General features: G+C 39.8%; 2 protein-coding genes across 2 annotated transcripts; both read right to left on the reverse strand.

Annotated features, from left to right (window-relative positions):
- Window positions 1-13,996: 13,996 nt before the first annotated feature.
- LOC118455546 (uncharacterized) lies at window positions 13,997-50,351 on the reverse strand. The gene is made up of 28 exons (XM_087835405.1): window positions 50,250-50,351; window positions 49,986-50,153; window positions 49,168-49,197; window positions 42,157-42,312; window positions 41,890-42,057; window positions 41,567-41,596; window positions 41,145-41,183; window positions 33,656-33,811; window positions 33,392-33,559; window positions 31,006-31,035; window positions 28,287-28,442; window positions 28,023-28,190; window positions 26,958-26,987; window positions 26,610-26,627; window positions 24,462-24,500; window positions 23,294-23,619; window positions 23,138-23,190; window positions 21,486-21,607; window positions 21,177-21,389; window positions 19,408-19,611; window positions 19,123-19,251; window positions 18,811-19,004; window positions 16,882-17,058; window positions 15,430-16,797; window positions 15,293-15,334; window positions 14,761-14,811; window positions 14,575-14,641; window positions 13,997-14,259 (listed from the first exon to the last, which is right to left on the reverse strand). The coding sequence occupies exons 1-28, from the start codon at window positions 50,317-50,319 to the stop codon at window positions 14,201-14,203; spliced, it is 4,431 nt and encodes a 1,476-aa protein (XP_087691531.1). The 5' UTR covers window positions 50,320-50,351; the 3' UTR covers window positions 13,997-14,200.
- Window positions 50,352-56,403: 6,052 nt separating this feature from the next.
- On the reverse strand, window positions 56,404-74,597 carry LOC148104088 (scavenger receptor cysteine-rich domain-containing protein DMBT1-like). The gene is given in 28 exon segments (XM_087838251.1): window positions 56,404-56,732; window positions 56,853-57,176; window positions 57,270-57,584; window positions 58,336-58,647; window positions 58,772-59,512; window positions 59,632-59,955; window positions 60,056-60,370; window positions 62,824-63,135; window positions 63,260-63,592; window positions 63,686-63,997; window positions 64,118-64,441; window positions 64,527-64,856; window positions 65,907-66,218; window positions 66,343-66,678; window positions 66,772-67,083; window positions 67,204-67,527; window positions 67,628-67,942; window positions 68,994-69,305; window positions 69,430-69,765; window positions 69,859-70,170; window positions 70,291-70,614; window positions 70,715-71,029; window positions 72,081-72,392; window positions 72,517-72,852; window positions 72,946-73,257; window positions 73,378-73,701; window positions 73,802-74,116; window positions 74,552-74,597. Coding segments are annotated over 28 exon segments (9,114 nt in total).
- Between the last annotated feature and the right edge of the window lie 37,298 nt (window positions 74,598-111,895).

Genomic DNA, 111,895 nt, shown 5'->3' on the forward strand with positions numbered 1-111,895 from the left:
TCTCTGTCATATGGGCCTGCATGATTTCTGAATCCTTTATCATCTGCAACTGAAAATAGTGGATGATTACTATACCTTTCTAATGTGACGTTGTTGTCCCTCGCTCTCTTTCTCTCTGGCTCTGTTCCTGTGCTACTGCGAGTGTAACTAACGCTCCTCCCCCCTCTGCCCAGCGCAAAGTACAGGCCGCATGCGGAGTTTAGCGGAAAAAAGGGCGAGAGAGAGGGTGAGAGAAAGGATAAAAAAAACCCCTCACGGCTCCCAATAAAGAGCCGGCTCGCGTCGTTCACTTCAAAGACCCGGCTCTAAGAGCCATTTCGTTCGCGAACAACCCATCACTATTGTATTATGAGTATAAGTCTGTGTTAAGTTCCTGCTGTGCACTGAGCTCCTGACTATGATCTGGAAGAGAGTCCTGTAACTCTTTGTCTGCAAAATATGGTATATATTGGTCAATGCTATACAAGTTATTTTGTAAAAGTAATCTATACTGTGAAAACTAACCTGAAGCTAGAAAGCCTGAGACATAGAGGGAATGACACCCCGGAGAGACGCCAAAGTAATGCAGACGACCCGACAAGGAATAAAGGGAACCACACACTATATATACCCACATGACGAAATGGCAGACAGGCAGGGAACACAGCTGACACTAATCAGACGAGACTGGGAGGAAGCAAAACAGAAAACATGAACATAGAACCAAAAACACTAGACACAACACAAGGAACACAAGGCAGGCACATAGAGCACTAAAACACTGGATATTAATAAACACAAAACATGGCCAGAGACTCCAGACCATGGCAGATAGAGGAGACACAGAAAGGAGGTCCAGCATTTACGTTACTGACTGTTTTAAACTGACAGCACGAGGAGTTCTTCATTAAAATGGACTACCAATTTAATGAAGAACCAGACCAGAAGGACCCAAGGTCCTGCCGCAATTTTTGCTGTAAGTTAAATGTGCTTGTAAGCTAATCTGTAACTAACATCCTTAGCTAGCTATCTAAGATTAGGACTCAGCTGTGGGGAAACTTGTTTTGTGAAGTTCGTTTAGCTAATCTGTGGAGGTGAATCAATTTATCCAGACTAAAGAAATCAGGAGAAATGCACCGGGTTGCTCAGTCACTAACTAACTACAGTTACCGTACTTTTATTACGAGTATTATGCTGTAAGAGCAACAGGCTAGACACCCCTTCAGCTCTCAATTTAATGAAGAACCAGACCAGAAGGACCCAAGGTCCTGCCGCAATTTTTGCTGTAAGTTAAATGTGCTTGTAAGCTAATCTGTAACTAACATCCTTAGCTAGCTATCTAAGATTAGGACTCAGCTGTGGGGAAACTTGTTTTGTGAAGTTCGTTTAGCTAATCTGTGGAGGTGAATCAATTTATCCAGACTAAAGAAATCAGGAGAAATGCACCGGGTTGCTCAGTCACTAACTAACTACAGTTACCGTACTTTTATTACGAGTATTATGCTGTAAGAGCAACAGGCTAGACACCCCTTCAGCTCTCAATTTAATGAAGAACCAGACCAGAAGGACCCAAGGTCCTGCCGCAATTTTTGCTGTAAGTTAAATGTGCTTGTAAGCTAATCTGTAACTAACATCCTTAGCTAGCTATCTAAGATTAGGACTCAGCTGTGGGGAAACTTGTTTTGTGAAGTTCGTTTAGCTAATCTGTGGAGGTGAATCAATTTATCCAGACTAAAGAAATCAGGAGAAATGCACCGGGTTGCTCAGTCACTAACTAACTACAGTTACCGTACTTTTATTACGAGTATTATGCTGTAAGAGCAACAGGCTAGACACCCCTTCAGCTCTCAATTTAATGAAGAACCAGACCAGAAGGACCCAAGGTCCTGCCGCAATTTTTGCTGTAAGTTAAATGTGCTTGTAAGCTAATCTGTAACTAACATCCTTAGCTAGCTATCTAAGATTAGGACTCAGCTGTGGGGAAACTTGTTTTGTGAAGTTCGTTTAGCTAATCTGTGGAGGTGAATCAATTTATCCAGACTAAAGAAATCAGGAGAAATGCACCGGGTTGCTCAGTCACTAACTAACTACAGTTACCGTACTTTTATTACGAGTATTATGCTGTAAGAGCAACAGGCTAGACACCCCTTCAGCTCTTGCGCATAAGTAATTATTAAATATGTGCAAACAGCAGCATCTGTAACGACAGTAACACCAACTTAAAGAAAAGTTTGCAATTTAGTAACCCCTTATTAATCATTATTAAAATAACAAAGCCCAATATTTATTCACTGAAACCAACTAGTGAAAGTGCTTGTTCTACATCTAGCCAAGGTTCATCTAAGAGGGTTTTAGCCATCCTGAGATAAACTGAAGCCTGTTGGCTAAGAAGTAGTGCTGAAAGTTAGGTAGTTCTAATCCTCCTTTATCCTTGGTCTTTTGTAGTGTTTTTAAGCTTATACGTGGGGGTTTATTTTTCCAAAGGAATTTGGACATACATGAATCTAGACATCTGAACCAATCTTGTGGCGGTTTAGTTGGGATCATTGAGAATAAATAATTTATTTTTGGTAAAACCATCATTTTTATAGCGGCAACCCTCCCATAAGTGATGTGGGTAGACATTTCCACCTAGCCAGATCACCTTCTACTTTCTTTAAAAGTGGGATATGGTTTAATTTAGTTAGATCTGCAAGCTTGGGAGAAACATTAATACCTAAATATTTTATATTTCCTGATTGCAGTGGTGTAGAAGAGGAATTATGGAAGGAGCAATTAATTGGAAGGACTGTAGATTTTGACCAGTTAATTGAGTAATCTGATATTCTTGCAAAAGAGTTTATCAATGCAATCACCCCAGAGATATTGGTTTGTGAATTTTGGAGAAAGAGTAACACATCATCCGCATAAAGGCTGATTTTATGTTCCACGTTCTTGCATTTTATGCCCTTAATTACTGAATTCTGTCTAATTGCTGCTGCTAGTGGTTCGATAAAAATAGCAAACAGTGAAGGGGAGGGTGGGCATCCCTGCCTGGTGCCCCTCAGGAGACAGAAGCTGGAGGATGTTTGGTCATTTGTTTTGACACAAGCTGTTGGGGAATTCTATAATATTTTTAACCAGTTAATGAAAGAGGATCCAAAACCAAATCTGTGTAAAGTTGCAAATAGAAATTTCCAGTTAATTCTGTCAAACGCCTTTTCTGCATCTAAAGAAAATATTGTAGTTTCAAGGTTTTTACTGTATGAGTAGTATATCAAATTAAGTAATCTACGTGTATTTGTTGATGAGTGCCTACCTTTTATGAAACCAGTTTGGTCAGGATGAATTAAGAGGGGGGTTATTTTCTCTAATCTCTTTGAGAGAGCTTTGCAGATTATTTTAAGGTCTACATTTATAAGGGATATTGGACGATAGCTTGAGGGATATACAGGGTCTTTGCCTGGTTTTAGCAGGAGATTAATGTTTGCAGAATTCATATTTGATGGAAGTCTGCCCTTTTCTTTGATTTCCAACAACGTTCTGTAGAAAACTGGTGCTAGAATCGTCCAGAATTCTTTGTAGAATTCTGCAGGAAAGCCGTCTGGACTTGGAGCCTTATTATTGGGCATACTTATCAGGGCTTCCTGGAGTTCACCTGATGTCAGTGGCGAATCCAGTGCCATTGCTTGAGTGTCTAATAATTTTGGAAGAGTTATGTTCTCTAAAAACTGATCAATTTCCTTTTTAGATGGGTTTATTTGTGGTGAATGCAATCTTTTATAGAAATCCCTGAAAATGTTGTTTATTTGTTTCGGGTCATATACTGTGTTCCCAGATGAATCTTGAACAGCACATATAGTTGTTTTTTATTTATTTATTTTTAGCTGGTTTGCTAGAAATTGACCGGATTTATTACCATGTTCATAATTTTGTAAGCGTAGTCTTTTGTTGTTGTTTTTTTTATCAATTATCTCATTTAATTCTAGGGTTTTTTTGCATATTTTGTTCAATGTTTCCTGATCTTGGTGGGACGCGTAGGCTTCTTCTAGTGATTTAATGTTTTTTTCTAATTCCTGAATATTTTTGTTTTCTTCTTTCTTTTTATGTGATAAGAAAGAAATTATTTTACCTCTCATCACAGCTTTCCCTGCTTCCCATAGAACAGAAGCTGATGTTCCGGGAGTGTCATTATAGTCTAAATATGAAGTCCACTCTTTTTTAAAATATTTAATAAAGTCTTCATCTTTAAGTAGTGATGTATTAAATCTCCAGTTTTTACTTGGCGTAGTATTATTCTTGTGTATTAGTGTTTATAGCTGACAGCTATAGGGTGATTCTCAGTGTCTGAAATTTCACTCAGCAGTGAGCTGCTGACCAAAAAATAATCCAGACGAGAGAAGGAGTGATGGACATGTGAGAAAAAGGTATATTCCTTACTGGTGGGGTGAAGGGAACGCCATGCATCGCAAAGACCAAAGTCGCTCATATACTGTTTGATTATATTTGTGGATTGCCAATTACGCTGAGTTCCTGCTGTATTGAGCCTATCCATTTCTTCATTTAGTCCAAGGTTGAGGTCGCCTCCAAGAACAAATGTGCCATCTAAGTGTTCAGAAAGTGCACTGAAAAAACCGTGAAAGAATGAGGGATCATCAACATTTGGACCATATACACTTACAGTGGGGCAAAAAAGTATTTAGTCAGCCACCGATTGTGCAAGTTCCCCCACTTAAAATGATGACAGAGGTCAGTAATTTGCACCAGAGGTACACTTCAACTGTGAGAGACAGAATGTGAAAAAAAAATCCATGAATTCACGTGGTAGGATTTGTAAAGAATTTATTCGTAAATCAGGGTGGAAAATAAGTATTTGGTCAATAACAAAAATACAACTCAGTACTTTGTAACATAACCTTTGTTGGCAATAACAGAGGTCAAACGTTTACTATAGGTCTTTACCAGGTTTGCACACACAGTAGCTGGTATTTTGGCCCATTCCTCCATGCAGATCTTCTCAAGAGCAGTGATGTTTTGGGGCTGTCGCCGAGCAACACAGACTTTCAACTCCCGCCACAGATTTTCTATGGGGTTGAGGTCTGGAGACTGGCTAGGCCACTCCAGGACTTTCAGGACTTTCCTTTGTTGCCCGGGCGGTGTGTTTTGGATCATTGTCATGTTGGAAGACCCAGCCTCGTTTCATCTTCAAAGTTCTCACTGATGGAAGGAGGTTTTGGCTCAAAATCTCACGATACTTGGCCCCATTCATTCTGTCCTTAACACGGATCAGTCGTCCTGTCCCCTTGGCAGAAAAACAGCCCCATAGCATGATGTTTCCACCCCCATGCTTCACAGTAGGTATGGTGTTCTTGGGATGCAACTCAGTATTCTTCTTCCTCCAAACACGACGAGTTGAGTTTATACCAAAAAGTTCTACTTTGGTTTCATCTGACCACATGACATTCTCCCAATCCTCTGCTGTATCATCCATGTGCTCTCTGGCAAACTTCAGACGGGCCTGGACATGCACTGGCTTCAGCAGCGGAACACGTCTGGCACTGCGGGATTTGATTCCCTGCCATTGTAGTGTGTTACTGATGGTGACCTTTGTTACTTTGGTCCCAGCTCTCTGCAGGTCATTCACCAGGTCCCCCCGTGTGGTTCTGGGATCTTTGCTCACCGTTCTCATGATCATTTTGACCCCACGGGATGAGATCTTGCGTGGAGCCCCAGATCGAGGGAGATTATCAGTGGTCTTGTATGTCTTCCATTTTCTGATGATTGCTCCCACAGTTGATTTTTTTCACACCAAGCTGCTTGCCTATTGTAGATTCACTCTTCCCAGTCTGGTGCAGGTCTACAATTCTTTTCCTGGTGTCCTTCGAAAGCTCTTTGGTCTTGGCCATGGCGGAGTTTGGAGTCTGACTGGTTGAGGCTGTGGACAGGTGTCTTTTATACAGATGATGAGGTCAAACAGGTGCCATTCATACAGGTAACGAGTGGGGGACAGAAAAGCTTCTTACAGAAGACGTTACAGGTCTGTGAGAGCCAGGGATTTTCCTTGTTTGAGGTGACCAAATACTTATTTTCCACCCTGATTTGCGAATAAATTCTTTACAAATCCTACCATGTGAATTCATGGATTTTTTTTTCACATTCTGTCTCTCACAGTTGAAGTGTACCTCTGGTGCAAATTACTCAATTCAATTCAATTCAATTCAATTTTATTTATATAGCGCCAAATCACAACAATGTCGCCTCAAGGCGCTTCATAGATACAGAGAAAAGCCCAACAATCATATGACCCCCTATGAGCAAGCACTTTGGCGACAGTGGGAAGGAAAAACTCCCTTTTAACAGGAAGAAACCTCCGGCAGAACCAGGCTCAGGGAGGGGCGGCCATCTGCTGCGACCGGTTGGGGTGAGAGAAGGAAGACAGGATAAAGACATGCTGTGGAAGAGAGACAGAGATTAATAACAGATACGATTCAATACAGAGAGGTCTGTTAATACATAGTGAGTGAGAAAGGTGACTGGAAAGGAAAAACTCAATGCATCATGGGAATCCCCCGGCAGCCTACATCTATTGCAGCATAACTAAGGGAGGATTCAGGGTCACCTGGTCCAGCCCTAACTATATGCTTTAGCAAAAAGGAAAGTTTTAAGCCTAATCTTAAAAGTAGAGATAGTGTCTGTCTCCCGAATCCAAACTGGAAGCTGGTTCCACAGAAGAGGGGCCTGAAAACTGAAGGCTCTCCCTCCCATTCTACTTTTAAATACTCTAAGAACAACAAGTAGGCCTGCAGAGCGAGAGCGAAGTGCTCTAATAGGGTGATATGGTACTACAAGGTCATTAAGATAAGATGGGGCCTGATTATTTAAGACCTTGTATGTGAGGAGCAGGATTTTGAATTCAATTCTGGATTTAACAGGAAGCCAATGAAGGGAAAATAAAACAGGAGAAATATGCTCTCTCTTTCTAGTCCCTGTCAGTACTCTTGCTGCAGCATTTTGGATTAACTGAAGGCTTTTCAGTGAGTTTTTTGGACATCCTGATAATAATGAATTGCAGTAGTCCAGCCTGGAAGTAATAAATGCATGAACTAGTTTTTCAGCGTCACTCTGAGACAGGATATTTCTAATTTTAGAGATGTTGCGCAAATGGAAGAACGCAGTCTTACATATTTGTTTAATATGTGCGTTGAAGGACATATCCTGGTCAAAAATGACTCCAAGGTTCCTCACAGTGTTACTGGAGGCCAAGGTAATGTCATCCAGAGTAAGAATCTGGTTAGATACCAAATTTCTAAGCTTTTCAGCGCCGAGTACAATGACCTCAGTTTTATCTGAGTTGAGAAGCAGAAAGTTAGTGGCCATCCAAGTCTTTATGTCTTTAAGACATTCCTGCAGTTTAACTAATTGGTGTGTGTTATCTGGCTTCATGGACAGATAGAGCTGGGTGTCATCTGCATAGCAGTGAAAATGTATGCTATGTCTTCTAATGATGCTGCCTAGGGGAAGCATGTATAATGTAAACAGAATTGGTCCTAGCACTGAACCCTGTGGAACTCCATAATTAACCTCAGTGTGTGAAGAGGACTCTCCATTTACATGCACAAATTGGAGTCTATTAGATAGATATGATACAAACCACTGCAGTGCAATACCTGTAATACCTACAGCATGTTCTAATCGCTCTAATAGAATATTATGGTCAACAGTATCGAATGCTGCACTAAGGTCAAGAAGGACAAGCACAGAGATGAGTCCACTGTCAGAGGCCATAAGAAGATCATTTGTAACCTTCACTAAAGCTGTTTCTGTGCTGTGATGAGCTCTGAAACCTGACTGAAACTCTTCAAATAAACCATTCCTCTGCAGATGATCTGTTAGCTGTTTGACAACTACTCTTTCAAGGATTTTTGATATGAAAGGAAGGTTGGAGATTGGCCTATAATTAGCTAAGACTGCTGGGTCTAGAGATGGCTTTTTGAGTAAAGGTTTAACTGCAGCCACCTTGAAGGCCTGTGGTACATAGCCGATTATTAGAGATAGGTTGATCATATATAAGATCGAAGAATTAATCAATGGCAGAACTTCTTTGAGCAGTTTTGTAGGAATGGGGTCTAAAAGACACGTTGATGGTTTGGAGGAAGTAATTATTGACGTTAACTCAGAAAGATCGATTGGAAAAAAAGAGTCTAACTTAACATCAATGGAACTACAAGTAGCTGTAGATAATATTACATCTGTGGGATGATTATTGGTAATTTTTTCTCTAATGATAAAAATTTTATTTGTGAAGAAGTTCATGAAGTCATCACTAGTTAACGTTAAAGGGATGGTTGGCTCAAAAGAGCTCTGGCTTTTTGTCAGCCTGGCTACAGTGCTGAAGAGAAACCTGGGGTTGTTCTTATTTTCTTCAATCAGTGACGAATAGTAAGCTGTTCTGGCTTTGCGGAGGGCTTTCTTATAAAGCAACAAACTATTTCTCCAGGCTAAATGATGATCCTCTAAATTTGTGACACGCCATTTCCTCTCCAGATTACGAGTCGTCTGCTTGAGGGTACGTGTTTGAGAATTATACCACGGGGTCATGTACTTCTGATTAGAGACCTTAGTTTTCACTGGAGCTACAGTATCCAGAGTCGTACGTAGTGAGGAGGTGAAATTATTAACAAGATAATCGACCTCTGTTGGGGTAGCGTTCAGATAGCTGCTCTGCTCTGTGTTGGTACAGGGCATTGACGATGATAACAGTGGCTGGATTATATTCTTAAACTTAGTTACAGCGCTTTCAGAAAGACATCTACTTTGATAAAGTCCACTCTCCACTGCTGCGTAATCAATTATTGTAAATGTAAATTTTATCAAGAAATGATCAGACAGGAGAGGGTTTTCAGGAAACACTGTTAAATGTTCAGTTTCTATGCCATATGTTAAAACCAGATCTAGAGTGTGATTAAAGTGGTGGGTGGGTTCTTTTACATTTTGAGAGAAACCAATTGAGTCTAACAACAGATTAAATGCCATGTTGAGGCTGTCATTTTTAGCATCTACATGGATGTTAAAATCACCCACAATAATTATTTTATCTGAGCTCAGAACTAAATCAGATATAAAGTCTGAGAAATCAGACAGAAACTCTGTGTAAGGCCCAGGTGGACGATAGATGATAACAAGTAAGACTGGTTTCTGAGTTTCACAGCTGGGGTGGATAATGTTAAGCATCAGGCTTTCAAATGAATTAAAAGTCTGTCTTGGTCTTTCATTAATTAATAGACTGGTGTGAAAAATTGCTGCCACACCGCCCCCTCGACCTGTGCTTCGAGATTTCTGGTAGTTAGAATGACTCGGGGGTGTTGATTCATTTAAGCTAACATAATCATCCTGCTGCAACCAGGTTTCTGTAAGGCAGAGTAAATCAATTTGTTGATCATTTATTAAGTCATGTACTAACAGAGACTTGGAAGAGAGAGACCTAATATTTAATAATCCACATTTCACTGTTTTACTCTTTGGTTCAGATGTGGATACTGTATTGTTCTTTCTTTGTAAATGTTTAAGTTGTTTGTTGCTGGTTTTTAGTTTGTTTTTTGTCTTTTTGGAAGCAGACACAGTCTCTATGGAGATGGGTTTTTGGGGGGGTAGCAGGAGGAGAGAAGCTGCAGAGAGGCGTGTAAGACTGCAACTCTGCTTCCTGGTCCCAACTCTGGATAGTCATGTTTTGAGGGGTTTAATAAATTTGTCCATATTTCTAGAAATGAGAGCTGCTCCATCCAAAGTGGGATGGATGCCATCTCTCCTAACAAGACCAGGTTTCCTCCAGAAGGTTTGCCAATTATCTATGAAGCCCACATCGTTTCTGGGACACCACTCAGACAGCCAGCAATTTAAGGAGAACATGCGGCTAAACATGTCACTCCTGGTCTGATTGGGGAGGGGACCAGAGAAAACTACAGAGTCCAACATTGTTTTGGCAAAGTTGCACACCGATTCAATATTGATTTTAGTGACCTCCGATTGGCGTAACCGGGTGTCATTACTGCCGACGTGAATTATGATTTTATTGAATTTACGTTTACCCTTAGCCAGCAGTTTTAAATTTCCTTCAATGTCGCCTGCTCTGGCCCCTGGAAGACAATTGACTATGGTTGCCGGTGTCTCTAGCTTCACATGTCTGAGAACACAATCACCAATTACCAGAGTTTGACCCCCAGCGGGTGTGTCACCGAGTGGGGAAAAACGGTTAGACACATGAACGGGTTGGTGGTGTACCTGGGGCTTCTGTTTAGGACTACGCTTCCTCCTCACCGTTACCCAGCCTTTCCCCAGCTGCTTGGGGTCTGCCGGGGAACAGCTAGCGGGGCCTACGCTATCTTCGGCTGCACCAGCTACAGGGGCCTGGCTAGCTAAGGGTGAGTGCAAGGTGCGAAGCCGAGTCTCCAGATCAGTAATCCTGGCCTCCAGAGCTGCAAATATGCTACATTTGTTACAGATATCATTACCGCTAAAGGAGGCCGAGGAGTAACTAAACATCTGACACAATGAGCAAGAAAGTGCAGAAGGGACAGGTGAAGTAGCCATGGTGCTAACGGGTCGGCTACGAGCTAAGCTAGCGAAACAGTACAGAGACAGTGAGTGACAGTGAGTGAATACTTTGGCTATAAATTAGGTAGTGAGTACACAGAAAGTGTGCTTCAGATGAAGCACGTGAAGATTATACTGTGAAAAAAAGAATGTATTTAGAAGTTGTTAATTAAACTGCTAAGCAAATAAGCTACTCAGAAACACCACTGTGTTTGAGCAGGAACAGGAAGTGATACTATACCACAGAGCGAGCAAACACCAAGTGACAGCGCCACCGCTAACATTACTGACCTCTGTCATCATTTTAAGTGGGGGAAGTTGCACAATCGGTGGCTGACTAAATACTTTTTTGCCCCACTGTACAATACATAGCTTTTTATCACGTATAGATCGTTTAATGATTAAGAATCTGCCCTCTGGATCTATAACTGTATCGAGTACTGTGAAATTAATATTTTTATGTATTAAAATTGCTACTCTCCTTTGTCTAGAATTATAACAAGCTGAGAACACATTAGGAAACTCGGGTGTTTTAAGTTCATTCAAACCTCTAAGAGGTCTGGGTCTCTTGTAAAAGGACAACATCTGCCTGTAGTTTTTTGAGTTGGTTAAATATTTTTAACCTCTTTTCTCTGGAGCCAGCTCCATTTACATTCCTTGTAACAAACCTTAGTGCACCCATAGATGTCTGTGCATAACTAGGGGTGTATGCTGTGTGTGTCGCTTAGACAGGTGGAGAGAATACATCAATTGTTCATAAATAAACAGAAGGAGAGAGAGAAAAAATGTGTGGCGAGATGCTCCCTGAATCTGACTATGTGTGTGCATATTTAGTAATATGACTAGGTTTGGCTTAAGTGTGTGTATCCTATACGACTGTGTGCGCTGTCTGACTGATGTAAATGTGCTGCCGTTGAGCACATAACTGTGCATGATCGTGCAGTGCATATGTGTCGAAATAAGGGATGTTGTTTGTGGATGAGTGTGGAAGCAGGTGATCGAAGCAGTGAAAGAAATAAAGAAAGAAACCAAGGACAAGGGTGAGCAGCATAAAAACAGGGGGGGGGAGAGGAAAAAACGAGAAGGAAAAAAACAAACAAAAAAAAACACCGGAAACATTCCAATCAAACCATTGACAGAGAGTGACTGTGTTAATTCTGCTATCATATCACACTTAAGATGCGATTTGATACCGGTAAGTTAAACAGATGTTAATGCAAGTTAGTGTGAGTGGATAGGGAAAGGGTGTAGCGGATTCTTATCTGGTGTGAAGTTAATACAGCCACGGAGTGATGTTGGGGTCGCGGTGGAGCTGTCCGTCCACGTACAGCCGGTCCAAAGCGATGACAGCGCGGGAGCCTTTCTGGATGAAGCCGCATCGGATTGGGAAGAGGACCCTGCGTCGTTCCAGGATCTCTTTGGGGAACTGGTCATTCACGCTAAAGTCCGTTCCTTTTAATTCCCTGCCGCGGCTTTTCACATGTTCCTTTTGTTTGAAGTGGCCGAATTTGGCCACAATAGGACGTGGTCTTCCGGTCGCAGCCCGCATGGGGCCGAGGCGATGTACCCTATCAAAGACGATCTTCACCGTGTCCTCTGGCAGCTTCAGGTGGGTTTTGATGAAGCTTTTTACTGTAGTCTCCACGTCCTCTCCAGCGGCTTCTGGAATACCAGAAAATACCAGATTATCAGGCATGCTACGAGCTTGTAGATCAATAACTGTTTCTTTCTTTTCTTTTTTTTCACTATTTAGCTGAGTAACATTGTCTGTGAGACATTTCACCGACTCCCTTAGCGTGGCATTTTCAACAGCAAGCGTTGCCACCTGCTGCTGGCTGAACTCCAGGGATTCTCGCAAGGATTTAAATTCCCGGTGAAGAATCTCCACCAAGAACAGCCTTGCATCAAAACTGGACAATCGTTGGTCGATTGACTCCAGTATGTCGACAATATCTTTGCCGGCTGGCGATGTTGTGCTGGGGGAATCTGCCGGGCGAAGTCTTTTCGACGATGGCGTCTCAGATTTGGCCGGGGAAGCTGCACTCTGGGCCTTCTTCATCACGAGATCCTGGAAGCACTGATCAATGTAATCTTGGAGAGCCTCTAAACTCTCCCCGTTGTTCTCCAGGGTGTTGGAGATGATTTATACAAATGTTGTTAGTTATAAGACAATTGATAAATATATTTGGTAATACTTACAACATGAGTCGCTTACCTTGTCCGTCACTTCCGTCACTTACCTCCTCCCCGTGCCACCTAGTGACAGCACGCAGAACCCACTATGCCTATGTCATAACTAGGTCATAACTTCTTACCTGAAGTTCAGTTCACCTGACACTCGGACCGGCAGCCGCCTCAGGTCTCTCCTCCTCCCCTTTCCCTCATCCACCTGCTGGCCTCCACCACTTGCTAATGTTACTGAAACTGTGGAAGCTCCGCGATAGCCACCACATGAAGTAACGAATAACAACCCCATCTAAATATCAGTAACGAATAACGCGTTCCTGACTTTGGCATAATAACTAGTTACCGTGCTCGTTACCACAATAATAACATAGTTACTGTAACGCGTTAGTCCCAACACTGGACACAAGGTTAGGTTTTTAAAATATTTTAATCATAATTCTGAATGTTACAAATTCAGGACATAATTAGTTATAGAAAGCAAATTGTAGTTGTATGCATTATTAAACAGGATCAAAATTAAGGCATGGCAAAATTATGCAAGAATTTACGACAATAAGTGCACAAAAAAAGCATATTTCGTTTATTTTGAGTAGCCAGAAGAGAGTGACTATAACATGAAAGTGCTAGTTAGTATAACTATTTTGTGGTCAGGAAAGAAAAAAGTATGGGTAAAAGTAAGATGTATGAGAAATTATTAAGAAATTATTATTATACAGCATAAAATATACAGAATAAAAAAAATACCAGCGATTGGTAAGAATTAATGATATTATTAAAGCTAAATTAATTATTTTCATGAGATTAATTTTGCGATCATGCACTATAATACATTCAGATGGAATTAAAACCGCAAGATTTAGAGACAGATTTCCTTCTACAACTAAGTGGTAGCCAAGCTTATAAAGTGATTAACACCAAAACTTTCTTTAACAAAGGTTGTTTGGTATTTAAAATTAGTTTATAATGAATACATGTAGAAAATGTTAAATATTTTTTTAGCAATCAAGATTCGCTGATGCACTGATGTTGCAAGTGCAATGTTTAACTCATGTTTGCATCAGAAATCAAATCTGCTCACTCTTTAGAATAAGTAAACTTAACACTTTTCTTCTAAAACAGTTTAAACATACATTCATAATGTATTAGTAACTACAAATATGTACTCTTTGACATGTGATAATCATACATTCAAATCAAAATCAAAGATGAATAAAAAATTTAAAACGTTATAATTATGATTCCAACATTTATCACACCATTCAAAAAATAGTGTAGCATTCACATATGTTTTTCTTTATTTGTTTGTTTGTTTGTTTTTTAAATCAAGCCAGATTCTTCTAGGATTCAATATTATGTAAGATATAAATAAAACCATCACAGCTTAATTTATTGCAAATAGGGGAAAAGGTGAGAGGGGGGCTGACTTCTTGTTGGTTATCTGAATAACCACAGATTTCTGCATAGATTAGGTGTTGCTAGCTGAATGCACATCACTGGATGCACTGGAGGTCATGTTGTAGCCATCTAAAAAAAACCAAACATACAAAAAAAAAGCAGAACAATAATAGAACAGTTATTCTGTGTTGTGTGAATTAAAAAAATACAACAGTAGGAACAGTACTACACCAGGAAGCTGTAGTTTCGGTGGCAGTTAAAATAATTGTATGAATAAAAGTGTTTAAAAAATGACATTATGTATGTGTTGATGCGCCACCCATCTAATTATTATTTTCCCAGTTGGACTGCCTGATCAAAGTACAAGCATACCTAAAAACACACAGCTTTCACTTAATTTTTATATGGAACCTTAATTGATTAATTTCCTTGATGGTTCTTTACCTCTTCCACGTCTCCAGTTCCTTAGAAATCGAAGTCCACTTGATGTTGAGTTTCCAGCACTTGTGCTCTAAAAAAACAAAATAAAAATAAACCATACAATATTAACAAGAAGCAAATTAGCTGTGATTCATAAGAAAGGAAAAAAACAAGGAACATGAAGCCCATGCCTAGGAAACCTGTTCTTACCCCTGTCCTACTTCTGGAGGGTTGTGACCATGATGCTACTGCTGACCGCACCTGATAAATGAAATGTCAAATGTTAGATTACTAAAATGGAAGTCACATAAATTTGTTGTTAAAATTTAATTTATTCATGTGGCCAAGCCAAACACTACAAGCAGACCATCTTGTATTTTTGCACTTCTGTGAAGATGTTCATTGTGCTGTTTTGTGTGCTTGTGTGGAATGCGACCACATACACATAACTGTTAGTTATTGAAGTGTGGGCCTGTCTCCTGTGTGCTACTTTCATCCTCAAGTCTGAGTAGTCATTTGAATGGACTTACAGAGAAACCAAGAAATCTCAAGAAATGTAAAGGCGGAAGTTTGACTTGACAAAGGACGATTTTAGTGTAATATTATTACAATTTATAGTCTTTTGTCAGTTAAGATCAGGAGACAATTCAGGAATAATCATATATTCATTCGTAAACATCATTCATATATAAATTATTATTTTTCCTTGAAATGACCTGCACTAAAATTGAGCTGTACGTACCTTACCGTCCAGCAGTGTTCCAAATACCAAAATAAAGAAACCCTTTTTAAAAACAGAGTAACATGAGTTATCAAGGATTCAGTGATTAAAGATGCTACTATCATGGTATACAGATAGAGAAAAAAATGAATTTGTACCTGTAGCGAATTGAAGAATGCAAATGCAATATGGATTCCTTCATTTGTTGGATTAGCCAGAATTCCAGCTCCCAAACCCCAAGTTATGCCAAAAAATGGTGTGAGCACAGCCAAGCTCTTGGCAATAACCACTAAGACGTGCTTTTCCTCTGCTTGTGCAGCAGTTGTTCCAACCCTTCTCCTTATGATTTTGTACAAAACCACAACCAGGATAATGAGGTTTATCACCACTATTAAAAGTGCAGGAATCACAAATGCCAGCAGAGCTTTGGACTTATCCCAGTTGAGCCAGCATATGGTATTTTCTCGAATGTATCCGTTGTCAGGTGCAGTTACAGCTATAGTTACTGTTGCAATGATGAGAGGAGCTCCGTAGCCTAGAAAAAATCCAATGGCCAGCATAGATGCTTTAGACAAACCCCCACCAAAAACATTAGTTGTACGGTAGAGCAGCAGCATAGCTGAGGCCAGCATCCAGAAGAACAGGGCTAGGTAGAAAAAATGGATAAAAAAGGTAGCTGCAGTGCATGCTGGGGGGTTTTTAACTTCTGCATCTGAAATGGCCGCTCCAATTATAAACCAAATGTTTGCAATCAGGAGGGAAACGGCGATGTTAACAATGGCAACATGACGCAAGTAAGAGGTTTCATTCTTTCTTATTTTTCTCCAAATGAGGCCTTCAATGATGAGACATATGACCAAGGATCCCATTGAAATGCCAACTCCAATGTAGGTTATAATGTCCAAATAGAGTTTCTTCGGACTGTTCGGTGACATGAGGATGGAGAATGAGGTCAGGTGGTTGCAGTTGCAGGTGACAGTTTCATTTATGTTTAACACTAACTTGCAGCCCTTGCCGTCCCATCCTCCCAGACCATCAAAGAGGCTGAAGTTCCAGAAGACACATTCAGGGTTTTCCAGTGTATCATTTAAAATATCATATGTGAAAGAGATATTATTGATTTGGCCACTAGACCGAACAAGTACAACCCTGCCGTTTATGGACTTGAGCGATGAATTGGCCTCATCTCTTGCAGGTAGTACATTATCTAACGAGTTAAATACTATCATAGTGATTGTTTTGTTATCTCCTTTAGACTCTGGTATTTGTATTGTCACTGAAGAATTAAATTCAGCATTGAAAGCGTCTGTGAATGTAGTTCTGTTTAACTGAATAAAGCCTGTCATAATGTCAAAAGTTGCATTGACAAGTTGAGATGTTATTATTTCAAGGGAGGCCAAAAATAATGAGCTAACACTTTTAACATCAGTGTTGTTTGAGATGCTTTTGGTGTCATTGTTATTCAGAAAGTTCCATGTTTGCTTTGTTCCATTGATGGTGAGAACCCCTGCTGTTATCAAGACATCCTATAGTAAAGAGAAAAGAATGATATTAGATTAAAAACATTAACTGTTCAGAATGTGAAAACGTCTGCAATTTAATCAACATACCTTCATTGAATCTCTGCTAATTGAGATATCGAGGGATGAAGATTTGTTGGCGACATTGATGAGTATTCTCACAATAGCTTTAATGTTGGGAGGAGATGTAATCACTTCTTCAGTAAAATTGACAGTGACGTTCTTGAGCTGTTCCAAAAATACTGGCAATGTAGTGGCAGTCAAGAACTGTGAGATTTGGACAGAGGAAAGATGGTAAATGGACTGATTCTTATATAGCGCTTTTCTACTCTCCCAGAGTACTCAAAGCGCTCTATACAACATGCCACATTCACCCAGTCACACCCATTCTCACAAGCACTTTCTCTATACTTAGTGCTATCTAACTACATTCACACACATTCATACTCCGATGGATGCATCGGAGAGCAACTTGGGGTTAGTATCTTGCCCAAGGATACTTGACATGCAGACTGGAGGAGCCTGGGATCGAACCTCCAACCTTCCGATCAGTAGGTGACCTGCTCTACCTCCTGAGCTACAGCCACCCTCAAAAGAACAATGTTACATGGTAACTCTGCTTAATAATTTTATGTATTCTACTTATTTTACTTTCTTCTAGTTTTACTGCCGGTTTAAGCACAAGTGATGCACTTGCTTTAAAATCACATATGAGGCTTCTGATGCATTTTTCTCATTCCCTTTTTAAGGAGAACACTGGACCACACACACAGGACCACTGTGCATCAGCAGTACAGATATTCATTCATTACATACAGCCAATATACTGATATATAATTATTATTACACATAATTATTTGCTAGTCTTGGTACCAGGGAATCAGTCTGCCAGGGCCTCTGCTCCCATTTGATGTGCGACACCCATTGCAGCTGACCCCTATGGCACCTCCTACAGGACTGTGGGCCTACAGGAGGATGGGCCCATGTCCCTTTTGCAGGCTGTGTCTAGCCAGGCCCTGTGGACTAAGGCTCAGCCACCAGATATTTGCCCTTGGGCACCCTCCCTAGGCCTGGCTCCGGGGCAGGACCCCAGTAACCCTATCCCGGGCAGGGTGAACTTCTCTGGTTAGGTTGCTGCCCCTGCGATCCGGCCCCATATAAGCGGAAGAAGATGGATGGATGGACATAATTATTTGTTAATAATTATAATAAAAAGCTAAGACAAGACCTAGAGATTGGTGATAGAAGTTATATTTACAGCTTGCTTCCATGAAGCTCCTTATAAACTGTTCTTTAACTAATCTGGAGGCCTTATAAAGTTTGAAGGTAGAGATTTACTCTGCCAAAGATTAATGACCTCTGCACATCCAGTGACCATATGATTTTACTATTTCGTGGCTGAGTTTCTACTGTACTGAGTCTCTTCCACAAAGTGAGAAAGATCAAAGAATTGACTGTGGACTTTAGGAGGACCATGAAACCACCACAACATAAATACCTCAGAGAGAACACTGACAATGAAGTGGAGTGGGTTAAAAACACAACTGCACTTTACAGGAAGGGCCAGAGTTTTCTCTATTTTCTGAGGCAGATGAGGTCTTTTAACATCTGTTGGATAATACTCTATGAATCTGTTGTGGGCAGTGCTTTCCTCTGTGATGTTGCATGCTGTACCCATTTTAGGTGGTGTTGGGGAGTAGGATGTTATCTAAGATAAGTTCAATACAGGACAATACCTCCCACCAACTCCATCACAGTTGCCAAATTAGGGTTTGGCTCAGACCATTACTACATCTGACCTCTGTATATTTTATACACACACACACACACACACACACACACACACACACACACACTTAATGATGTGCATACAAGAATTTCACTCGCATGCGCTGTACCAGTGTACCAATATATTGTGATGTGACAATAAAAGTAATTTGATTTGACTTGCATTGTGTTGCCTTAATTGAATCAATGATTCATTATCTGTTGTTGGAAACAACCAGATTGCTAGGTTACCTGGGACTGGTCAAGCAGCTCCTGAACTGGCAACAGGATGCAGTTGTTTTCAACATCCTCAAATTTCCTATTTTCCTTACACACTGCAGTTATTTTTCCCACTTTATTTGGTCCCACTAATTTTGGATAACAGGGCACCGCAGCTTTGTAACCTAGATCTCCTTGGCCAAATGTGTCATTTATACAGTAAGCACCTATGCAGAGAGAGAACAAATACATCATCAGTTTTAATATGTATTTTTCATTTTGTATGTATGAATGCATGTCCATGATCATACTTGTGAATATCTGAATGTATTAAGTAATACTCACTCTGTGAGGATAACTGTAGTGTTATTGCATTTGTAATTGGTTGGTTTTTTATCTGACAGATGACTGTCTTTTCCCCTTGTTGACAACCTTGAGGTGTAGGATAATTATAGGTAATCGAAGTACCAGTGCCTAAACAACAACAATAAAGGTAAGTTAAAAATATCCTAGAGAGTAGACCAATAGCAAGACCGAAAAGTTACAAAATAATATTAATTGCATTAAACATGCTTTTGTGAAAAATGCTGTGATGATTGATTGATTTTTGTGTTTTTGTGTCAGGCTTACCTGCTATAGGAAAGTCCGGAAACTGAACCTCATACCCACCACTCACACTGCACTCCAGATTCACACTTCCTCCGGAACATTGCACATACTGTCTGATTGGTGAGACTGTGATTGTGGGTTTTGTTTTCAGACTGAATGATGTTGCAGATTTCTGACGAAAAAATGCTTTGTCATTTGTGCGCATCAGCCTACATTCATAAACTCCTGTAATTAAAAGTGAAATTTTCAAATTAAACCAACAAAAGAGGTATAAAATATTTGTAATAACAACAATAACATTTTTGGAATACTCCTGGTTTTCCGCCCTCATACACTGAAACTTTACTTTTTAGCAATCCAAGGCTAAAACAACAATGTCTATAAAATATTAATCCGTTAACTAAAGGATAGTTTGCAAGTTTCCTCTCAAATTGGTTAGTCACCTCCAGTTACAATATTTCTCCATTTCTTTGCCACATTTCTCCAAATATTTTTAAACTTCTTAGCTCTGAACATGCATTTTAAAAATAGCTCATACATTCAGTAAGACACTGGTTAAGCTGCTAATACAATACCTAACATTTTGTTAACTAAGCCGCTAGTTCCTTTGACATTGTGTTAACTGGGGTGGTCAAGTTTTAGATACTAACTGATACTACACTACACTGTTTTAGAATGGCAGCTGACTCTAAAAGTGAGTTCCTTATCTTATCTAACCCTAATTTTTCTGGGAATAACCAACTGCGATTGTGTAAAAATATAGCTTAAATGCTTAAAAGCAGAACATATTTCATTCTGTATTGAAATGAAAGGACTCTTTACAATGTATTGTGAGGAAAAAAAACCTGGACTGCACAGAACTAAAAAGAAGAATATCAGCTCATTAATAATAAAATAGTACAGTAAAAGAACGAATACTCTGTTTGGCCACAAATTGTCATAAACTGCACACCCGTTATAATGTGCTTGCAAACCCAAGAGGGGAAACTGTTTGTCTGCCCCCAACCAATGGCGGTACTCTTTTGCATCACTAAACTATTATTTGAGAAGTGAGCCATAGAAACTGGGAAAAACTGTATATCAGAATATTAGTGTACCTATAAAGGTCACGTCCCTTTGTTTAGATGCTATTGTGGTCCTTAAATCACTGGTTAAAATGCATATACTGCTCACATGAAGTGTAACAGCTCAGCAAAGGAAAACATTTTTTAGCTTTTGTACCATGTTACTTTTGTTTGATCTGTGTTGTGGATTTTTTTGGATGACATGAATACCTATACACTATATATCTATCTGCACTGGACATATATACTGTATACAGAGTCTTCCGGACCAGACATTTTGCTCTCATCAGAGTTTATTGTGGTGGTTCAGTAACATGGCAGAATTCTTCTGCACTGTATTTAAATGGTATATATATATTAGCTTTTCTGTGAGAGACTTAGGCCCAACCATTGGATACCTCTTCAATACATAAAATAATTGTAGTGGTATATTTACTACACTAAGACAGGCTGCACTATAATTATTTTGGGGTGAAACTTTCTCTGCAATTTGTTCTTTTCAAAAGCAGGTCAGACTGATTGATGCACTGACAATGCTTGTGTTGCACTGTAAGATGAATTTTACCCAGCCAATCAGAATTTTGCTGTTGCTCTTGCCTGAGTACTAAGAGAAAACTGTGATGCAGAACTTACATTTTAATTTTATTAAAACTAAAATATTAATATTAAAATTAAACAAATTATATTAAAATGTATTCCTATTAAATGCACCAACCCATTTCTTACCATTGTCAAAGCTAATAAACCTTGACACGGTTAAGGTTCCATCCTTAATTGAAATTCTGTGTTCTTCATCTTCAGATATGAGCACCGTATTACGTCTCCACTCTGCTGCTGAGACATTGCCAAAATTGAGATTCCCTGGTGGAGGGCCACATGTGACAGTCACTGTTTGCTCATAAAATCCATCATTTGGCGAAAATGTCAGGGGACCCGAGGCTTGAAGGACAAAAATGTCGCACAATTATTAAACAACTATCTGGACCAATAGATATTCACAACATTTGAAAGCATAAATGTAAAAGACTACCTTACCCTCAAATATTACAGGATATAATTTTGCCAGGTTGTTAGATATTTTTAAATTTAATGTCTGAAAGTCTGTTGTATTAGAAAGGGGAGCACTGACTTGATATTGGGCAATGGTACTTCCACTCCTGCAACAGAGAACAGAATTCCTTTAAAAATGTAACCACAAAAGTGTTGCCAACTGTTATGTTCTCACATATGATGTATTTTTTCACTCACACAGCCCAAACAAGTCTCATGCCAAATTAAAACAAACATCAAATCCCCTTAGTTATGACAAAAAATAATTAATTTGCAGTAAATTAATCAATTCATTTTTTTCTCTACTGAGTAAAGACTGAATGTCAGACTATTTCCAGATTATATGTTTTTAGAATGAGTAGTAGACACAGTTTTACTGTATATTGAGTTTTCCCTCAGTCACCTTAATTTACAATTTAACAGATGGAAATGTTTACAGTAATGTCTTAATTGTGATGAAAGTAATAAACAGAATCATTGATAAACTGCAGCCTTTGCAAAGTCCAGAACCCACCAGGAATGAATTTGACATTTTGCTGGCAATGCAAACCAACCATTTGTTTGTGTGGCCAGAGGACTGCAGTTAAAGGCCTTCTCTAGGTCCTGAAATGTTGAACATATAACTCGACCTGCGAGCAGTCTTTATCCTTCAAGGTCAGATCCTGGCAGCTTGAGGGTCATGCACAGGATCTTTGCTGTTGCTAGGACTGCGCACTTCTGAATATAGATGTCAGATGTTTTTCCTGGGATCTGCTGGACCCTTTTCCCCAGTTTAGGAATCACTGCCCCGAGTGCTCTGATTACCACTGGGACCCATGTTGCGTTTAGATTCCACAACATTCTTATTTAAAGTAAGGCTCCATTTTAAAATAAAAGAAAATAATAAAATTTGAAAATTTTGTCCTTCAAATTAAGTGGCTAACCTCAGAAAAATTAAATGAATGGGGAAAATTTTTTTAATTTCCCCTTTTGTGTTTCACATCCTGACTAAACAGTCTCAACCAGTTTTGCAGATAATAAATCTCATCCTAAGTCTTAATAACTATAGAGTAGCTGGGGCTCACTTTCTCCCCCTCTTTTAATCAACTTCCCTACTAACTAAGCTCTCGCTTTTGCTGCCAGGATTTTAAACCTGGGCTTGAATGGAGTCGGGCCCATTCTCATTTGCCTATTTCAAGCCTGGACCGATATTTAGTTTTGATTAAGTTCACTGTGCAGAAAACTCACATTTGTGTGTGGAGCCACACATGGTTAAGATGGATAGGGTGACTTTACTCATAATGGAGGAAGTTATCTCAGGGTGCATTTGGAATAAAAATGGCAGTTTCTAAGGCCCCAGGTATGTAAAGCTTGTTCTACTTCTTTACTCTTTTGTGTACTTCTTTCTTCAATTCAATTCAATTCATTCAGTGCCTTCAACACACCAGCTGTTCTTGGAGGTTGGTAACTAATCTCATAGGATGGGGATGATGATATTCCCCCCATAACACTTTTGCATAACGTTTTTGCAAAGTCCGTTTTTGTGAACGGACTTTGCAAAAACAAGTGGAATGTTTCAATAACCATACCATAAAAGGAGTGAAGAAAAAACCTTGTTAGGAATAGTGTAGTTAATAAAGAAAGACATTGTGAGTTACCGGAATTTAATTAATTTTGCTTGTATTCCTTGCTTCAGTCCTTCTTCTCTGATCTGTTTGAGACAGTGGCAAAAAACAAGGAATAAATATTTCATATAGCTAGTAGAATGAGAAAAAGAGAAAACTAAATAACAAAGAAAAAAGGCAAAGACTTACGGTGTTGCTAACAATTTTGTGAAAGTCATTGGTTTGTTGATTGTATTCTTCCTTGAATTCAACATCCATAGTTATTTCAAATGTCTGTGTCATTGGTGTAGTTGTTGTTGATGTTGGTGTTGTCGTCGATGTTGGTGTTGTCGTCGATGTTGGTGTTGTCGTCGATGTTGTGTTTGTTGTTGGTGTTGTTGTTGATGTTGTTGATGTTGGTGTTGTTGTTGATGTTGTTGTGTTTGGCATTGTTGGTGTTGTCTTTGTTATTGGCATTGTTGTAGTTGTCACTGATGGTAATGTAGTTGTATTTGGTGTTATACATGGATTGAAAGCTGTGGAGAATAAATTAAGATCCAAGAAAGATTAACACCAGAGAACTCCAACAGATATAAATGTATTAAAGACATATTTGAATACATCATATTCAGGTCACATAAAAACTTATTTACTAAATTCTTACTTGAGATTGGTTCACAAATTTCTCCACCAGGAGGAAGCCTGTTGATGCACCCACAGGTTTTTGAGGTGACATTACTGCATGCACCATATTTATCACACTTGTCACATGACCAAGCAAACTGGTCCTCACACTGACACTGCACTCCCGTAGAGACTGGAGAGCACCCTTTTCAAGACAGTTAAAAGAATGACAAAACAAAGCTCATTATTCATATAGCACTATATAAAATAGCGCTAAAAAAATCACATAAATAAGATCAAGTCCTTACATGTGGTGAAGTTCAAGTCTTTTACTGTTAAAGACTCAATTTGAGGAGAGATGACATTTTTCATAATGTCTCTGAGTACAACAGTGATATTTGGGGGCACACTGGCTGCTGAGATGTGCAATTCAACTGCTATATAGAAGACCACTGGTGCTGTGAAGGAGAAAATGAGTGAATGCATCACATGAACCTGTCACAATGATGGGACACAATAAAATGTTGACAACAAGCTCCCATTTCAAAAACCCAATTTCCACGTGGTCAAAATCCTGTTGGCAGCAATCTACAACTAAATTTACTCCAGCTCTCAGTTACATGAGTCACTTGGCAAACAGATTCATTTTTAGATAATTTAAATAGCTGTATTGTTACAACAAAAGAGATTCAATTTATTTAGATTTTACAGTGCAAGTGATAATCTGGAGCATTGTACATTTCAAATATCATACCATTTGTTGATGTAGGTGTTGTTGTTGATGGTGTTGTGACTGTAAAAAAAGAGAAAAAAAAGCAGCAGTTCAGGTTTCTAGCATACTTTTAAAAATGTATATTTTTTCTTTTCCCATGCAGCCAGAGAATCTAACGTACATGCTGCAACACTACATATTATATCTTAAACCCAAGTGTTTGCTTTAAGGACATGAAACAGAACACTTAAAATCTTTTCAATCAACATATGAGTAGACATGTTGACACACATGTTTATTGACAGTTGAAGTGATTTGGTCTAATATTAACACTGTGTGAGCTTTGACACAAAAGCACTTTAAATTGATACAGTCCTGATCAAAATTTTAAGACCACTTTAAAAATGGCAAAAAAAAAACCATATTTTGCATGGTTGGGTCTTCACAATGTTCTTTAACGTGCAACAAGAAGAAATGGAAATAAGACAATTCATTTTTTGAGCATGCAATTTATTGAAAACAATGCTTACACTGAAACAGGCTGTTTAACAGCTGATCAAAAGAACAAAAATCAGAGTTCCAAACATGATCTCAGTAATGAGTAGCTCCACTGTTATTGTCAATCACTTCAAAAATTTATTGCAGGATCCTTGATGCAAGCATTTCCAGGAGGTGAGTGGAAACATTTCTCCAAGTGGTGAAGACAGCCGCACAAAGGACATCTACTGTGTGGAATTGTTGTCCATCTTTTAAACTTCCCTTGCCATCCATGCCCAAAGGTTCTCAATTGGATCTAGATCAGGGGATCACGTAGGATGGTCCAGAAAAGACTGATGTTATTCTCCGGAAAGAAGTCCCTTGCCCTTGTGTACTGTAGCGTTGTCCTGTTGAAAATCCCAGTCGTTACCACACAGACGAGGGCCTCAGTCATCAGGGATGCTCTCTGCAACATCTGGACATAGCCAGGGGCTGTTTGACACCCCTGCAACTCCTGAGGCTCCATTGTTCCACTGAAGAAAAAGAGCACCCCAGACTATTATGGTGCCACCACCACTGTGGTGCATAGAAAACATCTGAAGTAGCATCTGCTTGCCAATAAAGTTATAACTATCAGGACCATCAGGGATTTTTTCTCATCAGAGAATAAAATTTTCTTCCACCTTTCAATGTCCAGTGTTTGGTCCTCTCTTGCGAAGTCCAAACAGTGAGTTCTGTGGCGTTCCAGGACACAAGGCCTTTGAAGATGTTTTTTTTATATTTGAAGACCTTCAGTCTCAGATGCCGTCTGATGGTTATGGGTTTGCAGTTGGCACCAGTAACGGCCTTAATTTGGGTTGCGGATCGTCCAGTGTCTTGAGGGACAGCCAATTGGATCCTGTGGCTCACTGCAGGAGAAATTGTTTGTTTCTTCCACTCGACTTTTTTGTTCCATAACCCTCAGAATCATTTAAGAAATTCCAAATGACTGTCCCACCTCAGCAGCGATGGTGCACTGCCAGAGACCCTGCTTATAGTGTTTAGCAACCCGAGCATGTTGAAAAAGGGAAACATTTTTTGCCTTTCCCATCAGAACTTAATGACAGTGTGACTACCTGACAGAAAATGACAGTGAATCCACATTTTTGCAAAGGCATTTTAACGGCAAGAGGTCCTAAACTTTTCTTAAGTTGTAAAACAGCCTGTTTCAGTTTAAGCGTTGTTTTCAATAAATTCATGTTCAAAAAATGTTTTGTGTCACTCCCGTTTCTTCTTGTTGCGTGTTGAAGCTCTACCTGAAATCTTGTTAAGATCCAAACATGCAAAATATGATTTTTTTGAGATTTTTCAAGGGGTCCTAAACTTTTGATTGGGACTGTACATGAATATATAAAAAATTAACAGAGAACTGATTAACAAAATCAAATAAAATGCAAGTGATGATCAGGCGCTCACAAAAACATTTATACTTTACATTTCATACATCATACCATATGTTGTAGTAGGTATTGTTGTTATTGGTGTTGTGACTGTGAAAGCAGTTCAGATTTCAGCATACTTTTCTTATATTTCAAACTTCTCTTTTCTAAATGCAGCCATATAAATAGCTGTGTTGATACAACAAAAGTGTTTCATGTTTTAGATTTTACAGTGCAAGTGATAATCTAGAGCTCACATACATTCATTCTTCACTTTACATTTCAAACGCCATACCATTTGTTGTTGTAGTTTCTGGTGTTGATGGTGTTATGGCCATAAAACAGGAAAAAAGCAGCAGTTTAGATTTCAGCATACTTTTTTGTGTTGTAGATTAATATTTTTAAATGCAGCGAAAGAATCTAATTTAAATTATCCTTGCAATGTACATATTATGTCTGTAATATCAAGTGTTTGCTTTAAGGACAGGAGTGCTGTGCTTACATATCATCACCATATAAGCCTTGGTGAAATTGTTGAAAGACTTTAGGTTAGTAAATACAGTGACTACAAATTTTTTAATGATATTTACTGCAAAACAATACTTTAAAGAAGGAACAAGGAAAGCAAGAATTGTTCACATACCTGGAGTTGTTGTTGGACATGAAGAAATATCTGTGGAGGAAATTCAGGGTTTGAAAATGTTTATTTTCTAGTATATGACAAAAATGATTAACAGCAAAGAAGACAAAAAAAAACACAATCAAGAAAAGAGACAAAAAAAAAAAACAAATACAAGAACACACCGTTATTTTTAACAACAGAAAGTTTACACTGAAGTTTAATAGATGATTCTAAGTAACCGTAGCTATATATTGATGAGCACATCCTGGCCAGATACATTCAATAAGGTCTTTGGTGAAAACACGTTTCTGTAGCAACAGCGAGAAGATTTCAGTGCTTACTTGTGATTGGTTTACAAAACTCTCCATTAGAAGGACGGAAATATCATCGAATTTTATGTGAAGAGTAACATGAAGATGTAATGAAGGGATTTTAGAGTTTAGACCGGGCAGGTAGGGATAGATATAGATAGAATGATGTGGTGTGGCTTGACATTGGAAGATTTTATGTAAACAATATGACTGAATCTGTAGATCAGTATTGGTGTACTGGTATTGTAATTGCAATAAAAAGTCTATCTAGGAAATTGGATGCATTCCACTTTGCAATAAGTGAAATTCACCACGGACCATAATGGACCTTTTGTGCATTTCCACAAAAGGTATTTAAGGTATTTATTTAATCAGCAACACTGCTCTTAAAATCTTAATTCTCATAGAAGCAGTAATAGTTTATTAACAGCAGCTTACTTGCGAATTTTAAGTAAGCTCAACAAATATAAGCAATTACAAATTTTGTCTGTGCAGTTTGGATCATAGGGTATCTTGCTATTGAAAATGTACCGTTTCTCTATTTTCTATGGAGAGTAAACAGGAACCTTAATATGCAATAAACAATATAGAGAAAAACATAAGATAGAGAGGACTGGAGAGAAGAAGTTGAAGCTGAAGTTTTGTTTTTTTGCCATACTGTAAAAAGAGTTTAAAAAACAAACCAGTATAATAATTATTTTTGGTTGGTTTGCAATATTGGGGGTGTCTGTGCTGCAGAGCAAAGAGTTAGAAACTGGCCGTGACAGAGGCTTACTTGCAATTGGTTCACAGAACTCTCCACCAGGAGGAAGCCCTTTGATGCATTCACAGGTGTGGGAGGTGACATTACTGCATGCACCGTATAGGCCACACTTGTCACATGACCAGGCAAACTGGTCCTCACATTGACACTGCAGTCCTCCAGTGGAGTTTGGATAGCACCCTGATAAAGACATTTAAGACAATCACCAAACACAGCTCATAAATCATGCTCCAGAGTATGAACACATTTAAATGTGACTGAGCACAAAATTCTTACATGTGGTGAAGTTCAAGTCTTCTACAATTAAAGACCTAGTGATTGTTTGGGGGAAAGTCACATTTCTCATATAGCCTCTGAATAGATCAATGAAATTTGGGGGCAGACTGGATATTGGGAAGAGCAAGTTCAAGTCTATATTATACTCCACTGGCTCTGTAGAGGAGACAAGAAGAAAATCATCACAAAACTCTTTCACAATTAGGAGAAACAACATTTACATAGATTGTTCATGAACAAACATCCCATTTATCTAACATGTTTGGGGTGGCTGTAGCTCAGGTGGCAGAGCAGGTCAGCCACTAACCAGAAGGTCGGTGGTTCGATCCCAGGCTGCTCCAGTCTGCATGCCAAATATCCTTGGGCAAGATACTAACCCCGCGTTGCTCTCCGATGCATCCATCGGAGTGTGAATGTGTATGAATGGTAGGTTACTTAGCACTTAGGTCAGAAAAAAGTGCTTGTGTGAATGGGTGTGATCTGGTGAATGAATTAGTTGTATAAAGCGCTTTGAGTGCTCAGACAGAGTAGAAAAGCGCTATATAAGAACAAGTCCATTTACCATTTCTATTTCTTTTGAGACGTACATGACCAGAAGAAGTACAGAAGTGAAGGGCCACACTTCTTAAATTTTTAATTCAGATTTTTTTCAGTTCCATTGTGACAGGTGTAAAAAAACAAAACAAAAGAGCACCTAGCTATGCAGTCCACCTTTTTCAAACATTTATGAAAGGATGGATCATTCTAAAGAGCCCACTAACTCAATAACTACTGAGGTCCAAACCTCCTCTGGCATGAGCTTAAAGACATGAGTGTCCTTGGCTGGGCAGCTGCAGCTGCTCCAATCGCACATAAATTAGTTAATTTTAAAAAACAACATTGATTTTGATGCAAATGTTTATTATAATGATGAATAATATTCTAAATGTTATTCAAGAAGAAATGCAATAGTATTTGCATATTGCATTTAAATAGTAGAAGCATTTATATAAATCTTGTTGAAAATGTAAATTATTTAAAAACATTAACTCATCGGTTTCAATTGACCTAGTAAACCTAGTCAGATTACTAAAGAAAGTATAACCCTCATTCACAAAATGGTTTTTCCAAATGCTCATTTTTCAATAACAAGTGGATTGCTTTTGAGTGATGGAAGTTATCATATGCCTGTTTTTGGATTATACATAATTCAGATGTCAAGTGTTCATTTAATGTGAGTGAACCACCTTAAAAATGAGTCAGCCTAAGAACACAAGAAAGAATTATGGCATTGAAGACTGATCAAATAAATGAAATTTAGGATGGTGTATCCACATTGATGACCCACGTCAAGCATACAATGTATAATTAGGAAATGCTGGTTGAAAGAAAAAAAAATTTAAACTATTTTTTAAAATAGTGAGAATGTCAGAGTATTGAATATTAAAAAGTCTTGAAGATATCAAAAAATCTTTTGTAAGAATAAGTACAAAGTGGACAGCTCAGATTTACTTGCTTAATAATAATAATAATAATAATAATAATAATATAGTCTTGCGGCAGTTGATTTAAGAACTTGGTGCAGCAGCTCTACACCAAGTAGAGCTTGGTGAGTAATTTCCAAAATCCTCACTATTTTGCTAAGAGAGAGACTCTACCGACACACTAAAATAATAAGCTTATTTCTGCTAATATCCACAATCTAATTTGTTCAGTCACTACACAGAGTTCATGACAACAACTCATGGTTAAAACCTGGATCGAATGCTTAAAGGAACGAATGCTTTGACCACATCAGGTAGCAATTCCTAAAAAAACGTCAACTCTACAAGAACATCGGAGTTGATCCAGATCCACTTAAAATGATGGGCACAGCTGAAAACAAAAGACAGAGAAGATATGAAGGGGACAGAACACAGAATAGTTTTAGTGTTCGGCCATAGATACTCAGGGATAACAGAATGGTAAACTGAATATGTAATGGCGACAGCCAAAACAGCTTTGAATTTTTTGTTCTATAACCCTCAGGATCATTTAAGAAATTTCAAATGACTGTCTTACTACGGCCCACCTCAGCAGCGATGGTGCGCTGTGAGAGATCCTGCTTATGCAGTTAAACAACCCGACTACATTAAAAAAAGAAACCTTTTTTGTCTTTGGCCATCGGAATTACAGTGTGACTACCTGACAGAAAATGACAATGAATCCAGCAGTAAAACAGCCTGTTTCAGTTTTTTTCAATAAACTGCATGCTCCAAAAATGATTTATCTCATTCCTATAAAGGAGTTTGAGTCTCCGGAGGGAAAATCCTGGGGTTCGAGTCCCCAGGCCTGTGTTTTTGTTTCTGTCCAGCGACCGCGCACTGTTTGTGTCCAGGCTTTATTACAACATTACATATTATGTCTTTAATATCAAGTGTTTGCTTTAAGGACAGGAAGCAGAACACAACAAGTGCTGTGGTTATATAGTATCACTATATAAGCTTCGGTGATAAAAGGTAGTTCTATTTATATTTGACTATATAAATTATTAATAATTAGTGTTAATTAATTTATAATAATTTATAATTATAAGTAATTATTTATAATAAATAATTTGTGTTAATTAATTATTAACACAAATGACATTGTTGAAAGACTTTAGCTTAGTAAATACAGTGACTACAATTTTTTTTAATGATATTTACTGCAAAACAATACTTTAAAGAAGGAACAAGGAAAGCAAGAATTGTTCACATACCAGGAGTTGTTGTTGGACATGGAGAAATGTCTGTGGAGGAAATTCAGGGTTTTAAAATGTTTATTTTCTAGTATATGACAAAAATGATTAACAGCAAAGAAGACTACAAATCAAAAATGAAAAAGAGAGGAAAAAAGGAAAAAAGAACAAGAACACGCCCTTATTTCTAACAACAGAAAGTTTACACTGAAGCCTATGTTTGATAGATGATCCTTGGTAACCATAGCTATATGTTGATGAACACCTGCTGGTCAGATACATTCATTAAGGTCTTTGGTGAAAGCACTTTTCTGTAGCAACAGCGAGAAGATTTCAGTGCTTACTTGTGATTGGTTTACGAAACTCTCCATTAGAAGGACGGAAATATCATCGAATTTTATGTAAAGAATAACATAAAAATGTAATGAAGGGATTTTAGAGTTTAGACTGGGCAGGTAGGGATAGATATAGAAAGAATGATATGGTGTGGCTTGACATTGGATGCTTTTAAGTAAACAATGTGACTGGATGTGTACATCTGTATTGGTGTATTTGTAGGTGGTATTCCTTTGAGACCTACTTTTAGGCCACTAAAACTGACCCAGTTAATTAAACTAATGCACCAATCTCAGGGGGAGCTTCCATTAACAAGTGTGGCTGACAGGACTCAACCTGCAAGGCTACTCGGTTTAAAATGTTTGAATGGGTCATTCTGAAAAGCTCATGAATTCTAGAAAGGGTGGTATTGTGGTCGTAATAAACAAGTCTACTTAAGAAATTGTATCTCTTCTCTATGTTTCATGATATCTGGAAGTGGTAATATCACAAAGTGGATGCATTCAGCTACAAGAAGTTTATTTGTGATCAGGTCACAGAACTCTCCAGTGAGAGAAAGCCCTTTTATGTACTTGCAGGTTTGTGAGAAGACATTACTGCAGAGTGCAGGATTTTTAAAAGGAGAACGGGAGGCAGGACCTTCAGTTTTCAGACTCCTCCTCAGTGGAAGCGTAAAACCAGCTCCCAGTTTGGATTTGGGAGACACTCTCTCTCTAACTTTAAAATATTCCTTTTTGACAGTTAGGAATAGTTGTTTTGAAATGGCCTTAGAATATTTTAAATTGGATGGGAATAATCAGGAACAGTATAAATTAAGTTTGGTTTAGAAGTTTATTAAATTAAATTTGTACGAGATAAATTCATTAAACTGTTAGTTAATTCTTTCTTGTCGCCAGTCAGGAATTGTTTGTGGTGGAAGGTTTGGAGATACAAACCTTAAAAACAAGAAAGTAAAGCCATCCCACAGGCCCGTGTACACCCTCAGAAACAACCCTTTTGTCCATCCCATCATGGCTATGTGGCCATGGTGAAAATTAAGGCGTTTAGCAGTATTGCTGAAGAGAAATGGGAGTCAATGGATGTCACGGTCCCCATGTCTCTCTGGTTGGCTCACGCTGGCTACAGTTTTTGTTGTTGTTGTTCGTTTTTGTTTTTGTTTTCTTTGTCTCTCCTCCTCCTCTCTGCCTGAGTGGAGCTCGTTACGGGCTCTATCTCTTGGCCCACGCACCTGTGTGATTGTCTCCACCTGCTGTTGATCTGGCTGATTTCCCAAACTGCTATTTAAGGCAGTGGCACAGAGCAACTCACCGCTGGAACGTTGAACCTCCTGAGTTCGTGCTCTCGGCATTATCAAAAGAATCCCCTGTGTGTAGTTTGCTGTGGGAGTAACGTTAACTTTTGTGTGTAGATATCCCTCTTCTGGACCAAATCACGGACCTGCCCGGGTGTGGCAGCGTGTGTGGAGTTTTGGAGCGAGTGCGGCTGAAGAGGAGTGCGTGTGTGCGGAGGAGCTGTGGCGGTGACTGTGTGGAAGAGGAAGCGTGTGTGTGGATTCCCCCTCCTCCTCTTCTCTCCCTGGAGCCCTGGACCCCCCTCCCAACTCACTGTACATATATACATAGCACTGAGGTGATCCCTGTTGTAAATAAATCTCCTTTTGTTCTCAAAGAAAGAACTGTCTGCGCGTGAGTCCGTCCATAACGCCATGACAGTGGAGTTATTTTGTTTAGGTGTCATGAAATTTTAAGTAAGCTCAACAAATATAAGCAAACACAAATTTTGTCTGTGGAGTTTGGATCATAGGGTATCTTGCTATTGCAAATGTACCGTTTCTCTATTTTCTATGGAGAGTAAACAGGAACCTTAATATGCAATAAACAATATAGAGAAAAACACAAGATAGAGAGGACTGGAGAGAAGAAGTTGAAGCTGAAGTTTTGTTTTTTTGCCATACTGTAAAAAGAGTTTAAAAAACAAACCAGTATAATAATTATTTTTGGTTGGTTTGCAATATTGGGGGTGTCTGTGCTGCAGAGCAAAGAGTTAGAAACTGGCCGTGACAGAGGCTTACTTGCGATTGGTTCACAGAACTCTCCACCAGGAGGAAGCCCTTTGATGCATTCACAGGTGTGGGAGGTGACATTACTGCATGCACCGTATAGGCCACACTTGTCACATGACCAGGCAAACTGGTCCTCACATTGACACTGCAGTCCTCCAGTGGAGTTTGGATAGCACCCTGATGAAGACATTTAAGACAATCACCAAACACAGCTCATAAATCATGCACCAGAGTATGAACACATTTAAATGTGACTGAGCACAAAATTCTTACATGTGGTGAAGTTCAAGTCTTCTAGTATTAAAGACCCAGTGATTGTTTGGGGAAAGGACACATTTCTCATATAGCCTCTGAATAGATCAATGAAATTTGGGGGCAGACTGGATATTGGGAAGAGCAAGTTCAAGTCTATATTATACTCCACTGGCTCTGTAGAGGAGACAAGAAGAAAATCATCACAAAACTCTTTCACAATTATGAGAAACAACATTTACATAGATTGTTTATGAACAAACATCCCATTTATCTAACATGTTTCAACTTCTTTTGAGACGTACAGGACCAGAAGAAGTACAGAAGTGAAGGGCCACACTTCTTAAATTTTTATCTTAGATTTTTTCAGCTCCATTGTGACAGGTGTAAAAAAGAGCACCTAGCCATGCAGTCCACCTTTTTCCAAACATTTATGAAAGAATGGATCATTCTAAAGAGCTCACTAAGGGTACGTCCACACCAAGGTTATTATCGTTAACGAAAACTAACGAAATAACAAAAACTAGAAGTGAAAAAACATTTTCGTTAACGGAAATAAAAATAAAAACAAAAAAAGGACAACTAATTAAAACTATAATGAGTGTTCACAAAACTAACTAAAATTAACAGAATTTATAGCAAAAATGTGTTTAGTTTTCATTGATGTGTGCGTGTCATACAATAGTCAAGGGTGAAAATGAAGTTTAGTTTCCAGATTTTTTTCTTGCTGTCTCATTATGCCAGCAGGTGGCAAGTACGTTAGTCGAGTCATCTGTGTTGCTGCTCCGTCCTCTCGCAGAATCATGTCAGGAAAAGTCGGAAGAAAGCGCCAGACTCCAATTTGGGATTACTTTGAATATGACTGTGTTTTGGATAAAACAAGTGTCTTGCAGTGGAAAGAGACAAATTATGAGGGACATTTCTAAAGGGAAAGAAATCCCACAAACCTTAAAGTGCACTTGAAAAGCTCACACAAGAAGGCTAACCTAGCTTACCTTGAGAAGGTAAGGGAGCACACTCAACCCTCATCCCCAGAAAACAGAAGCTAACCCCAGGCAAGGTAGTGTGATGCATCCCGAGACAACAGGACGGGGATATCTACATAACTGTGTGAGTCAATTACCTTCAAAAAGTTTATCAATTCACTTGAACCAAAATTACGAACACCCGGTGCTGCGAGAGTTAATAGTCTCATTGGGGCCAAGATATACATTTTATAGTTGGCTGGTATCAATGGTTGTTCATCTGCCTTTATTTATTTATTTATTTATTTAAAGAACCCATAGGTGGGAATGTGAGTTGTCTGTCTCTGCATGTTAGCCCTGCGACAGACAGGCGACCTGTCCAGGGTGCAGTATGGTAGCTGGAATAGCAACATACCCAAGGATGAGCAGAAGAGAATGACTGATATGATGAAACTGGGATTTTGTTACACTTAATTATTGCAAACACAACTAAAACTATAACTGAAACTAATCAAAACTAAACTGAAACTAAGGATTTTCAAAAAATAAAAACTAAACTAAACTAGCAAACAATTGGTAAAAACTAATTAAAACTGATATAAAATTGAAAATCTGAAGTCAAAACTAAATAAAAATAAAAACTAATGAAAATTGCAAAACTATTAAAACCCTGGTCCACACTAGCCCAGACAGATTTAAAAACGGCGTTTTCATCTGAAAATGCTCCCCATCCACACTAGTGTTTTCAGTCGTTTTCACGGAGTTGTGCATCCACATTGAAACGGCCGAAAATGCTTACGTTCCAGTACTGTGCATGCATGAAACGCAAGACGATTCGATCTCCCTCATTTCTGTCTGCTGTTTATTTACTTTCTGGCTCTTTGAAACGTTGCAGCAAAATGTTGAGGAAAAGCACCGAGTTTTTAAAATGGACTAACAATGAGGTGGAGTTGTTGCTGTGAGTAACACAAAAGTACAAAGTTGCAAAAGCAAGTGAGAATTAAAGAATTTGAAGAAAAGCTATCTGAAGCATGTACAAACTCATGTCAATCTTTAATAGGGCTGTCAAAATTGAGAGCAAACAAAACAACAACTGTATAATGCCCTCCAGTATCTTAGTTTAATTGGTCGCTTGACTGCATCACACGACTAAAATGTGTCATCGTTTTCGCTGTCCACACTGCGACGTGAAAGCACCGTTTTCAAATGCATGCGTTTTCGAGAGCGTTTTCAAAACGCTGTTTTCCTTGAGCGAAAACACTGTCTCACTGTGGACGGGAGGCCAAAACAAAGAGAAAACTATGTGTTTTTAACCAAAAACGCATTAGCGTGGATCTAGCCTAACTCAATAACTACAGTGGTCCAAACCTCCTCTGGCATGAGCTTAAAGACATGAGTCTTTACTTAGTTAATTTTGACAACAACATTGACTTTGATGCAAATTTTTATTATTATAATAAAAGCAATTCTCAATGATATTCAAGAAGAAATTTAGTAGTATAAATTTGGATGGTATTTACATACTGCATTTATGTAGTAGAAGCATATAAATCTTGTTGAAATTGGAAATTATTAAAAAACATTTAATCATCGGTTTCAATTGACATAGTAAACCTAGTCAGATTACTAAAGAAAGTATAACCCTTATTAACAAAATGGTTTTTCCAAATGCTCATTTTTCAATAACAAGTGGATTGCTTTTGAGTGATGGAAGTTATCAACTTCCTGTTTTTTGGATTATACATAATTCAGATGTTAATTGTTCATTTAATGTGTGAGTAAACCACCTTGAAAATGCTGGTTGAAAGAAAAAAAAGTTTTACAAAATACAATGAATAAAGTTTCGCAAAAGGCAAGTAAAAACACTAACTTTATAAGAAGTTTTTACATAAGTAAAATGTAATTAAAAGTAAAATTAGCAACTATATTGAAGTTACAGATGAAGTCATATAATAATAAATAACAACAAGAATGTAAAAGAAGCAGTGGGAATTGCTATAATTAATAATATTATTTAGAATAATTGTTACAATTATACATTTAAGTTATTTTTAAAATAGTGATAATGTCAGAATTGAACATATTAAAAATTCTTGAAGATATCAATAAATATTTTGTAAGAATAAGTTGGCTAGTTGGCTAGTACAATTGTTGGCTACTACAATTGTTTCCTCGTGTTTTTCCACTCCCCTTCATTACCCCTAGTGTGTATTTAGTCTGTGTGTTTCTGTTCACTCATGGTCAGGTCATCTGTTATGCTCACCATTGTTGCCATCAGCCCAAATAAAGGCTCATTTTTTGTTGAAAACCATAGTATCACTCTCAGCGTCTGCTTCTTGGTCCTGAACTCTAAAACATTGCCGATGATGATACATTGATGGAGGCAATTCTCTGCAGTAGTCTGGGGCTGTTGTGGATCTCTTCAGCTTCGGAGCTAGGCCAGGCCAAGGAGAAGTTCCAAGCCGAGAGTTGCCCAATCCCTCCGCGATGCCGCAGCAGCGGCAGCCAGTGGTCTCCGCCTGCTGGTCTTGCTACGCTGTCACCCGCAAGTCCATCATTCACGGCTCCCTCGCCATTGCCTGCAGTCCCACAATTCACAGATCCCTTGCCTTCACCTAAAGCCCGGCCCTTCACAGATCCCTCACCGTCGCCTGCAGCCCCACCATTCATGGCTCCCTTGTCATCATCTGCTGCTCCATCATTCGCGGTTCCCATGCCGCCGTCATACCCAGCATGCTTGTGCCTGCCAAGTCACCGGAGGATTCTTGATCATGTTTACACAAGCACCTTCCCTACGTTGCATGTGGTCGGTTTCCATAACTACCTAAGAATGGACATTTGTGCTGCCCATCTCTGTTTTATCGCCGCCGCGGCTTTCTGCATGGTCAGACTGCAGAACTCTGTAGGGACTGTTCCTGATCTCCAATGTTTTGTTTTGTTGGGTTGCCGGTTCGATCCCCAGCTCTGTCTGTCTTGGTTGTTGTGTCCTTGGGCAAGACACTTCATCTTATTATCAATAAGCAAGTATCTTCTATTGATGATGGCCAGAGGGGTCGAAGGGGCCTCGCTTTTGTCAGTCTGCCCCAGGGCAGCTGTGGCTACAACTGTAGTTTGCCTCCACCACTGTGTGAATGTGAGAGTGAATGAATAGTGGAATTGTAAAGCGCTTTAAGGGTCTCGAAAAGCACTATATAAATGCAATCCATTATTATTATTACTACAGACACAATAAAATAAGCCGCTTATTTCTGCGTATATCTACAATCTAATTTGTTCAGTCACAACACCTAGTTCATGATATCAGGTCATGGTTAAAACCTAGATCGAATGCTTAATGGTCTTGTAGAGTTGACGTTTTTCAAGAATTGCTACCTGCTGTGGTCAAAAAGAGCTAATCTTTGAGTTGATCCAGATCCATTTAAAATTAAAGCTGAAAGCAGTGTTAAGAGGGCCCTCGCACCCCAGTGCATCGAGTCATGCCCAACACCTACACCCAGCACGTCTGATATCACATTGATGGAAGTTATGCATAATACCACGAGCTAAATTTCATCTCGTTCAATGATGATTATAGTCGTCCCACTAGGTGGCGCTCTAACCATTACTGACAAATGGCATATCAAAAATTTGCGAGCTTGACTCTTGACTCATGCCTGCCACGTTTAGGAAAGATTGGACATTGTGTTTTTGAGTGATAGCAGATTTCTTCTTTTTGGCAATTTATTGAAACTCCACGTTCCGCCATGACCACCTGGTTTCAGCAAACATAAAAAGCTTTGCAATTTAACGTCACAAAGGTCTTTAGATTCCATGCACCGGAGATCATGTCAATATGATAAAATCCCTAGGAGGAGTTTGTCAAAGTACGAGGCCACTTACATTTTAAAATGGCTGACTTCCTGTTGGATTTGGGATATTGCTCCAAGAGACTTTTTTGTACATTGTGATATCTTACGTAAGCTTACCAAGTTTCAGACTCATAAATGAAACATAGGGCAGGGGCTGGTTGTTTGAAATTTTGTAGGGGTGGCTGTGGAGTAATTTTGCAATATTCCATGAAAACAGTCGCATAACAAGAAAGCCTACCTCACATTGAGGTGTGTGCAAAGTTTGAGCTTTCCAAACCCCTCAAAAGCTACTTCCTGTTTCATAGTGAATCACCTTGCCACATGGTTGCGCCGTTCAATTTAAACTCACAATTTTCATCATGAGGGACTGATGTTTATTCTCACTGCTTTTCAGGTTGATCTGATCAACCTGTCAGGAGAAGTATATCAAAGTGTAAGACATGATATTTCCCTTTCCCACTAGGTGGCACTCGTACTATTCCTGACAATGGGTATATCAATCTGTTCAGGACGGATACGTCATCATGTCTGTAAAGTTTGGTAGTGATTGACTACCAGACTGGATTTCTTTGAGTTATAGCAATTTCGTTCTTCACAGCAAAACATCAATGTTCAACATTCTGCTGGGATCACGCCCTTCTGCGAAAACTCAGTTTGCAATGTATTGCCAAGACCAACACCTTAAAGCTTTCCTGGATAAATCTGAGGCTACATGGGTCACCCACCTCGATACTGTACTCCAAAGAGTAAAACATGACATTTTCTGTTCCCACTAGGTGGCATTGTCACCGTTGTAAAATATATCAGCTGAAATGTGTTCAGGAGCAGAGTCTTGTCATATGTCAGAAGTTTGGTCCAGATCAGAAGATTTATATGGGAAAGAGAGGAAATAACATTCTCATGGCGAATGATCAAAATACGCCGTGGCGCCACGGCCACACCCTAGAGTGAAAACTCAAAAGCTCCGCAATTTAATATGACCCAGGTGTGTAGTTGAGACTGACCTAATATGAAGCTGATCCAATCAAATTCCTATGAGGAGTTTGCAAAAGTACAAGGCCTGGAAATGGCAAAATCAGAGCCAAAATGCCACCTTCAATCCAAAATGGCGGACTTCCTGTTGGGTTTGCGTCAATGGGCCCAGTGACTTTTTTGTTTCTCTCAGCATGATACACGTGTGGGCAAAATTTCATTCATGTAGTTCAAACTGTGTATTCATAGGACTTAATTTAACAACGTATAAGTGACACTCCAGAGCCATTTTGTACGGCCCATGTGTGAAACCATTATAGTACAAAATCTTTCACCAGACCTGACATATGTGCAAAATTTCATGAGTTTTTGAGCATGTTTAGGCCCTCAAAAGTCACTTGTTTTGTCTGAATAACAATAAGAAGAAACGGAGCAGATACAATAGGACCTTCTCAGTGCTCGGGCCCTAATGAAAGAATTGCTAAAAAAGTTTTTTTGGCTTTGCCACCAGAACGTCATGACAGTTTGAATACCTGACAGAAAATGAAAATGAATCTGGCAGTAAAACAGCCTGTTTCAGTTTAAGCCTTGTTTTCAATAAATTGCTGCTCAAAAAATGAAAAACTGAATTTCAGGTTAAAGCTTTCATTTCAACAACCGCCAAACAGCTAAAAGAGCAAATGAGAGCAGATAAACAGATTCCACACAAAGATGTAAACACAAAGCGCGGCCACGTCACATCAGAATCTGTGAGGTGTTGCCTTTCTCACCCGACGGCATACATAGACACTCTGTCGGGGCTAAAAGTCCACATCTCACAGACTCTGATGCTGCACGGTTCGTCACTCTCCAACCAAATTTCACTGAACCAACAGCAAAAGAAGATCAGAACTACGCTTCACATTTGATAAACATTGTCATGAGTTCCCTCTTACTTTTGCTGTTTTGCTTAAACCACGATAAAAAAAAAAGAAAAATCACACTTCCTGCAGAGCTCTCTCTCTCCGTGTACTTCAAGAACAGATTCCCATCTCAAATCTTTCTTCTGCATTGTTCACTTGCTTATTAGGTATCAGTTTACCGTTTGTGTTCAGTGCTGTCAGCTGCTGTTTTGTTGTTGTTGTTGTTTTTTTCAAAAATGGAATCCGACAAGGAAACGTAATTTTTGTTGTTCAATACTGAAAAAATTTAAACTTTTTAAAATTTATGCAGAACTGCAAAACACTTAGCTGTGTATCTAATAAAACCTATGTAACTCTGCTCTGCTTTACTTTAGCAGCATCGGGTAATGTTGGGACACTTACACGTCTGATGAAGTCTCAAAAGTGTCAGTACTGATAAATTATCAAAATTATAAGTATTTCTGACAGAGGCAAAATTTCTCTGATTCAAATCTAATCGAATCAAATCGGGGATCAAATTGAATCAGGACCTTGTGAATCAGAATCGAATAGATTCTACAAATCAGTGACGATACCCGGCCCTAGTCCGCACTGTTCTAATCTGGTACTGTCAAACCTTATTGACTACCACCACTTAAACTGAAAATTTAAATACTCCCAGCTAATTGATTCACATGCAAAACAGATGTCATCCCAGATGATTTAAAGAGCTGTATTGTTGCAACAAAAGTGATTCATTTTTCTTTACATTTTTAAGTGCAAGTCATAATCTGGAGCTCACACAAAGACCTTCATTCTTCACTATACATTACAAACTTCTTACTGTATGTTGGTGTAGGTGATGTTGTTGATGGTGTTGTGGCTATGGAAACAGGAAAAAAAAAACAGCAGTTAGATTATAGCATACTTTTTGATATTTCAAATTAATATTTTCAAATGCAGCCAAAGAGTCTAATGTACATCATCCTTGCAACATTACATATTTTAATATCAAGTGTTTGCTTTAAGGACATGAAGCAGAACACTTAATGTGCCGTGGTTATATATTATCACTGTATAAGCTTTGGTCATAAAAGGAAGTTTAAAATTATATTTGAACATTTATAAATTATTAACACAATTTGAACTGTTGAAAGATTTTTTTAGGTTTGTAAGTACAGTGACTACACATCTTTTTGTAATGACATTTACTGCAGAACAATACTTTAAAGAAGGAACAATGAAGCAAGAAGAATGTTCACATACCAGGAGTTGATGGTGGACATGGAGCAATATCTGTGGAGGACAATTATGGTTTTAAACTGTTCATTTTCTAGTCAATGACAAAAGTGATTAACAGCAAAAAAGAAAACCAAAAACACAAATGACAAAGTGACAAAAAAGGAAACAAGAACACAGCATTGTTTCTAACAACAGAAAGTTTACAGTGAAGCATATGTTTAATACATGATCATAATGACCATAACCATAGCTATATGTTGATGAACACATGCTGGTCAGATACATTTATTAAGGTCTTTGGTGAAAGCACTTTTCTCTAGCAACAGCTAGAAGATTTCAGTGCTTACCTGTGATTGGTTCACAGAACTCTCCAGTAGAAGGAAGTCCTTTTATGCACCCACATGTTTGGGAGATGACATCACCACAGGCACCGTATACTCCACACTTATCACATGACCAAGCAAACTGGTCCTCACACCGGCACTGCAGCCCTCCAGTGGAGTTTGGATAGCACCCTTTTTAAGACAACACATACAGTTCATAAGTCATACAGGATAACATGAACACTATTACATATGACTGAGTACAAAAGTCAATTAAGATCAAGTCCTTACATGTGGTGAAGGTCAGGTTTTTCAGTGTGAAAGACTCAGTGATGGTTTGGGTTAGGGAGACATTTCTCACAATGTGTCTGAGTACATCACTGAAATCTGGGGCCACACTGGATGCTGGGATGTGTAATTCAAGGACTATATCAAAGTCCATTGGTGCTGTGAAGGAAAAAAGGGGGAAATTCATCACATAGACCTGTTACAATGATGGGAGATGTCATTTAATATAAGATATTGTGTTAAGCCGTGTATATGTCAGATTATCAAGGAGTTTAGATTTGTTTTCCAATAATTTACTCCAGTCAGCTCTCCTCATTCGTTACATGAGACAACCTAATATATAAATAAGCAGTGGTGCAACGGATCAAAAATCTCACGGTTCGGATCGGATGAAGGTTTTAAGTCACAGATCGGATCAATTTTCGGATCAGCAAAAAAAGAAAAAAGACAAAAGTTTAACATTTAATTATTGAAGTATTTTTTGCCTGTTAAAACATTCAACTCAAGACTCATTCCACACAATTATATAAAAAAATTATGGTGCAAAATAGGGCAGTACAGTCTTTGTATCTACCACTCAATTCTATTCAATTCCATTTTATTTATAAAGCGCCAAATCACAAAAACAGTCGCCTCAAGGCGCTTTATATTGTAAGGTAGACCCTACAATAGACTAGTGCACTTTAGCATATGCTACTTCCGGTGCGGAAACTCCTGTGGGGAGCTTTGTTTCCGGTGTCCTATTCGCGCCTTGTTTACGGTCCAATACAAGTTAAGCAAATGAATGAATCAAGCAGCGATTTACATTTCTATAGATGTCTTGGGCATTTACCCAATATATCTGTAAATGATGTTCATCGACTTGTCCATATTTTTTTCCCGGCGCCTCAGAGCAAAAGAGAAAAAGGATTCAAATGTTATATTTCTCAGCTGTCCCTCGTTTATCGCGGGTGTTATGTTCTAAAAATAACCAGCGATAGGTGAAATCAAGTAGCCAATTTTATTTTTTGACGGTGCAAAACGTTTCGTGGACATACAGCACTGCACTTCAGAGTCACACTGCTAGCGATCAATGCAGCGATTCTGTACTGTACAGGAGAGACGGCACGGAGGAGATCGTCTGCAGCGATCAGGACGCAGGACACAATGTGACGTAAAAAAATAAGCATGCAAACTTGCACTAAAAAATCTGCGAAACAGCGAGGTGAAAGGTGAACCGCGTTATAGCGAGGGACCACTGTAATTTTGAAGGTAAGTCACAACATACCCTTCGTAAATACTAATGTATAGAAACCCTTACCAGCAATCATTCATTTTTTGTGTGGCTTTTTTTCACGGTTTGTTAACATGCTGTGTAGGTGTGTACTTGACTAGCTGATATCGACATAACGGGGAAACATCTGGTTTGACTATTCTTCACCTGTAGTTTGAATGCTGAACATTTGCCTGTTTAAATCATAAGACCAGTCACTATACAGAGATGTGCTTCTGAATGTGGACGATGTGTCTTCTGCTGCAGTGATGCAGTTCTGCTTGTGTTGAGTGATGTAAACAACTGATCGATCTAAACTCTTTAAACGTCAAAATTGATCATTAGATTTTTTATGACACAACAGTGGTGAGTGTTCCCACCTTCTGCTCTTTTTAACTTAACGCGATCTTTCCGTTTTCGAGTTTTGGACATGATTTTGGAGTATATCTTAGTAGCGACTGACCGCAAAGTAAAGCTATCAGAAATGTACAACCCTACATCCGGTCTCAAACCAGGAATTTAGCATTTTCTCGTGCACAGGGTCTATAATACATACCGCTCATTATATCGCACTTCCGTTGCTCTGGAGGTCTGAACGATCTTGCCACTAAAGTGGACGCGAACGGGATATCATAGCGTGGCTCAAGCACGTTCATCATAGTTTAAACCCCTTGTTTTGCACAATGAAATACGGCCTCCCGTCTGCAGCTAAACACCCCAGTAGCTTTTGTAATAGCTTTAGCCCGGTGGGATTGGGTAGCAAAGGGCTGCTTAAATACCGCAAACTCCTCTGCTCCTCCACTTGGACCGCTAGCGCTGGCCATAATTATCACTTGACAGACTGACCACGCGCACCATACACATACTTTTTTTCTTCTTTTTCGAATCTTCGGATCACGTGCGTGCCGAACCGTGGAGCGGGATCGGTTCCGATTACGGATCAACCGTAATCGGTTGTGTTGTGTGCCCACCTTATTACTAAATTAGGCAGAGCACTCTGAATTGAATCAGGACATAAAGCACGGTCTTTATCTTGCTTTATTGAATACTGTCCATCTAACAACTAGCCACTTAACGGGGCCTCCTTCGGACAACAACATCCGGTTCCAAGGTCATCACATTAAGACATAGCCATATCAATACATGACATCCCCCTTTTCCTTAGATTCAAACTTTAGTCTTAATAACTTTGATGTCTTTTTTTTTTCTCTTCAACATTGAACATTTTTTTCTTGTCTTACTTTCTAACAATTATATTTTCTAACTGTCTCACCACACGTACCCCTTTTTTTTTCTCCAATATATACATGTCGACATACACATATGAACTTGCAACTTGAAACTTGCCCATTTTCAGTTACCTCTTCACCTTAACATATTATAGTTTATTTCACCACAAAATCACGAAACCTCTCAGGTATCTTTTTAGCCCTTTGTGATCTACTTGATCTCGCTGGCCCCTGGGAGCCCTCTTGTGGTGTTGGAGTGAAGGTGTCAGTCTTTGTGGGTGTTTCACCTTCCTCCCTTTCAGGTATTGTGTCGTAGTGTCCTTCTCTAGTCTCATTTGTCTCGCATTTCTTCACATGTGTGGTGTTCCGGTGATAGCGAGCTCCTGTTGGTGATTCAATAATGACTTGGTTTCCAGTTCTGCTTACAACTTTGTGTGGTGTTGCGTTGAATGGTGTTGTAAACTTGTCCACTTTGTCTTGTTGAACCAGCACTGTGTCTCCCGTGTCAACTTTTGAATACTCAGCTCCTTTTCGTTCATCAGCATAAATCTTTGATTTTCCTTTCTGTTCAGCATCTCTGTCACGCACGTCTAACTCTGTTGTTTTTGCCTCACCGATGTTCGGTAACTTTCCTCTCATTTTGCGGTTGAACAGGAGTTCTGCTGGACTTTTGCCCGTGGTTGGATGTTCAATGCTGCGATACACTGTTACATATTTTCTTAGCTCTCGCTTCCAGTCAAGTCCTTCGGCTTGTGCAATCCTGATTCTTTTCATCAATGATGCATTTTGCCGTTCCACTTCTCCATTTGCTTGAGCCCATTTTGGTGTAGTTCTTATATGTTTGATTCCATTAGTTTCACAATATTCTCTGAACAGCTCAGATTTGAACTGTGGGCCGTTATCAGATTTCATGGTAACTGGTAGCCCATGTCTGCTAAATATACAGTCAATAGAGTCAATGACTTTTTCAGCAGTTGTAGATGACATTACATCATACTCATAGTACCGACTGTAGTAATCTATCAGTACAAGTATTGAGTGGTTCGAAGGTAGCGGTCCCAGTAAGTCTACCGCCACATCTCGCCATGGTCCATCCGGTAACAGTGTGTTTCTCAGTGGTTCAGGTGGATCTGGTCTGGCTACTATTTGACATCCGTGACAAGCTTTACAAAACTTTTCTGCAGCTTTGTCCATCCCTGGCCACCAAACTTTTGTTCTGAGATGCTGTTTGGTTCCAACAATTCCTAAATGTCCTTCATGAGCTAGTGAAAGTGCTTGAACTCTGAGGTTTTCTGGCAATACAATTCGAGTTCCCCGCAAAACTATGTAGCCGATGACACACAGTTCATTTGCAATGGAAGCATATGTTTTGCATTTTTCAAAATGTCCATTTTCAATAGCTCTTCGCACTTCTGTTAATTCTGAGTCTGTAGCAGAGGCTTCTTCAACCTCTCTTGTTGTGAGTGCTTTTGGAGTAGCATTAACTGCAACAAATCTCACATATTCTTCAGATTCATGCTTATGTATCTCTTTTGACGTGGTGTCAGACAGCAGTCTTGACAGTGAATCCGCAATGTTTTGTTTTCCCGCAATGTGCACTACTTTAAAATCATATGGTTGTAGTCTGAGAACCCATCTTTCTATGCGTGCACAAGGTTTAGATCTCTGGCTATATATGACCTCTAATGGCTTGTGGTCTGTGATGAGGTCAAACTTCCTGCCATACACATATGGATGTAGTCTCTCACATGCCCATACCAGTGCTAGGGCTTCTCTTTCTGTTTGAGAATATCTTCGCTCACAGTCTGTTAAACTCCGACTAACGTAGCACACTGGTACCTCTTCTCCGTTCTGTATTTGTATTAGCACTGCGCCCAAGCCTACAGGGCTCGCATCTGCTATGACTCTGGTTGGGGCTTCTTTGTCAAAATAGGCTAGGGTACCTGCTCTGGCTAACTCAGCCTTTAGTCTTTCAAATGCTTGCTTTTGTTCTGGCCCGAATGTAAACATAGTTTCTTTTCGAGTTAAACGTCTAAGTGGTTCAGAGAGTGTAGCAAACTGTGGTATGAACCTGCTACTGAAGCCTACCAGTCCCAGAAAGCTTCTCACCTCAGTAGCATTCTTTGGTTCTCGGGCTTCCACCACAGCTCTCACTCTTTCTTCAGTTGGGCCGATGCCTTTCTGTGTCAGCAGTATTCCCATGAACACGAGTCTGTCCATGTTGAACTGACACTTCTCTGAGTTTAGTGTCAGGCCACAGTCAGAGAGTCTCTTCATCACAGCATGCAGGCGCTTATCATGGGTTTCCTGGTCTGGCGCATGTATGATTACATCATCTGAAATGTTCTCAACTCCTTCAATGCCAGCTAGTGCATTGGCAATCTCATGCTGATATTGCTCACTAGCTGATGAGACTCCAAATATTAGCCTTTTGTACCGGTATACTCCGTTGTGCACTGCAAATGTAGTTATCTCTCTTGACTCCGGGGTAAGCTCTAGCTGATGGTATCCCCACTTGAGATCGAGTTTGGTGAAGATTGCAGAGCCGTTTAGTCCTTGCAAGATTTCATCCACAGTGGGTATGGGGTATCTTTCCCTGATTATTGCTTCATTTGCTTTTCTCATGTCTAAGCACATTCTGATATCATTGTCACATTTCTTTGGGAGTACCACTACAGGATTTACCCAAGGTGTAGGTCCTTCTACACGTTCTATAATGTCCATGTCGATTAGTTCATTAATCTTTTTCTCCACTGCATCCCTCAAATGATAAGATATGCGCCTCAGTGGCTGTGCTACTGGTTTCACATTTGGATCAATGTACAGGCTGATCTGTTTGGTGTTTAGCTTTCCTACTCCTTTGAACACTTTTGGATACTTTTCTTTAAGAGTGTGCTTTAAATCTGTGACAGCCGCCACATTTTCACCTATTTTCAACACTCCTAACTTTATGGCAGTCTTTTTCCCCAGGAGTGGTTCACCATTTCCTCTAATCACAATAAATTCAGCCTCTTCAGTCCTGTCACCAATCTTGATTTCGCATCTGAATGCACCTTTAACCGTGAGTGCCTGTGCTGAGGAATATGCATATAAATTCCTCTGCTCTTTGGGTACATATGAGTGACATTTTATCTTTTCAGCTTTTAGCTTTTCCCATATGTTGTCTCCCATCACATTACTTGTAGCTCCAGAGTCAACTAACATTTTCAACTCTATTCCCCCAACAGAAAAGGTAAGTTTCTCAGGTACACTATCATCATTTACAGTAAATGCATAATCATCTTGTTCAACAGCATTCACATTTTGTTTCTTTTGTCTTTTGGTACGACACATTTTTGAAAAGTGGTCCTTACCATTACACTTGTGACATGTTTGTCCTCGTGCTGGGCATTTGGGATCTTTGCCCATGTGGTCAGTATAACCACACCTGTAACATTGTCTGTCTGTTTTATTATCATCTCTCATTTTTCCTTTTGGTCTGTTGTTCTTCTCTTTCTTTGCTGTAAAAATCCGGCTGACCGTGTCCTCTTCTTTCGTTTCCCCGGCGACGCTCATCGCCGCCATCTGCTCCTCCACGCGTTCGCAGTGTGAAGCCACCTCCAACGTGCGAGTTAGGGTTAAGCCTGGACCCTCCTCAAGCAGCTTTCTCCGTACATATTCAGAAGTGCATTTACTCAGGATAGCGTCCCGTATCTGGTTATCATTGTCACCTTGAAAGTCACAGTCTTTTGCAGCTCGCCTTAAACGTGTACAAAATTGTTGCACAGTCTCACCTGGTGTTTGGGACAATTTGTGGAAAGTTTGGCGTGCGTATGCTGCATTCACTTGAGGAACAAAATAAGTGTTGAGTGCAGTCACCGCAGCGGTGTAATCCTTTGCCTCTCCCGTCTGTGGTAGAGTGGAGAAGACGTCCTGCACGTCTTGTCCGGCCAAGTGCAGTAGAAGAGCGCGTCTCCGCTGTCTGATTGCGTCTGTAGCATTATCCGTCAAAATAAGACCTTTCCCATCAGCAAACAACTCGAAGGATGTTAACCACCGCATCCATCTCGGTCCGAGCGTAGCTGGATCAGTGTAGCAGGCGAACGGTTGAATACCCGACTTTTCCATGTTAGCCCACAAGTTTTTCGCTAACACCGTACCGCCGCTGGGTCTACTTTTCACAAAAACAAATCCAGGTCCGTGTCATCCTCGTCGCCATTGTTGTGTGCCCACCTTATTACTAAATTAGGCAGAGCACTCTGAATTGAATCAGGACATAAAGCACGGTCTTTATCTTGCTTTATTGAATACTGTCCATCTAACAACTAGCCACTTAACGGGGCCTCCTTCGGACAACAACATCCGGTTCCAAGGTCATCACATTAAGACATAGCCATATCAATACATGACAGGTTGCACCACTACAAATAATTGATTCATAAACGAACTGTAATGCTTATCTTTCGTAAGTTTTATTACTACATAATTGGTCGAACTTTATCCCTGCAATAAATAAATGAATAAATGCATAAATAACCAAGATGTTTGTCATACCAGGAGTTGTTGTTGGACATGGAGAGATACCTGTGAATGAAGATAAAACATTTAAATATTTCATTTTCTTCTCCCTGTAAAAACGGTAATTTCAGTCATAATCAGCACCAGATTTAAAACATATTAAATATGGACACAAGCATTTTGCCGCACATTATACTCAGTACTGCTCAGAATGCAATCAGTTATGTAAAAAAATAAGTTGGTTTAAGTTAAAAACATTATAAAGAATAACAAAAAATAAACCATGATGATGATTCCAATAACACGCCTTTCACTAAAAGTCTGGCTGGAAACAGCCTTGAAAGATATCATTGTGGGAGAATGGGTGGCAGCTATACACAAGAGCCACTAAAGAATGTCTGGCTTATATAATATATACACAGTTATAAAGAGAAAAATTAAAAGAACGATTTCTGGATTAAAAAGAGATTACGTTAAAATGACTGTTCATGTGAGAATGTACTAAAGATAGAGTATAACCATATGTGACTGAATGTTGACGTGGTGGAATTTGAAGGTGAAGAATAACATAAAAAATGTAATGTAGTGATTTTAGAGTTTAGACTGGGAGGATGGAGATAGATATAGAGAGACGGATAGGGTGTGGCTGGACATTGGATGATTTTATGTAACCAACATGATTGGATGTCTAGATGGGGGGAGACAGAGGAGGAAGGTGAGTAGGCACTTGGCAGAGCATAAAAAACAGAGCACCCAGAGACACTCTTTCGTATTCCCTGCGTCTCCTCTAAGATGAGCAGTTCAGAGGATTGGATTTGAAAATTATTCTATTTCTTCAGCTACAAGCTGCTTACTTGTGATTGGTTCACAGAACTCTCCACCAGGAGGAAGCCCTTTGATGCATTCACAGGTTTGGGAGGTGACATTACTGCATGCACCGTATAGGCCACATTTGTCACATGACCAGGCAAACTGGTCCTCACATTGACACTGCAGTCCTCCAGTGGAGTTTGGATAGCACCCTGATAAAGACATTTAAGAGAATGACCAAACACAGCTCATAAATCATGCACCAGAGTATGAACACATTTAAATGTGATTCAGCACAAAATTCTTACATGTGGTGAAGTTCAAGTCTTCTAGTATTAAAGACTCAGTGATGGTTTGGGGGAAGGACACATTTCTCATATAGCCTCTGAATAGATCAATGAAATTTGGGGGCAGACTGGATCTTGGGAAGAGCAAGGTCAAGTCTATAATAAACTTCACAGGCACTGTAGAGGAGGCAAGGAGAAAATCACAAAACTCTTTCACAATTACGAGAAACAATTTCACATAATTTTTTTATTTTTATATCACATTTATCTAACATGTCTCTACTTCTATTGAGACTTTACATGTTAACGACTATTGAAAAAGCTGTCATGTTACAGTAATCTGTGGTAAATAGACACTCGTGCTTTAACCTCCCAAGACCCGAACTCTTTCGTGGCATGCATTTTTAATTTCTCTTTGCTATTTGGGCTGATTGGGACCTGATGAATTTAAAAACAAAAAACTACGTGATATTTTTTTTAACCTGATTTTTGTTTCTGAGAAAATGAGATCCACATATGAGGACATTCGGTTTAAATTTCGATAGAACAGTGGCAGTATAACGTCCTTGTAAGTGGATATCAGGCCCTTGTAGAGCAAAATTTAGTAATTTGGTCTAGACAACCCAAAATGTGATGTCCACATATGTGTACACCAGGTCCTAGGAGGTTAAATTAAATGTGTTATAACATATGGTGATCACTCTCATACACAACATATTTGTCACTACAGCTATAGAATTTTTGAAACATATTTCATAGCAAACTTCCGTATTAGGCAAAATTTTTTTAAAAAAAATCAAACATATGCACACACTTCTTGTTTTTTCTAAAGTGAATGAAGATTGGTGCCGTACAATTATCCCACCCTGTTAAATTTAAAGTAAAAGCAGTAATTAGAAGAAAATGGATTTTTTTCATACCAGGAGGGTTTGTTGGACTTGGAGAAATACCTGTAAACCAAGATAAAACATTTAATTATTTATTTTTAATACCCAGGAAAACAACACAATAACGGTTTACATACATCATCTTAAGAATTTGCTATTTGGACAGAAGTACAGGCCCATATCTCTTGATTTAAAAAAAAAAAAAAATATATATATATATATATATATATATATATATATATATATATATATATAGCATATAGCATCTATGAAAGAATGGATCTTTCTAAAGAGCTCACTAACTCACTAACTACAGAGGTCCAAACCTTCTCTGGCATGAGCTTAAAGACATGAGTTTCCTTGGCTGGGCAGCTGCAGCTGATCCAATTGAACATAAATAATTTAATTTTGAAAACAACAGTGATTTTGATGCAAATTTTTTATTATAATGATACAAACCATTCCGAACATTATTCCAACAATCAATTTAACAATATAAATTTGGATGCTATTTATATCTTGCATTTAAATAGTAGAAGTATTATTATTATTGTTAAAACTAAAAATTATTTAAAAACATTAACTCATCAGTTTGAAGTGATAGCCATGAGTAAGCCTTTAGTAACAAATAGAAAATGCAGATTTTTTGTTAGGAATTACGAGTCTTTTATAGAACAAAGAAATTGGTGTGATGTTTTATGGTGGTGGTGTACAGAAAGATTTTCAGTGTAAGGAAATGTAGGTCTATCAGTACTGTAGACAATATTTTTGGGAAAATCTACACCGTAATTGTCGGGCTGTAAGCTGCTACTTTTTGCACAAGCTTTGAACCCTGCGGCTTTTAGTCAGGTGCGGCTTTTCTATGGATTGTTATGATTTTTGTGATATCGTAAGACGATTTGTTTTGTTTGTTCCGCTGTTGTACAGCACTACGTTGCCTGGCGGAAGGATCGGGGTTCAAGAGTGGTATGTTGGTCACATGTCCGTCCGCCAGGCAACGTAGTGCCATACGAAGTAGCGTGAAAAACAAACTTCAAAGTAGCGCTACGCGTTCAGCGGGAGGCGTAGATGATGAGCGGCGATAAACTTGCGAAAAGCAAGTTATGCTCAACTCGACCAGTGGATTCTGACAGCGTGGAAAAGTGTGAAAACATCCATGATCACCAACGGATTTCGAAGGGCTGGACTGCTGCATGATGGAGAGGAGGACACCGCCACGGCCCTTCAGAGGGTGTTCGACTCTGACACTGACAACAAGGATTTCTTTGGTTTTGAAAGTGACAACGAAGGAGAGAAGCGGAGAGTGGATGACGTAGCCATCCTGAGCCTGTTCGTATCCGACACTGGAGAAGAGGACTTTGGTGGTTTTAGTGCGCAGGAAGAAGAGAAAGATGGTGGTGAATGACTGACTTTTCTTCTTGTTAAAGCCGTGTCACTGCACCTGAGCCTAAAAGGTAGGCCGAATCTATTTTTCTGGTGTGCTGTAGGTTATTGTTATGTACTACATTTGTTACTTGTTTATGAAGCACAGTACATGTTTCGTACTTGTAATTACCGCTACTTGTACATATACCCTAAAAAGTTATGCAAATATGTACCCCTAACTTGTTTTTCAAAATATTAATAAAAGGGATGTGTCTCCAAACAGCCATCTCTTTCCTGACAATTCCCTTTGTGCATATTCTCTTACATATGATAAGTCAACATTGAAACACGTGCGGCTTTTAGTCAGGTGCGGCTAATGTATGTACAAAACAGGATTTTCCCCTGATTTTAGCTTGTGCGGCTAATATTCAGGTGCGCTTTGTAGTCCGGGAAATACGGTACTAAGATATTATTATTTGTTTGTGGTGCCTTTAATGATCATTTATTGAAATGAAAGGAGCATAAATTAACAAAAAGGTTTTGTCATTTTAAGTTTTGGTATACTTTTAATGTTTTAGCTGCGAATGTAGTGGCATAATCTTCACATATCAGGTCAGGTTGTCAGCATAGAACATCTTTGCTAAAGTGCTCCAATGTTCTTGAAGATTTCTGCCTGGTTTTATGTCTCTGTAACATAAATAACAAGCCGGCATTTTTCTTACAACAACAGTGATCAGCTGGACAGACCCTCAGTTTACTTGCATACATCCTACTCGCCTGTCAGCTGTTAAGCACCTGCTGCTGATTCAGGAAACAGGCCCATGTTATCTGGTGATAGTCACACTTTAACTTGGGCAGCTGCCGCTCGATATAACGTCACGTCGGCGCAATATTGTGCACAAGATGAGTAAATGTAGTTTGTTTCCTAAACCCAGAGCTGCTTGAGCTTGTGTTTCCCTCAGAGTGACTGACCTGGGTTAAAGATGACTGTTCACTTATACTTCCTCATTTTTTGTCCTGTGTTATATTGTGGGGATCAACCTTTAAAACAATAATATTCCAGTTGTCATTAATATAGGGTCATTAACAATGCTGGTTGTTATGATAACACTAAGCCACTGTTTCTAAGGTCCCATACGATGTAACGATTTTTTGTGTTTTTTAAATAATCCAAATAATGTTTAAAGCTAAATCCAAGTTACCACACAAGTGTTTTCTTATTACTGGAATCTTTTGGTCAAACAAATTGAAAATTCTTCTTTTTCAGCTACAAGTTGCTTACTTGTGATTGGTTTACAGAGCTCTCCACTAAGAAGAAGTCCCAAAGGTTTTTGATGTGACATTGCTGCATGCACCATATGCAAAGTATTTAAAAGTAGAATATGAGGAACAGCCTTCAGCTTTCAAACCCCTTCCTCTGTGGAAGCAGCTCCCAGTGTGAATTAATAGATCCTAAACCCTCCCCTTAGTCAGGCTGTAATGTCTAGGCTGCTGGGGGCTTCCCATGATTCCTTCACCTCTTGTCTCTCTGTATGTGTTTATACACACCTCTGCAGTTAGTCACCTACCCTCACCCTAAACCAGTCAGTGGAAATGGCTGCCCCTGCCGGAGCCTGGTTTAGCTGGAGGTTTCTTAGTGTTATAAAAAAAAATTCCAAACTTGTTTTAAATTACTTGCTAATATAAATAATTGAATAATTGGATTAAACTGAATCATGAGAGCTGCGCGACAGAGTCTGTGCCAAGCTTTAGCTATCAGACAGATGGCTTTACATTTGATTTTGGTAATAGAGGAGCTCATTATTGACTTAATGACTGCGAGGTGCCCAGGTCCTGGAGCTGCAACACAAGCCCAAATAATCTCCCTTCCACAGTTGTACTTGACAGTTCTTATTGAGTGTTTGTGCTGAAATGCTGTTTGGCTTTCAATACAGTATTCTCAACAGCACCAAAGAGTAAAACAGTTAAATGTTAGGTCTCTCTGAGACAGTCTCAGCTCAGACAAAAAAAAATATATTTATCCATGTAGATGCTAAAAATGACAGCCTCAGCACAGCATTTAATGTGTTATTAGACTCAATTAGCTTCTCTCAAGGTCTTAAATAATCAGGCCCCATCTTATCTTGATGACCTTGTAGTACCATATCACCCTATTAGAGCACTTTGCTCTCGCACTTCACTGGTTTCTTTCTATTAAAAGGTGCTCGCTGATGAGTGTCCATATGTGTCATGGTTTGCCAAGGAAAGCCATGTGGGGTGTGGAAATTAGGACCCAAGATACAGGCACTGACTTTGATGAGGTGAGTGAGCTCTTATTTATGAGTGGACAAACTACAGACAAAAGTAGAGGTGGTGAGGAAAGGAACTAAGAAATAACCTAAACTGGAAAACCTAACAAATGAAACTGAAGCCAAAACTCACGGGATGACATGCAAAGGAAAAAAGAAAGGAACGCGGAGGAAACATGGGCTGTATTCCGAATCAGGGTCTGCAGCCTTAAAGGCCGCATTTTAAGGCCGATTACGTCACAGCGACGCGACGAAGGCTGTCCCAATTCAAAGGCTGCTCGAAATGCGGCCCTCAAATGTGTCCTTCATTTCCCTGAATTTTAAGGATGTGGCGGTGTAGACTTTGTGGCCCAACATGTCCTAGACTTCACAGCGCGGCGGTGGATGTGGATAACTTTGCCGAAAAAAACGGCAATGGCTGAAGCGGAGTGGCCAAAGAGTAAACTTTTAAAAGTAAGTACTGAATATTATGTCACTTATTTATGTGCAAACGTTTAATAATGAAGAACATTAAAACATTACTGTTGGCCACATGTCGGCAAAGTTGTGTGACATTAGTGATGTTTGTGTTTACTTGGTTTTAAAGCCTTTACTTTAAAATATACGCCGTTCAATAGTTGACGTTAATCTTACAGAGAATGTGATGATTTTGTGGATAATTAAAGTCAGTCATATATCCACAAACACAACAGGCTGAAAGTCAGAGATGCTGCTCGGTTTGCAGTCCTGAATATCACGGCACAAGCAGGATTCACTGCACTGTTAATGTTAGCTATGTTATATTGCTGCCTCTGTTCGGTGGTGTCGAGCCAAACGGACTTTAACGTGTGTTTGAACGAGCTGACGGTTCACTCGTTAAGCTGAAAGAAAGATGCTTTAATCACAGGAGTGACACGTGTCCACTTTACCATCTGGGAACTCTTCTTGTTTCGTAATAACACAAACACTAAATCCTCCTTCTCTTGTGCTGTTTTGTAGCAGTGTATACACCTGAGACTGTCACCTGTGTGTCTGTCCTGCACTCTCTCTCTGTTTCTTTCTCTCTGATTGTGGAATAAAAGTATGAACATGTATTTATAAGTTACACTTGTGTTTGAATCCTGCAGCTTATCACACATTTGATTTCCATGTGTGACGACTGCAAGTGTCCAGAGTGAGGACAGACTGAGGGACCCACTGCTGCACATCATCTGTGAGGCTTTGCACCCCTGATGATCCACCAGGACAAACTCAGCAGTGTGTGAGGAAGAGGAGGAGGAAGAGCCAGCAGCAGCTGACAGATGGAGAGAAAAGACAGACTGTTCCCTGTTTGTGAAGGACTGCTAGGAAAGTTTAAAATCACTAATTGTCTGTCCTGAATCAGTCTTATTAAGTAATGTTCAAATAATTTGATCATTCCAGTGTTTTCAGTGTGGGAGAAAGTACTCAGGGCCTTCAAGTTACACACTATGAAAGGCAGCAACAAGTTTAATATTCAGAAACCTAAAGTATGTATGAGCAGCAGAATGGAGCTAAAAATTAATGTTTGTTTCAGTTCTATGAAGCTTTGAGTATTTTGGATTAGTAGCACTGAGCCTTAGCAAGCACATGAATGAGAGGCGGAGGCGATTAAAGTTTATATTAACAGGGTATTAATCAAAAGAATATCTCACCTGAACAGATGACAGCAGCATCCTGACCATGTTCGCATCTGTTTGATCCAAATCCACTGTGTTGACACTCAGTTAGAGAACTTTCATTTCCTGAACAGGTCAAATTGTCAAGCCAGATCTGTCCAGTTCCTGCACCAAAGTGAGCTGATTGAGGAACTTCCAGTGCCGACCCACAGTTTAACTGTCTGCAAACCACCTGAGAATCATTTAAGTCCCAGCCATCATCACAGACTGTTCCCCAGCTGTTATTGTGGTAAACCTCAACTCTGCCAGAACATCGAGTCGATCCAGATCCAGTTAATCTGATCACACCTTTTATGTAAAAGACATAACACAAACTATATTTCAATACATATCTTAAAGAAAATACAGATGCATAACACTAAAAAATACATTAACATGCAGTTTTTTCATATCAAAAAGTGTTATCACCTGAACACATGACACCAACATCATAAGAATGTAAACTGTAGTAGTTGTTGTAGTAGTTTCCCCATCCAGTGTGTTGACATTCAGTTAGAGAACTTTCATTTCCTGAACAGCTCACACCACTGAGCCAGACCTGTCCAGTTCCTGCACCAAATTTATATGATGGAGTAGCTTCTAGTGCAGACCCACAGTTTATCTCTCTGCAAACCACCTCAGCATCGTTTAAGACCCAGTTATTATCAGAAACTGTTCCCCAGACATTATCATGATAAACTTCAACTCTGCCAGAGCATCGAGATGATCCAGAACCAGCTAATCTAATCAGATCTAAAAGGGAAAGAACATGAAAAACATTTTAATATACCATTACATCAAAAAAGACTACCTTGCAATATTACCTCTATCCAGCAGTTTTCACACCTGAACAGATGACAGCAGCATCCTGACCATGTTCGCATCTGTTTGATCCAAATCCACTGTGCTGACACTCAGTTAGAGAACTTTCACTTCCTGAACAGGTCACATTGTCAAGCCAGATCTTTCCAGTTCCTGCACCAAAGTGAGCTGATTGAGGAACTTCCTGTGCCGACCCACAGTTTAACTGTCTGCAAACCACCTGAGCATCATTTAAGTCCCAGCCATCATCACAGACTGTTCCCCAGCTGCTATTGTGATAAACTTCAACTCTTCCAGAACATCGAGTCGATCCAGATCCAGTTAAAATGATGGACACAGCTAAAAAAAAAACACAGAGACAATATGAAGGGGACCAAACATAGAATACTTTTAGTTTCCAGCCATAGATTCCAAGTTAAAGTACAATGGTAAACTGAAAGGTGTAATACTGACAGTCAAAACAGCTTGAACCCTAAAAGACAGGCTATAAAAAGTCCAATGGATTCACTCCTGACCTAGAAAGACATTCAGCTCCCAAATTTGTATTATGACAGAGTTTGTGAGGACTGCAGAACATCCACATTAAGAAAGTTGAAGCAGGAGACTTTGTTTGAATTGTTTCAATTACAAGACCTGAAAAGAACTAGAAAACTTCAAGTTGCAGACTTTATCAAATCTTTCAGGGTATGGTCTCCCTTAAACACGCACACACACACTCACGCACAGACACACACACGCACATACAGATGTCAGGCTGACTTTCCCTCTCTGAAAATATCTTCCATGTCCCACTCATAAATGTTAATTTGAAACTATTAAAATGTTCCTTTAAGGTTTTTAAAATGAAATCTCTAATCTTATAAGTTATTTAAAAAGTAATGTATAGCTCTCTGGATCTGAGCTGCATTTAAAGAGAAAGATGCAAACATTTAACTGCTCAAATATTCTACAGTGTGGTTTTTGCACAGATGACTTTGACTGTTCACACTGAATTTCATTATAAAACACACTAATAAGTGGAAGATGGAAGTCTAAAAAAAGTTATTTTTCAGTGATTAACATTCATCAGATGATCAAAAGAATATCTCACCTGAACAGATGACAGCAGCATCCTGATCATGTTCACATCCATTTGATCCAAATCCACTGTGCTGACACTCAGTTAGAGAACTTTCATTTCCTGAACAGGTCACATTGTCAAGCCAGATCTGTCCAGTTCCTGCACCAAAGTGAGCTGATCGAGGAACTTCCAGTGCCGACCCACAGTTTAACTGTCTGCAAACCACCCCAGCATCATTTAAGTCCCAGCCATCATCACAGACTGTTCCCCAGCTGTTATTGTGGTAAACTTCAACTCTGCCAGAACACCGACTTGATCCAGATCCAGTTAATCTGATTGGACCTTTTAATGAAAAACACGTGACACAAACTATGTTTTAATATATGTCCCTTAAAGAAAACAAAGATACATATCACACAAAAATACATTAACATGGAGTATGTCCCATGTCAAAAAGTGATGTCACCTGAACAGATGACACCAGCATCATAATAATGTATATTGTAGTAGTAGTAGTAGTAGTAGTAATAGTAGTTTCCCCATCCAGAGTGTTGACATTGAGTTAGAGAACTTTCATTTCCTGAACAGCTCACACCACTGAGCCAGACCTGTCCAGTTCCTGCACCAAAGAAAGCTGATCGAGGAGCTTGTAGTGCAGACCCACAGTTTAACTGTCTGCAAACCACCTCAGCATCATTTAGGTCCCAGTTATAATCAGAGACTGTTCCCCAGACGTTATTGTGAAAGATTTCAACTCTGCCAGAACATCGGCTCAATCCAGAACCAGCTAACCTGATCAGATCTAAAAGGCAAAGAACATGAAAAACAGTTAAATGCAGCCTTACCTCAAAAAACACTATCTTGCAATATCATGTTGATCCAGCAGTTTTCACACCTGAACAGATGACAGCAGCATCCTGACCATGTTCACATCTGTTTGATCCAAATCCACTGTGTTGACACTCAGTTAGAGAACTTTCATTTCCTGAACAGCTCACATCACCGAGCCAAATCTGTCCAATTCCTGCACCAAAGTGAGCTGATTGAGGAACTTCCAGTGCCGACCCACAGTTTAACTGTCTGCAAACCACCTCAGCATCATTTAAGTCCCAGCCATCATCACAGACTGTTCCCCAGCTGTTATTGTGATAAACTTCAACTCTGCCAGAACATTGACTTGATCCAGATCCAGTTAATCTGATCACACCTTTTATGTAAAAGACATAACACAACTATATTTCAATACATATCTTAAAGAAAATACAGATGCATAACACTAAAAAATACATTAACATGCAGTTTTTTCATATCAAAAAGTGTTATCACCTGAACACATGACACCAACATCATAAGAATGTAAACTGTAGTAGTTGTTGTAGTAGTTTCCCCATCCAGTGTGTTGACATTCAGTTAGAGAACTTTCATTTCCTGAACAGCTCACACCACTGAGCCAGACCTGTCCAGTTCCTGCACCAAATTTATATGATGGAGTAGCTTCTAGTGCAGACCCACAGTTTATCTCTCTGCAAACCACCTCAGCATCGTTTAAGACCCAGTTATTATCAGAAACTGTTCCCCAGACATTATCATGATAAACTTCAACTCTGCCAGAGCATCGAGATGATCCAGAACCAGCTAATCTAATCAGATCTAAAAGGGAAAGAACATGAAAAACATTATAATAAATCCTTACATCAAAAAAGACTTAATGGAAGACACAAATGAACAGACTAACTAACAGTTTTCTCACCTGAACAGATGACAGCAGCATCCTGACCATGTTCACATCTGTTTGATCCAAATCCACTGTGTTGACACTCAGTTAGAGAACTTTCACTTCCTGAACAGGTCACATGATCAAGCCAGATCTTTCCAGTTCCTGCACCAAAGTGAGCTGATTGAGGAACTTCCAGTGCCGACCCACAGTTTAACTGTCTGCAAACCACCTGAGCATCATTTAAGTCCCAGCCATCATCACAGACTGTTCCCCAGCTGTTATTGTGGTAAACTTCAACTCTTCCAGAACATCGAGTCGATCCAGATCCAGTTAAAATGATGGACACAGCTGAAAACAAAACACAGAGACGATATGAAGGGGACCAAACATAGAATACTTTCAGTTTCCAGCCATAGATTCCAAGTTATAGCAGAACGGTAAACTGAAAGGTGTAATACTGTCAGTCCACACAGCTTTAACACTAATAAAACAGTCTATAAAAAGTCCAATGGATTCACTCCTGACCTAGAAAGACATTCAGCTCCCAAATTTGTATTATGACAGAGTTTGTGAGGACTGCAGAACATCCACATTAAGAAAGCTGAAGCAGGAGACTTTGTTTGAATTGTTTCAATTACAAGACCTGAAAAGAACTAAGAAAACTTCAAGTTGCAGACTTTATCAAATCTTTCAGGGGTATGGTCTCCCTTGAACACGCACACACACTCACGCACAGACAGACGCACACTCACGCACAGACACACACACACACACACACACACACACACACAAGCCCGTTCAGCAATCTTTGTGAGGACCTTCATTGACATAATGCTTTCCCTAGCCCATCGGTCTGCAACCTTTAACACCCAAAGAGCCACTTGGACCCGGTTTCCACGCAAAAGAAAACACTGGGAGCCGCAAATACTTTTTTACATCTAAAATGAAGATAACATTGTATAAATTGTTTTTTTTACCTTTATGCTTTGTGTGAACAACTAAAGTAAGTAAGTAAAGTTTATTTATCAAGCGCTTTTCACAAACAGGCAATCACAAAGCGCTGTACACAAATATTAAAATAAACAATACAATCAATAGACATTATACACAATGTAAAGATCAAATGTAAATAATGTAAAGAATATGAAATACGTAGATCAACAAAAGGCTTGTTTGAACAGAAAAGTTTTTAACTGCTTTTTAAAAGAATCCACAGAGCAACTAAGGTGTGTTGCTTGTGAACTCCATGAAGTGCTACAGAGAAAATTACATTTTATTTATGTAATGAGCACATTTTGAACTCTTAAAGAAATATAACAAAAGGAAAGACACCAAGCTGAACTAAAATGATCCAGCAAACAAAAACTGTTGTGAGCCGCCACCCTTGTATCGCCTTTGGGCTTTTGGAGCCTTAACCTGACTTTTAAAAAATGTTTGAAAAAAAAGCACTATCCTGCTAAAAAAAAAAATAGATATTTGCATAATTCTGCCTAAATATGTATTTTACCTGGTTAATGTGTGTGGTGGGGCGTGGTCTACAGTGCCGCTGCATGGGAGTCGGACTCACCTGAGCGGCACCCGCAATCACGCCTCGCCGCCTTAAAGTCTGTGCTCTCTCTGCTGTTGTGTTGTCGGGCTGTGAACTGAAAAGCTACAGCCGGCTGTATGTGTACAACAACCGTGTGTGAAAAGCGGTCGATAAAGAGATGCTGAAAAGCATGTTCATGCAAACATCGTCGGGTCTGCAGTGATATGTTTACAATAAGACTTATGGTCCCGAACCTCTGCGCACAGTGCCTGCAAATTGGGGCTGTACGAAGTCACTTTCATCTTCATGCAGGACTGTAAGCTGTCATCTGTGAGGCGTGAGCGGTGTTTGTTTTTAACATAGTTCACGGTGGAGAACAGCTAACGGCATAATAAGGATCAGAAGATCAATAATTGGCCTACCTGGGGTCGAAAGTCTCGATAAATGCACGGCGTTTCGGCGGGTATACCGGCTTCCCTTGTGTGTGTGACGCTTATTTTGAGCGGTGAAAAAATTATATAATATAATTTTATTTTTATATTTCAAAATCACAATGATCTTCCAATTTAGACCTACAAGTTAAAAAAAGAACTAAAAACACATAAAATACACTTCAGCTAAATACTTCTAATTTAATTTCCCAAACCACCCAGAGCCGCAAAATCAAGACTAAAGAGCCGCATGAGGCTCCAGGGTAGCGGGTTGCCGAACCCTGGCCTAACCCTAGCCCTTACCCTAAACCTAACCATAACCTAATTGTAACCCTGACACTAAAACCACATTTTGAGCATCAAGAACGCCTTTACAAGACTTCAAATTTTTGAGGACCGGTTTGTGTGTCCTCACAAGTGACTGTTCGATCTCACAAGTGTAGTAGAATGAAGATGTCGGTCCTCACAAAGATAGCTAGACAGGAATACACACACGCAGATGTCAGGCTGACTTTCCCTCTCTGAAAATATCTTCCATGTCCCGCTCATAAATGTTCATTTGAAACTATTAAAATGTTCCTTTAAGGTTTTTAAATGAAATCTCTAATCTTATAAGTTATTTAAAAAGTAATGTATAGCTCTCTGGATCTGAGCTGCGTTTAAAGAGAAAGTTGCAAACATTTTACCATTCAAATATTCTACAGTGTGGTTCTCGCACAGATGACTTTGACTGTTCACACTGAATTTCATTATAAAACACACGAATAAGTGGAAGATGGAAGTCTAAAAAAAGTTATTTTTCAGTGATTAACATTCATCAGATGATCAAAAGAATATCTCACCTGAACAGATGACAGCAGTATCCTGATCATGTTCACATCCATTTGATCCAAATCCACTGTGCTGACACTCAGTTAGAGAACTTTCATTTCCTGAACAGGTCACATTGTCAAGCCAGATCTGTCCAGTTCCTGCACCAAAGTGAGCTGATTGAGGAACTTCCAGTGCCGACCCACAGTTTAACTGTCTGCAAACCACCCCAGCATCATTTAAGTCCCAGCCATCATCACAGACTGTTCCCCAGCTGTTATTGTGGTAAACTTCAACTCTGCCAGAACACCGACTTGATCCAGATCCAGTTAATCTGATTGGACCTTTTAATGAAAAACACGTGACACAAACTATGTTTTAATATATGTCCCTTAAAGAAAACAAAGATACATATCACACAAAAATACATTAACATGGAGTATGTCCCATGTCAAAAAGTGATGTCACCTGAACAGATGACACCAGCATCATAATGATGTCTATTGTAGTAGTAGTAGTAGTAGTAGTAGTAGTTTCCCCATCCAGAGTGTTGACATTGAGTTAGAGAACTTTCATTTCCTGAACAGCTCACACCACTGAGCCAGACCTGTCCAGTTCCTGCACCAAAGTAAGCTGATCGAGGAGCTTGTAGTGCCGACCCACAGTTTAACTGTCTGCAAACCACCTCAGCATCATTTAGGTCCCAGTTATAATCAAAGACTGTTCCCCAGACGTTATTGTGAAAGATTTCAACTCTGCCAGAACATCGGCTCGATCCAGAACCAGCTAACCTGATCAGATCTAAAAGGCAAAGAACATGAAAAACAGTTAAATGCAGCCTTACCTCAAAAAAGACTATCTTGCAATATCATGTTGATCCAGCATTTTTCACACCTGAACAGATGACAGCAGCATCCTGACCATGTTCACATCTGTTTGATCCAAATCCACTGTGTTGACACTCAGTTAGAGAACTTTCATTTCCTGAACAGCTCACATGATCAAGCCAGATCTGTCCAGTTCCTGCACCAAAGTGAGCTGATTGAGGAACTTCCAGTGCCGACCCACAGTTTATCTGTCTGCAAACCACCTCAGCATCATTTAAGTCCCAGCCATCATCACAGACTGTTCCCCAGCTGTTACTGTGATGAACTTCAACTCTACCAGAACATCGAGTCGATCCAGATCCAGTTAATCTGATCACACCTTTTATGTAAAAGACATAACACAAACTATATTTCAATACATATCTTAAAGAAAATACAGATGCATAACACTCAAAAATACATTAACATACAGTTTTTTCATATCAAGAAGTCATGTCACCTGAACACATGACACCAACATCATAAGAATGTAAACTGTAGTAGTTGTTGTAGTAGTTTCCCCATCCAGTGTGTTGACATTCAGTTAGAGAACTTTCATTTCCTGAACAGCTCACACCACTGAGCCAGACCTGTCCAGTTCCTGCACCAAATTTATATGATGGAGTAGCTTCTAGTGCAGACCCACAGTTTATCTCTCTGCAAACCACCTCAGCATCGTTTAAGACCCAGTTATTATCAGAAACTGTTCCCCAGACATTATCGTGATAAACTTCAACTCTGCCAGAGCATCGAGATGATCCAGAACCAGCTAATCTAATCAGATCTAAAAGGGAAAGAACATGAAAAACATTATAATAAATCCTTACATCAAAAAAGACTTAATGGAAGACACAAATGAACAGACTAACTAACAGTTTTCTCACCTGAACAGATGACAGCAGCATCCTGACCATGTTCACATCTGTTTGATCCAAATCCACTGTGTTGACACTCAGTTAGAGAACTTTCACTTCCTGAACAGGTCACATTGTCAAGCCAGATCTTTCCAGTTCCTGCACCAAAGTGAGCTGATTGAGGAACTTCCAGTGCCGACCCACAGTTTAACTGTCTGCAAACCACCTGAGCATCATTTAAGTCCCAGCCATCATCACAGACTGTTCCCCAGCTGTTATTGTGGTAAACTTCAACTCTTCCAGAACATCGAGTCGATCCAGATCCAGTTAAAATGATGGACACAGCTGAAAACAAAACACAGAGACGATATGAAGGGGACCAAACATAGAATACTTTCAGTTTCCAGCCATAGATTCCAAGTTATAGCAGAACGGTAAACTGAAAGGTGTAATACTGTCAGTCCACACAGCTTTAACACTAATAAAACAGTCTATAAAAAGTCCAATGGATTCACTCCTGACCTAGAAAGACATTCAGCTCCCAAATTAATATTATGACAGAGTTTGTGAGGACTGCAGAACATCCACATTAAGAAAGCTGAAGCAGGAGACTTTCTTTGAATTGTTTCAATTACAAGACCTGAAAAGAACTAGAAAACTTCAAGTTGCAGACTTTATCAAATCTTTCAGGGGTATGGTCTCCCTTAAACACGCACACACACACTCACGCACAGACACACACTTGCACACACTCACACACACACACTCATACACACTCACACACACAAGCCCGTTCAGCAGTCTTAGTGAGGACCTTCATTGACATAATGCTTTCCCTAGCTCTTACCCTAAACCTAACCATATCCTAATTGTAACCCTGACACTAAAACCACATTTTGAGAATCAAGAACGCCTTTACAAGCCTTCAAATTTTTGAGGACCGGTTTGTGTGTCCTCACAAGTGACTATTGGTTCTCACAAGTGTAGTAGAATGAATATGTCGGTCCTCACAAAAATAGCTATACAGGAAAACACACACACACACACACAAAGATGTCTGCTTGACTTTCCCTCTCTGAAAATATCTTCCATGTCCCACTCATAAATGTTCATTTGAAACTATTAAAATGTTTCTTTAAGGTATTTAAATGAAATCTCTAATCTTATAAGTTATTTAAAAAGTAATGTATAGCTCTCTGGATCTGAGCTGCGTTTAAAGAGAAAGATGCAAACATTTTACCATTCAAATATTCTACAGTGTGGTTTTTGCACAGATGACTTTGACTGTTCACACTGTATTTCATTATAAAACACACTAATAAGTGGAAGATGGAAGTCTAAAAAAATTATTTTTCAGTGATTAACATTCATCAGATGATCAAAAGAATATCTCACCTGAACAGATGACAGCAGTATCCTGATCATGTTCACATCCATTTGATCCAAATCCACTGTGCTGACACTCAGTTAGAGAACTTTCATTTCCTGAACAGGTCACATTGTCAAGCCAGATCTGTCCAGTTCCTGCACCAAAGTGAGCTGATTGAGGAACTTCCAGTGCCGACCCACAGTTTAACTGTCTGCAAACCACCCCAGCATCATTTAAGTCCCAGCCATCATCACAGACTGTTCCCCAGCTGTTATTGTGATAAACTTCAACTCTGCCAGAACACCGACTTGATCCAGATCCAGTTAATCTGATTGGACCTTTTAATGAAAAACACGTGACACAAACTATGTTTTAATATATGTCCCTTAAAGAAAACAAAGATACATATCACACAAAAATACATTAACATGGAGTATGTCCCATGTCAAAAAGTGATGTCACCTGAACAGATGACACCAGCATCATAATAATGTATATTGTAGTAGTAGTAGTAGTAGTAGTAATAGTAGTTTCCCCATCCAGGGTGTTGACATTGAGTTAGAGAACTTTCATTTCCTGAACAGCTCACACCACTGAGCCAGACCTGTCCAGTTCCTGCACCAAAGTAAGCTGATCGAGGAGCTTGTAGTGCCGACCCACAGTTTAACTGTCTGCAAACCACCTCAGCATCATTTAGGTCCCAGTTATAATCAAAGACTGTTCCCCAGACGTTATTGTGAAAGATTTCAACTCTGCCAGAACATCGGCTCGATCCAGAACCAGCTAACCTGATCAGATCTAAAAGGCAAAGAACATGAAAAACAGTTAAATGCAGCCTTACCCCAAAAAAGACTATCTTGCAATATCATGTTGATCCAGCATTTTTCACACCTGAACAGATGACAGCAGCATCCTGACCATGTTCACATCTGTTTGATCCAAATCCACTGTGTTGACACTCAGTTAGAGAACTTTCATTTCCTGAACAGCTCACATGATCAAGCCAGATCTGTCCAGTTCCTGCACCAAAGTGAGCTGATTGAGGAACTTCCAGTGCCGACCCACAGTTTAACTGTCTGCAAACCACCTCAGCATCATTTAAGTCCCAGCCATCATCACAGACTGTTCCCCAGCTGTTACTGTGATGAACTTCAACTCTACCAGAACATCGAGTCGATCCAGATCCAGTTAATCTGATCACACCTTTTATGTAAAAGACATAACACAAACTATATTTCAATACATATCTTAAAGAAAATACAGATGCATAACACTCAAAAATACATTAACATACAGTTTTTTCATATCAAGAAGTCATGTCACCTGAACACATGACACCAACATCATAAGAATGTAAACTGTAGTAGTTGTTGTAGTAGTTTCCCCATCCAGTGTGTTGACATTCAGTTAGAGAACTTTCATTTCCTGAACAGCTCACACCACTGAGCCAGACCTGTCCAGTTCCTGCACCAAATTTATATGATGGAGTAGCTTCTAGTGCAGACCCACAGTTTATCTCTCTGCAAACCACCTCAGCATCGTTTAAGACCCAGTTATTATCAGAAACTGTTCCCCAGACATTATCGTGATAAACTTCAACTCTGCCAGAGCATCGAGATGATCCAGAACCAGCTAATCTAATCAGATCTAAAAGGGAAAGAACATGAAAAACATTATAATAAATCCTTACATCAAAAAAGACTTAATGGAAGACACAAATGAACAGACTAACTAACAGTTTTCTCACCTGAACAGATGACAGCAGCATCCTGACCATGTTCACATCTGTTTGATCCAAATCCACTGTGTTGACACTCAGTTAGAGAACTTTCACTTCCTGAACAGGTCACATTGTCAAGCCAGATCTTTCCAGTTCCTGCACCAAAGTGAGCTGATTGAGGAACTTCCAGTGCCGACCCACAGTTTAACTGTCTGCAAACCACCTGAGCATCATTTAAGTCCCAGCCATCATCACAGACTGTTCCCCAGCTGTTATTGTGGTAAACTTCAACTCTTCCAGAACATCGAGTCGATCCAGATCCAGTTAAAATGATGGACACAGCTGAAAACAAAACACAGAGATGATATGAAGGGGACCAAACATAGAATACTTTCAGTTTCCAGCCATAGATTCCAAGTTATAGCAGAACGGTAAACTGAAAGGTGTAATACTGTCAGTCCACACAGCTTTAACACTAATAAAACAGTCTATAAAAAGTCCAATGGATTCACTCCTGACCTAGAAAGACATTCAGCTCCCAAATTAATATTATGACAGAGTTTGTGAGGACTGCAGAACATCCACATTAAGAAAGCTGAAGCAGGAGACTTTCTTTGAATTGTTTCAATTACAAGACCTGAAAAGAACTAGAAAACCTCAAGTTGCAGACTTTATCAAATCTTTCAGGGGTATGGTCTCCCTTAAACACGCACACACACACTCACGCACAGACACACACTTGCACACACTCACACACACACACTCATACACACTCACACACACAAGCCCGTTCAGCAGTCTTAGTGAGGACCTTCATTGACATAATGCTTTCCCTAGCCCTTACCCTAAACCTAACCATATCCTAATTGTAACCCTGACACTAAAACCACATTTTGAGCATCAAGAACGCCTTTACAAGCCTTCAAATTTTTGAGGACCGGTTTGTGTGTCCTCACAAGTGACTGTTGGTTCTCACAAGTGTAGTAGAATGAATATGTCGGTCCTCACAAAAATAGCTATACAGGAAAACACACACACACACACACAAAGATGTCTGCTTGACTTTCCCTCTCTGAAAATATCTTCCATGTCCCACTCATAAATGTTCATTTGAAACTATTAAAATGTTTCTTTAAGGTATTTAAATGAAATCTCTAATCTTATAAGTTATTTAAAAAGTAATGTATAGCTCTCTGGATCTGAGCTGCGTTTAAAGAGAAAGATGCAAACATTTTACCATTCAAATATTCTACAGTGTGGTTTTTGCACAGATGACTTTGACTGTTCACACTGTATTTCATTATAAAACACACGAATAAGTGGAAGATGGAAGTCTAAAAAAAGTTATTTTTCAGTGATTAACATTCATCAGATGATCAAAAGAATATCTCACCTGAACAGATGACAGCAGTATCCTGATCATGTTCACATCCATTTGATCCAAATCCACTGTGCTGACACTCAGTTAGAGAACTTTCATTTCCTGAACAGGTCACATTGTCAAGCCAGATCTGTCCAGTTCCTGCACCAAAGTGAGCTGATTGAGGAACTTCCAGTGCCGACCCACAGTTTAACTGTCTGCAAACCACCCCAGCATCATTTAAGTCCCAGCCATCATCACAGACTGTTCCCCAGCTGTTACTGTGATAAACTTCAACTCTGCCAGAACACCGACTTGATCCAGATCCAGTTAATCTGATTGGACCTTTTAATGAAAAACACGTGACACAAACTATGTTTTAATATATGTCCCTTAAAGAAAACAAAGATACATATCACACAAAAATACATTAACATGGAGTATGTCCCATGTCAAAAAGTGATGTCACCTGAACAGATGACACCAGCATCATAATAATGTATATTGTAGTAGTAGTAGTAGTAGTAGTAATAGTAGTTTCCCCATCCAGGGTGTTGACATTCAGTTAGAGAACTTTCATTTCCTGAACAGCTCACACCACTGAGCCAGACCTGTCCAGTTCCTGCACCAAAGTAAGCTGATCGAGGAGCTTGTAGTGCCGACCCACAGTTTAACTGTCTGCAAACCACCTCAGCATCATTTAGGTCCCAGTTATAATCAAAGACTGTTCCCCAGACGTTATTGTGAAAGATTTCAACTCTGCCAGAACATCGGCTCGATCCAGAACCAGCTAACCTGATCAGATCTAAAAGGCAAAGAACATGAAAAACAGTTAAATGCAGCCTTACCTCAAAAAAGACTATCTTGCAATATCATGTTGATCCAGCATTTTTCACACCTGAACAGATGACAGCAGCATCCTGACCATGTTCACATCTGTTTGATCCAAATCCACTGTGTTGACACTCAGTTAGAGAACTTTCATTTCCTGAACAGCTCACATGATCAAGCCAGATCTGTCCAGTTCCTGCACCAAAGTGAGCTGATTGAGGAACTTCCAGTGCCGACCCACAGTTTATCTGTCTGCAAACCACCTCAGCATCATTTAAGTCCCAGCCATCATCACAGACTGTTCCCCAGCTGTTACTGTGATGAACTTCAACTCTACCAGAACATCGAGTCGATCCAGATCCAGTTAATCTGATCACACCTTTTATGTAAAAGACATAACACAAACTATATTTCAATACATATCTTAAAGAAAATACAGATGCATAACACTCAAAAATACATTAACATACAGTTTTTTCATATCAAGAAGTCATGTCACCTGAACACATGACACCAACATCATAAGAATGTAAACTGTAGTAGTTGTTGTAGTAGTTTCCCCATCCAGTGTGTTGACATTCAGTTAGAGAACTTTCATTTCCTGAACAGCTCACACCACTGAGCCAGACCTGTCCAGTTCCTGCACCAAATTTATATGATGGAGTAGCTTCTAGTGCAGACCCACAGTTTATCTCTCTGCAAACCACCTCAGCATCGTTTAAGACCCAGTTATTATCAGAAACTGTTCCCCAGACATTATCGTGATAAACTTCAACTCTGCCAGAGCATCGAGATGATCCAGAACCAGCTAATCTAATCAGATCTAAAAGGGAAAGAACATGAAAAACATTATAATAAATCCTTACATCAAAAAAGACTTAATGGAAGACACAAATGAACAGACTAACTAACAGTTTTCTCACCTGAACAGATGACAGCAGCATCCTGACCATGTTCACATCTGTTTGATCCAAATCCACTGTGTTGACACTCAGTTAGAGAACTTTCACTTCCTGAACAGGTCACATTGTCAAGCCAGATCTTTCCAGTTCCTGCACCAAAGTGAGCTGATTGAGGAACTTCCAGTGCCGACCCACAGTTTAACTGTCTGCAAACCACCTGAGCATCATTTAAGTCCCAGCCATCATCACAGACTGTTCCCCAGCTGTTATTGTGGTAAACTTCAACTCTTCCAGAACATCGAGTCGATCCAGATCCAGTTAAAATGATGGACACAGCTGAAAACAAAACACAGAGACGATATGAAGGGGACCAAACATAGAATACTTTCAGTTTCCAGCCATAGATTCCAAGTTATAGCAGAACGGTAAACTGAAAGGTGTAATACTGTCAGTCCACACAGCTTTAACACTAATAAAACAGTCTATAAAAAGTCCAATGGATTCACTCCTGACCTAGAAAGACATTCAGCTCCCAAATTAATATTATGACAGAGTTTGTGAGGACTGCAGAACATCCACATTAAGAAAGCTGAAGCAGGAGACTTTCTTTGAATTGTTTCAATTACAAGACCTGAAAAGAACTAGAAAACTTCAAGTTGCAGACTTTATCAAATCTTTCAGGGGTATGGTCTCCCTTAAACACGCACACACACACTCACGCACAGACACACACTTGCACACACTCACACACACACACTCATACACACTCACACACACAAGCCCGTTCAGCAGTCTTAGTGAGGACCTTCATTGACATAATGCTTTCCCTAGCTCTTACCCTAAACCTAACCATATCCTAATTGTAACCCTGACACTAAAACCACATTTTGAGAATCAAGAACGCCTTTACAAGCCTTCAAATTTTTGAGGACCGGTTTGTGTGTCCTCACAAGTGACTATTTGTTCTCACAAGTGTAGTAGAATGAATATGTCGGTCCTCACAAAAATAGCTATACAGGAAAACACACACACACACACACAAAGATGTCTGCTTGACTTTCCCTCTCTGAAAATATCTTCCATGTCCCACTCATAAATGTTCATTTGAAACTATTAAAATGTTTCTTTAATGTATTTAAATGAAATCTCTAATCTTATAAGTTATTTAAAAAGTAATGTATAGCTCTCTGGATCTGAGCTGCGTTTAAAGAGAAAGATGCAAACATTTTACCATTCAAATATTCTACAGTGTGGTTCTCGCACAGATGACTTTCACTGTTCACACTGAATTTCATTATAAAACACACTAATAAGTGGAAGATGGAAGTCTAAAAAAAGTTATTTTTCAGTGATTAACATTCATCAGATGATCAAAAGAATATCTCACCTGAACAGATGACAGCAGTATCCTGATCATGTTCACATCCATTTGATCCAAATCCACTGTGCTGACACTCAGTTAGAGAACTTTCATTTCCTGAACAGGTCACATTGTCAAGCCAGATCTGTCCAGTTCCTGCACCAAAGTGAGCTGATTGAGGAACTTCCAGTGCCGACCCACAGTTTAACTGTCTGCAAACCACCCCAGCATCATTTAAGTCCCAGCCATCATCACAGACTGTTCCCCAGCTGTTATTGTGGTAAACTTCAACTCTGCCAGAACACCGACTTGATCCAGATCCAGTTAATCTGATTGGACCTTTTAATGAAAAACACGTGACACAAACTATGTTTTAATATATGTCCCTTAAAGAAAACAAAGATACATATCACACAAAAATACATTAACATGGAGTATGTCCCATGTCAAAAAGTGATGTCACCTGAACAGATGACACCAGCATCATAATAATGTATATTGTAGTAGTAGTAGTAGTAGTAGTAATAGTAGTTTCCCCATCCAGGGTGTTGACATTCAGTTAGAGAACTTTCATTTCCTGAACAGCTCACACCACTGAGCCAGACCTGTCCAGTTCCTGCACCAAAGTAAGCTGATCGAGGAGCTTGTAGTGCCGACCCACAGTTTAACTGTCTGCAAACCACCTCAGCATCATTTAGGTCCCAGTTATAATCAAAGACTGTTCCCCAGACGTTATTGTGAAAGATTTCAACTCTGCCAGAACATCGGCTCGATCCAGAACCAGCTAACCTGATCAGATCTAAAAGGCAAAGAACATGAAAAACAGTTAAATGCAGCCTTACCTCGAAAAAGACTATCTTGCAATATCATGTTGATCCAGCATTTTTCACACCTGAACAGATGACAGCAGCATCCTGACCATGTTCACATCTGTTTGATCCAAATCCACTGTGTTGACACTCAGTTAGAGAACTTTCATTTCCTGAACAGCTCACATGATCAAGCCAGATCTGTCCAGTTCCTGCACCAAAGTGAGCTGATTGAGGAACTTCCAGTGCCGACCCACAGTTTATCTGTCTGCAAACCACCTCAGCATCATTTAAGTCCCAGCCATCATCACAGACTGTTCCCCAGCTGTTACTGTGATGAACTTCAACTCTACCAGAACATCGAGTCGATCCAGATCCAGTTAATCTGATCACACCTTTTATGTAAAAGACATAACACAAACTATATTTCAATACATATCTTAAAGAAAATACAGATGCATAACACTCAAAAATACATTAACATACAGTTTTTTCATATCAAGAAGTCATGTCACCTGAACACATGACACCAACATCATAAGAATGTAAACTGTAGTAGTTGTTGTAGTAGTTTCCCCATCCAGTGTGTTGACATTCAGTTAGAGAACTTTCATTTCCTGAACAGCTCACACCACTGAGCCAGACCTGTCCAGTTCCTGCACCAAATTTATATGATGGAGTAGCTTCTAGTGCAGACCCACAGTTTATCTCTCTGCAAACCACCTCAACATCGTTTAAGACCCAGTTATTATCAGAAACTGTTCCCCAGACATTATCGTGATAAACTTCAACTCTGCCAGAGCATCGAGATGATCCAGAACCAGCTAATCTAATCAGATCTAAAAGGGAAAGAACATGAAAAACATTATAATAAATCCTTACATCAAAAAAGACTTAATGGAAGACACAAATGAACAGACTAACTAACAGTTTTCTCACCTGAACAGATGACAGCAGCATCCTGACCATGTTCACATCTGTTTGATCCAAATCCACTGTGTTGACACTCAGTTAGAGAACTTTCACTTCCTGAACAGGTCACATGATCAAGCCAGATCTTTCCAGTTCCTGCACCAAAGTGAGCTGATTGAGGAACTTCCAGTGCCGACCCACAGTTTAACTGTCTGCAAACCACCTGAGCATCATTTAAGTCCCAGCCATCATCACAGACTGTTCCCCAGCTGTTATTGTGGTAAACTTCAACTCTTCCAGAACATCGAGTCGATCCAGATCCAGTTAAAATGATGGACACAGCTGAAAACAAAACACAGAGATGATATGAAGGGGACCAAACATAGAATACTTTCAGTTTCCAGCCATAGATTCCAAGTTATAGCAGAACGGTAAACTGAAAGGTGTAATACTGTCAGTCCACACAGCTTTAACACTAATAAAACAGTCTATAAAAAGTCCAATGGATTCACTCCTGACCTAGAAAGACATTCAGCTCCCAAATTAATATTATGACAGAGTTTGTGAGGACTGCAGAACATCCACATTAAGAAAGCTGAAGCAGGAGACTTTCTTTGAATTGCTTCAATTACAAGACCTGAAAAGAACTAGAAAACTTCAAGTTGCAGACTTTATCAAATCTTTCAGGGGTATGGTCTCCCTTAAACACGCACACACACACTCACGCACAGACACACACTTGCACACACTCACACACACACACTCATACACACTCACACACACAAGCCCGTTCAGCAGTCTTAGTGAGGACCTTCATTGACATAATGCTTTCCCTAGCCCTTACCCTAAACCTAACCATATCCTAATTGTAACCCTGACACTAAAACCACATTTTGAGCATCAAGAACGCCTTTACAAGCCTTCAAATTTTTGAGGACCGGTTTGTGTGTCCTCACAAGTGACTATTGGTTCTCACAAGTGTAGTAGAATGAATATGTTGGTCCTCACAAAAATAGCTATACAGGAAAACACACACACACACACACAAAGATGTCTGCTTGACTTTCCCTCTCTGAAAATATCTTCCATGTCCCACTCATAAATGTTCATTTGAAACTATTAAAATGTTTCTTTAAGGTATTTAAATGAAATCTCTAATCTTATAAGTTATTTAAAAAGTAAAGTATAGCTCTCTGGATCTGAGCTGCGTTTAAAGAGAAAGATGCAAACATTTTACCATTCAAATATTCTACAGTGTGGTTTTTGCACAGATGACTTTGACTGTTCACACTGTATTTCATTATAAAACACACTAATAAGTGGAAGATGGAAGTCTAAAAAAAGTTATTTTTCAGTGATTAACATTCATCAGATGATCAAAAGAATATCTCACCTGAACAGATGACAGCAGTATCCTGATCATGTTCACATCCATTTGATCCAAATCCACTGTGCTGACACTCAGTTAGAGAACTTTCATTTCCTGAACAGGTCACATTGTCAAGCCAGATCTGTCCAGTTCCTGCACCAAAGTGAGCTGATTGAGGAACTTCCAGTGCCGACCCACAGTTTAACTGTCTGCAAACCACCCCAGCATCATTTAAGTCCCAGCCATCATCACAGACTGTTCCCCAGCTGTTATTGTGGTAAACTTCAACTCTGCCAGAACACCGACTTGATCCAGATCCAGTTAATCTGATTGGACCTTTTAATGAAAAACACGTGACACAAACTATGTTTTAATATATGTCCCTTAAAGAAAACAAAGATACATATCACACAAAAATACATTAACATGGAGTATGTCCCATGTCAAAAAGTGATGTCACCTGAACAGATGACACCAGCATCATAATAATGTATATTGTAGTAGTAGTAGTAGTAGTAGTAATAGTAGTTTCCCCATCCAGGGTGTTGACATTCAGTTAGAGAACTTTCATTTCCTGAACAGCTCACACCACTGAGCCAAATCTGTCCAGTTCCTGCACCAAAATAAGCTGATCGAGGAGCTTGTAGTGCCGACCCACAGTTTAACTGTCTGCAAACCACCTCAGCATCATTTAGGTCCCAGTTATAATCAGAGACTGTTCCCCAGACGTTATTGTGAAAGATTTCAACTCTGCCAGAACATCGGCTCGATCCAGAACCAGCTAACCTGATCAGATCTAGAAGGCAAAGAACATGAAAAGCAGTTAAATACAGCCTTACCTCAAAAAACACTATCTTGCAATATCATGTTTATCCAGCAGTTTTCACACCTGAACAGATGACAGCAGCATCCTGACCATGTTCACATCTGTTTGATCCAAATCCTCTGTGTTGACACTCAGTTAGAGAACTTTCATTTCCCGAACAGCTCACATGATCAAGCCAAATCTGTCCAGTTCCTGCACCAAAGTGAGCTGATTGAGGAACTTCCAGTGCCGACCCACAGTTTAACTGTCTGCAAACCACCTCAGCATCATTTAAGTCCCAGCCATCATCACAGACTGTTCCCCAGCTGTTACTGTGATAAACTTCAACTCTACCAGAACATCGGCTCGATCCAGATCCAGTTAATCTGATCACACCTTGTATGTAAAAGACATAACACAAACTATATTTCAATATATATCTTAAAGAAAATTCATATGCATAACACTCAAAGACACATTAACATACAGTTTTTTCATATCAAAAAGTCATGTCACCTGAACAAATGACACCAACATCATAAGAATGTAAACTGTAGTAGTTGTTGTAGTAGTTTCCCCATCCAGTGTGTTGACATTCAGTTAGAGAACTTTCATTTCCTGAACAGCTCACACCACTGAGCCAGACCTGTCCAGTTCCTGCACCAAATTTATATGATGGAGTAGCTTCTAGTGCAGACCCACAGTTTATCTCTCTGCAAACCACCTCAGCATCGTTTAAGACCCAGTTATTATCAGAAACTGTTCCCCAGACATTATCATGATAAACTTCAACTCTGCCAGAGCATCGAGATGATCCAGAACCAGCTAATCTAATCAGATCTAAAAGGGAAAGAACATGAAAAACATTATAATAAATCCTTACATCAAAAAAGACTTAATGGAAGACACAAATGAACAGACCTCAGTGGCTTGCAAAATTATTCGGCCCTCTTGAACCTTTCTACATTTTGTCACATTACAGCCACAAACATGAATCAATTGTATTGTAATTCCATGTGAAAGACCAATACAAAGTGGTGTACACGTGAGAAGTGCAACGAAAATCATACATGATTCCAAACATCTTTTACAAATAAATAACTGAAAACTGGGGGTTTGCGTAATTACTCAGCCCCCTGAGTTAATAATTTGTAGAACCACCTTTTCCTGCAATTACAGCTGCCAGTCTTTTAGGGTATGTCTCTACCAGCTTTGCACATCTAGAGACTGAAATTCTTGCCCATTCTTCTTTGCAAAATATCTCCAGCTCAGTCAGATTAGATGGACAGCGTTTGTGAACAGCAGTTTTCAGATCTTGCCACAGATTCTCGATTGGATTTAGATCTGGACTTTGACTGGGCCAGTCTAACACATGAATATGTTTTGTTTTAAACCGTTCCATTGTTGCCCTGGCTTTATGTTTAGAGTCGTTGTCCTGCTGGAAGGTGAACCTCCGCCCCAGTCTCAAGTCTTTTGCAGACTCCAAGAGGTTTTCTTCCAAGATTGCCCTGTATTTGACTCCATCCGTCTTCCCATCAACTCTGACCAGCTTCCCTGTCCCTGCTGAAGAGAAGCCCCCCCCCAAGAACATGATGCTGCCACCAACATAATGGACAGTGGGGATGGTGTGTTCAGAGTGATGTGCTGTGTTAGTTTTCCGCCACACATAGCGTTTTGCATTTTGCCCGAAAAGTTCCATTTTGGTCTCATCTGACCAGAGCACCTTCTTCCACATGTTTGCTGTGTCCCCCACATGGCTTGTGGAAAACTGCAAACTGGACTTCTTGGTTTTCTGTTAACAATGGCTTTCTTCTTGCCACTCTTCCATAAAGGCCTACTTTGTGCAACGCATGACTAATAGTTGTCCTATGGACAGATTTCCCCAGCTGAGCTGTAGATCTCTGCAGCTCGTTCAGAGCCACCATGGGCCTCTTGGCTGCATTTCTGATCAGCGCTCTCCTTGTTCGGCCTTGGACGGCCTTGTCTTGGTAGGTTTACAGTTGTGCCATACTCCTTCCATTTCTGAATGATCGCTTGAACAGTGCTCCGTGGGATGTTCAAAGCTTGGGAAATCTTTTTGTAGCCTAAGCCTGCTTTAAATTTCTCAATAACTTTATCCCTGACCTGTCTGCTGTGTTCTTTGGACTTCATGCTGTTGTTGCTCCCAATGTTCTCTTAGACAACCTCTGAGGCCATCACAGAGCTGCTGTATTTGTACTGACATTAGATTACACACAGGTGCACTCTATTTAGTCATTAGCACTCATCAGGCAATGTCTAAGGGCAACTGACTGCACTCAGACCAAAGGGGGCTGAATAATTACACACACCCCAGTTTACAGTTATTTATTTGTAAAAAATGTTTGGAATCATGTATGATTTTCGTTCCACGTCTCACGTGTACACCACTTTGTATTGGTCTTTCATGTGGAATTGCAATAAACTTGATTCATGTTTGTGGCTGTAATGTGACAAAATGTGGAAAAGTTCAAGGGGGCCGAATACTTTTGCAAGCCACTGTGTCAAACAGTTTTCACACCTGAACAGATGACAGCAGCATCCTGACCATGTTCACATCTGTTTGATCCAAATCCACTGTGCTGACACTCAGTTAGAGAATTTTCATTTCCTGAACAGGTCACATTGTCAAGCCAAATCTTTCCAGTTCCTGCACCAAAGTGAGCTGATTGAGGAACTTCCTGTGCCGACCCACAGTTTAACTGTCTGCAAACCACCCCAGCATCATTTAAGTCCCAGCCATCATCACAGACTGTTCCCCAGCTGTTATTGTGGTAAACTTCAACTCTTCCAGAACATCGAGTCGATCCAGATCCAGTTAAAATGATGGGCACAGCTGCAAACAAAGCACAGAGAAGATCTGAAGGTGACCAAACATAGAATTCTTTTAGTTTCCAGCCATAGATTACAAGTTATAGCAGAACGGTAAACTGAAAGGTGTAATACTGTCAGTCAAAACAGCTTGAACCCTAAAAGACAGGCTATAAAAAGTCGAATGGATTCACTCCTGACCTAGAAAGACATTCAGCTCAAAAATTTGTATTATGACAGAGTTTGTGAGGACTGCAGAACATCCACATTAAGAAAGTTGAAGCAGGAGACTTTGTTTGAATTGCTTCAATTACAAGACCTGAAAAGAACTAGAAAACTTCAAGTTGCAGACTTTATCAAATCTTTCAGGGTATGGTCTCCCTTAAACACGCACACACACACTCACGCACAGACACACATACGCACATACAGATGTCAGGCTGACTTTCCCTCTCTGAAAATATCTTCCATGTCCCGCTCATAAATGTTAATTTGAAACTATTAAAATGTTCCTTTAAGGTTTTTAAAATGAAATCTCTAATCTTATAAGTTATTTAAAAAGTAATGTATAGCTCTCTGGATCTGAGCTGCATTTAAAGAGAAAGATGCAAACATTTAACTGCTCAAATATTCTACAGTGTGGTTATTGCACAGATGACTTTGACTGTTCACACTGAATTTCATTATAAAACACACTAATAAGTGGAAGATGGAAGTCTAAAAAAAAGTTATTTTTACAGTGATTAACATTCATCAGATGATCAAAAGAATATCTCACCTGAACAGATGACAGCAGTATCCTGATCATGTTCACATCTGTTTGATCCAAATCCACTGTGCTGACACTCAGTTAGAGAACTTTCATTTCCTGAACAGGTCACATTGTCAAGCCAGATCTGTCCAGTTCCTGCACCAAAGTGAGCTGATTGAGGAACTTCCAGTGCCGACCCACAGTTTAACTGTCTGCAAACCACCCCAGCATCATTTAAGTCCCAGCCATCATCACAGACTGTTCCCCAGCTGTTATTGTGGTAAACTTCAACTCTACCAGAACATCGAGTCAATCCAGATCCAGTTAATCTGATTGGACCTTTTAATGAAAAAGACATAACACAAACTATGTTTTAATATATGTCTCTTAAAGAAAACAAAGATACATATCACACAAAAATACATTAACATGGAGTATGTCCCATGCCAAAAAGTGATGTCACCTGAACAGATGACACCAGCATCAGAATCATGTCCATTGTAGTTGTGGTAGTAGTAGTTTCCCCATCCAAAGTTTGGACACTCAGTTAGAGAACTCTCGTTTCCTGAACAGCTCACACCACTGAGCCAAATCTGCCCAGTTCCTGCACCAAAGTAAGCTGATCGAGGAGCTTGTAGTGCTGACCCACAGTTTATCTGTCTGCAAACCACCTCAGCATCATTTAAGTCCCATTTATAATCAGAGACTGTTCCCCAGACGTTATTGTGAAAGATTTCAATTCTGCCAGAACATCGACTTGATCCAGAACCGGCCAACCTGATCAGATCTAAAAGGTAAAGAACATGAAAAACATTTAAATACAGCCTTACCTCAAAAAAGACTATCTTGCAATATCACGTTGATCCAGCAGTTTTCACACCTGAACAGATGACAGCAGCATCCTGACCATGTTCACATGTGTTTGATCCAAATCCACTGTGCTGACACTCAGTTAGAGAACTTTCATTTCCTGAACAGGTCACATGATCAAGCCAGATCTGTCCAGTTCCTGCACCAAAGTGAGCCGATCGAGGAGCTTGTAGTGCCGACCCACAGTTTATCTGTCTGCAAACCACCTCAGCATCATCTAAGTCCCATCCATCATCACAGACTGTCCCCCAGCTGTTATTGTGATAAACCTCAACCCTGCCAGAACATCGGCTCGATCCAGATCCAATTAATCTGATCACACCTTGTATGTAAAAGATATAACACAAACTATATTTCAATATACATCCCTTAAAGAAAATATAGATGCATAACAGTCAAAAACACAGTGACGTGCAGTATTAGGGCTTGGTATCGCAATTGATTTCTATAATTAATTCAATACCGATTCAATTCAATTTTGACCCAGAAATATCAGAAATATTATAATTATCATGATCATCTATCAGTACATAACCATATTTTTATATCTATGTATAAAAACAAAGCTGACATGCATGAATTCGTAAGAGGTGTAAACACCACAGCAGATGTGTCACTGTACTGGGTCACGGACCCAGTGGTTTGTGTTTATTGGTGAACTGACAGTTCAGATTATTATTAGGAGTTATGGTTCTCTGGTTACGGTACATCCCTGGATTGTGGTTTCTCTTTTTTGTGTCATCTCTGTTCTTCAGGTTCCTATATTTCCTCTTTCTTTTTTCTTTTCTTTGTAGTGTGTAAAGTGTAAACAGCAGTAAATACTAAATATTGAATGCTGTTGTGCAGCACGTAGGACCGACAGCGCACAATGTGCCTTGAAGTAGCAGTCAAGAAAGATGTAGTTTATATCTATGAACAGTGAACACCCAAGTGCACACCTGTGTGGATCAGCACGCTCATATTCAAAAGGTTTCCCCATGTAACGGTCTGCTAAAGGGTGTAGAGAGCCATAGCCCCACCCCCTAGGGCATGAAGCAGGCATGGAGGATATCCAGGCTCCAGACATCCAGAGGCCCCAGAGTGCGAGAGCCCAAGGAGGACCACCGGAGGGGCATCCATGCCACCCTCCTGGGAAGAGCTGAGGAGAGCCCAATATGAGGGGTCACCCAGTAGCCACGTAGCAGAAACCAGAGGGGGCTGCACTGGCGTGCCCGCCGGCTCTGCCTGCAGCCAGCTGTGCCAGAGTGAATCAAGCCTCAGGCCCAGAGGCCGGAGGCCCAAAGGCCCCCTACGCCACGGAAAAGGCCTGACCAAGCAACAGTTGCCAGGCCCCGCCAAGTAGCCACCGGGTGTGAGCTGGTGCTTACCTGAGCGCCCAGCCCCGGACACCAAGAACCACCAACGCACCGACCCCTGAGGGCATCAGTCACCAGCAGGGAGTGTGGTGAGGGGAGATAGGCTTCCACACTTTGGAGGGCCTGGGAATTCCCAGAGAGGTGGAGTCTAAGACCCGACCTGACATATAGACACAGACAAACAGGCATACACAGACACAAACATGCATTCCCACCCTCATGCACACATATACAAATACTCAGCACTCACCCAATGTAAGGATAGACATAAATGGACATGTACACACAATCACACTCCCCAAACAAACTCTATACCCCGGGTCCAGGTATCCACGCCCCCAGAGGGGGAAACGGCACCTAGACCCAGGAGATGTTACCCTTTCCCCCGGGGTGGAGGCAAGCAGACCGCCCCAGGCTCCACAGCAGCAGGGAGGCCCCCACATCCCAGATCCCAAACAAACGGCCAACACCTCCTCCCAGCCCCCCTGCCCCCGATGGCCAGCAGAGAACGGGGGCTCCCTCCTCTCGCTCATGTGTAGTGTTGCTGCGTGTTGTTCTAAAGTGCATTTGAAACACAGGAGAGCATGGTGCTGCTGCCAGAGATCAGCAGGTGTTAGCACGGCCCCTCCCGAGCCACAACCAGAGCCACTAACCAGGTTATGACCACAACCCCCAGGTTAAGCCCTCCAGGCAAAGGCGGGACCAAACCACAACCCCCGATCAAAGGAGTCCAGCGGGATTGATCTAATGTGGTGGCAGAGGCTGTCTCGAGACTAATGTGATCTATTAGATCATTTCTATATTAGCTAGAATTAAGATTATTTTAGTTTTTCCAGTTCATGAGGACCGTTTTCTTGGCAATGCATAGGGCAGTAAAAACCATGTGGGCTGTATTAGTTTCTGTAGTGACATCGTCCAATTTGCCCAACAAGCACACTAAAGGGGAGGTTGGAATTTTACATTTCAGACACTTTGATAAGTCTTTACATATCCCGCGCCAAAACTTCTGCACTGGTGGACAGAACCAAAGAGCGTGCATGTAATTGTCTGGTGTATTGCCTTGACAGTGTGAGCAGTTGTTGGAAGATGTAAAGCCCATCTGGAATATCCGATGACCTGTATAGTGCACTCTATGTAGTATTTTGTATTGTATTAATTGCAGACTGGGATTTCTAATCAATTTAAATATTTTTAAGCTGACTGATAAATCTGCTTCCCACTTTGCAATAGGAAGAGATATTGATTCATCTATTTTAGAAAGTGTTCTGTATATTTTAGACAATAATTTGGGGCACTTAAGAGTAAGAAAATGTACCGCACTTGGTGGTGTTTGTAATTCAACTTGACTGAGGTTAAATTTATTTTTTTATTATGGATTTAATTTGTTGATATTCTAAAAATCTTTTCTTGTTGATCCCATATTGTGTAACTAGTCTGTCAAATGGAGTAAAGTCTGTTCCTTCTAATATATGTTCTAAGTATTTAATTCCTTTACAATTCCATTCTGGAAAATTAATCATATTATTGTTTTGTAATATGTCAGGGTTATTCCAGATAGGTGTGCGTTTGCATGGGATTAATGAAGACTCCGTTATTTTTAGAAACTCTCACCATGCTGTCAGAGAAGAGCTGATGCTGATGCTTTTAAAGCATTCATGTCTTTTGATGTTTGAGCTGATAAATGGTAGGTCTGAAATCTCGATTATTGCAAAGTGCCTGTTCAACATCTAGCCAGGGCTCATCTAAGAAGGTATGTTTTAACCATCCCGAGATTAACTGAAGCCTGTTGGCTAGGAAGTATTGTTGAAAGTTTGGCACATCTAATCCTCCTTTATCCTTGGTTCTTTGTAGCATTTTTAAACTGATACGCAGGGGTTTATCTTTCTAAAGGAATTTAGAAATATACGAATCCAGAGATCTGAACCAATCTTGTGATGGTTTGTTCGGGATCATTGAAAATAAGTAATTTATTTTTGGCAAGATCATCATTTTTATAGTGGCGACCCTTGCCATGAGTGATATGGGTAGAGATTTTCATCTAGTCAGATCGCCTTCTACTTTCTTTAGAAGTGGGATGTGGTTTAATTTAGTTAAGTCTGAAAGCTTAGGAGAGACATTAATACCTAAATATTTAATATTTCCAGATTGTAGTAGGGCAGAAGAAGAATTATGGAAGGAGCAGTTAAAATCTACAGAAGAACTGTAGATTTTGACCAGTTAATTGAATAATCTGAAACTCTTGAAAACCAGTTTATTAGAGTAATTACCTCAGAAAGGTGGGTTTGTGAGTTTTGGAGAAAAAGCAACACATCATCCGCATAGAGACTGATTTTATGTTCTACGTTCTTACATTTTATACCCTTAATTGTTGTAGCTTGTCTAAGTGCTGCTGCTAGTGGTTCGATAAAAATTGCAAAAAGTGAAGGGGAGAGTGGGCACCCCTTTCGGGTGCTCCTCAGGAGACAGGAGCTGGAGGATGTCTGGTCATTTCTTCTGACACGAGCTGTTGGGGAATTATATATTCTTAGCCAGTTTATGAAAGTTTCCAAAGCCAAATTTGTTTAAAGTTGCAAATAAAAATTTCCAGTTAACCCTGTCAAACGCTTTCTGCATCTAGAGATAATATTGTGGTTAAAATGTTTTTACTGTATGAGTAGTCTATTAAATTAAGTAATCTATGTGTGTTTGCTGATGATTGCCTTCCTTTTATGAAACCTGTTCCTAAGGTTCCTATGTTTCCACATCTTAGTGTCTAGTCTGCATCTTGGTACTTTGTCTAAGTGTCCTTTTTTGCTTTGGTAGTCCTTCTCCATTGTTTATGGTTTCAGTTCTGGAATTCTGTTATCCCAGCTATGATTCCCTCCTATCTCTGATTCCCTTATTACACCAGCCCTGGGTTTTTCCCTGTCGTTCCTCAGTCGTCATATTTTGTCAGGTTATGTCATGCCACATCATGAAATCCCAGTTTTGATCATCCTTCCTAGTTTGAATTTAGCTTTTAATTCTTGTGCTCGTGTATTGTATTTCTAAGTTGGTTTTCTGCCAGTGAATAAAAACTGCCGCCTTCAAGTTAAATATTCCTTGTCTGAGTCCTTTGCATCGGTCAAACCTCTGCCTGTCACACAGCTCACCATGACAAGATGCTTTTGTGTCAAAGGTACTGCAGCTAAAACACAGAAAAGCATGATGGGGATTTGGCCTGTCTTTTAATAGCAGATAACCTCTAAAAATACTCTGCAGTAGGTCAAAAACGGAAGAATACCACAAATAAACATATGAACATTACCTGATGCTGCTGAAGTGAAGCAGAGGAATTTTACAGAGGTTTATTAGAGACACAGCTGAACGTTTTGCACTTTGGCATAATTTTAAGTTTACATTTCTATGATTTTTAACAACCCACCCCTATGCAGTATGTTCCATATAAAAAAGTTTTGTCACCTGAACAGATGACACCAACATCATAAGAATGTCCATAGTAGTTGTAGTAGTTTCCCCATCCAGTGTGTTGACATTCAGTCAGAGAACTTTCATTTCCTGAACAGGTTACATCACTGAGCCAAATCTGTCCAGTTCCTGCACCAAATTGAGCTGATTGAGGAACTTTCAGTGCCGACCCACAGTCTAACTGTCTGCAAACCACCTCAGCATCCTTTAAGTCCCAGTTATAATCAGAAACTGTTCCCCAGGTGTTATTGTAAAAGATTTCAACTCTGCCAGAGCATCGAGTCGATCCAGATCCAGTTAATCTGATTGTGGATGCACCTGAAAAAGCAAACCATAAAAAACGTAAAAATTGCATACAGTAGGCTATAGCAACTGTTTTCTTTCTTTCTTTTTTTTTTACTTTCTGAACCCATTTATTGCTGAAAAATACTAAAAAGACATCCTTAGCCTTAATTTCCGCTGAATTATTTTTTAAGGAAACTAAAATTACACCGTAGCACCAAAAATTTACATGAAAAATGCAAGGTTTAATTTAGAAGATTGCACACTAAGTCACAGACTGTATTAGAAAATGTAAGTGATGGTGGCATTTCTGTCTCGTTATCAAATATGTAAAAAAAAAAAAAAAAACATCAAAAATGAAACTTGATGATTTTGTAAATTGTAACAATGCTTTTTTTTGCTCACCAGGCAGTTGTGCGTGACAACCTGAAAAGTGGAAAAAGACAAAACCAGTTTAGAGCAGAAGATGTCTTGCACTTGTGAGAAAGCAAATATGTGAAACTTAACAGTAAAGTCTTTTTTTCATAATTCTTAAATCAAAATATTTTTCACAAAAAATCAAAATCTGACAAACTCCATTTAATTTTAAACTGCTACCCTGGCATATCTGATAGGAATTTGGCACAGTTTTTCTCACCACCGATTACAAAAAATTGCACGTAATAATATATTATTTAATAACTGGTTAAACTCTTGAATACTGTTGAGATTAAATTATTTGAAGTACCTCAATTCTATGCGTTGGATTAACTAAAATGCCATATAACCATATAGTATTAAGTGGACACAGCCCTGAAAAATAAAGGCATTAGACTACGTGTCCTTGGGGGGTAGATTCTCACCCACGCTTGCCTGGGGAAAAAAATAGATAACAGGGCTCCATCTTCTAGTGGAAAGTTACTGAAGCACTGTTGTTTAGACTAGAATGAGAGAGCTAGTAATAACTGTTAGGGGTACACCCTCATTTTGAGATCTGCTGCACTGTGTCATGCAGGACGCTAGTGATGGGTCGTTCGCGAACGAAATGGCTCTTAGATCCGGATCTTTGAAGTGAACGACGCGAGCCGGCTCCTTATTGGGAGCCGTGAGGTTTTTTCTTTCTTTCTCTCACCCTCTCTCTCGCCCTTTTTTCCGCTAAACTCCGCACGCCCGGCCTGTACTTTGCGCTGGGCAGAGGGGGGAGGGGCGTTAGTTACACTCGCAGTAGCACAGGAACAGAGCCAGAGAGAAAGAGAGCGAGGGACAACAACGTCACATTAGAAAGGTATAGTAATCATCCACTATTTTCAGTTGCAGATGATAAAGGATTCAGAAATCATGCAGGCCCATATGAAATAGAATGTGCATCTTCTTTTTGTTTTAATATTTTAATTTATATTTAATTGTGTGGTGGTTTGCAGTGTTTTGTGTTGTTTCACGTTAAATTTGTTTAAAAGGAAAAAGCTGAAAATTTAAATAGTTAAAAATTTAAAATGTAAATAGTTGTTTTTTGTATTATATGATTTATTTATTACATTTTATGTGGAGTGAATAAATAAAGTATATTTATGGTGGCCCTTAGAGACAAAGCATGTACAAACTCCAAAACGCGTAAAAACTCCAAAACACGTAAAAACTCAGAAGCACGTACAAACTCCAAAACACGTAAAAACTCAGAATCACGTACAAAAGACAACAGAAGTGCTCCAGGATGCTCGGGCGCAGTGTTGAGCTTTTGTTTCCTAGTGGCTACACAAGCCAGGAAGTATCAACAACCGGATTTGGTGTGTGGTAGTAACAGGTAAATGAACTTTTTTTTTTTTAATTATTTGAATATATATGAATGCTTGTGTATAAATATACAAACAATACACATATGCTTTCAATTGTGTAATTTAAGTGATCTGGGTAGCTCTGTTTTGGAAGTTCAGTAAACGCTAGAAATGTGTTTTGGAGTTTGTATATGCTTTAGAGTTTGTACGTGCTTTGTCTCTAGGGGCCATATATAAACATATATAAATAAAACCACTTTTTTTTAACATTAGTAATTCCCTTTCTGCATAATTTTATATTATTGTTAATGATTAAATAATTAAAGCAACAAAACAACCCGAAGAGCCGGGTCGGAGCCGAAAGAGCCGGCTCTTTTTAGTGAGTCGAGCCGAAAGAGCCGGATCTCTAAAAAGAGCCGGAAATCCCATCACTACAGGACACCTCTCCCTTCTAGAAGTAATTGTGTAAGAGAAAAAAGTGTGAAATTGTCTACTGAGCAGTGTTTTGTCTTCCATCAGATGCCTATGACGAGTCAAAAGAACTTGGTGAAGTGTTGATATTTAACAATTGGGGGCTCGTCCGGGATTCCAATACTAGGCTAAGGAAGACAGATTAAGCGGTTTGGGGGGTCAACCAGCAAAGCGAACAGACACCCTCATTCTCATTTTAAAATAAAGGTAAGCACCACCTGTTAAATCAAAGCTTTCATGTTGGAGCTTATCTAAATTGTGTGTTTGCTAAGTTGATGGAATTCTCAGTGTCAATTTGCTGCAGTAGACAAAGAGGTGATGTATGATCTGTCCCAGTGTGTTAGAGCAACTAAATTGTGGGTGTAATAAGCCGAGTAAAACTAATTGGCTGTTGTGGATAGCGACTGAAAAGAGTAAGAGTAATTATCCTTAGGCGTGGTGGCTCCACTCGCTTTGGACGTGAGGCGAGACCCATGGGACTGGAACTAGGGTGGCAACCTGGGCAGGTGTGGACCCCCGAACAGCTAAATCGAGGTGAGGAATCATCGTCACAGTTGACGGCCTCCACAAGAGCAGTCCAAAGTTTCTCCGCTGGCCAGATTCTGTGCGGGGAACGGGGAGCCCATGCAGCGCCGTTAGATTGTGTGTGTGAATGTGAAAGAGCGAAAGGTTGCGTCTCGATTGAAATTGAGTAGTTAAATTCGCCACGGTTGACAGCATGTATGAGAGTAGGCCCGAGTTCTTTCACTGGTTGGATCCCAAGCTAAGATCGTTGGCCCGCTAAAGTGCCTTTAGACTGTGTGTGTGTATAAAAAAGAAAAGTTAAAATTTCCTACAGTTGACAGTCTGCTTGACAGTGGGGTTAAGTTCTTTTGCTGGTTAGATTCTGAGCTGAGATAGCCCGCTGTAGTGCCTAAAGACTGTGTGGGTCAATTTTGGGTTAGTAAATTAGGCTTAAAGTTGAAACTTGCGTCTAAAAGCGTGTGTTTGGGTGTGTGCAAAGTGAGACGCGCTCTGCAATAGTGTGTGAGCACTACAATAGTGCAGAGCAAGAGAATTTTGTTAACAACTGCAGGTTGATGTCTGCTGGGCATAAAGTGTAAAATTGACTGTGACTGTTTAGATTAAAAGGACTTTAAGAGTCTCATATGTTGTGACCTGTCTCACAGGAAAGTGAGTTATTTTGTGTTGTTAAATAGCAGCTGCGTTGAAAAAAGAGGCGGGTTGGATTGGCATAGTAGATCTCCGCAGCTCTGTGTGTGTGTGGAATAGAATGTGACAGGTATCGTGTCACATTCTAGGAGAGAAGTGTTTCTCAGAGTGGAGTGAGCCAGACTGACAGAAGGAGGAAGAGCAAACGGCCCAACTCAGAGGGGAGGAGCTGAGTGTGAGGTGGAACCAAGGAGGAGCTAGGAGAAGCGGTTTGTGTGACTGCAGGGGAAAAGTGCCTAAAACAGAGAGTCAAGAGCAAAAAAAAAAGGGGGGGGGGATTATTATGAATTGTGCACAAAAGCTGAAGAAGAACAGGATAAATTGGAAAAATATTTAAATTAGCAACAAAGAGAAATGTGTTTCAAGAGTGTCAAATAACTAGGGATGAAATATTAAATAAATCTCTTAGTGTGTTAATACAGGTGACTACGGACCTGGATCAACCCCCTCCACAAGCACATTGGCCAGAGCATAATGATAGATATAATAATTGGAACCACAACGAGGCCATGTTTTGGCTAAAAATTCACAGCTTCACCTTCATGTATATGTTATTCTGAAAAGAAGCTTCTAGGACGGTCAATCTCTCCCTGAAGACAAAGGGCAGCTTCAGAGCAAAAGCATCAACGTTAAGAGTCAACACCAAGTGAACAGATAACAGCGCTGCCCTAAATTTCAAAGGGTTCAGTAGCATGTACAAATACTATTGCAGATGGAAGCATGCGTTCTTGATCACAGGCTGAGAGGATCACCTGCAACATCATTGTGTGTGAATGGAGTTGAGAAGACGCTCTGAGTCTCACATTTGAAATGGCTAAGAAAGAAAAGAGTGAAAGACATAAGACAAAGCTGAAGAGGAACGGCCCACTGGGCCTCTGACATGTCAACAACCGAGAACTGCCGCAGATGTGGGGGAGGAGACAGCAGTTGTGTGGAGTGGGAAGAGAACATGGAGGAAAATGAAGGATGATGTTGTTAAAGTGAGAGAATATGAAAACTGAGTTGAAAAGTAAGGCAGATGGACTTGTGGAGGATTGATAAAGTGTCCAGATTATCACAATAAAATGGGGAAAAAAAGAGAGAGAGAAAGAGAGCACACACAGACAGACATGAAATGCTTTTTGGGGAGAATAAGGAGCTGGGGGAGACTGTTTCAATCCACAGCTCCACCTCCGCCTACTAACCATACATGCAAAGAAGACCAGCTTACACTCATAAACACGCCCATATCTCTCATTAATGCTAAAATAGACTCAACAGACACTTCCTATCAAACGCTGAGTCCACTGCTAATACGTAACTCTCTGGATTGCAGAACAACAGGTTGACATGTGTGAAAAGAAAAAAAAAGAAAAGGAGAAAAGAAAAGAGGAAAACTGGTATGACCAACTGGTGATTAGGTAATAAATGCACTTTCAATATAGTAAATTGTGAGATGGGAGGCAGGAGGAGGAGAGACCTGAGGCAGCCACCGGTCCGAGTGTCAGGTGAACTGAACTTCAGGTAAGAAGTTATGACCTGCAGTCTATCTGGGTCAGATATAAACCAAGTTTAGGTGGAGTTTATTTTCGTTGTGCTGACTTTTTACAGTCAGTTACAGTAACTTGTACTGCGTACTAGCTAGCATGACTGAGTTTCTATACAGCTGGGTGGGTGCTATGATGTTACTGATAGTGAACTTTATTTTATTCATAAGGTTAGTTAGTAGAGTTGCCAACCGTCCCATAAAAAAACGAAATTGTCCTGTATTCAGAGAAAATATTACACATTTCGTATTGAGGTGAAAACGAACAAAGATTGTCCCGTACTTCATCTAGAATGGAAAAAGACACAAAGCTGGAGTTATTCTGTCTTTACACTGCAGTTGCCTCTTCTCCTCTCATTCTCTCTCCCTCCCTCTACTGTTTCTACTTCAATCATGCAACTGATTAATGATCAGCTGATCAGCTTTTCTCTCTTGTTTGTCTATTGCCCACTTTGCGCCAGAAGGAGGAAACCAGCGGATGTCGCGCTAAACAACAGCAGCACGTTTAAGCTTGATCAACTGTTGTTAGAATTTATTTAATATTAATTTCTAGTATCAGCTGATGTTTGCTGGAGCCACAGCTGTAAAAGCTGCTGGTCATTATATCGGTTTGGATATGTGGTGAGAGGGAAACATCAAAAAATGAAACCAGGAGATGTCCTTACTGAATCATCAGAGCTGAACAGGTGATGGAGAAACAGGTTTACCTTTTAGGTGACATGAATGAGTTGAAGGGAAGTTATGAACTGTTTCTGAGAGACAAATAACACCAGGATCCTTTTCTAAGTAGCTGACAGCTGGTAACTGTGCAGGGGCAGGTCTAGCAAAGTTTTGCTAGGGGTCCAGGTAGGGCATTAACAGGGAAAGGGGGGCACAAAGAAATACTTTTCTTTCTTATTCTCATTTAAAATATCTAGGTTTTAATAAATACTTATCTGAATCTTACAACCAAAGTTTTTATCTGATATAAAATGAATAGAAATCATACATATACCAACAAGACAGTGTACATCACTGTCACAACAGCGTTTGTTTTCATTCAAAGGCTTTATGGCTTTTACAATAATACCTGGTGGGCCGGTCTCCAGTCCCAGTCCAGCCCTGGGTGGAACTATGCCAGCTGACCCCATACTCTCCAGAATTGTGGAGCACTTGTGGGCAACCAGTAAATATGATGTGGGGAAAATGAACAGAGGTAGTGACTCTCAAGTCTGAGTTCAGACCAGGTAAGCATCAGCAATTAAATAAAGCAAGGAGCAGTGACAATAGCACTGCCTGTTATGGTAGCGAGAGTTCCAGACCCTACATCATATTGTCTTATTAGGAGTTGAAGCTTTTATGGTTCATTTGGTGACAGGAAAATAGTTTATGTTTGGGCGTGTCCTGAAATAGGCTTAATAGTTTATATATAACAGTACACTTAGAAGGACCTGTCAGGCATCATTCCTCCGGTGGTGATGTCTTGTTGATAATTGAATAATCATCTCTCTTTTTCTCTCTCTTTCTCTTTTAAGCAGGCTTGCAAGATTGGAATTAACAGCGCTGTAAAACTTGAGATCAAATATAAGGTGAGCTTCTCCAAATTACAGTGGGCTTTGGAGAAAGTTATCTATGTGGGACACAATTAGATGGTAAGTCCCAGCCTAAAAGGATTGCAGCAAGTCAGTCCAGTCCAAAATCATAAAGAATAGTTTTTTCTTTTAAAACTGATGACATCATCTTGCTGTTAATGGATACGCAAATATTTTGTGCGTGAGACTCCATTATCAGCAATACCTGGTATGGATGCGTGTCAATGAATGCGTGTGACTGGACTGACGATGTGGACTAAAGTTTTGACAGACTTGAAAATTGAGATAAAAGACTGGACTTATTTTAGGATTAGTCATTTCCAATGCCTAATTCACCCTAGTGGTAAAAAGAGTGTATTTAGGTGTTTTCAGTAGGAGCAGGAGGACGAGAGACCAGAGGGGAAAACTGTAGCTTCACATGAGTGTGTGGAACTGCAGACTTAACCCTTTGGCTGCTAATTTTGAGTTATTGATTTTTACATGAAGAGAACTGTGTTTTATTGGCTGTGTTTTGATTTGGGTATCAAATTGTATTGTTGGGAGATGCCAAATGCTACAGTGAAGAAAACGTTTGACATCACTCACGTGACATTTGTGTATATATGTATAAACATTTGAATAATTCAATAATAATTATCACTTAAGTAATAATTTATGGTTGTTTTAGGTCAGTCTGTCCAGTATTGTAATAATAATTATCTTAATAATATTCTGATGGCCTCAGGTCGACAATTATTTTATTTTATATATTATGCATTTGTTACTAAAAACTTGTAATTGTGACAGATTTACAGTGAGCTCATTCTCACTCTGTTGTCAAAGTGTTTCACAGACAAAGTGTGCTTTGTCCTTGGTACTGTGACACTCCAAAGGTGAGACTTGTCTGATCACTAACATATCTCATGGAGATATTTACAGCAGCATTTACAAAGAGAAAAAGTTATTTAGATTTTTGAATTGCCAAAAGAATTTGTACCACCTCCAGGTTTACTGTTGGATCATACACCAGCGCCAGGACCATAAATCATTTGTGATAATAACAGTATTACAAACTTCAGTTTCATTATTGTGATAGCTATCCAAAAAAATCATTAGCCATATTACAAATACCATTTTCAACTATACAATAACACAACGGATCATGTTAACAGTTAATCAACAAATTGTTAACAGGATAATAAAATTAAATAATCTTCCCAAGTTTAATTAGGAATTAAGTAAACTAGAAATTTTATTAAATCTGCACTGCTAGTGAGTATGAACACTGCAAAATATAACCTGCACATCTAACAAAACATACTAACCTGAAATCCTAAACTAGTAAAGAAGAAACTGGCTAAACGCAGTCAAACACATATTATATTCTCAGATGTCTTCTTAGTGTGAACATTTGCATATGGTTTCAGATTTTAAACAGTCAATGAGTTTAACTAATTTACTTTTATAACATTATAATATTAGACAATGATGATGATGATGATGATGATGATTATTATTATTATTATTATTATGACAGTATTAGAATAGTTAGAATAGTTTAGAATAGTTAACATTTATACTTTTAATTAATTCTAATTAAACTAGTTAATGAGAAAGAAATAAGTGAAGAAAAATCCTCACCTTTGCAAAAGAGTATGATCATCAAATTAAACCCGCACACAAGCTGTTGTAGAGCCATTGCCAACTACACCTCTTTCACATTGTCTTAGACTTTAAATCTCTAGAAAACTTGCTCCGCCCATGGCAACATTCTTTACTCCTAAACCATTATTAGTGTCATGAGAAAAAGGTCAAACACAATGGTCTTGGTACCTGTATAGTCTGGTGAAAAAATGCATTCACTGTGATGTTGTGTAGCCAGTTGGACCACATTTCTACACAAAGCTCCTCAACGGACTGTAGTCTTTAAAGCTACGATTCAGATGATGATTGTTTTTACTATTGTTGATGTTGTTTTGTTTTTTAAAGCAGGTTTGCTTTTGTTTTATTGTCAGTAGTATTGGCAACTTGTATTTGATAGTTATGGTCCCAGCACTTCCTGGGGTCCACTCCCCAATCTTAGTTTAGTGTATTGCTCTCTCTCTTCTGGGGTAGTTATGGGCTGGCTGTTCTTGCTGCATGGACCGGCCTGCTGCTAGAGCTTCTAGTTTTTCCAGCCTATAGCTGTTATACCTGTTTCTTGCTTCCTTAGGACTGGATGATAAAACAATAAAGATAATATTCCAGAAAGAACTTTTTCTCAATAAAAATATGAGACATGGTTTAAAAAGTCCATAGAACACAGTCTATACATATTTTTGACAGAAACCAAGACAGACCAGCAACAGCAGGTGTTGTACCAAAAGATAATTTCCGGTATTTAAAACTATTGTGACTTGTTGGACTATGATCTGTGAAACATATACCAAACATATCTCTCATTATATGATTAAAATGTCTTTTAAGAGCGCCCTGGTCATGAGAGCAGCAGAAATAAACAACAATTATAACAGTTCAGTGGCCAAAAACAACTGGGTGGAGTCATACAAAAGGCAGAAGCAAAAAGACACTTGCAAATGCATTATTCCTTTATTTTATATATAAACTCTTCAAAAATCCTGTTCACTACAGTCTACTTACCAATATGAGGAAAGATATGACACATAAGGAAATTATAGTAACTTATTGGCCAAAGTTTGATACGCCAGAAAACCCTGCATGTAAAAAAAAAAAAAAAAAAAAAAAAAACACACAAAAAAGACAAACATACAAGCCCCCACTTTATGTTATGCCCAGTCTAGGGGAAAAGGAGAGCAACATAAGAGTTTAAAAAAAGGTGCCCCCAATTCGGTCCCCAAAGCCAGAAACTTAATAGCCCATTCACAGATAGAGGTGATGTTGATTAGTACACTATTTATACCAAAACTGAAAGCATAATCTCCAGGATGAACCAAAGTCAAAACAACAAACAAAAAAAGCTTTTCAAAATAAGTGCTACCTAAACCCTATGTCAAAACAAAGACAAGCAAAAGACAAGCACTATCCCCATACACAGGAAATCATTCCTGCCTGTGGCATCTCTCTGTACAACTCATCCATCTAATACATTGTAAACGCTGCAATAGTTACATCCTTTTGCACACACTCCTTTCTTACTTGGTAGTAAGTAAGTAAGTGTTCGGTATCCAAGCAAGATGGCAGCGTGCACAGATGCAGCGGCTCACTGCTCTGCATATAGTGTGCTTTGTTTTTTACTTTTTCTACGTGCATATGTGTGGCTGTATGTGCCTGGGTCATTTTGACCCAGCATTTTCAGTTCTTATATTACTTTGTCAAGATTACAGTGTCAAGTCTGCGTGTTCCCAGTCTTATGTCTCCTGGTTTGGGTCCTCTTCTCCTGCCCTCACAGAGCACACCATGACAGAACGACGTGACCACCAAATGCACCCAAACGCTGGACTCGGTAAACGGAAAAAGGCAGCTTTATTGCGCTGTGGCAGAAACTCCAAACATAACTCAAAATAACAACCCTAAACTGAAAAACAAAGCTACTAACAAACACTTGGAACCGGGAAACATAAGACTGGGAACACGGAGGCCAAAGACACAGCTTGTTGAGGGTACAACACGACAGAGAGCACAGGAAAACGCAGGGCCTATGTACACAGGGAAGTAATCAGGGAATGAAAAACAGGAGGGAGACACAGCTGGGAGAGTTTGGGCTAACGAGGCACTGGGAGCAAAGCTAAACACACTGACATGAAACAACCCATCCATCCATCCATTCGCTTCCGCTTATCCTTTTCAGGGTCGCGGGGGGCGCTGGAGCCTATCCCAGCTGTCATAGGGCGAGAGGCAGGGTACACCCTGGACAGGTCGCCAGTCTGTCGCAGGGCTAACACACAGGGACAGACAACCATTCACACTCACATTCATTCGCATATTCACACCTAGTGGCAATTTGGATTATCCAATGAAACAACCCTTCACAATAAAACAGGAAACAAGAAACAGATGCAGAGTTGATACTGAACCTATACTAAACACGAGACACAACCTAAGAACTAATCCCTCACTAAGAATAACAGAAACATAGAATACTAATAAACAAAGCATAACAAAAGCATCAGGATACAAACCATAATACAAAGTAATATAAGAACTGAAAATGGTGGGTCAAAATGACCCAGAACCGTGACAGTATGTGTTTTTTATTATTATACATTGAGTAGAGTCCACTTACGTCAGGACCTTCTGAGTTTGGGATTACGCTGTGCAAGGAACATTACGTCGGACTACCACCATTTTTTTTTCTCCTGTCCCGTTTGGTTCTTTTGCCATCAGAATTATTGTCTAAAGGCAAAGAAAGATGCCCAATGGATTTGCTTTACCAAATGGACCATCCCAGCCTTGCCGTATTGGTCTATTTGATTCACCTTTGCTTTTATTGTTTATTTTATTTTATTTTCACTTGCTAAACACGGGACAGACTTGACTGGGGAAAGGAAAAGGGAGAAAGAAAGAAGGAAAGAAAAACAGCAGGGAAGAGGGACAGTGATAAAGGGCAAAAAACAAAAACCAACAAAACAAACAGACAAAAAATGCATACATCAATCACCTGGATCACCTGTTGAGAAAGAAAAAAGAGAAAACAAGCAAAAAAAAAGAGAGCAATATAATAAACAACATCATCGCAATGATCTATGGTTACAAATAATCTTCTTATGGCCTCTGACAGTGGACTCATCTCTGTGCTTGTCCTGCTAGACCTCAGTGCAGCGTTTGATACTGTTGACCATAATATTCTATTAGAACGATTAGAACATGCTGTAGGTATTACAGGTACTGCGCTGCAGTGGTCTGTGTCATATCTATCTAATAGACTCCAATTTGTGCATGTAAATGGAGAGTCTTCTTCACACACTGAGGTTAATTATGGAGTTCCACAGGGTTCAGTGCTAGGACCAATTCTGTTTACATTATACATGCTTCCCTTAGGCGGCATCATTAGAAGACATAGCATACATTTTCACTGCTATGCAGATGACACCCAGCTCTATCTATCCATGAAGCCAGATAACACACACCAATTAGTTAAACTGCAGGAATGTCTTAAAGACATAAAGTCTTGGATGGCCGCTAACTTTCTGCTTCTTAATTCAGATAAAACTGAGGTTATTGTACTCGGCGCTGAAAATCTTAGTAAGTATGGTGTCTAACCAGATTCTTACTCTGGATGGCATTACTTTGGCCTCCAGTAACACTGTGAGGAACCTTGGAGTCATTTTTGACCAGGATATGTCCTTCAACGCACATATTAAACAAATATGTAAGACTGCGTTCTTCCATTTGCACAACATCTCTAAAATTAGAAATATCCTGTCTCAGGGTGACGCTGAAAAACTAGTTTATGCATTTATTACTTCCAGGCTGGACTACTGCAATTCATCATTATCAGGATGTCCTAAAAACTCCCAGAAAAGCCTTCAGCTAATCCAAAATGCTGCAGCAAGAGTACTGACAGGGACGAGAAAGAGAGAGCATATTTCTCCTGTTTTGGCTTTCCTTCATTGGCTTCCTGTTAAATCCAGAATTCAATTCAAAATCCTGCTCCTCACATACAAGGTCTTAAATAATCAGGCCCCATCTTATCTTAATGACCATGATAATGTAGTACCATACTGCCCTATTAGAGCACTTCGCTCTCGCTCTGCAGGCCTACTTGTTGTTCCTAGAGTATTTAAAAGTAGAATGGGAGGGAGAGCCTTCAGTTTTCAGGCCCCTCTTCTGTGGAACCAGCTTCCAGTTTGGATTCAGAAGACAGACACTATCTCTACTTTCAAGATTAGGCTTAAAACTTTCCTTTTTGCTAAAGCATATAGTTAGGGCTGGACCAGGTGACCCTAGATCCTCCCTTAGTTATGCTGCAATAGACGTAGGCTGCCGGGGGATTCCCATGATGCATTGAGTTTTTCCTTTCCAGTCACCTTTCTCACTCACTATGTGTTAATAGACTTCTCTGCATTGAATCATATCTGTTATTAACCTCTGTCTCTCTTCCACAACATGTCTTTATCCTGTTTTCCTTCTCTCACCCCAACCGGTCGCAGCACATGGCCACCCCTCCCTGAGCCTGATTCTGCCGGAGGTTTCTTCCTGTTAAAAGGGAGTTTTTCCTTCCCACTGTTGCCAAAGTGCTTGCTCATAGGGGGTCATATGATTGTTGGGTTTTTCTCTGTATCTACTGTACAATATAGCCATGGAAGTTAAGCTGTAAAATAATTCAGCCAAAACTTGGCTTGAGTGTTTCTAATGATGTTAACCTATAATTTCCTTCCGACTGCGGCACGTGGAAAATTGATCCGGGTCTGCTCTTCACCTGCAAGTACACACTGAGACATTTTTCATTCTTATCACTGCTTAAAACAACACATCTCCTCTCTCTGATTCCGAATTCCCCTTTCTTAAAAACCCAGAGAGATTGTAGTTGTTCTACATTGAAAAACACCAAACCCTCTTCCTATTTTTTTTCTTTTTTCCTTTTTTGCTTATTTTCATCAACAAGTCTGCTAAAAAAGAAATTTTTGTGTATCCACCCTAGGGAAACTGGTGGCCTGCACTACCACCCTCTCCCTCTAGTTGGAAACAACTTTTACACACATTTCTACACTCCTCTCTTCTTTTTTTTTGTCCTTGTTTTTGTTCCCCATTTTCAACATTTTTTAACCCCATTTTTTCTGTTTTTACAAACACATCAACATTTCCCACACAACCATTCTCTGCAATCTTACACACCACACATTTACTCAGTTCTTACCATACAGTCAGATATTGAGTTTTATCTCTGGCCGCTGCGTGAAACGTCCGCTGCTACTGGATCTAGATCCCATATTTACATTCAGAGCGTCCCCTGCAATGGCCTTCTTCTCTTACTGGCAGAAAAGTGCTAAAATACTATCACTCCACACACTGTATTGTGCAGACGTGATTATCAACGGTGGACTCGAACCACCGTTCCCTGTGATGGACCAGTGTTTTTGCAATTACTTTCTGGCAGACGACTGCTTTTCTTTTGCACAACACCAGAACCGAACACAAGCCTGGGGACTTGAACCCCAGGATTTTCCTTACGGAGACTTGAACTCCGGCGCAGCAGGCACTTCACGGCTCGGCCAGACAATAAACTCCTCATGACTGTATACAAGTTAGCTACAACTCACTCATCTGCAGGAGTCCCCTCAAAATTTATGGTCTCGGTGGTGGCTAAAACACACGGCTCCGTGACTCCTCCATTTCCTTTGCTTCAACAGCCGGTAGGACAAAGGTACCTTTTCCTCACGGGTGATCAGCCCGTCCACGGAACCGTTGTTCAGCAACCACACGGACCATCCTGTTCATGATGCCATTTTGTTGTGGAAGTTTTCCATTTAAATAAAGCCTGCAGACGAGCGGTGAGCGGTAGCTAACATTCTTTAATCCAAACACACAAACAACAGACAACCAAGCTTGTGGAGAGCCTACATGACCGCGGCGCAGACGGTCAGCAGAGTCTTACTGAGCCTAGCATGGCTCTCAGTTAAATACCTTCTTCAGGAACAAAAGGCAGTACACAGCTGTTTCGCACCTTAAGGTTCACACTCAACTTGCTAACTCCCAGAGTCCTCGAAGAGACAAAAGTTTCTTCCTGTGGAGTTGTCTGCTTCCCCCAACTTCCTTACTAGACCCCCACCATTTGTCTTACTGTATGAGTGTGAGACTTGCTAAAATCCAGTGGCACCAAGGCATTATACAATAAAATAATGTGATTAATACATAAGTAAAAGAAATTCCTATACAAGATAAAGATCAAACATAATGGTCTTCATACTTTCACTTGGTCTGGTGAAAGAATGCATTCACTGTGATGTTGTCTAGCCAGTTGGACCACATTTCTACACAAAGCTCCTCAACGGACTGTAGAGTTTAAAGCTACGATTCAGCAATGATTGTTTTTACTATTGTTGCTGTTGTTTTTTTGTTTTTTTTATGCAGGTTTGTTTTAGTTTTATTGTCAGTAGTATTGGCAACTTGTATTGGATAGTCATGGTCCCAGCACTTCCTGGGGTCCACTCCCCAATCTTAGTTTCGTGTATTGCTCTCTCTTTTCCCACGGCTGTTCTTGCTGCATGCACCCGCCTGCTGCTAGAGCTTCTAGTTTTTCCAGCCACTTATTTGACAGCTGAGCGGTGTGGAGCTGTAGGAGAACCACAAATTCACTGGGAGACGCAGACTAATGTAACAAAAACCAGTAAGTAGGTGTGTCATGGTGAGTGCTGTGTAGCAGGCAGGATGTAGGCCCCAATAGCAAGACTCGGAGACACAAAGGAATTAACTTAAAGAGGCATCTTTATTACGCTGTTAAAACCTTGAGTACAGAAAACAAGAATTACTAGAGCTAAACAAACAGGTCTCAGGGCACTGGAAAACAGGAAACCAAAAAACTAGAAACTAAGAGCAACAGAGACTAGCAACACAGAGGACCCATACGGCACTGAGGAGGTAGGTTAATGATGCAACACAGAGAGAAACACAGGGCTTAAATACGCTGAGGGATAACAAGGGAAATGAGGCACAGGAGGAGAGCACAGCTGGGAGTAACTGGGCAGGAGAAGCAAAACCGATTACACTGACGTAAGACACGGACGTTCAAAGTAAGACAGGAAACACACCAACTGAACTCACAGACACAGAGACACTGGCTTCACACAAACACATGGCTGACTTGGAAGCAGGGAAGATAGAGACAAGAGTGACACAGGAAAAGTACAGAGTACACATGGAAACAGAGACTAAACACAGGCTAAGATAAATACTAAGGGAGGAAGAAATCACTAAGAACTAATGAAAACCAAAAACTATGGACAACAATAGTCAAGAAATATAATTACAAGGGCTGAAACACATATACTGGTTCGGAGACCCAGTACCGTGACAAGGTATATATAAGCGTATACTGTAGTCTATAGCCTATAGCACAAAGGAGTATTAGGTTATTACTTACACATTGGTGAGTTGTCCTGTGGCAACTGATGAAATGAAAGAAATTAGCATGCTGTGTGTGCAACAGCGTGACAAAACATTACCTGTTCTTTTATTAACTGCACAAGTAGTGCTGGGTCATAGCTGCTAACTAACTGGGTAAGTAACTGCCTCATGCCACTGTAGCTCTGTCCACTGTTTTAGGGAACATATTTCATTTGAAAGTAAGTTAAAGGGCTTTTCCTACCTTTTTGGGGGGCTTTGGTGTGGTGGAGGTGTGGTCTTTGGCCTGCTGCAGAGGAGGGGTGGTGCAGTGAGCTCACAGGGCAGAGCTGTACCTTAATAGCTAGCATGCTAATCATAAATATATTGATGATATATTGAAGATTTGGTTACTTTTGACCAAGAGGCTGCTTCCAGTGCTGAAAAACTAAGCAGACACTGAACAGTCTCAATAGAGACATACTTTTAAAGCCTCTGTGATGGCCAAACCCGTGGCCACACTTTAAAGTCGGTAACTTTTGTATTTTCATTCTTCATTTGAACATAGTAATACATTTTAGTTACCAATAACTTTATTGATTGGTGTGGATACATTTGTTCTATTTGTAAGCGCGCACATTTAGTTTACTTATGTATTCATACTTCTTCATTTCTTTGCTTTCTGACTAACCTTTGTCTTTTTATTTCTTACCTGCCATCATCCCTGGGAGTTGCTGGACAAAAGATGGTAGCCAGGGTTTGATACCATTAAATACAAAGAGGGATAATTGGATCACACCACCACTTCCTGCTGAAGGGGAGAATGTGTGTTTTCTTTAATTTAAAAACAAAGTATTTGTATTTAAGTTCAAGTTCAAGTTCAAGTTCAAATTTTATTCGCCACATGCAGTGGCAGGTTGCCCGCCCCCCGACCTTACACACACAACACAGACATCACATGGGGATACAAGTCAGAGAACGGTTGCATTACAGAAAAACCACTGAAATGGACACTACAATGGGAAAGTACAAGAGAAAAAAAGAGACCTCTACTCATGCTGGGCTACAGGAGGACAGCATGAGAACAGGAAACAAAAAAACTCCTCTGCACAGAAAGCACATAAATGTCCACAGTACAACATTATAGAGCACGTGACCAGCAACAGGGTTGGGTAGGGGATGAGGAGTAATCCCAGGCAACACAGCAGCCATCCTGCCACTGTGCCGTCTGTCCAGCGCGGGCCCAGGCCCGCCTCGTGTTCCCAGGAGGCAACAAGCAACGAAGGCGTTGGAAGGGGAAGGGGGATGAGTGAGTGCTTATCAGTGTAAGTGTGTGTGTGTGCGTGTCCATAGTTCAGCTGAGACAGTGTCCTTCACCCTATCAGGCTAAGTAAACAGTCTGCTAGCCAACCCAGGTGGCCTTGCATGAGATGGGAAGAATAGTCATCACACAGTCGTTATCAGGGAGTTTTTGTTTGGCTCCAGCCTTGGGCCCGTGCAGCTGGCACCGTGGTGTCCGCATGTTGACGTTGTTGATTTTTCTTTTATGCGAGCAGCTCAAGCTGTTCTTTAACACTCTGACACTGGTCTCTCGATCTCCCGTTGGAGAGCTGCGAGCCTCTCCATGATGGTATCAAACTTCCGTTCCGTGGTGTTGTCATTCTTTTGATTCTGAGACCTCACAACTGCAGTGAGCCGTTCTGCGATGTGATCCAACTTTCGCTCAAGGGTCTCATTTTGAGCAGGCCTCTCTCTGATGTATCCCAACATACGCTCAATGGTGTTGTTTTGAGTCTTCACGGCAGCTGTAAGCGTCTCCAAGGTGTTAACCATGCTGCGTTTGTTGTGAGAGGTCGTGCCTTGTCCCATCGCTTCGATTCCAGCGGGCAGCCTTGGGGGGGTTTGAACAGCCGGTTCCGCTCTCTCAATTCTCCGATAAGTCAGGGCCATGCCAGCTCCGATCAGCAAGAACCCTGTTATCATGGTTCCAAATAGGTAGATATCTTCAGCGTCCTCGATCGACAGTCCTGCCAGGCACATGACCCTCCAGTTCTGCCACCCGTCCATCGTGTATCCGGCAGGGAAAGTCCCTCCAGGGCACTCGGGCTCTCCTGAGCCCAGACTTCTCGTTGAGAAAAGGGTGTCAATAGCATTCAGAGACCAGTTGATCAAATCCATAATTCTCTTTTAGGTTTTAGAGAACGACAGTGAGAGACTGTTTGAGGGAAAGTAATGCACACGAGACAAGACAAGGACACAAGAGGCTAAGCAGGGGAGATAAGGGGAAGGAGGAAAGGAGAAAAAGTGCAACTGCCTTCGCCAAGAGAGAATTTAATTAAATATTTGAGTTTAGGGTTTAATGGGTTTTGGTTTTCTTCTTTAGTGTTTAGTTTATTAACAAACTAGATTGTACTGCATCATTTGTGATTTATGATTGTGTTTGTTTGTTACCCCTCATGTGTCACAATGGTCTGATCAGCCATTATATATACCCTTGTATGTCATTTCATGTTTTAGGTCAGTTATGTTTGTTTGTAGCAGTCATTTGGTTCGTTAAGTTTGCAGTCTTTGCCCGAGTTCAGTTTTGTTTCTTTGACCTCTTTTATGAGCTCAACATTTATTACACTTGTAAATATAATTTTTGGGGGTTAAATAAATGGAAACTATATTTTTCTAATAATTCCTGGGACTCCTCCTGTTTTTCAACTTGGTCCATCACAGCCTCTTTTTCTGATTGACATGTTGAACTAAGGAGCTCATTTTTCCCAGAAGTTATTGGAAGGTATTTTACATGCTACAGATGTATCCAGCTCTGCTGAAACTCAAATGAATGAGTAATAAATCATCTTGGGCAAGTCATGAAAGCTAACAGTCTATAATATCAGTGAAACTGAAACAATAACACACACACACACCCCAACAATTCAGCGTGAAAGTAATATATAAAGTAATACAAAACTCTCACATTTTCACATGATGTTTGGGAACGGACCATTACCTAATTGTAAAAAATAAAAAAAATAGTCAACAGCTTTAAAAAATCCTGCATATTCCTATTAAATAAAATTAATATTTTGTAAGTTACAAGTTTCACCAAAATCAGTGACCCAGCTGCTTGTCCCACTGTGGAAAGTGCTGCTTTCTCAGGCTAAGCAGATTGGCTGAATGTAGTCTGTGAAAGTCACAGGAGCTGACAGCTTCACAAGACAAATGTCTTTCTCGTACGTGATGTTGTTGAATGCAGGATGCCAGATTAAATCTTCCACTGTCTGAGACACTTTGTTAGAGCTTATATTTGACCCGCTGTAGCAGCCCAGGTCAGGTTGCTAAATTTAAAAAAAAAATGTTGGTTAATATCATAGTTCAAAGCAGATACTCATAAACGTTCATGTGATATTGATAATGTACACTTCATGATTGAAGGCACTCCATGTGCATGACTAGTAAACCATTTGTAGCTTCATGAGATAAAGATCAAACATAATGGTCTTCATACTTTCACTTGGTCTGGTGAAAGAATGCATTCACTGTGATGTTGTGTAGCCAGTTGGACCACATTTCTACATTTCTTTCTTGCTGCATGCACCCGCCTGCTGCTAGAGCTTCTAGTTTTTCCAGCCACTTAAGGACTGGATGATGAAAAGAGGATGAAAGAGTGTCACTGACATTAAAACATGACATTAAAATTTATTTTAAGAGCATTCTGGTCATGAGGGCAGCAGAAATATAAGCAACAATTATAACAGTTTTGCAAAGATACTTTAAGTGGCCAAAAATGACTGGGTGGAGTCATAAAAGATACTTGCAGATGCATAATTGCTCTATTTTATATATGAACTCTTCATAAATCCTGTTCACTGCAGTTTATTTACCACTATGAGCAAAGATAATATACATAAGGAAATTATAGTAATCCATTGGCCAATGGTTGATACGCCAGAAAACCCTGCATGGCATTACCCCCACCCCCCCAGAAAAAACGCATACAAGCCCCCACCTCATGTTGACTAGACTGGTGGTACAGGAGAGCAAGGGTTAAAAAAAGGGTGATAGGGTTGAAGGTTGAGTATACTAATCATACCAAAACTGAAAGCATAACCTCCAGAGTTAAACAAGGTCAAAACAACAAGCAAAACAAGTTATTCCACAGAAGTGCTACCTACACCCTACGAGAAACAAAAGCCAAACAAAAGACAAGCGCATCTCATACCCTCATACCCTCATACTAAGATGAATAGGCAGTTTACCCCTTGTGCGTCAGACACACACACACACACAGGGTTAAACAATAAAGGATTTGCTGCTGCTGCCAGTTGCTGCAAGAAGAATGGCTGCTCGAGGCAGTTTTTTTTAATGGAAAATCAGTAGCTGTCATATCAAAACAAGTCCAAAACAGCTCACCCAGTCCAACCAGGGACCAGCAGAGACTCTTAATGCTGGGCACACACTGTGCGATTTTTGGCCCATTTTGAGTTTTGGGGATCGGCCTTAATTGTGTGTCATGCATCGTGTAGTATACATGGGGTAACGAGAAGCGATTAACACCTCACGACCAGCTCCCGGTCACTATTCGTTTGGTCGTAAGAAAATCAAGCCTGTTTGAAATCCTGTCGGCCGTCGACGACGACGACGCAGCCTCTCACACTGCGCATATCACAAACACAGAAATGAAAGTGAAAAGACGGAGCAGCGTGTGATCTGGACATAAGACCATGAGTCTTAAATGCCTTTGCTGCATTTTTAGGTAAAGAGCTGCAAAAAACTTTGTTGTTTGCATAACTCAGTAACTTTTTTGAAGAAGTAACTTTGCCCAACATTGGTCATTATATACTGTATTTTGCAGACAGAAAGTTACAGACTCTCTCCCAGACCACAGACTCATACTCATAATACAAGTCAGAGCTTTATCAAAAAAAGAAAAAGAAAAAGAAAGTTTTGTTTTCAAAATTGGAGTTCAAGTTATTCTTACTTCCAATAGTGTTAACATACTACAAAGGTCATGAACTAGATTTTTTTTTCATTGTAAGTGGGCTAAAGCAGTTAATTAAAAGTAGTCTAACATAAATGTAAATGCTGTCATTTGATTATTTTAATAAACCATGTAACTTGGATGGATTCGATGCTGGCGTGACCACAGTGCACACGTCTACTGTTGCTCACAGTGGTCCAAGGGACCGCTCAGGGAGTTTGTGTGTTCACTCAGACACATGAAAAATTAGAAGGAACATTGCTCCTGACCATGCATGGGGGGTTTCCAGCATCCTGAGACTGTATGCTAAGAGGAAGGAAGGAGGCCAGGGACTGGTGATTGTCAGCACCACGGTACCCAATGAGACAACAAACATCCATGAATACATCGGGAAGATGGCTAAGCCGACCGCATGCTCAGGGAATACAGCAGGCAGGCAGCAGAAACCCAAGAAAGAGGAGGAAGGGGAGGAACAATGATGGAAGGACAGGCCTTTGCACTGTATGTACCACCAGCAGATAGAGGAGGTGGCCTGGTATTTTTCTATTCGAACTGCAGTTCCTCCAATGTCCACTTGAGGCATGCTTTAGTAATTTACTTCACTCAAATTTAAAGCTGCACTATGCATTATTGTCTACAAAACTCATCAATTGAATAAACACAAATATCAAACCCTTTCAGGTGTTACAGAATTACAAACTTAGAAAATGATCAGTGATAAAGGACATGACTGATATTTTCATTAAGCTCTGAATCCAGATCTTTGTCATTTGCCAAATTTTTGCGACAGAAAACTCAGACTTCAAGTTCAACACTCCTTAACCCATTAATTTTCCTTTTAGTAAACCGCTCACAACTCAAAGTAATAGAATAATACTGGAAACAAACAAAAATCAAACCTCAGCCTATGTCATTGCTGCGGCGGCAAACGTGTGGAGTAGAGAGGTGTAGGACCCAAGTGCAGGCACTGACGACTGACTTGACTGTGAGTGAGCTTTATTGATAGTGGAGATGGAATACAAACAAAAATGGGAAAACTGCAACGACTAAACTAAACAAAATTTAAAATGCCTGTAAACTACAAAAAAAAGTACAAAGGAACAAAAACCTGGGACTAGAAACCCAGAAAATGAAACGTAAAAACCTGAGATAGGGGAACACAGAACATGAAGACCAAGCAACAAGGAACATGGAACACGAAGAAATACAACAGGTGATACACAGATGAACCAGCAACCAACAGAGGAAGACACAGGGCTTAATTATAAGGGGGGAAACGAAGGAATGGGAAACAGAAGGGACACATAGCTGGGACTAATCAGACATCATGACACAGGGAGGAAAGGGAGGAAAGCAGAAAATGCTTACATAGAGAAGGACTATCAAAGTAAAACAGGAAGCACGAGACTAAAGAGAGAGGTGAGCCTAAGAGACTAAACACAGACTAAAAAATACAAAGGAAGGAAGAACTAAGATCACTAAGCACAAAAGAAAGATAACTAAAACCAGGAATAACAATAGACAAAGAATGTTAAATCAAGATCTGAAACATAAATACCGTGACAGCCTAACATTAATCAAAAACTAAGATTAATAATAAAAACTTAAAACTTAAAACTCCAGGAGAAAAATGACAGAACTGCTTTGACTCTCTTTCCCTTTGTTGCGGCAACTTCCAGGTGGAATTCCCCTTAACAGTATTCTGGTGGAATACTTTAGTAGGAAAAGCCTACATTTGTACCTCTGATCAATCTTGCACTTCTTCCACTGCTGATATAACCTCAATAATGAGAAAAAAGAACCTTATTTTCTGTCTTTTGCAAAAATAGAATGAACATCACAGTGAAACAGCATACAAACTGATCGACAACCATCATTAACTACTCTAAAATTTGATTCTGTTCATCTGGACGTAACATTTTCAGTGGGAGAAGTCTCAGCTGACTGCAGGTTTCCCCAAACTTATAAACAGAACATTTGCATAATGACTGAACTTGCACCACTGGAGGAACAATGGGCTGGGAGGTCAGTTCCTTCATCATAATTATGCAAATTTTCATGACCATTGATCAACAACCACTGATCAATGGCCGTCAGTACCATTCACAGAGAGATGGGGAATGGCTGCAATCACAGCATTGTATGATGGCGAAAGATGGACCTTTAAGCCCCCTCCTCGATTCAGAGATGGTCTTTCCCTTTTCACGTAAATGGCCTCCTTGACTCTGCGCTCAAACCAGCGTTCCTCCCTGTCTAGGATGTGTACATCCTCATCATTGAAAGAGTGTGCACTGGCCTGTAGGTGTAAATAGACTGCAGAGTCCTGGCCTGACGAGGTGGCTCTTCTGTGTTGTGCCATCCACATCACCAGAGGTTGTTTGGTTTCCCTGATGTATAAATCCTGGCAATATTCCTGGCACTTAACAGCATACACTATGTTACTCTGTTTGTGTCGGGGGACCCGATCCTTGGGGTGGACCAGTTTTTGGCGCAGCGTGTTTTGGGGTTTAAAAGCCACAGAGACACGGTGTTTAGAAAAATTGCGTCTCAACTGTTCCGATACTACTGACACATACGGATCACTACAGGTTTTTGCTTGGGCAGAACACTGAAGGCATTGTTCCTTCAGTGGTGCTAGTTCAGTCATTATGCAAATGTACTGTTTATAAGGTTGGGGAAACCTGCAGTCAGCTGAGACTGAAGAAGTCACTTGGATGAGTGACGAAACATTTCTCCCACTGAAAGCGCTACGTCCAGATGAACAGAATCAACTTTTGGAGATTACTTATACCTCACAGGTGTGTTGACCCAGGGTGAGATGTAAAAACTGCAGGACAATGGCCCTCGAGGCCTGGAGTTCGACACCCCTGACTTACCTGGATGATTGATTTCTAATACACAAACCCTTCACCCAATGTTGACATTATTTGCAGTAGGTCTACTTGTCATAGTATTTCACATATTTTAAATATCTTATTAATTACAAATGTCTTATTAGTTTGTGGTTACACAATTAAAAGTTATTTGGTTAGAGTTGGACATTAAACTCTACTTGATTAAATTTACAAAAATATAATGTTTGTTATAGTGACACCTCCTTGATTTTTCTACAACAAAAAAAACATGACTCTTTCACTAACTTGCATGAGACCATACTGGGAAAACATACAGATGTGTGATCACATGTAATTTCTGTTTTGGCATCACTTCAGTGGCTTCCAGTGCAGTTAAAAATAGAAACTTGAAGAACTTAAAAAAAAAAAATCCTGTGAAGGGTATCAAATAATTGAGTGCTCACAGTTGTTCTCACAACTAATGAATAAATAACCTAAAGGAGGCTGCTTTGAAATGTTGATTATACCTTTATGTGAAGAGATACTCAACTATTTAATTAGACATTAAAGCACAACTAGAGGATAAAACACTTTCATTTCCATTTCGCAATATAAAACCTAGAAAGACATGGTCAGTAATTTTCTGCTAACAAACACATACACACCCCTGTAAGGACTCCGTTTGTAGCTTCACTTTGGCTCCACCTAAAGGCACATTAAAACATGGTTTAAAAGGGAAACCCCACCAGTGAATTAATGAAATTGTTGTTTCTTCTGTTCATGTAAAAGAGAAAGTAAACTTAAAATTCTCACAACAAATTATTACTGCAGGTTCAGACTTGAAGTCAACCATCATGCCAACATTTCAAAATGCAGCAACTGCAGCAGTAAAATGCAGATAAAGTATCCTAAAGGAAAGTTTCTTCATCTTCCACTGAACAGCCTCTGCACCATGATGTGCTCACATTTAACAGGTACTAGTTGTTGTGTTATAGCCTATTGTGATTGGTCAGAATTGTGATAGTGATCATTTAATAAATGATGCTTTTTACTTATTTAGAACGAAAAAACAAAAGACATTTGATCAAGAGACAAATTCAAGGGCTGAAAATGAAACAAACACTGAAGTGCAAAAGTCTGCAGCTGTTCAGTTGGAGACTTGAGGCAGTGTGGAAATGAACAACTTAAGACCAGATGTAAACATGCCTGGTATCAAATGTGCCATTAGGTGGAGCCAAAGTGAAGCTACAAATGCAGTTCCTACAGGGGTGTGTGTCTTTGTGAACAGAAAATTTGACACTGAAGCACAACTGGAAGATAAAACACTTTCATTTTCATTTTATAATATAAAACCTAGAAAAACACATTTTTCTAGGTTTTATATTACAAAATGAAAATGAAAGTGTTTTATCTTCCAGTTGTGCTTCAGTGTCAAATTAAAAGTTGAATATGTTTCAAACATTTTAATGTGATCTCCTTTAGGTATATAATTAGATGCATATATCAAATTGTTTTGTGTCTGTTGTTTTAATTATTATTGAATCCAATTACACTTAACAAAAATATAAACGCAACACTTTCGTTTTTGCTCCCATTTTCCATTAACTCAAAGATCTGAAACATTTTCTACATACACAAAAGGCCCGTTACTCTCAAATATTGTTCACAAATCTCTCTAAATCTGTGAGACAGCATGAATATTGCACAGGTGTGCCTTAGACTGCCCACAATAAAAGGCCACTCTGAAACATGCAGTTTGGTCACAATGCCACAGATGTTGCAAATTTTGAAGGAGCGTACAATTGACATGCTGACTGCAGCTCTGACTGCAGAGCTGTTCCCCATTGCTGTTACCATAAGCCGTCTCCAAAGGTATTTCATAGAATTTGTCAGTACATCCAACTGGCCTCACAACCACACACCAACGCAGGACCTCCACAACCAGCAGGCTCACCTCCAGGATCATCTGAGACCAGACACCCGGACAGCGGCAGTAACAATCGATTTGCATAACCAAAGAATGTGTGGACCAGGGTTTTAATAGTTTTGCAATTTTCATTAGTTTTTATTTTTATTTAGTTTTGACTTCAATTTTCAATTTTATATCAGTTTTAATTAGTTTTTACCAATTGTTTGCTAGTTTAGTTTAGTTTTTATTTTTTTGAAAATCCTTAGTTTCAGTTTAGTTTTGATTAGTTTCAGTTATAGTTTTAGTTGTGTTTGCAATAATTAAGTGTAACAAAATCCCAGTTTCATCATATCAGTCATTCTCTTCTGCTTATCCTTGGGTATGTTGCTATTCCAGCTACCATACTGCACCCTGGACAGGTCGCCTGTCTGTCGCAGGGCTAACACGCAGAGACAGACAACTCACATTCCCACCTATGGGTTCTTTAAATAAATAAATAAATAAATAAAGGCAGATGAACAACCATTGATACCAGGCAACTATAAAATGTATATCTTGGCCCCAATGAGACTATTAACTCTCGCAGCACCGGGTGTTCGTAATTTTGGTTCAAGTGAATTGATAAACTTTTTGAAGGCAATTGACTCACACAGTTGTGTAGATATCCCCGTCCTGTTGTCTCGGGATGCATCACACTGCCTTGCCTGGGGTTAGCTTCTGTTTTCTGGGGATGAGGGTTGAGTGTGCTCCCTTACCTTCTCAAGGTAAGCTAGGTTAGCCTTCTTGTGTGAGCTTTTCAAGTGCACTTTAAGGTTTGTGGGATTTTTTTCCCTTTAGAAATGTCCCTCATAATTTGTCTCTTTCCACTACAAGACACTTGCTTTATCCAAAACACAGTCATATTCAAAGTAATCCCAAATTGGACTCTGGCGCTTTCTCCCGACCTTTCCTGACATGATTCTGCGAGAGGACGGAGCAGCAACACAGACGACTCGACTAACGTATTTGCCACCTGCTGGCATAATGAGACAGCAAGAAAAAAATCTAGAAACTAAACTTCATTTTCACCCTTGACTACTGCATGACACGCACACATCTATGAAAACTAAACACATTTTTGCTATAAATTCTGTTAATTTTAGTTAGTTTTGTGAACACTCATTACAGTTTTAGTTAGTTTTCCTTTTTTTGT

The sequence above is a fragment of the Neolamprologus brichardi genome, chromosome 3 (genome assembly GCF_056152115.1).
Source record: "Neolamprologus brichardi isolate AB-2024 chromosome 3, ASM5615211v1, whole genome shotgun sequence".
In the NCBI taxonomy this organism is placed as follows: domain Eukaryota; kingdom Metazoa; phylum Chordata; class Actinopteri; order Cichliformes; family Cichlidae; genus Neolamprologus; species Neolamprologus brichardi.

Bases quoted from the DNA above. Each gene is read 5' to 3' on its own strand.
- LOC118455546 (XM_087835405.1), bottom strand. From the start codon at position 50,319: ATGAGAAATGTGTCCTTCCCCCAAACCATCACTGAGTCTTTAATACTA. The intron at 31,036-33,391 runs GTAAGCCTCTGT...TTTCCTCCACAG, and splicing joins GTTCTGTGAACCAATCGCAA to ACATTTCTCCATGTCCAACA. The intron at 28,191-28,286 runs GTAAGAATTTTG...TGTCTTTATCAG, and splicing joins AGACTTGAACTTCACCACAT to GGTGCTATCCAAACTCCACT.